Source organism: Podarcis melisellensis (genome assembly GCF_964234715.1).
Source record: "Podarcis melisellensis genome assembly, chromosome: 5".
Taxonomy (NCBI): domain Eukaryota; kingdom Metazoa; phylum Chordata; class Lepidosauria; order Squamata; family Lacertidae; genus Podarcis; species Podarcis melisellensis.
Window position 1 is genome coordinate 44,122,323 of NC_138537.1, and position 144,179 is coordinate 44,266,501.

Below are 144,179 nucleotides of genomic sequence, written 5' to 3' on the forward strand. Positions count from 1 at the left end.
GTCTATACTGTACATAGCCCTAGTTAATTTTCCCACATTCCTTAGATCTGGGAATTTTGAGTATGGGTCTCCTGCTTCTGAGACCATATTTTAAAACAGAAAAAGCACTGCTATAGTTGAGCATGCAGGATCTGTGAATATTAGTTCAGTGTTTAAATTTAGACAGCAAGTTGGTTTTCTCTTTTACTTTGCTGCTTTATTTTTAGACTTAGAAATGTACTTCCAAATCAAATCCACCCATCTTTGCCTCTCAGCTTTGGGCTGCTGTGACACTCCCCAAATGGAGAGGTTGCCTGGAGAGGAAAGATGATTTAATAATAAATTGTTCCAGGGTCTGAGGTTGGGATTCCCCGCCCCCACCCCTCTTTCCCCCTGAATGTGTATGTGGCTCTGACGCAGTTTCCTGAAAGTCCTGCCTGGTCCTGCCAGGGACTGAACGAACGTAGATCCCAGCTCGCCCAAAGGGGAGTGGAGTGGAGGGGGAGAGAAGACTTTGCCAAACTGGCTTGACCAGAATGTGACACAAGAGCAGGAAATGAGTCACTCCTGGTAGGGCAGCTGCTCTCAGCCATTTGCATAAAGAAAAGCGCCAGCAGAGGAGGGGGAAATGACACCAGGCCTCTCGGCCTGTCCTGAATAAAATCTGCTCTGCATTCAACTAGCTTGCAGGCTTCTGCCTTGATACGTTGTCCTCCTCTTCCTCCTCCTTCCCCCCTCGCTGCCCCCACCCCTGTCCTTCAAACATCTCTCTGCTATATCTCACCCTGCAGAACCCCAAACATTCAGGGCCTGGATCTTTTTAAAGTGCTGCCTGTAAAGTCAACATGAAACCTCTGTTTAAATGAAAGTACACAGGCAGGGCCCAGCCACCCAGCCTCCCTGGCACATTAGGATGGGTCGGGGCAAGGCCATTGGGGGGCCCTGGGTTATTTCCCAGGAGGAGCCCTGCTAAGCTGGCTGCACAAGGACAAAGCTCTGGCAAGGGGGATGATACAGACATAAACTGCTCTAGCATCGCTTCCATTGTCTCAATCGATTCCTGCCTGCAAAGGGATTAATTTTCCTCCTGCACTGAGCTAACCCAAGTAGGTCGGTCGGTGGGGTCCAGGGCAGGCTGGGTGGGAGGCCCTTTTGTGCGTTGGGATTTTGACAGAGAGTGGATTGTTTTGGCAGCCTCTAAGTCCCCTTTTATTAATAATTAGGGATGGGAGCCTGTCCTTTGCAGTGGTGACGCTTGCTCTTAAAAGGGCAAATTCACAAGCAGGCCCAGCTGCAGGTAGGAGAGGGCTGAAGGGGAAACCGCTGGGGAGAGGGTATTGCAGGCTGGGATCTAGGACCCTCTTGTTTCTCACTGGGTGCCAGCAGTTCGAGGGGCATAGTTGGATGTATGTATGCCACACAGGATTAAAGTTGGACCTTGCATTCTATTATTTTATTAACGGATGTCCCAAACTTGTGGTGTTGGATATTAGACTTCCTTTGTGTTCTTCCGTGCTTTTTATCATTTTCATTTGCTGTATTTATTTTAAAAGTCGTTCCAGCGTAGTATGGTGACTTGTGGGTGACTTGGAAGCAGGTCATCAGACTGCCTAAAAGTGGGTTTTCAGAGCAATGGTCATAATTCAGAGAACTACATCTGCCCAGAGTAGCTTTTGACTCATCCAGAATATCTCTCTCTCTCTCTCTCTCTCTCTCTCTCTCTCTGTGTGTGTGTGTGTGTGTGTCTGTTAGTGAGTAGCTTTCTCCTTGTTTATATCCTTCCTACCATAGCATCCCCTTGTCAGGAAAGAGTGCCCAAGGGTTACAGCTTAAAAGGCACACATTTAGAAATATATAAAGCAATGTCGAATCTTACAGGCAGCTGCGGTGTATTGCCAGTGCAGAAGTATAATAATTGTGTATTTTGTGTAACTAACATTTGAATAGGCCTGTTCACGAAGCAATGGCTGCTCTGCTTCGTCTTCTTCTAATGTGGATTATGCTTACCCACATGAATTGGTGTGTTGGCAGCTTATCTTTAGGCCCACATACTCTGTTTTAATCTGATTGGAGGATGGTGCTATTTATACAGGTTTAGTGGGTGGTTTGTTAAAGTGACAGAGCAACCTGATCTTGACCTTCCGGAGCACCCAAAGATGGCCAAAGATATAGAGTAACTACGACTTCTGCTTTTCCCACTCTGCCCTTTATTGAACAGATTTCAAAGAAGACGTTGTTGCCATCAGGCAGAGTGAAGCAGCCAGCCACCTCATACAAGACATGTGAAGGGAAATGGCAGCCTAGTGTTGGGGGACACAGCTGTAAGTGCCACATAGTCTGCCCTGCACCCCCTAAGTTAAACCTGCTGCTCTCGGCTACAATAGAAGTTGCTTTTCCGCCACCAGTGTTGAAGTAAGTTTCAACTGTCTGTTTGGCTAGCTTCTGTATGTGGGATGCCATTTTGCCCTTTGCCTCAGACAACATAATTTCTTGTGCTGGCCCTGGTCATTGCAGCATATGCATTAGTCCTGACCACAGCTATTTGGATCTGGACAGCAACTAGCCCTGGCGTCTCTAGCCACAACCCAATCTATAAATCTTTAAAGTCTTTTGTAAAGCTTTGGTTTAAACTCACACCACCCTGGGGAGGAAGGGAGGGAAGGAGTGATGTTTACCCTCCAACATTCTCCTCAGGCCAAAAAACCTTTAACCTCTTTTTATATTTTAAAAATAGTTTAATCTGTGTTAAAATGTGAGAGTCAAACTTGGGTGCTAGGAAGCACTTTGTTTTTGAAACGTGCACATTTCTTTTTTATTCCCAAAGGGACATTTTTTAGACGAGTGAAGAACAACTGTAAGGAAGCGGGGAGTGTCTTTGGTCAGTGACTGAATTTTAGGGGGTGAGGAGACAGGTCAAGTCCAGCTGAGAGGCAGCTCCGTTGCTTTAATGAACCATCATTGTAAACAACATCTTCCTCCACTCAGAGGAGTCTGTGAAATGGTGAACATGGTTTAATGGATTCCTTCATGGACATTGCAGCATGAGCCAGTATTTTTTTGATGCAAACTGAGTGACATGACTGCCCTCACAGTATTTTCCCTGGGCATGAAACAGTTTTCCCCTCAACAGGGTATGCAGGCATTTGCAGCATATAAAGGCACATTTCTGGGACAGAAATGATTCACGGGGATGACTAAGAGACTACAGGGCCTTTTGAAGCTACAGTGCCAGTTTGTGTCCAGCCCTGGTGGTTGATAGCTGCTACCGGCCAGTGGCCTGTGTGACTACATGCAAAAGGAAGCTGCTGGCTCCAATGGCTGCTTCCTTGGGTAAAGAATCAATTTTTTACACTGACAGGGAGGACCAACATTTTATGGACAATGGCAGCTGAGCTCTTTCTTTGGTTTTGCTGGAGGCCTCTGCAGAAGGATTAGGAGCCCCCACTGCAGGATGCAAAAATATGATATATCCAATATGTGCCACAGACCTGTAATGCGTATCCTTTTATAATAAGAGGTGTCTGTGAGCTTAGGCAGGATGGCAGGTATGTAGATGGTGGTGTGGCTGTGTATTCAGTATACTGAGGAAAAGACAAATAAATAGTGTAATGTATAAAGCTTGAACACAGTAATGACGTAGGAGCAGCCTTTGGCTGTAGTCCTACATACTTACCTGGGTAAGCTCTATTGGACACAGTAAACATGAATATTATTATTATAATTATTTATTTACCTTCTCTCCCCCTGCCCCGGGTCAGGGACTCAGGGCGGCTTACAGATAAAAAATAAGAACAGCTGAAAACATTGTTTTCCAGCTGTCTGTAACACTAGCTTTTCTGCCCATAGGCTGTTTTGACCTTTTTGGTCCATCATCTACAGGAGCAACTGCTATGAGGCTTTTGGAAGAGGCAATCTGTGCTTGAGAAAAATGAGCAAGGAGGTGCTCTTCTCTTTGACCTGTCTCCCCACCCCCACGTGGGGTTACAGATGCAAGGTAAAACATGTATGGAATTGCATGGATACTGGGAAAGCTTAAACACCCTCATCCCAGTTCTTTGGGACAAATTACCCTGCCAGAAGTGCCTTGGCCTCTTCAGGTAGCATGCTGATCATTCCATCATGAGACAATCAGAAAACCATTATGGGATTCTGGAAAAGCATTATCCATTATCTTCACTTACCACATTTGAGTTGAGGGGATTGTTTGCTTATTTACATTTCTATGTAACATAAATCTAAAGCAATTTACCAAAAATGGCAATAAAACACACTGAAAAACACTGTTAAAATTAATGTAAGAAAACCAAAAGCAGGATAAAACAATTCAGCTTAAAAGCTGGGAGCTAGAAGTTTACGCTATTGTAATATAAAGTCCAGTGGAATCGTTTCCAATCTCTGGGGTGAAAAAGTTTCATGGCTTCACATTTCATGCTGGCCCTACTATTAGGCAGAGTGAAGCAGCTGCCTCAGGCCACAGACGGTGGGTGGGAAGATCTTTGAGGGCAGAGAGGGATGTGCCATGTGACCTGCCCTGAGCCACCTAAGAGAGTGTGCTGTCCCATTACCAAAACTGAAGTAAGATTGTTTTAATGGATGGCTTCTTTTACATGGAGTGGTTTGGGGTCATGAATCTTGTCCTTTGCCTTATGCAACAAAATGTCCATAGTCAGCCCTGAGTTCACGTAACTGAATGAAACCATTTTTGGTGTGATGTTGGTTTTTATTCAACATTTAAAAAACATTTTTAAAACTGACCAAAGATCTATGCTGCTGCCCTTAAAATATTTCTTTTAGTGCTCTGTTAACCCTGATAGTCCCTGTTTTTCTGAAAAACGTGAACTTATTCTTGATACAGTAACTTCTGTTCTGAAGCAAAATTTCCCAAACTGATGTACTCCACAACTTCTGCTGCACAGGAAATGTTGTGGTGTTGGTATGCATGGTTAGAAAAAGATTGGAAGAAATTGCAGCTGGTTGGCTTTCCAACAGCACCACAAACCTAAATGAAAGGAAATGGGTGAGATCAACCCTGTCAATGTAGAAGATGAAAAGGGGTTGTATGGCAGAATTTGTTACAAGTCATTGAGAGAGTTTTCTGTTGTGATTAGAAGAGGATTCAAGGTTTGAGGGAGGCGGGGGAGGCAGATTTCTTCTGGGCCATAAAAAGAAGACCAAACAGATTAAATCCTCATATTTGAATCTGTGAGGGTTTATCTGTTTCTCATTCTCCAATCTTAAATTCAGCTCAAATTTTCTGCATCGGTTTACAGGGGTTTTTTATTTTAAAAAATATCCTCACCAAATGTCATTGGTGTTTTAGTGCACATCTCTCCTAATGTACATTTTCTTGTACGCAATTTTGCGTAATATACAGATTTCGATGAGCGATTTCCCCATACGTAATGCATTTTTGTATGCTATTTGCACTTACATATTTTATGAGGCATTTCCCTTAATATATGCATGTTTGTACACATCTGGTTAGAGAACCATATCAGAAAATTCCAAGAAGTGTGAATTTCAAAGTATACCTACATTTCAATTTGTATGTTGTTTCAGGAAGAGGAAGTAGGTTGGTCTGAATTTCTCCTCCATCCCTACATCCAAAGTAAGAGTGGACAGGACTGCAGCCATGCTAGATTAAGGTTGCAGTTTAACTGCACATCTGGGAGTTAGTCCCATGGAACTCAGTGAGAATTGCTATCATCTAGTCATATGCAAGATTGTGCTGCAAGCAGTTGTAGGGCTTTGATTTCTTTCTTTTTTTAACACTGAAATAATTAATTGGCCGCAGTGGCTTAATTTAATCTGGATAATTGTTAGATCCCATTTATATATCAGAGTCTGCTTTTTATTTGGGTTTGTTCTTATAAATCTGCATGCCTCTGAGTGGATGGCCAAACTGACAATATATTTAATGTTTATTGGCAGATGTCCTTGGTATGACTAGCCTGGAAGTGCTCTCTCTCACACACACACTGAACTGCAGCCTCTAAAAGCTATTCTGTCTCTTGCATGCCTCAACCCTCAGACCCAGTTGCAGCTGTTTGAAGCACGGCTGGACACTTGTTACTTCACCTGGCTTGAGCATGTGCAGTTGGTGTGAAGCATTCGGATGTTAAACGTATGGAAGGCTCTGTTGCAGCACTGCTTGAACACTCTGACTTATCAATGCAGCTAGAGCTGTTATATACTGCAGAAAAGGCCCTATACTCAAGGACTTAAGAATCCCACACCCCAGAACTGCAGACAGTGCAACATGGTGGTTCATTCGCATTAGCACTTTACTGTTGGTCTTGCCCTAATTCCTACTTGGCAGAGCCCTTCCTGTTGTAGGGTTTGACTGTGATGAATCAGTATTATATTTGCGATAGTAATTAAAGCCCGTGCAGGCATTCCAAGCACTGAACAGAATGAGCGTTGCCTATTGCCTCCCGGGAGTGATCTTACTCATTGCTCTCTGTCATAGTCTCCCTACTTCATGGCAAGAAGCACCCGTTTTCATGAGAAAAGTAGGAAGGGAGAAAGCTGTTCTGATGGGGAGTTGAGAGTAACTGCATCCCGTGGAGAGATAAAAGCAGCAGTGTATATTGTGCAGGACTTGGATATAATAATTCATTGGGGGCGGGGTGGATGATAGTTCAAATGCAACAGATTGTGTTATGCAATCATAGGATGCTGAGCCAAACAGCATAATTTATAGAGCTCGGGCCAAAGAAGATTAGTTCCTTGGTTGTGAAATTTGGAATTTCCAAAAAGGAATGGAGTCATGCTGCTGGGGAAAGCAGCACGGAGGAGAATGCAGGGGGGAAAGTCTGATACTAGCTCAATGGATCTTTGATCTTGATTATTTTTTGTTGCCAAGGTATTGCAACGAAAACAGAGAACCTTGTATCGCCTTCAAAGACTCACAGTCACGAGTGACAAAAAGCATAACCCAGTGTTCAAATTCTGGGAAAATGTCTTTGATTTGTTTGTTCTTATTATTTGCACTTATATCCCACCTTTCCTCCTGCTCAATGTGGCGCAGACAGTTCTCCCTCTCCCCTGTTTTATCCTCACTACAACCCTGCAATGTAGGTTAGGGTGGGAGACAGTGATTGGCCAAGGAACACGGAGTGAGCTTTGTGGCTGGGTGGGGACTAGAACTCCAGTCTCCCAGGTCTTAGTCCAACACTCTCACCACTACACCAAACTGGCTCATATCCTTATTTTTCAAGAAGTAGCTCAATTTAGAGAACACAGTCCTTGTCCAGGCCTTTTTAAAATGTAGATTCAATAAATGGAGGGAGGATCAGGAGTGAGATGTCGGACTTCACTCCTGACTGCCATGCATGTATTGACTCTGTGTGTACTATAGAGCCCACAGTCTGTGAATATACACAGTTGATCACATGTTGATCAGTGACTTGCTACCATAATACCACCTCCACTTTAATAATGGGTCTATTTATAATCTAAAATGGACTGACTCGTGCCACTTTATTTTGGTACATGAGGACTCTGAAGTACTTGTGCTTCACAACAAGAAAGTGCTTGGAACAAATAAGAGCCCATGCAGATATATCACAAAATCCCTGCTCAATTAAGACATGAAAGAAATGGAAGTTTTTTCACTGACTTTGCTAGAAAGTGACCTATACCTATATTGGTGCATCTATAACATTGTCCATCAGAGATGCGTAAACCTATTCTTAGCCACAGCAAACGGCTTGGCTACAATCATTGTGTTGGTGGGGGGACTAGCTTATAATCTATATAAATTATTATTGACAATGCCTTTAATTTTTGAAAATGTGCATGTCATAATTGGAGATATCTCAGGATACACAGAGTCATGTTTGCCATCACTAAAAGCTGGATGGAAATTAAGGCAGTAACTCTATGCATATGTACCTGGGAATAAGTTCCATGGACTTTTTTCCCAGGTAAATATGACTAGGGTTGGGTTGTGCAGGTAAAATTTGGTTGATTAAAAGGAGGAAGAAAGAGACATGTTGGAGGAAGAGAAAAACAAAATGAAGAAAGCCCATGAATTAATATAATGATGACACATGGGTGTGCAAGATGAGAAGGGAAAGAGGGATGGGTTAGCTTTGTCGAAAAGTATTTCAGGAAAAGATGCCACAATGCATCCACATTTCTACAGAACACCACAGGTCTTTCTTTATGACAGAGCAAGAGCTTCGTCCACAATCCAAGGAAGATCCATGCACTTATACCCCTTGAATTATGGCTGCTAATTCTGTGCTTGATTATTGCCATTGCCTATAGACAGTGCTGTCTGCTTCTTCCAGATTCAGCCAAGTCCAATGGCTAGATGACCTGACTAAATCTGTTTCTGATTTTGACACTAAATATTGATAGGTTTTCTTGCCAGACCAATGATAGGTCCAGACTGTGGGCTGGTTTAAGTGATTCATACCTGGAAGTGTCCAATGGAATGTGTAGTAAGTACACACTTCATCATATAACAGGCTTCTTCAACCTCGGCCCTCCAGATGTTTTTGGCCTACAACTCCCATGATCCCTAGCTAGCAGGACCAGTGTTCAGGGATGATAGGAATTGTAGTCTCAAAACATCTGGAGGGCCGAGTTTGAAGAAGCCTGTCATACAACTTTCCCCAGTTAGTGATCTGCCTGTGGGTTAGAAACTAACCAATAATAATTTTCCAGCATGCCACTTTGTTTATCTCTGAATAAGTTTCTCACTGTCTCCCACAGCATTGTCACTTTCCCACCATTTCCCCTTCATGATCAGGACATTTTTAATTAAAAAGTATAAGGGCATTTTAGACATGTATTCCTTATCACCATAGTCTCCATGCAGATTTATTCTGTTAATTATCTGCTAAGGGAAAGCAGAGTTGTTTCTGACTTTGCAAAGTCCCTGCTACTTTATAATGTCACAGAAAAGTCTCAAGGGCACATACGTACGCAAACATGTCCTTTGATTTTTATTTACACACTGCATCACAACTAGTGCATATTTGGTAGAGTATGCATCTGCATTGCACATATATTGCCTTATTTAAGAAGAATGGGATGCCCTTAAGTCTAGCAAATGTATATGGACAAGTATGGGAAAAATGAAGGACAAACCAAAATGAAATCACATGAACTGCCTAGACAACTACCTACTGAGCAACATTTGCATGTTTACCCAAAATTACCCCCATTGCATTCAATGGAGCGTACTCCCAAGTAAATGTGGTTTGGATCACAGGTAGCCTAAGCCTGTGATTCTAAGCACACTGAAAGGCAGAGAGCCCCAATGAACTCAATGAGATTTACTACTGAGTGGTGCAACAGATACATTTCCTCATAATAATAATAATTTCATAACATTTTCATATGTTGATTTAAATGTGTAGATACAAATCTGGAAATAATTAGCCAGGAAATACAATACAGCTCACTGGGGGAGGGGAGGGGAAGAGAGACTGTGAGCAGGTGTGCCTGCTCAGTTTACTGTCCAGGTGCAACTTCAAAGCCCCTGTTCTTCCTTCTTACGGTTCTCTGTCTTTAAACCGGACTTGGAGAGGCCTTCAGATAGAGGACTGTTCTCTGTAAAGTAGTACAGTAGTCTGGACTAGATGGACCAACAGCCTGGCTCAGTCCAAGGTGGATTCCTCCAACTCTTTAGATTTCGCAGATCAGGGTCATGTCATCAGAATACACTGTCGGGTTCTGGGCCCAGTGATTGCTGCTGCTTCTCCTTGCGATGCATTAACCTGCCTGCTGAAGGGGAGTGCAGTCCTTGCGAGGGCAAAGAAACTGCCACGCACCTTCAAGCTGCTGAGTGGTGTGCTGCAAAACCAAAAGTGTGACTGTATGAAAGATTGCACCTAAGGTGCAAGGGCGGCCAAGAGTGGGACTGGAAGGAAGTGCTCCAAGGTAACATTTGCAAAGAACTTGCAAAAGTGTGAGAAGGCGGGTGAAGATGGGAAATAATAGCCAAAGGGTTCTGCAAGCCAACAAGAAGCAGCTTGCTCTCTCAGTGTGGGAGGGACTAGCCAGGGTGTTTTTGCTGCTCAGCATTTAGATGCTCTGGTGGGGCTCTCGTGAAGGAAGTTCACCAAGGTCATCTGCTTAAGGCTGCCCTCTTAAGTGGTGTTCAGCAGACAAAGGCTGGGCCCTGGGAAATGGGGGTGCAACTCCTCCCTGAGCCAGAAACTTTAGGATGACTTTGGGCAGCTTGGGGTACATCACACTACAAGTGTAAACTACTTTGGGAGGGAAATTAAGAAAGCATAATTGCCATCAAGGCTGCTCCCAGAGAAACCTAGGAATTGTATTTGTATTATCATTTCAAGGATTCTGATGCTAAGAACCAAAATTCCCACGATTCTTGGAGGAACTGTAGTTAAGTGGGGGAGAAAGAGAAAGAAAGTATAGTTTGTCAAAATGCACTGTTGCCAAGTTTCATTTCTTCAGCTGGTGACCTACCTCATACGGTTGTTCTGAGAATGAGTGAGACATGGAAATATTACAAACTCTGAGGTTTATGGGGAAACTAGAAGTACAAATGTTCAGATGGTGAACCAATGCTAAATATTCACAATCCTCCTCCTGCAAGAAACAGCCTTGGCTGACAGGACTAAAATAAAAAGCAGCAAGCTCCATTAAATTGTTCCTGGCCCTCAAAGGCTAAGAAAACAGGGCTGTTAAAGCAGGGTGGGTGGATAGGCAATGGTTAGAGAACTGGGCCAAATCAGCTGCCTCTCACATGTTTAGAGCAACACCAAATATCACGAGCTGTTTCATCAGTCTGAAGAGCAGAGGGCCTGGTGAATGGCTACTCTTAGATGGCCAAAGGCAGCACAGGTAATTGAATAGGCCTGTGTCTCTCCCTCTGTCCTTCAGCCTGATGGAAAGGAAAGAATGGACTGTTTCATCCCAGCTGATCACTGTATGGACTTTGTAATTCTAAGAACTGTGGCCTAAGCTTGCTTTCTCCCCTCTACTTTCCTGATCGTGCCATGTCTTCTAGATTGTTTCATTACAGTAAGCTGCTCTGGGAACCTTTTTGGCTAAGTGGGGTGAAAATGCTTTAAATAAATAAAATGTTTGGAAATGTATTTTCCTTTCCTGAAAATATGTATGGCTGATGTATCCTCCCCTCTGCTTAGATCCTGATGAGGTCGAGCCTGGGGGTTCTCTGTGACACAAAAAGAGTGTCTCTTTGTTGTTCAAATGAACTTTTGTTTCTTTCTCCTCCAGCAGCAGCTTGTCTTTATCCTATGAAATCATTCAGAAAGTTTTAGAGGAATTAAAGAAGGCTTTATTCCCAGGAGTCAAAGATGGGGCAACTTGCTCCAGGGTCAGTGTGAGCATCATGTGGATGCAAACTCATTATTGTCTGACTGCAAGGGTAGCCGGTCCTGTGACAATAAAGCAGAAGGCTGAAAAAGTTCTCCACCCATTGCTGGAATGTAGGCATCCTTGCAGTAACTGTTTACCACCACTTTTGTAAGAACAGAGAACAGGAAGCATAGAAAAGATAAGATGGGTGGGCAGGACAGATTGGCCAGGAGCTGGATCAACATAATAGAATCAAGAAGTAATTTACAGTATTAGGCCAGCAATGCTCACCGTCCTTCTCATACACTTGTAAACAAAGTCCCATAATATAATAACATCTTCAACTGAGAGTTCTGTCCAACTTCTTGAAAATCTCCAATAAAACTTTAATTGTTGAGCTGCTCTTATAATTAAACACGTCCTCCCCCGATATTTAATCTAAACCCACAGATTCTTGTCCTGCTTTTACTCATCAAAAAAGACCCATACTTTGAAACTGTCAGCAGTCTCCAACCTCTCACTTTTTATTTGGGCAAAATACAGTGTGCATAGTTCTCCTCTGAATCACTTTCAACACTTCAACATGTGTTTGCTTGTTTAACATTTATATCCCACTTTTCCTCCATGATGGAACTCAGGGTGGTATTCAGGAAGGTCCCCATAAGGGCTCCCATCCAGACCCAGACCTACTTAGCCTTAGCAAGGCTGTTGTAAAAAGGTAAAGGCAAAGGACCCCTGACAGTTAAGTCTAGTTGCAGACGACTCTGGGGTTGTGGTGCTCATCTCGCTTTACAGGCCGAGGGAGCTGGCGTTTGTCCGCAGACAATTTTTCCTGGTCACGTGGTCAGCATGACTACGCCGCTTCTGGCAAAACCAGAGCAGTGCACAGAAATGCCATTTACCTTCCCGCTGGAGCGGTACCTATTTATCTACTTACACTTTGATTTGCTTTCGAACTGCTAGGTTGGCAGAAGCTGGGACCGAGCAACGGGAGCTCACCCCATCACGGAGATTCGAACTGCCGACCTTCTGATCGGCAAGCCCAAGAGGCTCAGTGGTTTAGACCACAGCGCCACCCGTGTCACTCCCTACCCCCCTTCTACCAAGACAGTGTCATCATTTTATTTGGAAGAACAGTTGCTCCTGTAGCTGCGGGTGGTAAACAAGGCAAACAGGAACTAGAGTCTTGCCTCTCTCCATCTGAACTATAGCCTCTCTCAGATAGTGTTGCATAGCAAATGGTTTCAAAATCTTATATTTGCTTCTCCTTTCCTTAGTTCATATTTTACAGTTGTCTGTTGAATTTCATGTTGTTGCTATCTACTGGGTTCCCTTTAACATTTTAGCCCTTTCTCTAGTGTTGCAATCTTCCCCAGTTTTAGATCACCTGTGAATTTTATAGGTTTCTCGTCTTTCCTTTCATCCAAGTCGTTGATGAAAATATTGAACAGTGCCAGACCCAGCATTGAACTCAGCAGAATGCCACTGAATACCTGCCTCAACCGCTTTTCATTTATTACCTCCTTTTGTGTGCCGCTTTTCAACCAATTGTTGGCTGCCTTTTATTTAATAATGAATTGCACCTGCAAAGCAACCTGAAAGCCAGTGCAGACGTTAGAGATCAGGTTCAGTGTAACCATATTCTGTACCAGCCAAGAGTTTTCAAATAGACCAAACAGCATGCCTCCAGGACCGGACAATAATCTGACACAGAAGCTACCCAAGGCAGGGACAACAGTCTTCAACCTACCTCTGAGAAGGAAGGCTGCAATTCTTAAGCAGTCCCAGATTGTAAACCACCCTCCCCTTTCCTTTTGCTGGAAATCCAGACGATATACAAGATCTCCCCAATGATGACACAATGGAAACAATAGAGCCATTCAGTGTCTATTGAGTCTCTTACAGTACAATCCTATGCATGTTTACTGAAAAGTCCTCATTGGCAAAACAAAGATGGGCAGCATTCTCCAAACAATGCATTTATGCTATTAAACTAGGTATAGTTCTTATGAATAAAAAATACTCACATGGCTAGACAGACTCAGGAATACATTTGGTATGGTTAGGATTTGAATGGTATTCCTCACCATAAATTTGAATGCATGTGCACACATTGAAAGTTATGGTGCTATAAATGGTAACCTAATAATCTAAATTGATTGTAGGGGGGAACAAATCAGGCAACAATACACAGGGTTCCTTTGCTGGTTGGTGTGGCATCTGATTTCTACTTGCAGGCTTATGAACTGGAGGGACTGATTCTTTGCAGTGTGCGCTGACTCACCACAGCCCAAGTACTATGCCAAATGTTAGTTCCACCTGGTGACTCACTTGAATGGTATGGTTAAAGAACTGGTCGACCCAGGACTCAGTGGAATAGTCTGCTTCTTGTCCAGTCTGGCCTTGTGCTTGCTTAAGTGTAAGTAACATAAGCTTACTCTTCCACGTGAAGAGATTTCTATGCTCTGCTTTGTCCAGTTCACAAAATGAGTCCGACTATTAATATCTTCCCCACAGGAATACCATGCACTTACACACACACACACACACACACACACACTCAATGGGTCTAAGGTTGGCGGCCCACAGTCCACAATAAACTTGCCATACCTCTCCATCCAGTCACATGAGCCTTTTCCCATCCCATTATAACTGGGTGCTGTGGATCCCAGATGAATGGCTCTGGCTGAGGGTCCCAAGAACCTACTTTTCTGTGTTGCTCTTGCCACTTCAGTTCTAGTTGCCAAGCTTCTGGGGATACCAAAACACCCTCCTCTGCAGTAACACATGAAAATAGGGCTGTTGGTCTGGAAGGCAGTACACAAGGACAGTAGATTAGGGCAGGTGTGGGCACATTCCCATTACAGTTGTCAGCCCTATGTGACTGATATAACTTTACCGCTTCATGCCCTATGTCTGCTATTTCCCTTCATGCCCTATGTCTGCCATCAGCAGCAGTGTCCAGGCAGGACTCAAAAACTTTTGTGTCCGGTCAGTGGAAACTCTGTGTCTGCATACCTGTAGATTCTTGGGTACTTTATGCACAGACACACTAACACTCTTAAGAGGCAGCCAGCCAAGCTTTGTGTGTGCATGTGCATCTGTTTGCTTGTGGTTCTCTCTTAGCTCTCCCTTATTCTGAATAATAATTTCTATAGAGTTTTTAGCTGTTAAAATGAGCTAGCAGTTGCCATCACACCAACAACTGAAGTAAGCTCAGGTTGGAAGGCGGTAGCTTGTCCAAAGAGACCATAATGACAAAACACACAGTTGAATCAGAATTCTCTACACTGAAACCCAACGCGCTTGACCACTGTGTGCATTATATTCTGGCCTTTCGTCACTTAACACCAAATCCTTGCTCATGTTTAGCAGGAAGGATGGTCCATCACTTCTAGATGAAAGAACTGGGGTGCAGGGAAACAGGGCTTGTGAGATTTACCTGCCTCAGGTGATCTGCCTTTGCACGTTGACATAAAGGGGAGCACCGTTTGCTGCTACACCTCAGGCAACCCTTGCTACTTCCAAGCTTTTCTGAAGTTGATACACAAGGATCTAACCCAGCATGTCCATTGGCTGTGCCTCTGGATAGTACCTTGGTTGGGATGCTCACCCTGCTATCGTTTGACATTATGACTTAATTCTTGTCAGATGCGCAGGCAACCATTGCACTTAAATGTGTACAACAAACACCCACTTGCCTGTCTTTGCTCATTTGTTCCTTTCCAGCCAGGGCAGGAAACAGCTCAGTCTTTATGGGCTAAAGTCGAAGAGCTACTTGAGCACAGACTCTAGGAAATGCAATTGCTTTGTTAGGTTATTTCCACACTTCCTCCTTTTCATAACCTCCTGTAAGACCTTAGTGTTTGTATAAGAATCCAGGGGAAACACATGGTGGTGATGGTCCCTTGCATGCTAGAAACAAAGAGCTTCTACCAGGCCCTTCTAATTCTTCCTATCGGACAGGCTTGATAAAGGAAGTGGATCCCAGATTTAATGGAGCAATGATCAACATTATTGTGCTAAGGCAGCAGCTGTATGCATAGGACTGGGCTGCAAGTGAACCATCCTTGCTAATGTATGCCTTCGTCCAGTCGTCTTCTTCTTTTTCATTAGTCCACTTTTCCATTGTTTTCTACTATCCCAGTCCTAACCAACCTAGTGCTCTCCAGGTGTTTTGGATCACAACTCCCACCAGCCTGTGCTGGCTGAGGTTGATGACATTTATAGTCTAAAACATGTGGAGGGCACATGTAGTTAAGGCTGCACTAGCCCTTTATTATTATTATTATTATTATTATTATTATTATTATTATTATTATTAACTCTCCCACATACCAATTTGTTCTCATTACATTTGTGTAAATATAAATAAAAAATATTTTTAAATATTATTTTATTTCACTCATTGGGCCACCATACCCTGTCACTACCTTTATTTGTATGGCTAACCAAAATATATTCATTGCAAATCTGTTTAAAGTCAAAATACATTTTTTTTAAATCTCCCTTTAAACTTTCCCCCTTCAAACACACACACTCCTCAGTAAGATGGAAATGGAGACATGAATAGGGATGGAAAGGAAGATATGCCCACATATCTGGAAGCTGGAAGTTGTTCAAACCCGTCCTGTGGTTGAAGGGTCCCTAGTTTGGAAATAAATTATGGCTTTGCTTAGAGGCCAGTTTGAAACAGAGTGACATTAATGCAAACTTTCCTGAGGCTTAACATTGAAGGAGTCATTCTTAGGCCTCAATCTTATTTCCTGCTTCCTGGGAGTAAGCCCCACTGAACTCACAGTGGCTTACTTTTGAACAGGCATGTGTCGGATTGTGCTACTAGCCTCCTTTCTACTCCTGCATTAAAGCTGCAATCCTGCCTACTTGCTTTCTAATAAGCCCTTTGTACTGGGACTTCAAAGTAGACATTCATTAATGGCATACTCCTTATTTACTACATATTCCATCTAACCTTCAAGGAGCTCAAGGTCGCATCCATTAATACCCTTTACCTTTTACCATAGAGGTGTTGTGAAGGTAAAATGGAATAATGGGGTGGGGGGTCAATAATGAGTTTGCATCCTCATGATCCTCACACTGACCCTGGAGCAAGTTGCCCCATCTTTGACTCCTGGGAATAAAGCCATCTTTAATTCCTCTAAAGGTAAAGGATCCCTGAATGGTTAAGTCCAGTCAAAGGGGGCTATGGAGTGTGGCGCTCATCTTGCTTTTCAGACTAAGGGAGCCGACGTTTGTTCACAGACATCTTTCTGGGTCATGTGGCCAACATGCCTAAACCACTTCTGGCACAACAGAACACCTTGAGAGAAGCCAGAGTGCACAGAAACACTGTTTACCTCCCCGCCACAGTGATACCTATTTATCTACTTGCACTGGCGTGCTTTTGAACTGTTTGGTTGGCAGAAGCTGGAACAGAGCAACGGGAGCTTACCCCGTTGCAGAGATTCGAACTGCCCACCTTCCATTCGGCTAGCCCAAGAGGCTCAGTGGTTTAGAACACAGCGCCACCTGCATCCTGGGAAGTTTAGTCTGAGAGAGTGTGACTGGCCAAAGGTCACCCAGTGAGAGCTCAGTTGTAAAGTGGAGATTTGAATCTGGGTCTCTCCAGTCCTAGTCTGGTGCTCTAATCACTACCTCACACTGACTATGGCTGTGGAATATGCATGGGATGGGGCTGCATATTAGGAATCAAGTAGCTGGGCTGGGTGAGATCAGGAAAGTCAATCTGGCTGTTCCACAGTTGCATCACCCTTGTTGCCTGTTCAGTTTTGAGTGGGAGCCACTTGTAGACTCATTGCAGTCGGTCGGTCATGAGATTCATGCACACCACTTCAGGCTGGTTTGAACAGAGGAGCTTCAGTGAAAGGACCAGCTTGTTTAAGTGATTGTGTCCATAAGGAAAAACAGATGAGTAGTCTCCGAAATAACTGGGACTTTCCCATGGTAATATACACGCATAGATTGCATTCCTCTACAAATTATTTCTGTTTCCAGAGCTCTGCATATCTTGTCAGTGTGTCAAGTTGTGCCATCATGTCAGCCTTGCTTGGGGTGCTTTGTGACGTGCTGGTAGGGAAAACATCCAGGTGTGGGCTGTAGCAATAGAGCAGAATTGTTACCTGCAGACCACCTGATCAGCAAGAGAGCAAACTTCAATGGATAATGTCACAGTTTGTGCATTGCTAACAGACACGTCCCTACATGCATTTATTTGTTTTACCAAGTCTTCTTAGGCAGGCAGGCTTTTGAAAAAGCACAAACCCACACACAGAGGGGATATATTTTCAAGAAATCCCCAACTGGGATCATGACCTAGTTAAGAAATTGTGAATTAGTAACTTGTTTCACTGTAAAAAGAAAGCTAACTCACTTGGTTGCAACTGAAGAAATACTATTACTAATCTCCCCACCACTGCCATTTAGAAAATATATATTGTATCTTTGGAAGTTTCAGCTCTTCAAGGTCACGTTGCTGGATTGTTCTAAGATCCAAACTATTCTTTGTGCTCCTTTACTCTTCCTACTCCATGTGATACACTCAACATCATCAACAATTTAGTCTAACCTTCTGCACCTCAAATAGTGTAGTTGAAGTGACTGCTACAACAACTGCTTCAGAAGAATGAGGCCTTCAAATAATGTTCTATATTCTTTGCCTCTAAGCAGGTACAGGTATACATTATTGGACCCCAAACTAGAACATATGGGCACACTGAACCTGAATGACAACATCTATCTCTCTGGCTAGCAGGTGAGTATATAGCTTGACTTCTTCTCAACTTAGAAATTTCACAGTGATTGGTTTAATTGTCTGTGCCACTGCCTGGCAAACAGATGCTGCTGGCATGATTCTTTTTGCTTGTTTCTGATCCATCTTGGATAGAGCCTCAGAATTCAGAGGATGCCTTTTCCATGGATCCTAGTGGTATGGCTCTTGCCAGAATTTGTCAGTCAAGCAATCCTGGGACAAAGAGTAGATCAGCAGCACAATGTCCAGACTTAGAACTGACCTAACCCATAAAGAGAGTTAGGAACCTGTGGTCCTCTTGAAGTTATTGGACTCCAACTCTCATCAGCCTCAGCCATATGGCCAATGGTCTGGGATGGTGGGAGTTGTAGTCAAACAACATCTGGAGGGCCACATAATCCCCATCCCAGCATAGAAGCAAGGCTAGACTTTGTACCATTTGGGGCTTGTGAGATCTTTGGGGGAGCATGGAAAGGTTGGAAAGTTTTCCTACCCTTGATGGCCATTATGATCCTAGCTAAGCAGAGTACAGGAAGATTTTGAAGAGGTCCATATATCGATACCAAAAAGGATATGGCTTTTGCATGATTCTTCAATAAACTCTAGATCTGAGGTGGGAACCTGTGGGCCTCCAGATGTTGCAGGATCGCAAATCGCATCATCCTTTACTATTAGCTATATTGGCTGGGACTGATGGGAGTTGAGTCCAACAACATCTGGGGAACCAGTGTTTCCCAACCTCTGATCTAGGTACCAGTTTGAAGTAAAGTAATGGATGCATTGCTAAGAGCTGGAGATCAGCAGCTGCTTCTGAAAATGTCAGCCTTGGTTTCCTCACCTGTAAAACAGGAGTGATGATTACCTGCCTTCAGGGCATTCTAGGGCTTAATTTGCTGACATCAACACAGTGCACTCAACTCCTCAGCTGGAAGATGCTATGGTAATATTTAAAATCATATGATTATAAATCAAAGGGAATTAGCCCATCTACAGATCAATCGTGCCTATGTGCATTGTAAACCCCTTGGGCAAGGGTTTAACTTTTAATTGGGAGGTTGAACCCAACATATTTGCTGCATTTCAAATATTTTAATATAAAAATAAAATAAGTCAAGGTGGAGGGAAGCCTAATATATTTCTCTTGGATCACATACAGCAGAATGTTCATGATAGGGTTGTCACAAATAATCTGCAAAACAACAACTTTTAATCATATGTATATGATTAGTATTAGCTATATTTTAGTATGCAGGTAGATCATTATTATTTTTATTAGTTGCAGATGGAAAGCAAGTGGATGAGAGCTCTATATGTGTCAGAGGTGGGGGACTTGTGGCCCTCCAGATGTTATTGGATTTCAACTCCCATTAGCCCCAACCACATGCACTAAGGTCAGAGATGATGGGCACTGTTAGGAAGTCTGCAGTTTGCATGCAAGCCTGCAATTGGAATCATAGAATTGTAGTCGGAAGGGAAGACGAGGGTCATCTAGTCCAACCCCATGCAGTGCAGGAATCTTTGCTCAACATGGGGCTTGAATTCACAACCCTGAGATTAAGACTCATGTTTTACTGACTGAGCCTTTTTTGTGTGTGTGGGACAAAATTCTCGCTTGCATTCTAACACTCAAGTCTAGGGATCTTTTGATGCTGAGACCTGGACGCACTCCAGAATTTGGCACCCCAATAGTTAACACGGACAACAGAGATAAATCAAAAGTAAATTTTATTAAGTCCAAATTAGCTCATTGCCTGAAAAGGGAATTAGCACATTTACTAAAAATATAGAACAAAATCAATAGACAGAACACTAATGCTAGTCTGAGTTTAGGAGAGTTAAAACTAGTGCAAGAGTTATTTTTAGAAGCATTCCTATGGGAAAGGGGAATTGGATGAGCCCAGACAAGGCTGGGGTGGGGAGAGATTTGGCTAAAGGGTTGAAAGTGGCGCCAGGAGAGGGAAATGGGTGTTGAGTATTGCTGCTTGTTTTGTAGAGAGAGAATAGGAGGTTGTCAGGGAGGATTGGGTAGTGACTCTGTGGGATTTCAGGGATGGTTTTAGGGCAAGAATAAGAAGAAAGCAATTGGGTTTGGAGCAATGGCAGGCACGGGGAATAAAGAGAGCAGGTCTCTCCCAGAAAGTGGGACCTGATGGGAGTTGAACAGATGAGAGGGGAAGGAGGGCTTCCGCAACTAATGGGTTGACTGGGGATGGGGGGGGGATTTAATACCTTTCCTTTTTCTGCAAGGCTGGGGCTTGGTGTGGTGGAGGTAAGAAAACCTCTTCAGCACCAGTAAGTAATATAGAAAGGAGAAGGAACGGTGGAGGAGTCCACACAGAGGAGTTCCTGTGCAGAGAGTTGAGGCCAAAGCTTTCTCTTATTTGACGTAAATCCTCTCTTCCTGACAGTGAATGAGTGCCAATCAGGAAGAGTTTAAATTTTTTGCATGATGGCTTTTAGAAATGTATCTTATTCTGCTGTTCTGGTGAGATGGGGAAAAGGCTTAACACATCTTTTGGGCTCTTGCAAGAGCCTTAGGCTGCTGAAAACTACTTGGTTAGTAATTGTCAGGGAGTGGGGTGGAAGGAGTGACATGTAGGTGCCTATATCTTGGTTGAATACTTCTAGAAGGAGTGAGCCTAATGCTCTCTTGCTTTTTTTAAAATTGACCAATGAGAAGGGAAGGACGGCAGAGATTTACAGTGACAACAAATTCATCAGCTGCTTTTGGAACCTGTGAGTTTGGCTTTCTGCAATGGAGTTTCCCTTGAGGCCTCTCCAGGCCAAAATCAGAACTTCTTTCTGAGATGCAGACTATCATAACAAAAACTGGATATATTTAGGAGTGTTTCATAGCAGAAATGTAGTCCAATAACATCTGGAGTGCCAAAGGTTCCACATCACTGATCTAAAGTCAGGTTTGGGGTACCTTTGGCCTTCCAAATGTTGCTGAACTACAACTCACATCAGCCCTAGCAAGCATGGTCAATGGGAGTTGTAGTTCAGCAACATCTGAAGGGCCAAAGTTTCCCCACTTCTGGTCTAAGTTAACGCAGTAAGTCTCTTACTAGGCAGGGATTTAAATCAAGGTCCAGCAGATTTCTCATCAGATTAAATTTCTCTCTCGTTCACTGAGCCCACTAAATGTGTTTCAAACATGAAAATTAATGAAGAGAAGTGGAAATGCAATTGGTTAAACTAATGTTGTCATCACACAGTCCAACTTTAGAATGGATTATTTGTTTGTTTTTGGTTTTTTAAGGTGGGTTGGTTAGCTGAGGAAGAACAACAGTGGAGGTGAAAGTTACATTAAGTACATCATAACCAAATGCTACTTTAGCTGCAAACAAGGGTGATAAAAGAGCAAAGTTAAAACCCAATGCACACTTATACTAGAAGTGCTGTTGACCTAAGTTGAACTTCCAAATAAAATCTTGCGCAGGATGTATTTGGGAAAGTTGTTGATCCTGCCTCTTCTTGGTCCAAGATCTGCTATGAGAATCACTTACGTTCATGACATTTGATCTCCAGGAACTGGATTTCACAGGTTAGATTTCTTATACTTTGGTCTGAATGTTAGACAATATCCTTTGTATTATACTAAATTAAGTAGTTGGTTTAGCACTGACTGGAAAGCACTGGACTAAGACCTGTTGACAGTCATGGGCTGGTAACACAGGTTTTATTTGGCACACCTTTTTAATCCAGTCAATATATAGCTGCATCAATGTTTAATATAACAGACAAAATTAGCAGTGAGAATTTAGATAAAATCTGTAACTCAAAGGGTCCCTCTGTTCCAGGTATGGAGAACCTCTGGCCTTCCAGATGTTGCCAAACCACAACTCCTATCTGCCCCAGCAAGCATAGCCAGTGCCCAGGGATGATGGGTATTGTAGTTCAGCAATTCTGGAAGGCTAAAGCTTCTCCACACCTGTTATATCCTGAAGGAGGCTTGTCTTACTGAATATACAAACTGTACCTTACTTTCTGGAAGCAACCTGCCATTCAACCTCTATTCTTCTCTTAACTCAATCAGTAGGAGGAGGATCAGTAACCTTGGAGTATCCTGTTCCTTCTAGGTACTATGTATTAATTAATTCCGCTCAATTAAAATCAGCAGTTTTGCTCATTTGTGTGCATTTTTCTTCTGGCCAACACATTAGAAAAGTATATTACCCCCTGCATATTTTCCAGGATTTGGTCTCATAACTCTCTCCCCCACGTTGTGGGAAAAGTTGCTGCTGATAAGAAGATTGGCATGAAAGTTCTGATAACAGATATACCACTGTGTTCACTTCCAAAGGAGAGGGCGATTGCTCAATCTTCAGAAAAAAGAAGAAAACAATAGGTGGCATTTATAGTTTCTTTAAGAAAAAATCCTTTTGGGATCATTTTTGAAAAAGCATGTTAAAACAACCTTAAGACGCACCTGTAGTATGTTGGAAATGTGGCCTTTGGCTTTAAGAGGGCTGGACTTAGGACCTAAAAGCTAAGCATTTCAAAATTCGTTTTATTGAACCTGTTTCCTAGCTAGAATGCTTGGTGGGAAAGACTGGCCCTCTCGTGAGTGCCCCCTACACTACAAATAAAATGGTTTTAAACAGGTCTCAGAACAATTTATAAGTATAATGGCTTCCCTAAAGAACTTGAAGATTGTATTTTTATAAGGCTGCTGAGCTTTGTTTGGTAGACACATTTTCTTCTGCCTTAAAGTTTCTTGGGTTGCACTGGAATTGCATAAAACAAAGGAGGGTAACCTGTGGCCTTCCAGATGTTGTTAGACTCCAACTTTCGTTAACCCCAGCTGGCATGACCAAAGGACTGATATGATGGAAGCTGTAGTTCAGCAACATCAAGAACTGCATTTCCCCCACTTTTTCTTTTTTAAAAAAATTATAATGACCTTATAGGAATTGCAAATCCTAAAGGAAGTGGGTTATGAGTTTGTTTTTAGTGCTCTTAATCTGCTAAGATCATCAAGTTGTCTAGTTGCCATACCCACATACATCCCACTTTGGCCTGTTTTGGGCCCCCATCCATCTACATTTCAGATAGAACTGATTGCAGGATCAATGCAGGTTGTGTATATATGTATGGTAAGGGTAGGGTTCATAGTATCCATTCGAGTATGACTTAAAAACAATGACCTATTATGTTATTTGAAGCTTGTCAAAACCATGGTGGCACTGGAATCTACTAGGTATTATTACACTTCCCACAAGGAAACCATTGCATCATGACTGCAAAAATCAGGACGCAGTGGAGGAAAGTTACTGGAATCTATCTCAAATCTGGACAATCTAGCAGCAGTGCCAAGTATTCCAGGAAAATATGTCTTAAAAGGACAGTGCAGGCTAATTTGATATTTATAATACTATTCTCCCAAGCAGAGGTAAATGGAAAGACTACTTCAAAACAAAACAAAACAAAGCATATCCTCCCTTTTTAAAAAGTGTAGGGGACACCTATGATATTTTCTTTACATAGATACTGATGGAAAACATAGTACTTAATTAACAGCAATTAATGTGACTGCAGCTGCTACCAATGCATTAAATTATCAGGATCTTTTTGCATATTACCTAGAAGTGATGACAGAACTGTGAGTCTCTCACACAAAGAAACTTGCGTGAGCATCCCCATGCCAAATGCATGTGCTGTGCCCACACTGGGAGCGCATGAATTTGGCTTCCCTTTTCTCATGAGAACTGGAAATGTGGAGAGAGTGTGTCAGTTGTTTGCCACTGCTGGGTAATAGACAAAGTGATCCTTACAGGGCTTCAGTCCTTTAACTAGAAGGGTAAATGCTCCTCCTAATCCTAGAGTGTTCCTATCCAACTCATTCTAAATGCACACTGAAAGCATTGCAAACTAGAGCTGGAGTCTCCAGCAGGGAACCTCACAGCATGCAACCCGCATGGAAGTTAACTAGTTGGTGAAGGAGCTGCAAGGGATTAGGTCTGGTCTAAACGGACCCAATTAGATTAATTCTGTAATCTTCGCTGCTTCCTTGGTTTTGTTTCATATTGCCTTTGACACTACGCAGATAACAATTCTAAATGTATATGAATATATATGTATTAATATATGGGGGGAAATAGCTTCTGATATTTGTTAGATGAAATTATGTCCTGTATCTTCCTCCTTATATGATAAAGTAATTTCTTACTGAAGTCGAGAAGGAAGTCTAAGGTGGTGTGAGAAACATTGTCCCCCAGGATGAGCATATTATTTTTAAAAAAAATTTGTGGGGGTATCCCATTGTGACATCTGTTCAGAAAGGCTTTGGAAGACTTACAAATATCTACAAAACCTCTAACTAGAGACTTTAGTACAGTGGAATGTGTGTGTGCGCAGCATGGGTGACAATCATCCCAACTTAACTTCTCTAAATAAGTTCTGTTCCCAGACTGAAGCTTCCAAGATGCTTCATTGAATTTTTTTGGGGAAGCTTTCCTTTCAAAATGTTAATTTCCTACCCACCTGGAAAACACCTACAGTCCATTTATTCTCCATCTATGCCAAATCTGTATAGTATATTAATCTCTTGGCACTACATGTCAGCTACTCCAGCTTCTTCGCAGCTCCTGTCAGGCATTCTTTAGCTCAGACAGAGCGTAAATCATCTGGGCATTGGGATCACATCATTAAGACCTGTACAGCACCTGGCACTAGGCTGACACTAAATAATAGGAGCCTCTCATAAAAGATGATATATTCTACAGGCCAAATTAAGCAGGGGCTAGGATATGTCTGCGGAATTTAATAAACAATCAGTGCACTTAGGGGGACCTCCAACTTTCATTGCTACATGCAGAGGATGATTTTCTTGTTGCTTGCAAAGATAATAATAATAATAATAATAATAATAATAATAATAATAATAATATGCTTAGATCCATCCTGCTCCCATCTTGCTGCACCTGTCAGCAGTCCCGTTTCGGATATTGGGCAAGGGTTGCAGTTCCGTGGTAGCGCACGTGCTCTGCGCGCAGAAACCCCTGGTTTGATCCCTGCCATCTCCCGCTAAGCCAAGGAAAGGCCTTGCCGCCTGAAACCTCGGAGGAGGTGCTCCTCCTCCGTGCAAATGCTGGAATGGATGGACCAAGGGCCTGATTCGGCAGCAGCCCGCTTCCCCGTCCCCTCGTGGTGCACAAGGTCTTCTCTTTCCCGTCTGTCGCTTCACTTCACCGAGCCCCGGCCGCCCTCGGCAAGGCAGCTGGTAGGTGTACCCAGTGCGGTACGCCGCCGGTAATAGGTTCTATACATATGCATGCAGTACGCATTGTGAGAAAGCAGGTCCTGTGCTTATTAGATAGGTACACCTGGCCACGTTTCTTACCCCCCCTTCCCGGCGTGTGTGTAGTGTGACCCACTGTGACTCACCCCCCCCCCCCGACATCTGGCAAGCGGAGCAGGGGAAGCTCAGCAATGGCTGGCTTCCCTCCGGCAGGGCGGAGGCGCTCCTAGTGGCTCCCGGCTCGCGAGTAAGTACGACCGCGGGGGGGCCCGAGCGAGCGGCCTGCTTCGGGGGCCCCTCCGCCGCCGTCGCCCCTTTAAGGGAGGCCGGACGCGCTGTGTTTAATGTATCAAATTGTGGCGGGTCACGTGAGGCCCCGGAGAAGGGGTTGAGCAGCGCCGCGGCAGTAGCCGCTGAGAGTCGACCGAGCCGGGCAGCGAGGGGCTGGCGGTGGCTGCGGCGGCTGGGGCTAGGCAGGGCTGGGCTGGGCGCAGACCCGGCGGAGGGGAGGGGAGCGAGGCGAGGCGAGGCCCGGGACGGAGGCAGCGGCTCCCTCCGGATTGGACTCCCCATTCTCTCCCTCCTTCCTTCTTTTCCTCCCTCCCCCCCTTTTTTGTCCTTGCTCCTCTGGAGGACTTCGCGTTTCGTGATTTATCGGAACCGATTGATCGATCGATCGGCTTATTGATCGGTTAAAGGGGCCCTTGCTGCTCGGGCGACACGAAGCCGGGATCGGGTTGAGCCGCTGCTCCTTTAAAGCCGAGCCGGGGAGGGCGGGGGGGGGGAGAGGAGAAGGGGAAATCCTGCGATGCGCCCTTGATCTTTAGTCATCCTTCCGCCCTTGAGTTCCTTCATACCCCCCACCCCACCCCCACCCCTCTCCCCCCTTTCACACCGACCCTAATGCGCTTTCACCGCCCCTGGGAGAAGAAGAGGAGAGGAAGAGGCGGCGGCGGCGGCGGCATCGCTACCTATTCCTATAGGCAACCCCCCTTCACCTTGATTGCCACCCCGTCGATCTACGCAAAAGACCTCGATTAATTTTTATTGTGCCATCCGCTCTCTTTCTCCCTCTCTCTCTCTCTCTCTCTCTCTCACCCCGGCTCGTTCTCGCATTATTTTGCAAACCTTGAGGGGAGGGGGCTAATAGTTTTTTTTTAAAATGGGCTGTATGTATGCTGGGGAAAGAGAGCTCTTCGCTTAGCTCCCCCATCCTGCGCCTTGCATCAGGAAAAGGTTTTTTTTTTAATAAAAAAAATCTATATAGGGTTTTGTTTTCCCCCCGGTTGGGGGTGTATTGAATCTGAATAATCAGACATATAAACCTATTTTCCACCCCTATCTCCCAGTTTACGTGATCCGGAACGTCTATATTATTCCCTGCTTTCGTTCTGCGTGATAGCGTGGCAATAAGATACCTCTCCTCTGCATCCGACACCCTCCCCCCTTTAATTTTCGTGGGGTCTTTTTCTCTCGGGTTGAAATCGTGGCTCTATTCTATGTTGTTTGTTTCTCTTGCATGTGGCAAAGGTGAAAGATCGTCTGATCCATTGGTCTGCTACTTAATTCTTGTTGTTTGTGACTGAGGGAGCATTAGAAAGAGGTGCGGAAGATAGAGGTGCGTGCCTGTCTGTATGTGTTTGTGTGTATATATAGATATATACACTATATATATATTTATAAATCACACACACACGCACACACAGTTTTTAAAATAGAATTTTATTTAAAAGATTAGGGGAGACCCAAGATGGCTGGAGGTGGTTGTGAGGAGTATGTAGGGTTTTTTTTGATCTGATGATAAAAGCTAAAAGGCACAGCAGCTGCGGCTGTATAAACTCAATTTAAAACCCTCCCCTTCCCTCCCTCTCTTCTCTCTCCCCCCCCAATCAGGCGCACACTTTGCAGGGTGGTGCCATCCACCCCTTGTACCCCCCTCCTGTGTTTTTTTTAAGCAGGTTTGTTTCTACTTTCTAAAATAGAATTTAAAAATCTACCAATTAAAAAAAATCAGCTCAAAATGGCTGAGGACTGACTGTGTCCTCTTGGAATTGTACATTTCAGCAGTTCCCTTTAAGCTGCTGCTGTCTCTCCTCTCCTCTCCTCTCTCTCCTCCCCCCTCCGGTTTTTTTTTTTTTTTTTTTTTTTTTTTTGCAGGCTGGTTCCAAAAGGAGAAATAGCTTTCATGTCAGAAGGAAAACAGAGAAGCAAAGGGGAAGAGGCGGGGGCTGGGCTCTTCATTAGCAGTTGAGAAATTCCTATTCAGTTTGATCAAGGCATACTTGTTTTCCTTCCAGCAAGAGCAGCCCATCACTTTCCAAAAGACCAAGGGTTTTTGGAAGTGGGGGGAGGATTGTTTCCATTTCAGTCCTGCTAAAATAAAAACCGAGGCAGATTTTAAGAAGGCAGAAATCCCACGAGGTATTGTGAGCAGGTTGATTCTCTGGGCTGAATTTGTCTTCAGTGGTTTCCACCCTCCCTGGGTTGTCCTCCCCCTCTTCTCTTCATTCCTATTTGTGAAAGGAGCTAAGGATGGGAGGGTCCCTTTGGCTCTGGGCTGGAATTTCATCCGAATGATTGACCCGTCTTCCTACTGAGATTGCACTCTTCCAAAGCCAATGAAGAACATATATATATTTTGCACCATTCAGCTGCATTAGAAGTTAGCTGGTCTTGCGTTTGGATTGTATCTCCCAACTTTTTTGTGGTTTAATTAAAGACTTGCATTCTGAACTCTTTGATGGGAGGACAAATAATTTGAAAAGCGATTCTTTTGAGTTTGGTCAGGAGAGAGACAAGTTCTTTTAAAATATCAAATCTTGGGCAGAAAGAGACAATAATTTGGCAGTGTTTAACTTAGAAGGTTTATATGGCATTTGGACTCCATTCTGGATTTTGTATGGAATTTTTTCAGTTCTCGGTAAGTTCTTTGCTTTTGCTTTTTAGAATCAAAACTTAAAACTTTAAGTTAAAGATTGTTTGATTTTAAACCTTGCAAGCTTTTGTTGTTAACTTACTTGTACCTATTGGATCGTGCTGCTGGGTTTTCCGGTGTGTGTCTCTGTGTGTTGTTTTACCTGGAATCTTAGGAGATAATTCTCAATTTAATTTTATTTTTTTTGTTCATTAGCAACTTAGTGGCCTTTCTGTTGCAAAAGTGGAAACTCATCACCATCTGCGTTAGTAGACCAAAAACTGACTTTTTAAAGAGAGATTGCTGAAAATAAAAATCTGTTGGTGTGAGACATGGCTGAAAACTGGAAGAACTGTTTTGAAGAAGAACTTATATGCCCCATTTGCCTGCATGTCTTTGTGGAACCTGTCCAGCTTCCTTGTAAGCACAACTTTTGTAGAGGATGCATAGGAGAGGCATGGGCCAAAGAGACAGGGCTTGTGCGTTGTCCTGAATGTAATCAGGCCTACAACCAAAAGCCCAACCTTGAGAAGAACTTAAAGCTGACCAACATTGTGGAGAAGTTCAACTCTCTCAACCTGGAAAAGACTCCCTCCGTCTTACACTGTGTCTTCTGCCGGCGTGGGCCACCTTTGCCTGCCCAGAAGATCTGCCTGAGGTGCGAAGCTCCCTGCTGCCAGTCTCATGTTCAGACACACCTGCAGCAGCCCTCCACAGCACGTGGGCACCTCCTGGTGGAGGCGGATGACGTCAGGGCCTGGAGTTGCCCCCAGCACAATGCCTACCGGTTGTACCACTGCGAGGCTGAGCAGGTTGCGGTTTGCCAGTTTTGTTGCTACTACAGTGGGGCACACCAAGGGCATTCGGTGTGTGACGTGGAGATCCGGCGCAATGAGATCAGGGTAAGTGTGGAAAATTGCCTCCATGTTGTTGCTGGTTTTGGTCTGGAAGGTACTAGCAGAGTGTGTGGTGCCGTGCAAGAGAAGCTCAAAAAGTAAATTCTCTGCCACAGAGTGTATCCAGTTTATAAAAGACCAACCCCCCCACCCAAACCCATTAGATCTGCCAGGCCTGATCAGAGGCCCAAGAAGGCACTGTTGAGACAAGGTAAATAATAACTGGTGGTGCAATGAAACCGTGTGTCCCCCTCCCCTCCAGTTTTCTCGATTGCACATCAACTGGATCAATATTGGCCCAGCAGCTCTTTTAAACCTCTAGTTCTGCCAGGAACAGTTTTATCCTTAATGAGAAAGGCTGCCTCTTCTACTCAAATGGTGCCTTTTACAATAAGGAGCCATTCTGTCTAAAGGTGACCTTACTATTTCTGTTTATTTATTATTATTTTTTTGCAAGGCCTACAGAAAATATTTTCCCATCGGTGCCAATAAGGGTTTTCTGTGGGTTGCTGTGTGCAGTCTTGCTCCACCTTTACCAGTGCTTGTGCTGACATCTTAGATGTGCTGAAAACGAGGAAGTAAACAAAAGCTGACATGATCTTTTCAGGCCTCATTAGAAATGCATCAAGGGAAATAGACCCTCACTGAACAGGATGTGATGGGGGAAGGGAAGCGGGTAAAGCGGTGTGTGTGTGTGTGTGTGTGTGTGTGTGTGGTGCTTTCAATTTGAATGTAGCCATTCAAACAATAGTGGGGGGATGGGGTGTGTGGTGGTGGTCTCTGAGGTTGTTTGTCACCCTGTGAAAACAATAGGACCTTCAAATCTTCTAACTGCTCCGCAAACAATTGGGAGAATAGGAGGAAATCTGCTAAAGCTGCAGGTCATTTGTATATAGTTAAGAGATAAGCACAGGCCTATTAGCAGGTATAAAAGGGTTCTCCCTGTAGATAATTCTTCTCAGTAGTCAGCAAGTGCTGCAAATGATGCTTGGCAACTCCTGCCCCCACATTGCTTTCTCCCCCCCTTTTTAATTAAATAAGCCTCCCTTTGCTCTCTGGCTTGCCCTGGGAACCTTTTCGACAGGCCCAACCCCTCTGCTGCTCTCCCACAAGAATGGAGCAGAGGGGAAATCCAATGGACTGGGCGGCTGAGTGCTCTGAAATCTGGTTTTGGGCAGCTTTTTCTCCTAGGGGTTGGGAGCCAGGCCTTGATTACAATGCAGCTCTCCTATTGTAAGGCTTGTCAATGTCGACTCTCCATCTTCCTCCCTCCCTTCCCTGTCCTTTCTGGGCCAAGCTGCTGAGAAGGGGGAAAATTCCATATGACCTCCGTCCCTCTCTCATCATTGCCTTGGTTTCATGCTCTGGAGGGGAGAGGTGGGAGGCCATTTCTCCTTTCTGAACCATCCAGATGGGAAGGCTTATCCCAGTGACAAGCCATTCTTTAGGGTTGGAAGAAAGAGAGTTTCATTGGCATGGCTGCCTAAATGCCCAGCAGGTTCAGGGTAGCATTATGTCCCATCAGTGGAACAGTGTTTGGGGCAGCGAGGGTGGGGTGTGTGTGTGGAATGGCAAAGGAGTTATTTGCAATTCAAAGATCTGTGGCTTTTGGATAATAAGTTGAAACCTGAGATAATGGCATTATTGGTTGGTGTTGCACATGCAGAAATTGGGGGATTGGGACAGAATATCTCCATAAGGATCCATGAAGGTTGACTGAGGGATGCGTCCTCAGGGTCATTTAATGTAGTTGCAGCAGCGTGGCCTGGCTAATAGTGGGAAAAAAGGTGACTGAAGACTGTTAAAAGAATAGATTTCACCCATAAGCACGCACACACACCACTTCCATTTACACATGCTTATGGTTCTAATCTGCATTGGTGAAGGAGACCTTGGAAGTAGGGAGGGAGATTTTACAGCAGGTTACTTCAGATTTACTTCAAGGAGCATAAGTCAAACAGGCAGGCAGGTGTCTGAGGCAGCATCTTCCCCAAACCTGGTTGCCTAGGCCTTCCCCCCCCCCTTGTTCCTCTCCGCTTAGGCCCCTGCCTCTTCTTTCTGACCCGATCCTGTTGCCTTGAAACCTCAAAGCGGCGCAAACAGGCCCTCAGCTTCTCTTCAGGCATCGTTGTGTAGGATAAATATTTAACAACAAATGAAGAGTGGTGCCTGTAAAACAGGGACAACTTCCTGTGTATTCTAACAGTGCCAAAATGACTCACGATTTAGCCATTAAAAAGCGGAGTGGGTGGAGGGAGAGAGAGAAAGAAAGAAAGAAAGAGAGGAGTTGTAAATAAAATTTGCTATCTCATTATTTTCCAATTGGACAGCCAGGTCCTTGCGGGGATTTTCGGGGCAGAAAGAGGAGCCTGTGAGCTTGAACAGGAAGGCTGTTTTCTCCCCCCTCCCCCCCCCGTTTTCTTTTTGGAAAGCCAAAAGATCTCCTTGGAGGTGCCAGCGGTTCCACCACGCCCACACAGGAAGAAGGAAGATCTAGCTAGGCTGCTAGGAAGCTCAAAGGGTTGGTTTCTCCCTTCCCCCTCCTTTCTTTCTATTAATAGGCACCCATGAGGGAGAAGAGGGAGGAATGCTGGGTTAAGCAGAAAAGATGCCTTTTTCCCCCAGATCTGGGAGAGGCCTGGTGATGACGTGACTGGTGAATTGAGACTGGCAAATCCCAGTGGCAATTCATTTTAGAGAGAGCTTGTTCTTAATGAGTCAATTTTTAGGAATTTTTTAGCTGGGTCCACACCCATCTTTCTGCTAGAAGTTTCTGTTTGGGGTTTCTTTCTTTTGCTGAAGGCTTTTTAATGTGGAAGCTACGGCCAGTCTCCTTTTAGTCTCTCTCTTCTTTTAGTAGTTGGGCCGCATTCTGCTCAGGTTGCGCAAAATTCCTTCCAGAATCTCCACTGGGGATTTGCCTGAATAAGCAGGGATGGCCTGGACCAGCTACAGCGGCTGAACTCTGTGTCCTTGTTGTGTTGGGATGGGCAGATCTGGGTTCTGTTCTCTCTTCTGCTGGCAAAGAGTTTGCCCATTGTACAGTGTAGCTTGTGTGCTTCTCTTGGCTCTGCCAAACCTACCACCTTTTGGGTGGTAAGCTACTTAATGCACGAAGGCTCACTTGTCTCCTATAGCTCTTTTTAACCACCCCTGAGCTTGTGTTTGCCACTTCTCACTGAAAGTAATGAGGTTTTTAAAGTTGAGGCTTCCCATGCAATAATATCTGAATAGAATATTTGCTTAAGCTCTGAAAGAGCTGAGCTGCTACATCACTTTGCTGCTCCCTGAAAGAGCACTGCTAGCTTAGAGGTATGCCCATCCCAGTTGTCTTTTCACATAATATGCGTCTGAATGGAGCCAAAGTATACGTTGTCCCTCTTGCTCTTGCACATTCCTTTTCAAGAGTGTCCCTTTCCCCCTGCCCTTCCTTTGTTTTCCTCTACTGTTGAAATTTCAGCTGTAAATGAAGTGGGGGCAGGGACTGGCATCTCTTGCTTAGGCTCTTTCTTCATAAAGCACCATGTGTGTTGTTGGTGATATAGCTGCCAGTATCTGATGCAGTCTGCACCTCTTCCTGTCTTGAGTGTTGCTACATTCCCAGTTTCTTTGCTTGAAGGTTAGTACTTCATTAAAGAAGCATCAGCCTTGCCACTGTATCTCTCACACCACCTTTGACTAGCATGCTGAGATGTTCCTCCTCCTGATTGTTCTGTTGCTCTGCAAAAAAGTGTGTGCGCGCTCTCTCTCTCTCTCTCTCTCTCTCTCTCTCTCTCTCTCTCTCTCTCTCTGTGTGTGTGTGTGTGTGTGTGTGTGTCTGTCACCCCCCCTCCTTTTTGAAAAATTAAAAATCCCGTTTCTATATGCTCCTATGTGGCAATTTCCCTGGAAACCTCTTTTATTTTTTTGGACAGCCATGTGATTTTAGGCTGCACAGATTTCATTGTGCAAATTAAGCAATCTCTATCATGCTTTTTAAAAGAAAAAGAAAAAAGAATAGAAAAAGGCATCCTGTCCTATGAGAAGGAGGCATTATTATTATTATTATTATTATTATTATTATTATTTATAACCCAGTTTTAGTATAAACTTTATTGTGCCCCTTCCGCTGTCCCTTCCAGGCCATTTTCCACTTCAGGGGCTCCCCCCATGGACCTAATGTTCAGAAATGAAATGAGGCACACTGGTACAAGGGCCCCCTAAACTGTGAACTAGCATTAGGAGAGGTATGGGGAGCTGTAGTCCAGCAGCTCCCATAATCTCTGAGCAGCAGCCATTGTGGCTGTGGATGATGGATGTTGGGAGACTAGCAATGTTGGGCGGTTGGCAGGTTCTCCCGTCCTGCTTTAGGAAAAGGCAGCTAAGATCTAGACAAGGGTCTAGGGCAAAGATTAATAACGAATGTTTGACCTTTAAACAATGGAATTCATGAGTGGTAAAGTTTAGGGTGCATCTTCTTGGAGTGTTTCTGCCAATACTGGAGGGCTATTTTAATGGCTTAATTTTGGGTAAAGAAGTGGCAAGTACAACAGGGAGACACTTAGCTGGTGGTGGGAGGAGAAATCAAACGCAAACTCCTGGATTGTTGCCAGGTATGTTAAAGGGCGCATATATACACTGCTGAGCCTTTAGTCCGTTTGTCTTGTGAGCCTGTTTGTCTTTTTTTAAATGAATGAGAACCTAAGGAGAGCCTGCTGGATCAGGTCAAAGGTGCAAGCTAGCCCAGCACTGTGCATTCACGGGGACCAACCAGATTGGGGGGTTGCCGTGTCAAGATGCTTGCAGTACAGTCATACCTCGGTTTACAGACACTTCAGGTTGCGTTTTTTTGAGTTATGGACCTACCAAAACCCGGAAGTTCCAGAACGGGTTACTTCCGGGTTTCGGGGGTCGCGTATCTGCAGAAGCGCCGAATCGCAACCTGCGCATGCACAGACGCGCCACTGTGGGTTGCGAAGGCTGCAGGTTGTGAACGTGTATCCTGCACGGATTACGTTCGCAGCCCGAGTGTCCACTGTACTTTACAGTTCTGCAAAAAATAAATATGGACTGCCCTGTTCCAAACATTTAGGGAGAGCCATAGCATCCACCGGGCGTGCAGATGGTCCTAGTTTCAATCCTTGGCCTCTCTGGGGAGTGTTGAGAATGTCCCTTGTTTGAAACCTTGAAGAGTTGCTCCCAGTCAGTCAGGGTGGCAACTTTAGCCCCAGGAATCGAAAGTGACCCTCCACACACCTCTCTAGTTGCATCACACCTGACCAGCCCTGCTCCGTGCCCCCTTCAAGTACTTGCTGGAATGTGTCTTAGAACTCTTGTGATGTGCCTTGCTTGGATGGAGAGAGGGGCATGTAGAAACTTTTTGACTTTTGTGCAGCTGGAATGTTGTGAACTGTAGAGATGAGCTGCCTCTGTTGCTCCACCCACTTGGCTTCTGGCCTTGCCCAAAGCTCCCCTGGTGCAGAAGATGCTGAGCCAGGCAGGCCAGGGGTCTGTCTCTGTATTTCGCAGCTTCCGATGTGCCTAGAAAATTGAGGGATGTTTATTGTGCTTCAGTTAGGGGCTGCTTCGTCTAGCATTTGTGTGTGCTGCAATAAATACATGAAGTGTGTAAGGGAGATGCTGTCAGGGAATGGCAGAGCTGTGTTGCAGACATAGCGATGCTCCTACCTGAGGCTCATCCAGGGGAAGGGGCCAGTGGTTTATGTGGTTTTGTGCCCACCCGTGAAGCAGGAGCCGGGGCTGTAGCAAGGGGGAGAGTCCGAGCAGGTGCAGGAAACACCAGAAGCATAGGAAGAGACTGTTGCTGAGAGGAATAGCCCCCACACCCCCTTCCTTGCTGTATCCAAGGCCCAGGAGGGGCTTGAAGAGGCTGGCACAGTGGCAACGTCTGTGCAGAATGCACAGGTTGCTAGGCCTGGGTATGCTCAGGGCAGATGTGTTCTCCACGCACACTGGGAGATGGTATTTCACGTGTCTGGAAACCTGGTGTAGATGGTGCAAACAAGATTGTCATAGAATTGTAGAGTTGGAAGGGACCACGAGGGTCATCTATTCCAACCTTCTGCAATGCAGGAATCCTTTTACCCAGTCTGGGGCTCAAACCCACATTCCTGAGATTGAGTGTCTCATGCCCTGCCAACTGAGCTATCCCCAATGTGAAACAGTTTTTTTCTAATTCCCTGCAATTATTTTCCTTTTTGTTGGTGGCTTCTGGGCATCAAGAGAAATGGTGACAACCAGAAAATATTTTTATAAAGTAAGTTAGTGCCAGAATCATGATAAAACTGCAGTGGGTTGTCCTCCTAGGAAGTAGCAGAGCTGATAGTGAAATACCAGGAGGTGGTACTTGTGTCAACCCTAAACAAGGTGAAAAACAAGCATGCATATTTTAAGCATGCACCCTCTTGCACACTGTCTGCTCGTAAACAGAACTCTCAGTTTTGTTTGTTTGATACACAGGTATAATTTCAACACTTCAAATTCCTGACTGCCCTTTACGAGAAACTGTGTTGTCTTTGCCTGAGGGAAGGCCTCTTACATACAGACTGGTATGGGCAATTTCCCCAAACAGACACAATAGAAATTTGTGACAAGCAGAAGCCTTTTAAAAAAAAGTTGTGCAATAATTTTGCATACTGTTGACATTGAGCAAAAATGCATAGGGAATAGCTTGCACCTATAATGTGGATATTGTAGTGGGATTGCAACAAGGTTGTGATCAAATAAATTTGGACTTCATCTTTGCTTTTCAGTTTCCACAATTCTAGTTTATCCTGGAGAGTAGAAATATTCTAAGCAGGGGTACAGGACTCTAAAAAAGAATCTGACTGCTGCCCAGTTCTGTTCTTAGGCCTTCTGGAAAGATCAGACTTCTGGACTATTTCTGGTTGCTGGGAGTTAACTCTTGTAGAAAAGGTCTATAACCTATTTTGGCCTGATGCTGAAAATGCAAGCAGAGGGGATCTCCATTTCACTGCTAATTTGAATGTTCAGTGTCATCACTGGTGGGTTAAATTGAGGCAAAGGATTTTTATCGAACTACAAAATGTTATTTCACTTATGATGCCAAGATATCCACGTTATCCATGACTGTTTCTTGTGAATGGTTCGCTACCCCACTACAGGTGTTAATACATTCATCTCAACAATGTCACCAGTCTGCTTTTGTAGAAGATTTGCCTATTTGACATACATTTAAGCTCATTATTACTGCCTATAACTTTGTTTCTCGTTGCCGTTCAGTTTTCTCCTTCGTATACCTGCCAACTAAGATTTCAACTGATGAAGTGGGATTCAGTCCACAAAAGCTTATGCCATTATACATTTGCTAGTCTTTAAGGTGCCACAAGACTTTTTGTTGTTATGCTGCAGGAGACTTAACACTTCTGCTTATTTTATTTATTTTATTGCATGTTTCTGTTGCTTTTGACTTATTGCTTATTGTGGCTTTTAAGTTCACCATGGATAAATCTGTTAATTAAATTGCATTTGTTGCAGGCACCATCCTAAGGTGCATCATTAGCAAAAACAAAAAAACTTCAGCAGTGTATCAACTGCCATGATTCACAATTAAGATAAATTTTGTGCTGAACCAAACCTCACAAGAGTTCAGCTTTTTTGCCACTAAGAGTTCAACTTGCAGAGGAGCTGAACTCTTGTAAGGGCTTGGTACAGTAGTCTATCTCATTGCAAAACAAATAAATCTTCATTGTGAATATGGCCGTCCAGGAGACACTAATGAAGAAACCAATTTGCTAGAACAATACCTCCATCAAGCATGTCAGAACTATTAAGAATGAATGTTTCTTGCTGCTAAAAGCTACTAACTGCCCTAAACTGGGCTATGGAAAATATTTAAAATTCCAAGGCATCAGAATCAAAAGTTTTCATCAGCAGCACTGGAACTTTATGGTTGTGGAATACATCCAACTTTGACTTCTGGTGTTGGATTGGGCCAATGTGGGAAGTCTGCAGCCATTTCCATTAGCTTATAGGGAGCTTCTGACCTTTAGTCTTTATACCTTTTGGGCTAAGCATGGAACCTTAGTATCATGTCCTAAGAGATACTGACTGCTTTTGGGCAGTTGCCTGCTTTGGAAGCTCCCGGTTTGAAGTAATCACAAATCATAGTTTGCCAATTTGGACACAAATTAAGCTTTAGTTTGCAGTTAAAACAGGAAGTAATGAATGAGGGGTGGGAGGAGCCTTGGCTTGGGGGATCAACACTGAAGTCTGGCTTCTATTGTCTTTCAAAAATTTATTCATCTTTGAGCTATTTCCTTCTTGATGCCTTGAATTCGTAGTGTTAAGGGAGCTACATCTTTACTGCGTATTTTGCTTGCTGAAGAATTGTGCTCAGGCTGCATGCACACCATGAATTTAAAGCACAGTCCCTGCTCCCAAGAATTCTGGGAGCTGAAGTTTGTTCAGGGTGCTTAGAATTGTAGCTCTGTTACGGGTAAACTACAATTTCCAGAATTCTTCCTTCCTTTCTTTTTAGGGGAGGGGAAGCAAGGTGCTTTAAATGTAGAGTGTGTACACAGCTCAAGGTATGTGTTTCTTTAAAAGTCAGCCCTTGATTGCCTACAATGATTTGCAGCACTGAACTGGTTTAGTTTTCATTTTGCGAATTTGCAGCCATTGAAGTGTATTGGTTTTTTTGAAGACCTTTCTCAGTGCTTTTAAAAGTGATTTGAAAAACTACAGCATGAAATAAACACATCTTTAAAAATTCCCTGTTCTCTTTATGTGTGCCTATACTTTTACAGCAAATGCAGTAGACTTAATGATATGGCATAGGCACAATTTAAAATGCCATTCTTTAGCCACATGTAGTTCCTCTTAAACTTGGTCCTTTAAAAGAGGGGAGGCCAAGGGGAGGCAGAATATTGCCTTAAGGACTCTTTAGACCACACCACTTGCTAGCCCTGCTTATTGCCCCTCTCTGTGCTTTTGCCTTGCTTACTCTGAATGTGTCTTTGATAGTGGAAGATAAATAGATAATGTGTGTTCCTGCCTTTTGCATGGCTGGAATGTAGTCTGCTCTCACATGCATTACTTTGCCCACTCTTGCCTCTGGCTCTCCCTATCACCTGCATGCAGCCCACCTAAAGTTTCACCACAAGGGAATGCAGTCTTTGGCTAGAAAATGGTTCCTAACACCTGAGTCACAGGGATACACATAACTTTAAAACAGTTATGTGGAACATTTGGCCCTCCCAGACATTGCTAAACTGCAACTCCCATCGTCCCTGGTAATTGGTGAATCTTGCAGAGGCTGATGGGAGTTGAAAGTTCAGCAACACCAGGGAGAAGAGGAGAGGCAAAGGTTTTCTACTCTGCCTCTAAAGCCATAATATTTGTAAGCTGTCTTTTAAAAGTAAAAAAATATTTTGTGCATGAAATCCCCTCCCCCTCTCAGCTTTATCACTTGTGTCTGGCATTGTAAGCATTTTGTACACCAAAGCTTTTATGAAAGCTCAGTATTCGCCTCATAGAAGGGAAATTGTCTTGCTGCATCAGTTCTGCTGTGGGTAGCATGCAGGAAAGATGCTTCTGAGTCTGAAATGCCCTATATACCATGATGTATCTGTTCTGTAGGAGACAAAGCACCTTCCTTCACATTGAATGAAAGGGATGTGAAATTAACATGGAGATGGGGGCAATGGGTCTACCAGACAGAAATGCATTTTTGTGAGCAAAGCATGTCAAAAGGAGCCATCTTTGGGGAGAGATCTTGAACTGAATACTTCAGCATTGCAAATGAGTAGCAAGGAAGGGAGAGAGAGAGGCAGCCAGAAACCTCAGCATGAGCAGGCCTGGCATGTTTTGCCTATCTGGGCAGAGGAGGTGTTAGCAAATTCACTGCAAGCGTCCTGTTCTCTCACCTTATATCACTTGGAGCAACTGACCACTGCAAGCCCTACCACCCCTTCTGGTGGCAGGATACCTCAGGTGGGCTTTTGTGCTTGAGGAGTTCTGGCAGGAGTGCATTATCTTGCTGAAAAAGAGTCCTGTTCACTTTTGGTGCTTTAAAAATGCAGAGTTAGTCCAGCTCCACCCAAACTATAGGGCAGCCAAGCAGCGAGAGAGAAAACAGAATCCTTAACCAGAGACTGTCTCTAAGGGGCTCCTGTGCTTGAAGGGTGGTACTTAAAACCCCCTTAAAGCATTGATGGCGGTGTCATGTTCTCCGCATAGGCATAATCTTGACAAGGGTGATCTTCCTCTTCCCCAGCCTTCCCTGTCTTTGTTTTCCTTCCCCCCTCTTTTTTGTGAGTTAACATACTTGCACTCATGATTATAATCTTGCATGGGCGGTAGGAGCATAAGTTTCCTCCGGCTGGCCTGTAAACGTGCTGCCATCTGCTTTCCCAGCTCCCTTTGCTGCTATGCCTGTCACTTTAAATGTTAAGCTGCAGGCTTTCTCTTCCCTCTTCCCCAACGCAGCAGCAGAAGCTATTCCAGTCCTGCCTCTCCCTCCCTGAGAGAGGCCCAGCCCTGCTGCTGCTCTCACGTCCCTTGGCCTGCAGCACCCTTGATGTTCCCCTGCTTGCCCTGCCAAAGGAGTGCTGTTGTATTCTGAGATTTCTCTCTACTGGGAATGCTGACCAAATGCTTAAAAAAATTGCAATGACTTATTAGGCCTTGGGTGATCTCTGCAAATCTGCCATCAACCACCAAGCCCTCCTCCTCCTCCTCCCTCCTCTCTTCTCCGCCCCCTCCCTCCCTGACTGATTGGTCTGGACAGCTTCTAAATTCTTTAAGCTGGGTTTTTGTTTTCATGGAAATTTAGGGAGGCAGGAAATTAAATTTATGAGATAGCAGGAAGGACTGCTTCATAGGAATCTGAGAGATTATGGTCTCTTTTTAACTATTGCAGATACTGGTGACATTGCAGCCAGGGTCTTAGTATGCTATAAGGATGTAAGTGCCCTGGGAATTCTGACCTCGTCTAAAAATAGATTTTGTATTTCCCCGGGGTTGCACTGTTTCTTCCCACCTTTTTAGTTGTCATGGCCTTTTTGTATGGTTTCATTTTAGATAACTAGTCTTCGCTTACCCCACCCTCACAGGGTTGTTTTTTTTTTTTGTTTTGTATTGCGTCGCTAAGCAAAATAGCCAGGCTTCAGTGCATGCTAGGAAGGGAAGGTTTGTAACTACGGATGCAGGGAGTTTCATGAAACAAATAAGATGCATGGACAGGTCAAGGGTGGTTGCATGTGGCAGGAGTTGGCAGAGGAGGCGGCTTCTGAATTGGGCAGTGCTGTACAATATAGATTGTTTATCCATGTAAGTTAGGCCTATGAGGGGTGTGGGTGTGTATGTATATGTATATATGTATATCCATAGCTGTCTGTCTTATCTATCTGTCTATATCTATCCATCTATATGCACTCTTTTTTAAAACTTATCCCTTCATCATTATACCATCTGTGGGAGAGGGAGAGCATATGGGAGTAAAAGTGAGCACCCTCAAGTGACCTTGTGGGTAGATGGGGAAGATGGGGATTGTAGCTTGTGGCTTTCACTTTGCGTGCCCATTCTCATCAAGCCATGCTTGAATGGAGTGCAAAGCAGAGAGTGGTCGTCTACTGCCATCACTTAACATTTGCGTAGCGCTCAAAGATATGCTAGGCACTATTTGACAAGGTGACAATTTGGCCTTCCCCCTGGAATAACATTGGCTCCCTTTTGCTGTCTAGACCTACAGATCTACACACAGCCTATAGAAAATACCTTTGGCAGTGATAAATTTTGGTGCTGTGTCAGTCTGACCCTGGGTTGATCTATACCATTTAGTGCAACCGTTGGAGGAGCAAAGGCATGGCGAACCATTCTTTCCCCTGTATGAATCCTATTGAAAAGGCCAAAAGCACCTTAATTTAAAAGTCTAATTTTCTCCTCCTGAACAGAGGAACTCGATGGCAAAGCTTGACATTCTCGCTGACCTCCCACTAATTAAATGGACAGAAGACGCGCTTTTTAGTATAGGCTGCATTGTTTGGAAGGCTCATTCTTGTTTATTCATTCTCTCGCCTTGCGAATTGTGCTTTCGTGTACAGTCCCCATGTGGAAAAATGATTTTTCCTGATTTCTCTCCGCTTGTCTTTCTGCGCTTCCCCCCTTCACTGCAATTGCTCTTGATCCGAACCTCTCGCAAAGGCCAGCACACTGCTTTTTCATGCATTGAAACGAGATAGAGGGAGTTAAGGGGCTGCCTGATAGCAAGCACAGTTGTGATTGGCTGTGAGCAAGAAGAAAAGGTGGTTGCTTCCCTAGAGCTTCACTGCTCCTGGCTCTTTCATCCTCCCCTGCCCCCATCTTGTGTGTCCTGATAGCTTGATGTCTAGTATAAGTAGGCAGTTGACCCATATGTTATGGGGGGGGCGGGAAGCAAGGGCCTTTCCCTTGTGAACTGCCTTGCCACTCACTTGCTGATCCTCCCTCTTTAATTTGCAGTGTCCCAATGTATTCTCTCTTTGTAGCATACTTCAGCCATGCAGGAAACCAACAAGATTCGGAGCCACTTTTTTTTTTTTGCAGTATTCTGGACTGTACCATTGTGTGGTGCAGGGAGAATATTTTTGAGTGCTTCCCCTTCCATCAAGTTTTCTCCATGACTTGCCTGTCAAAAAGACTATCCCGAGCATATCTCTCTGATACGTTAGATTTCCACCCGCAGTATTGCTGTTGTTGTTTTACTGTGCAGAGTACTAAAATTCTCCCTTTTTTGCCACCCCCCTTCGTTTACAATCTAAGATGGTACAGTCTAGAATTCTGCCCCAGTCTGTCACATCATTCTTTGTAATGTGTAGTTCAGATTTTGGGGGTTGTGAAGGTGATGCAGCAGGCAAAACAATCTTGATTTGGGTCTCTTTCAAGGCATGCTTCTAGGCCTCATAGCTGCAGAACATTTGGTTTTTGCTTAGCGGAAAGATGTGTTTGGATGTTGATAGCCTTTTAAAAAATAATTTGAAGGTGATAGCAATTCTCTGCATAGTGGAAACAAACAGAAGTGAGAAGGAGGGAAAACCTTGAAATGTCCTTTCCAAAAACCGTGCGAGGGAGAACGCCGTTGAGGGTTCAGCAGCCTATGAGAAGAGCTAGTCTGGACACTGTTTGTTGAGTAATTTCAGTGCTGCTTAGCCTGCTGTGGGCATTGTGACTGGGGAAAGAATGCTTTGAATGACGAGCCTATCTGTAGCTCTGTCTGGATTAAAAACATGTATTTATGAACAGCTTTTAAAGTCAGCACTTGGGGGCAGGGAGGAGAGAGGAGGAGGATCCAGCTTGGCAGGCATCTGCTTTTGCTGTGGCCTCAGAGATGAATGGGGCCCAGGGTGGTTTAGCTGCAGAGTTCGTTTCTTTGGCGACTGTGCTCGCTTGGTGCTGCTTCTAGGCTTAAGGAGAGAAGGCTCTGGGCAGTCCTAGGGGGACACGTGGCCCAGGAAATGATGCCAGTGTGGTGTGTTCGCTGTTAAAGATTAAGTGGTGTCCCCCCACGATCAAAGTGCCCAGCCCTGAAATGAGCAGGAATTTGCTTCCTGTTGATCTCAGGAAGGTCAAACAGCTGCTTTCTAGGCCTTAGAAGCCACCTGTGTACTCGAATGTAAAATAGGCTCTTCATTAAACACTGGTTTTTTTTTTTATTTCATTCTAAAGTGCTGGCTAAGTGAAAGCTTGGTATGAGTTCTGTACGGTATGAACACAGGCCCTCTTCTGTAGATTTTGCTTCTCTTTATTGTACGGGTTCCAAAATGTTCAGCTGGATGCAGCATCCGTAGTGGAGACTTTTCTAAGTGGCAGAGAAGATCCTTCCCACACGCTTTTGGTCTCAGGCGGTTTGACTTTTTCCTAGGACAGTTGACTGAAAGGTAGCACTAAGCACAGCTATGCCTTCTCATAAATAATGTGCTCTCAGTAGCTGAAATCCTATATAATTCCCACTGCTCCTCTTTCCCTTCATGCTTGCAGAAATGGTTTTAGAATAATCCAGTATTTGATTAACCAGTAGGGCTTTATTGACTTGCCAGATTTAGGATTTAGCCTGACCGGTCTCTGCAACCTTTTCTCTTCAGCCATGATTTCCTGAAACATAGCCTTCCTTTCCCCCCTTTTCTCTTTTGAATGTAACTAAAATAAATAAGCCTGCAACCTCTGGGGCATTAAGAAGAATGCTGCAACCTGTCAAAGCTTGCAAGAATCAGACACTCCTCTTGAGCAGTAGACAGAATGCTAGTGGCTACTGGTTAGTGTGGGGGGTTCCTAGGCTCTCATGGCAATCAAAATGGTGAGATGGTGGCAGTGTTTGTGCTGTTTGGGGAGGAGAGCTTTTTTTCAGTAACCCAGAGGGAAAGACATCTATCTCAAGGAGTTAAAAGGTTCAGAGATTGGTTCCACAGAGCTACTGCAGTGGCTAAGAGATTGAGCGGTGAACTAGGAAATATCAGATTCAAATCTCACCATGAACTCAGTAGATGACTTTAAACAAGCAGCCTTGGCCTGCTACCTTTTATGCAATAGGAAGATGATTGTAGTGACCTACTCTACAGGGTTGCTGTGAATATTATTGAGAAGGTATAAGAAGTACTTTTATCACTTTAAAGTACCGTACCATAAAAATGCATGGTATTCTACTGTAACTATAGAAAGGTGAATGTGTTCCTTTTGAACAAGATAGCAACCTCCACTTCTTTGCATGTGTCACGTACGTAGGTACATCTCCACATTGAATCTGAATGTTCTCCATATCTACGTGTGGCACGTATCTTTCTCAGCCTGTCTCCTTGTGGTGGTCTTCTGGAATAGTGGTTTTAATCTACCTAGGTCAGGTGTGGGGAAAATTTGCCCTCCCCGTGTTTCAGAACCCAGCATTTCAATCATGGTCAATGGCTAGAGATTATGGGAGTTGTAGTTCAGAAACACCTGGAGCGCCGCAGGTTCCCCACACCTGGCCTAGCCGATATTCTGCTCTGTTGTGTCTATGAAGTATTTATTTAAAGGCTAATGTGGCATAGTACTATCCAAATTACCATGGCTTGGCAAGACCTCTGCTGGTAGAGCGTTGAATTTATTTGGAGTGCTACTTTGAGCAATTATTTTTGTTGAGCTATTTTAAATGGAATTTGCCAAAAATCTACACTTCTGACATGGGTTGTCATATGTCCGGATTTCCCCAGACATTTCTTTGCCTCAGTATGAGTAATCCAGACTGATGTCTTGACCCCTCCTCAAGGGCAGAAGAGGTTCAAGATGCTTTGAAGAAGAGCTGTAGCTCAGTAGTAGAGCACAATGTTTTGTGAATAGAGGTTCCAGGGTCAATTGCTGGTGTGCCCAGGTAGGGTTGGGAATATTCCTTGACTGAAACACTGAGGAGCTTCTGCCTGCCAGTGTTGGCAATATTGAGCTAGATGGACCTATGGCCTGACTTAGTTTGGTATAAGTAGCTTCCAATGTACCAGTCCAAGATCTCTGGTGTCACTTATTTGTACTATAACTCAACCCGTCTTGATGCTCTTATGTTAGCAGAAGTGCTCATGTCAAGATATCTCATTGCCCTTGTTACTCTCTCATCTAATGGGAGAACAAATGTTGATTGCATGTTTTGAGAAGTCTGCACATGAAATCATACAATTGTAGAGTTGGAATGGACCCTGAGGATCAATCCCCTGTAATGCAGGAATATGTAAGCTTGGTGTTATCAGCACCATACTCTAACCAACTGAGCTATCCAGCCTGACTTGATCCCACATGCATGTTTAACTACTCTAACAATTTGTAGCAGAGATGGCTGCCTGGGGGCCTTCTACAGGTTGAACTCCCAGCTTCCATCAGCTTCAACCTCCATAGCCAATGTTCAGGAATGATGGGAGTCCAATAGCATTTGGAAGACCATAGCTATCAGAATTCCTTGGACTCCATATTGGACTCCCTATTCCTGATTAACAGGAAACCATAATAATTAAGGACTCCTAATACAACATATACTAGAATGATGGAAAGACAATGAATTATGATGTCCTAAAGTAAAAAAATCCAGCTACTTGGCAAGTTCGCTGTGAACGCTAAATCCATTGCTCTTGAAACTAGAGACTGTACTGGCAAGTGTTTTGTCATATGGACTATTGAATGAAGCCATATATTATGTGAAGCTTCAAGGCAAGGACTATTCTGGTGCTCCCATGCTCCACTGCTTTCCTTCTAGAAACAGAATGTAAGGACCAGCTTTAAACTAAGCTACCTTTCCTTGCCTCTTCCTCCAGTAACGCAAACTTTTCTCATTGAACTTTATAATGGCTGGGTGAGCATCCTCTGGGGGCTTGTGCTTTTCAGTCTGATGTGTGTATTATACTTCGTTAAGCTTAGATGTCCTTTAGACTTGTGGTTCCGTGCCTGTGGCATGTGGACTCCTTGGCGGAGGTGGGGGCCAAGCATGGCGTTTTCTCAAAGTGTCTTCAAGCAATGTTCCTCCAACTAGCACTTGATTTCTTCCTCCACATTCTTCATTTTCACAGTTGCATCTCCAGGGGAGCTGCATTAACATTGAGGAGCTTCTGATCATTGGAAATAAGGGAGGCTTTGGCCTGTGCCTTCCTTGTTTTTCTTTGTTGGTGTGGTGTGAGGTGTACTTAGAAGAGCCTGCCCTCTCTGCTTTGCTGCTTTGTCTGCAGAGGTGTGTTGCACCTGTGGTTTTCTGGTCTCTTATATTGCACTACGTGTAGGACTTATTGGTGGAAGGTGGAATACATAGCACAGCAGCTGGAAGGCCCTTAATTTGAGTTTAGGCAGCTCTGTGGATCGTTGGAAGAATTTCTGGCCTCCTAATTACTTATTGCGCTTGAGTTCCTTAGTTTTAGCATTATTGGAGATTATTTCTGGTGCTTTATTAGGATAAATCCTTTGCATGCAGGTTATTGAGGGGGGTGTTTCTGGCTTTTTTCTGGCTTAGGTCGTTTTGGGGGCAGATTTTTAGGGGCTCTCATTCCATGTTACTTTTGCTGCTCAAGCGTGCAGGCTTATGAAAAAGGAAAAAATACAAATACTAAATATAAATAGAATAGAATAGAATTAAATTAATTGTCTATGTAAATAGCTTTATGTACAGGGATTTCATTGAAGTATACAATTGATAGCCCTGATTCTATGTGTAGGAATACATTACATTAATAACAACGAATGTCTTCATTTTAATTATTTTGGGGATTACTTCAGTTGAGTTCCCTTGGAAATAAATACATTTGTATTTAGTTCAATTGGATTAGTTGGGTTGTTGGTCACTGGGTATACTGGGTATGTAAGTGAATGAATTTATAATTATAAATACAGTTATATTTCATGCCTTTTTGAATTGATTAATTGCATCAATCAGTGCATATACTGGGGAAATAAATAAATGAATTTATATTTATGAATACATTTTATATTCAATAACTTTTTGAATTGTTTGCTTTGTTGATAGGTATATTGGAGAAATAAATGAATGAATTTTTGCTACCTTCTTTGACTTCAGCAACTCATTTAAAAGCATTATTGAGTTCATAATAGTTTTTTGTCATTATATGTATTTCCAATTAATGGAGCCTAAAATTACAACAGTTAGTATGTTGGGATCTGTAAATTTTTTTGAGATTGAAAAGAGGTCCTTGTGCTCAAAAATTTGGCAACAGCTCTTTTGGGCCATAGCTGAGCTTTCAAGCCCAAGTGACTACTTTTCACTGGGCAGTTTTGAACTAAGTTTTATTCAAAGTAGACCTATTTAAATTAATGAATTAAAATTATTATTTATTAAATTTGTATACCACTTTTCATCCTCCGTAGATCTGAGGGCAGTTCACAGCAAAAAAAACAACAACACAAAATATATTATAAAAACAGGAACAGGAACAAAAACAAAACAGTACGCCCCGCTCCTACAACCCCTCACTTAGTTTATTCAGAAACAAATGGCTAGCACAGCATTCTTGGTTTGTGTGGCTCCAGGAGGTGGTATGGTGTTTGTGCAGACAGTCTCCAGTTAACTTGTTTACACAGTTAACTTGTTTGCCTCCTGGTGCTGTAGAGTAGTCTTGTTCATCTTGTGGAGTAGCAACTAAGAGAAGCAGTGACTACTCGATTGAGATCCGCATCAATCTAGCTTTATGCCACATTCAACCCCCTATTTCATATAAAGTGCCCATTCACATGTTAATTCCCAGGAAGCAAACTTGTTCTAGTAAGAATCTTGAGTTCTTATGCAAGTCCTTTGGCCTGTCTCAGTATGAACAAAAACTGATCTGTGCATAACGTTTAATTGAGCACCGTGGTATCTCATTGATCTACCCAATCCCATTCCTTCTAATCTATTTCTGGAAACAACTGTGTGTGGTGCACTGTGGTCGCATGAATCCAGTATATCCTACTCCAGATGTGGGGAACCGTTGACCTTTCATATGTTGCTGAACTCCAGCTCCCATCAGGCCCAGAAAGCATGGCCAATGGCTAGAAAGGACAGCAGCTGTAGTTCAGCAACATCTGGAGGATCAAAGTTTCCCCACAGCTGGCCTAGTCCATTCAGAGTTTATACTCTGCATACATTTCTCCTTTCCACATGGGAAGAGCTAGAGGATCCTGCATCTCTTCATTTTGAGTCTCATTTGCAGAGCAAACACAGACGATAGTTTGCCACTTCCAGTGAAATGCTAAGCTAGTTTGCCTGAAATCATCGTGGTAGGAACATATTAGCTGATTCAGGCACATAATGCCAAACCACCATTTAAATACAGTCATTATGAGCTTCTTGGACTTAGGGGCTAGCAAGTTATTAGATGCTAAGATCCAGGAGATGTCCTGCTTGCCACCATTTTGCAAATGGCTCCAGCCTGAGGGAGGTTGTCTTTCCACTGAAAGTTCTCTTCATCTGAACCTTCTTAAATGGTTCCTACAGCAGAATACTTAGGAACAGGCCCCTCTAAGGATAAATTATTTAATCACCCTGCAGTTCCTTTTTCTTTAGATGTGTTTACCGTAAGATGCAGGAATCTCTCCAGCTGAATTAAAATATAAACAGAGAGCGTTCATAGGAATTAGCCTTTTAGTTTAGTTTAGGTGAAGTCAAAGAAAAGGCAATGAGTCTAGATATTGTTGGGGTACTTGACTGACGCGCTTAGTAAAATAAAAACAAGTTGCAAGGGGTGCGTGGAAGACCATAAGTTCTTTCATGACCACACAAAGCTCACCTGGCATAGTGGCAGAGAGGCTGAGGTGCTGCTGGTTCATATTCCTCTTTTCCTATTGACAAAGGTGGGATCTGCTTTGGGTGAGCAGGCATGGCTCTCAGTCTGCAATATGGGCAGGATACTTGTAAGGATCACTGAGGGGCTGTCTGTAGAGTGGTAATATTGTTGGTTTGAAAGGCAGACCCAACTTGCAGTTGGAAGAAGATTGTGGTATGCAGCTTGAATGAAAGGAGGACTGGAGTTCCTGGCTAAGTTTGAGTGTAACATGGTGCACATTGCAAACACCTCCCAAAGAGCAGGAGGCTTAAGTAATCTGGTTCTTGGCTTTGACTCTGTGTGTAATCTTCTACAGCCTGACTCCCTCTGCCCCACCCATCCGCAGAGTGGAGGATGGTGGTGGTTTTTTTACGTGCATCCAGGCTGAGCTGAAAATACATCAGCTGTAGATGGATCCAGATGAAACAGTTGGCAGACAGGGAAGTTCTGGATGACTGTCTCTTCCCTCTCCCTCTCTGAAATATGAGTAAATGTTGGCAAGCCAACCTGCTTGTAGATTCTGCTCCTTTTGGGGAGCCTTGTGGTTTGTAGTCCCCCTCCTCCCAATTCCAGCAATGTACATTTTTGGAACACCTTTTTCTTACTGTACGCGGAGGAGCTGGTAGAGTGAATCAGAGCAAGAAGCTCTGCGCTGTAGATTTGCTTGGGTTGCGCTGCCTCCGTTCAGTATTATTTAGCTTCCCTCTAATTAGCTGGCTTTAAAAGTCTGCCTCTTTCCAGAATGCATTTTTCACTTGTCCTACTTACTTCCTGATAGGTCTTTCTCCCCTCCCCCTTGCTGGTTTTCCCCCCTTCTTCTTTTTTGCTGACACTGCAAACAAGCATGAGGTTAGATGCTCAACCGCACACAAACGAATATTGATCTTTTCCCCCCTTCTTTTTCTTTTTTCTTTTTTGTCTGGAGGTTGGGAGGGTTTCTTCTGCCTTTGCAAGGGAAGGGACTGCCTTTGTGCCTGAGAAGGAGAAGCAGCGTTAAGGAGGTTCTGGGAATGTTCAGTTGGGTCTTCAGAGGGGATGGCCCTAATCTGCAGAAACAGCAGCCCAAGCTCACTGGAAGCAGGCAAGGATGGCCTAGCCCAGACAAAGGGACTCCTGTGTGTGTGAGAGTGTGTGTGTGCGCCTGCCTGCCTATCCCTTTGTTCTCTTGTACCATACGCTGACACTGAAAGCTGCTTTCCTATGGGCTTGGGGGTAGGGGGAGGAGACGGGGCAGGGTGTCTGGATTGCAAGCAAAATAAGATGAAAGCCAGAAGATCTCTGGCTCCATTGTGACCCCAGTGGTGGTGGAAAAACCGCAGGGATACTTTTGAATCTTCCTTGTCTCTTCCCAATCAGCTTATTAATGCACATTGCTTAAAAGAAATTCCCCTCTATCTGAGGGACCTGAAGTTAATCAGCATTCTCCCATGGAAGAAAGGTTTTATCATGGAAAGGCAGGCCTATGTGAAGAGTCTTGTGTTGGTTAGCTAAATCATCATTGGGCTTGTGTTCCCAACAAAAACACTGTCCAGTTTCTTAGTTGTGTTAATTTGATAATCACCCAGCTCTGGAAATTTAGATGACTGATTTTGTTGTTGTTTACCAGACTTAAGGCCATGTTCTCCAACAAACAATCCTAGCAGCCCATATGACGGCTACCACATGGCCTTGTATGGTAGATGGCCTTTTTGCAAGGAAATGTTAATTGACAGACTGATGCTTCTTCTGTGCCCCCTGCTCTCTTACTACTACTTTCTTAAGACACCCTGAATTTCCCACGTATCCAGAAGAAATTACTTTGAAGCTTCAGACTCCTTGGTGGATAAGTGCACAAGTTTGCATTTGTGCCTTGCTTCCCAAGCTGGACCTAGATGACAATGTCACCTGCATTATACAGAGTTAGTCCTTAGATCCATCTAGCCTGGTTTCTCCAGGACTGTCTGGCAGCAGCTCTCCAGGGCTTGGGGCAGTATTCTTGGGCACATTTATTCATACCTTATACCAGTGTTTCTCAAACTTGGGTCTCCAGCTGTTGTTGGGTTACAACTCCCATCCTCCCTGTCCACTGGTTCTGCTATACTTAGGGATGATGGGAGTTGTAGTCTAATAACAGCTGGAGACCCAAGTTTGAGAAACACTGCCATACTCAAATTTAATTTAACAGAGAAAGCAAGCTAGTAGATTTTATTACAATATATGAAATCAAATATTTATGTATTTTGCCTTTAGAATATGTTCCAGCTCTGAATACTCTTACTCATCTAGAGCAGTGTTTCCCAACCTTGTGCCTCCAGCTGTTTTTGAACTACAATTCCCATCATCCCTTGCCACTGGTCTTGATAGTCAGGGATGATGGGAGTTGTAGTTCAAAAACAGCTGGAGGCACAAGGTTGGGAAACACTGATCTAGAGCTCATTCTGTTTGACAACTGTCCCTTTTGCTTACCAGGCTTGTTAGCTTAATCATCTTCATTATTCAAGCATGTTTAATGCAGGCCACTATCAATTTTATGCTCTTTTGATTTTGGCCACAGTTAGATAAGTTTAATAGCATTTCCACGTCAAGCTGCCCAAGACTCTGCTCCAAATAGTGCTTTGTGAGGTTGACCGCCTAAAAAGCAGCATAAAGGTACTTAAAATAAATACCCAAGAAGTGGTAGCAGAGGATCCATGTGAAAAATAAATAATTATTTGGACAGTCTGTCGAATCCTTTTTGAGACCACACGGCCATCAGCACAATTTAGGAGGCTATATTTTATATCCTAAGAGTGCTGAGAACCTCAAGGCAGTTAATAGTTTACCCCACAAAAGTGAGTAGTTCAGTTCACTAAATTCACTTCAGTGAATAGTTCACAAAAGGAAGCTTGCAATTGGCTAGATCTGGTGTATCTATTTTTGTCAGGGGAATCTCAAAGGCATAATCTGACCAGGTGACAGTCTGTCCCATATTCTTGGAAGACCCTTACAGAAATGTTTACAGGATATATTCATGGATATGGTGTCTGATAAGAGTGTCTGTTCAGCTGGTAGCACGTTTCACATGATCAAAGAACTAATAATAATGATAAAGGTCTGCCCTTGAACCTTGGTTCATGTGGATCGCCTAATGCTGAACTGGCAGCCCCAGTTAATTGGTGGCTAGGGAGTCAGTTCTCTAACATATGAGCCACAAGTGAATTTGAACTACCACCAATTATGTGGTAGAAATTTGCTTCCCCTGCTTTAGTTTGTAACATGTCCATAAGATGATCTCTTGAGTAATGCATGTGTGAAAATGTATTGCATACTGTACTGTCTGGTTGCCTTGCACAGTAACGGTTATAGGAGACGGTTTGTATTAGTGCCAAAGGAGTTGGTGGGACATTTGGGTGAGATAGGCAATCTTCATTCCCTTTGCGTCTGTAGAATCAGTGCTGATTCTCATTGGAAATGAGAGTCCATGATGGATGAAGGAGATAAGGCTGCAACTGAATAGCTCTAGTTTATGTTAAAATTAATTTTTGAAATAATTAGTAGAACCACTAACATTACACTGTGGCTGCCAACATAATTGTTAGTAGATTGCATGACTTTTGAATTTGAAGAACTTCACATGTGAGGTGGGGGTGACCTTACAGACAAATATTCGTACATTCCAGGATATCCACAGCCACAATTCCCAATGTCTTGCCTCTGGGCTGTTTCCCTTCTTAATATCCCATTCTATGCATTAACTCAATGGTTCTTTCTCTGTCCAGTTCTCTTTCACCCTCGTCCATCTTCAGTTCCCTGCCTGGTTTGATATGGAATAGTTATAACCTCATGGAGAAGGTATTAGGCATAGAAAAATTCCTGGGGGTGGGAGTTTGCATGTGTGTTGCCAATGGCAGTAGCTCACAAGGCATCGTGCTCTTTTTTAATCCTTTGCTTCACAATCACAGGGACTGATAGTAATAATAGGAGCCAGCAAAAATGGGGGACGTTTTGTTGGGGTGCTTGCTGTATAATAATGCCAGCTGCTTTCCTAATTCTCTAATTAGAAGCAACCTGACTTTGCCATTCCCAAGATAGGAAGGGGTGTGTGTGTGTGTGTGTGTGTGTGTGCGCGTGCGCGCGCACATGCGTGTATGTGGTAGTTAAGAAATAGCCTGTGTTGAAACCAAAAACCCCTTTCCTACAGCTATAAGCGCTGGGAAATGCAGGAAGTTAAAAGGCCAAGAAACTGGAGGCATAGAAATAGCCCAGCATGGAGCAGCAGCTGGCTGGCTGACATGGGGGCCATGTGACAGAAGGGGAGGAGTGCTGGGTGGGGTGGAGGAGAGAGAAGAAGCCGTTTTGTCATAAGCAAACTAGTGGCATTCGAGAAATCTGGGAATAAAGCAAGTCCAGAGGAAACCTTGCAGCTGACTGGAATTGCCTGTGTAGCTGCAAAAGGAAACATGAGTATGGCGCAGTTAGCCATCGTGGCACAGGATTTCTGTGTGTGTGTGTTTGTGCTCACATAGGCAGACAGACTTCAAACACAGCATGGTAAAGGTGCAGTTAGGCACCTTGAGATGACTCTTTGGGTTCAGTGCAGTTGTGATGCTGAAACAAAGCGAAATTCAGCTTAATGCGAATCCTTACAAAGATGCCACGCATGTTACTCTGAACTCTTTGTAAGACAAGGCACGGTACAAGTGTAATAAAACAAAAGGCAGCGTTGGGAAGTGACTCAGCAGACTAGAACTCGAGAAACTGATCTTAAGACTCCACAAAGATCAAAAACTGGGTGGAAATTGCTTCTGGGTGTTGAGATCAATGGTGTCAAAGTTGGTAATAAATCAAAGTAGATTGCATTCTCGACTGTGATTGGTTTTCAGTGTTAAGGAGGAAAATAGTGTAATTAATATTTTGTTTTTCTCATATCACGTAACCCATCACAGCAGTTGCACAAGCTTTGTACAATTCATAAAGTTTTCTAGATCATCACCACTATAGAATTCTACATGCTGCAGATGGTTCTGATATGGCCACTACCTTTAACATGGTCTCTCTTGCACCATGCAACAGTGGCTGCACTGAGAGGCATGAGAGTTGTAAATTTTCAGCAGACAAAATCCCTGAAAAGGGATCTGTGGTATAGTTAAGATAACTTATTCCTTGCTTGCTTGCTCACTCTTTTAAAAAGTGTGAGGTAAAGCATGCCAATGAATTGGTGTAACAAGGGCACAATCTAAACTGGAAATAAAATGCTTAGTTTTGCGTGATGAGCAGCACAAACCTCTGCATGTTTACTCAGTTCCACTGTTTCAATGGGACTTACTTTCTAATAAGTGTAATTAAGATTGCATCTGTGTGATAACAACAAAAAACTGAGGCTGCAATCCCATACATACTGGGGCACAGTGAGACTTTGCTTCTGAGTAAACCTGTTTAAGATCGAGTTTGGAAATGAGTTTGCTATTCCTTTGCCTTATCACAAAGGTTTTAGCCAAGTTAAGCTAACCTTGTTGGTTAGCAACAAACATGGAGTTGGGTGATGGTTCACAGATCTGGCAGTAGTCAATCCTGTGGTAAAATGTGTATGAGAGCACCCCGAGTTCAAAGTACAGCATCCAGCCATTTGACAATACTGAGTGTATTCTGTCTATAGAAAGTAGGCTATTTTCCCCTTGCCAACTCACAAAGGTCAAACAAGTTAGGCTTTCCCCCTTTGAGTCCCCTGTTAGCAATGCAAGCCACTGTTCATGGGAGGTGCCCCAGGCTTGGCTGAGGAAAGCCCACCCACCCCAAGCTCAAGTTATGGCAAGTAATGCTTTGTGACATCATAATGAAGCTGTGACTTCCAGAGGAAGAGGGCACCCCCCCTCTCAATTAGAGCCCCTATAAGTGTAGCAACACAGAAGAAGAAAATACTGCACAATAGAAGCCTCCGTTCCATATATGCCATATATGCACAGCAGCTACTGAGCTCTGGTGGAGTAACCCTTCTTAGTGCTTGGAATGAGTCCTTTCCAATTTGCTGAATTATCTTGGTTCTAGAACCACACTTAGTGTTAGAAACTGAGATATGCAAGCTAGGAGCTAAATGGCACCTTAATCCTAGGTTTTGGGCGCAACAACGGAATATCTAGGCGTGCTTTTTTAATAACAAGAATAAAAAGCTGAAAATGAATGAACTGTAGCTAAAATATGTTCATTTTTCACACGGTCTAGTCCTTCCTCTGCGCACCCCTCTAATATACGTAACAGGGTCTCTTCTCCAATCTTCAGAGAGTACCTGAAAGTGGGGAGGCAGAAGAAGGTCCTCCTTTCACTCTTGCAGTTTTAATCTGAAATTTTAGGTACAGTACTGCACCCAGAGCTCAGAAACTGCTCGCATTAATGAAATTTGCTGTCGCAAAATGCTCCTTGAACAATGGGAGTTCTGAACACTTGACCACACTTTCCCTTTGTTCAGACTGTGGACTGAGTTTACACTGCATTTTTATCCACATAAAATGTACTCCATTTTAATAACCTCGTTTTGGAGAAGTTGCATGGTATTTTCAGTTCAGGGAAGCATTGGTACTTGGAGCAAGGAGTTGTTTGAGTTTATACAAGAAGGTTTCTGGTAAGAATCCACACCATGTACATACCCTTCTAGACCTGTCAGCTAAAATTATATGGACAATTGGCTGTGTATTCCAATTGCTAACCATGTTGGGTGTGGTTAGACTATGGCCGAATCAGATAGTTGTATGCTTCAGCCTCCTGACTTCTATAAAACAAGAAGCAGTATCCCTTAAAGCAAGGGCGGGGAACCTGTTTTGAGAGGGTTGCATTCCCTCTGTCTTCCTTCCAGAGACCACATGTCATTGATGGGTGGGGACAGAGGTAGAAGTGGACAGAGCAATGAATGCAACGCTTGCTTTTGTACGGTAAGCTCCAATCCACATCCAGCTTCTGGCCCTGAGGTTCCCCACACTTGGCATTACAAGGTGGCTGGGAGCAAAAAATAAATCAAGAATGTTAAAACCCTGTGTTGTTTCCAGTACTGTACAAATTGCACTATAGTAAAGGTAAAGGGACCCCTGACCATTAGGTCCAGTCGTGACCGACTCTGGGGTTGCAGCGCTCATCTCGCTTTATTGGCCGAGGGAGCTGGCGTACAGCTTCCGGGTCATGTGGCCAGCATGACTAAGCCGCTTCTGGCGAACCAGAGCAGCACGCAGAAACGCCGTTTACCTTCCCGCTGGAGCGGTACCTATTTATCTACTTGCACTTTGATGTGCTTTTGAACTGCTAGGTTGGCAGGAGCTGGGACTGAGCAACGGGAGCTCACCCCATCATGGGGATTCGAACCGCCGACCTTCTGTTCGGCAAGTCCAAGGCTCTGTGGTTTAACCCACAGTGCCACCTGCGTCCCTGCACTATAGTAGCTATGCTTTAAACTGAGTTTAGAATAGTCTTCCTCTGAAAGTGGAATGGCTTCCAGGTTCTGCTGTTAACATTTTCTCTGCTGGAACAGGTAAAGGGTTTGCTTGTGTCAACAGAAATGCTGAGAATTCATCCTGGCTCCTACTGAAAAGCCTGATCTCTGTAAGGCCTACTCTACTTACTGTAGAGGCCGTGCTACCTACTGAAGGTCTAAGATTGTCTACTTACTAGACAATGGTTAGTAATGGTTTGTTCTTCTTGTGCTGTATATGATTATAACAAGAAATAGGCAGTTGTGCATAGTTATTTGCTGCAAGTAGACTGTGTCCTTTGGTGCATCTTAAGCGTTGCCTACTTTTCCAGAACCCACTCCCCAAAGTTGTGTGGTGGTGCTGTAGCTATACTGCTCAGCTTGCCTCTAATGTTTAGAAGTCCTACTTTCTGCCTTTATATACAATATTAGAAGACTTCTGAAGGCAGCCCTGTTTCGGGGTTTTTTTAATTTTTGATGGTTCTTTATGTTTTACTGTATGCTGTAAGCTGCCCAGAGGGGCTGGGGAAACCCAGCCAGATGGGTGGGGTATAAATAATAAAATTGTTGTTGTTGTTATTTCCCCTTCCAAACTCTTAATAAGGAGAGCACACTCCTGATTAAGTTTATTTTCTCCCTCAGTTAGCAGGTATCTAGGCTGAACATTTGACCCTCCTGTGCACAATATGCTTAGCAAAACTTCCCTTTGTACTTTCAACCTGTGGATTTTTGACCCTCCTATGCAGGAGAGCCTTTAAAGCAAACACAACCATTTTACAAACAACAACTAAACATATCATGGTTGAAAATCCTATTCCTATATTGTGGTTTCCCTGAATTAAAGCATCCATATCAGGCGTAGGCAAACTCGGCCCTCCAGACATTTTTGAGACCATCATCCCTGACCACTGGTCCTGTTAGCTTGGGAGTTGTAGTCCCAAAACATCTGGAGGGCCGAGTTTGCCTATGCCTGATCCATATAGTTGCTGCTGTGATGGGCAGGTGTGCATGGTGGAGCAAACACCCTCTGCAACTATCATGTTCAGCCCGCTGCAGTTGTGCTGTGTGGAAAGTAGCGCACAAATATAATGAGTGTTATTTGGACAGTCTGTGTGACAGCACTAAGTGTTGCACCGCTCTTACTTTCTTAAAATGTAATAATTTTTATCGCCTTATGAGATTCTTGTGTTGCATGCTGGAGGGAGTGCAAATGCTCATATAGTCATGAATTGGCAAATTGACTTTTAACTTGGCAAACATATGCAATTCTGTACCCTTGTTCTGCCGTTTGGTACATCTCCTGCTTTCAAAGATATTAGGCAGTTTAGTGAGTGTTAGTGTTTTTAAATGCTGTGAGTAGCATCCTCTACTCTTCCTGCATTCACTAGTAGTCAAAAAGGGCAAAGCATTGGAAGATTGTAGTGCAATTTGAAGTAGCTTATCTGGCATGATTTCAGGGAAGAGTAAAACCTGCAGGTGGAATTCCAATTTTGGTTCTCTACCCTACCCACTAGCCTTTAGCAATGGATTTCCATGGACATATACTTGCCTTCTTGAATTTTGATGGGTTGTGCTGGAGTTCTGCTGTTCCTTCAATGTTGTCAGCTGCTTGTTTCATCTAAGGGCCACAACTGCAAGTGTGCATTCTGTCTTGAGATAGGACATGTGGTTTGGTACAAAACTGTTCAAAATGCCATGCAGAGAGGTTGAAATGTTTTTGCAAGAATGCAGAGTGTTGGCTTACGGGTGAAGTATTGTGAGAGTGCACAACACTTGCATGAATGGTGAGCAAAGTTAACTAAAGGATCTGATGTTGGCAAGTGATGTGAAAGGGTCAGTGCCTGAGAGAGCTGTTGCCGGTCAGAGTAGACAGCACTGGCCTATACAGATAAAATAGACTTTACATGTCCATTATTGGAGAGTGCAGAGTCATGGGGCTAGAAGGCAGACCAAGCTTGTGTTGTAGAACTGCTGCTGTAGATAGGACTACCTCTGCCTTCTCCTCAGCAAGGCCTTAATCTGCTGTGGTGGGCAAGCATGCGTGCCACAAGGAGTTGTCTACAGAGCAAATAGCCAGATGGTTAAAACAAGCCAAGCCACATAATTGGGTAAAGCCATCTCACTCTCAGAAAAACAAAAACAAAAACCTGCCTATGGGTCATTATCCAGAGAGGGGGCGCACCAACCTGTCCACAAATCTGGAAGCCATTCAGAACCAGAGTGTAAATGTCTTATCTGCTCAGTTCGCCAAAATTCACATGCTGCCTTCTAAAGAAATAAAAGAAAATGCCATCTGTTTACTTGACTTAGAAAACATGTTAAGCATGATGATTCTGGTCTATCCAGTTCACTTTACTCAGGCAGTATGAAGGCCCCAATGTTGTTTTGTGCTGCTTTTCATTTCCCCTGGCTTGTACTGACAGGCCCAGAAAGGAGTTCTCCCCACTCTGGAGAAACTTGGTCTGTTCTCTGCCCTCAGGAAGGGGCCCAGAGAGCTGGCGAAGCAAGAGGTGCTTTCCTCCTCAGGGTTCTCTCCACTTCTGCCAATCCCTGTAGATGAGCAGCCCTCCTCAGTGCTTCGATCAGTATTGTAAAACCTTAGTTGCGTGCTTGTTTAGAAATATATAGATCTCTATCATTTTGCTTTTTAAAATCAACAGCACAAAAACCCGTGCTGCAAGCTGCAGCCAGCTGCTGGTTGGCAGCTTTGCTGGAACATCTGGTGTTCCTGGGCTGTTCTAACGATAGGATTCATAAAAGATTATAATTCAGGCCTTTAGAATTCTGAACAACCACCCCCTCAAAAAAGTAAAATCCAAGCTGATTTTTTTTATGGCGTTTTTTTAAAAAAGGAGACAGCTGGAGGGTGTGTTAGCAAAATAGTCAGGATGCTTCAGCAACTTTGTAATTAGCACTGCTACAGGGAGGTTGAATGGAAAATCTGTCCTGATGTGGAAATCTCCCTTCTAAAAATTGCTGTGGGCCCTGCCTGTGGGCTGCTCTATCAGAGGTCCAGCCCAAAAAATTAAGTGTTCTTGTTTCTGATTTATGGAGGGGAGCAGGCATGTCTTTTAACATAGCATTGGGAGGCAAAGATCAAAGGTTCCCAGGCTACTTCATGGAGGAGTTTTAATGCATACTTTATGCAGCAAATCTTTTAATAAAATTATATAGGAGGGCTTCCTTTATATGTGAGGGGGCACACAAACACTCCCGTTGTGTGGTAGTTGCAGTGTCATGCATGCTAATTGAAACATGACATTCCCAACAAAACAAAACAAAAAGCACACTGCCCTGGTATATCTTGCTTGGTCCTTGCCCAATCCATAGACTCAAAAAAAGATGCCTAGATATCTGGATTCTCCTGCAGCAATTGCTTTATAAATGCAGGGCAGTAACCAGGGTGTGTTTTTTAATGAAAAGAATGAATAGATAGAAGCTCGAAGATGTGGACACGAGCACCATTTCTGCACATAGGTTCCTATGTTTAATGCCAGTTTTACACCCTAGGTGGAAAAAATATTTCTAAAAAGCATTCATCCAAGGAGCTAGCATTCAGGTTTTAAGAGGCAGTGTTTAAAATTCCTTGGTACTAACTGCATATTTTGAAGCTGCCTAGGTAGTCAGGTGCCTGGGATTTTTCCAGCCATGCCTATATTCAACACAAATTCCCAAATAAGTTTTCAGGTCAGATGACAGATCAAATGCATGTTGCAAGTGCCTCAAAGGTAGTACAAGCCTGTAGGGTTTTTACTATTTAAAACTCAGTCCACAAAGCCCCACCCTCCCCCACTCCGGACATAACAAATGGAATCTCTTGGTTACAGAAAGTGTTGACTGGCTGGGCATTGACACATTGATGCTTAGGGCTACAAATCCACTGCTGAGTGCTTTCTGGATATGTAGCTTCTGACTTGGCTGAAATGTGAGGCCTGGTAATTGGTGGGGCTGGGGTGACATCTAATCAGTGTTCGAAACTCCCATTGTTCTAGGCACATTATGCGACCGGGAATTGCATTAGCGCGAGCAGTTTCTGAGCTCTATGTATAGTACTGCGCCTAAGATTTCAGATTAAAACTGCAGAGTGGAAGGAAAGGAGGACCTTTTTCTGCCTCCCCACTTTAAGCTATTGAAGACTGGAGAAGAGACCTTCTTAAGAATATTAGGGGGGTGGGCAGTGGATGGACTAGACCATGTGAAAAATGAACATAATATTTTAGCAGCAGCTCATTCACTTTCAGCTTTTCATTCTTGTTATAAAGAAAGTGTTCCTGGACATCCCGTTGTTGCGCCCATAACTTCGGCTTAAGGTGCCATTTAGCTCCTAGCTTGCATATCTCAGTTTCTAACACCGCATCTAATGCTAAAGCATGACTGCAGCTAAGCAGGTGTGGACCTGATTAGTCCCTTGGGTGGGGGACTACTGAGATACCTAACATGCCGTGATAAGATACAAGTGTGTGTTTTTAAAAAGCTCCTATAATCAAGCACCTAGTTTGACCTAGTTTCTTAGCAATGCTAAGGAAGTAATGGACACATGCTCGTTCAGAAGTCCTTGTATGTTTTGCTTAGCAGGTGGCTCTTTTACAAATGGCTTCTCAAACGTTCTCTGTGTGAGATTGTGACAGGGTCTCAAGACCAAAGACTGCTCATTCCAGGCTGTGCCATTCTAGCTGGCACATTTGCTATGCCCTTCACCCATGCTCCTGATCAGCTGATCCAGTGCTTTTCTTTGCCAACCTGTTGATGCATAGAGCTTTCAGCTTCTGGCAACATGAAAAAATAAAATACAGTGGTACCTCGGGTTAAGTACTTAATTCGTTCCGGAGGTCCGTTCTTAACCTGAAACTGTTCTTAACCTGAAGCACCACTTTAGCTAATGGGGCCTCCCGCTGCCGCCGCACCGCCAGAGCACAATTTCTGTTCTCATCCTGAAGCAAAGTTCTTAACCTGAAGCACTATTTCTGGGTTAGCGGAGTCTATGTATGTAACCTGAAGCGTATGTAACCTGAAGTGTATGTAATCCGATGTACCACTGTATAGGAAGGAGCTTGCTGTCTGATCCTTAGCCTATTAATGCCATTTCTTTAAGTGGTGTTTAGAATCGGGGTCTCAGTGCACAACCTTCCAAAAACAGTTACAACGAGGTTTGCCTGGTTCTCTTAAGTATACGTGCTCTGGAAATATGAAACTCAGCTGCTGAGGAAGGGACACAGAGCAGACCTAGGAGGTGTACCCATCCGGTCAACAGATGCAGGAAGTCTGATAGGGGACCCGGTCTGCCTCAGGAGCAACATGGCCTCTGACTGCAGCTGCCCTGACCCTGAGGGCTCCAAGAAGAGAATCTGAGGAGCAGAAACAAAAAAGAGGCAGGAAGCTGGACCTCCGTGCATGCGTACTTTCCTTTCCTGAGCTTGGCAGTACTGCACATCCAGCCTCTAGGTTCAAAACACCATGTATTGAATGCTTTAAATATTTATTTTCATTGTATGTAGTTCTTGTTTTATAGATGATGCCAACACTTGTGATTTGATCGCTTTCTTTTCAAAGAAGAAGGCAAGTTGCTGGAAACCACAGGAGGAGAGAGTGCTCTTGTGTTTGGGTCTTGCTTGAGTTTCCCACAGGCATTTGGTTGGCTGCCATGAGAACAGGATGCAGGACTAGATAGACTATTGGTCTGATCCAGCAGGACTCTTCTTGTGTACAGGTTATTGTCTCAAACACAGTGTCAGAAGTATTCTGCCATTTTGAAGCCCAAGTGTTCATAGGCACAGGGCTGAGCCTGGGTCTGATAATTCTATTATCTTCTACTTCTCTTGTGCGGGGAGTTTTCTGTTGCTGTCGGAAGAGTAGACAGGCATGCAAACTCCACTTGCATCCTAAAGTGGTATAATCTGGAAAAGTGTGACTTATTGGTTCTTTAAATCCTGCAAATGCCCTTGGTTTCTATGGAACAATAGAACATAATTTGTTGTGCTTATAATTTTGGATTAAGGAGTTTTTTAAACTGTGAATTTAGCTTCCACTGGAAGACAAAAACAACAACAAGTTGCTAGTCATTGAGTGAAGAGCTTGTAAGAAATGAATAAGTCCATACAGTGATCCAAGGAAGAATACCACACTAAATTACCAGCACTTCCTTCATTTTGATATGAGTAAGGAAGTTCGAACACTACCAGTGTTGATTGATACAAGGTGTGCACTTAGATTGCTCACATTCAGGAGATAAGGAAGATAATTGCATTTTGGGCTTTCAGTGGGTCAGTTAGTCAAGGTTAAAGGGAGACTTCCTCTTCTGCAAGTCACATTTATATACAATATCTGGGCCAGATCTTTGAACTGTTTAAATAACTAGCTCTGTCAATGTTAATAGAACTGCAGTAGCATCTGCACCCCAGGAATCTGGCTCGCTTCTGAAGGTTAGGCAGACTTACAAACAGGCCATCATTATATATGATAACAGAACTTTTACATGGCTCAGCCACGTAGTATATAGCATGTAGTCTAAATGTAGATTGTCACAAACACAGTAGCTCTTGATTCTTTAGTTGTGTGGCACCAGTTCTGCATTTCAGGGTTACTTTAAGATAGCTTAACCTCTGCACGGGCCTTTATTTCCTGGACCCTGAGTGTTTACCTGTTTCTGCCTATAAATTATAGATGGTAGACTGCTTGCTTTGAAGTGCAAACTGGTGGACGTTTAGGAGCAAAGCTTTGAAAAGTTCAGGTTAAAACTAGCAGGGCTTAATTAGAGAGAATAAGAGTGCCCAGTTCAATAGTAAGAAAGTAGATTAACTGTTCTTGCAAGGGCCTTTTGTATTGTTCAGTTGTAATAATGGTAACCCTAAGAGGAGAATCTAATTGCTTTCTGCCCTTGGGGAGGGGAGCATTCATATGTGTGTCTTCCTCTCTGTGCAGTTACCACTTCCTTTCCTAGTGGTTTCTTATGAATTATCCCCTCCCTATATGTCTATCATCTGCACCAGTGTTCTGGATTTGTGAGATTAGCTGAAGTCTATATGTACTGTGTGCCTGTCCGCACACACACTGCAGAATTTAAATTGGATTTTCTTCCAAGTAAGCTCTAACCTAGGCCCGTTTACTCTATAGTTGAATGGGGCTTACTTCTAGGTGAGTGTTCATAGACCTGCAGCCTAAATTTCTCTAGATTCCCTTTCCTCCTCCTCCTCCTCCTCCTCCTCCTCCTCCATATTTGGTTCTCTATGGGTTTCCCTCATTCCCCAACCTACCTTCTGCTTCTCTCTCTGCCTGTGTGTACATGTGTGCCTGCACTCTCTCTCTCCCTATCCTCCAGCTTTCACACGCACCAGCAAGGAAATCTTTGAACAGCAAGTGCAGGAAAAGATTTTATTCCTTCCCCCCAGAGTTAGAGGGAGTGCCTGTACATGCCATCCTGCCAGTGGGATATCTTTGCACCATTTCATGCCCACATTGTAACCTCAGCTCCTGATCCAGCAAGTGGGCAAGGAGTGACTGCTTGATTTGTTTTCCTCCTCTGATCTCTCTGAGCTGCTTTTCGGCAGAGCAGATTCTATTCCTTACTTAGCAGAGGGTAATGTGTGCTCTTTTAGCCACTTATCTGCTTACTTGGCCACCAGCCTAATGTTGCTGTGATTGACAAGGGGCCATACCGCTGACCTCATTCCCCTCCCTTCCCCCGTAGAGCCGATGCACATGGTGGCGCCCTCCTGTTGCCATGGTGACTGGGGCCAGAGCAAGTCCTGTTCCCACATTGCCTTAGGATAGATGTGTTGCAGTTTGATGCAGGCCTTTGCATTAGGGGGTTTTATGGTTGGCAACATTCCACTCTTTTGTTGAGTGAGGGAGTGTAATCTAATTACAATCCAAGAGACAAGGTCCTCAGTGGTCAGTATCATTTTTTCCTGACTTCCCTGTCTCCCAAAGTGGGGGAGGAAGCAACAGCTATTGTGCAGAACTGCAGTTCATGCTAAGCAGAATTTCACTCATGGACAGGAGCTGAAATGGGCAAGGAAATGTTTGTCATTCAAAGTTGTTGGATAAGGGCTGTCCTACCTGTACGGCAAAGTGATGTGATTAGCCAGGACTGTGCCACTTCAGATTTGATGAGTGCATTTTGAAATGGGCCCTCATATTTTGCAAAATATATCCATGTACAGTGGTACCTTGGGTTACATACGCTTCAGGTTACAGACTCCACTAACCCAGAAATACTACCTCGGGTTAAGAACTTTGCTTCAGGATGACAACAGAAATCGTGTTCCGGTGGTGCGGCAGCAGCGGGAGGCCCCATTCGCTAAAGTGGTGCTTCAGGTTAAGAACAGTTTCAGCTTAAGAACAGTTTCAGGTTAAGTACGGACCTCCGGAACGAATTAAGTACTTAACCTGAGGTACCACTGTATAGAGAGAAATCCATTAGCACATAATGGAGGAGAAGAGAGTCTAGCCTGGTTGTCTCCCTTGTATGTTAGTTTTCTGTGTTCAGGGAGTGGGGGGGGGGGCATTCCAAAACGACAAAAGTGATGTGTGATTTTATTGCATGACTCTAGATTCCTCATAAGAATTGTTGTATGTAAGATTATTATGCAAATTTGTGAGAACGATGGGGATCCAGGAACTGCTTGCAGATGGTTCTGCCTAACAAAGGATTGACTGTGCATTCTTGGGGGTTTTAATTAGTCAATCCCGAGTTCATGCTTTTCCCGTAACAGGTTTGCGTAGGAACCTTGCCTGCCACCTCTTCCTGTCCTTCATGAGCCCCACCCATGCAATCATCTAATGTGATCAGGGTCACATCATACCAAAAGCAGAAAGCAAGCCTTGGCAGAGCCTCAAGCAAATGCACTAAGCCACAACAGATTGTTTCCTCAGTTTGGCTAATAAATCTGACATAGGTACTAAGGCCATAGGGTGCGATGGCAAGGTAATTAGCCAAACCCAGGGGAGACTTGGATGTATACAATTCCCTGCCTGTCCACAACCGGACACTGGTTATGTCTCAGTGCGCCAGAGTAGACCTGGGAGAAAAAGGAGCCAGGAGGAGGAATTGGGGGCCCCTCCAGTGTGTTGTTGACCTGTTCCTGCTAAATCTTTTGTCTGTATTAGGAAGCACATCACTTGCTGCAGCACTCACCATTAATATTCAAGGTGTTACTTTTTAAATAATCCTGCTGGTGCAAAAAAAAGAAGTGTCAATTACAAATAGAAAAACCAACCTGCTGGAAAAGAAATGCAGATCTCTTCCATGGCAACGTACAAAAATATCCAATCTTCCAAGGTCTCAGTGGGCTGAAACCACCTCCCTCTGCATTATTTCAAACTGAGATAAGAAGACAATTGGGCTGCAGCCTCTGCAGATTCACTAATTCCTTTCCTGTGCCTTTGAGAAGGGAAATGAGTAAGGTCACTCAATAAGTTAGTAGCAGAGGTGAGGAATGGCATCCAGGCATCAGAACCCTTTTGATACCCACTATCACTCTTGTTCTATCTACTACCATCATACATTGTAGTGTAGGTTATCTAGTCTGGTAGATTTGCATTTGCAATGCTGCAGCCTAATGCAAGCAACTGTGTACTATTTATAAGCACTCATCCTGAGATTGAAATATTCTGAGAACCTGTGTTGGTCCCTACTGGTCATATAATTGGTTGGAGCTCACCTGAATCTTGATCAGATGTGAGATTCTGCTCATATGATAGAGAGCAAATAATCTTGTTACCCCGTTCGTATGAAACAGATAGCCAATGTGCTGCTCTCCAGATGTTGTTTGACTCCAGTTCCTATCAGCCTAAGCTAGCATGGCCAATGATCAGGGATGATGGGAGTTGTGGTCAAACAATATATTGAGGGTACCATGTTGGCTGCCCCAATGAAAATAACCTCCGCTTTGGGATGCTATAGCAACGTGATGAAACCCCTGAGCCACTACTCCTGACATTAGTTGTCCTGGAAACCACCAAACACTCAAAGCTCCTTGCAATAGAAGAACCACCCTACACACAAGTACCAGGCATAGGCAAACTCGGCCCTCCAGATGTTTTGGGACTACAACTCCCATCATCCCTAGCTAACAGGACCAGTGGTCAGGGATGATGGGAGTTGTAGTCCCAAAACATCTGGAGGGCCGAGTTTGCCTATGCTTGCAAATACTCACACCCACACAGTGTGATGGGCATTTGGGTGGTTAATAATATGACCCATTTGAATTACTCCATTATCTTTGTAACAAGGTTCATCACATGAGACCTGTTTCTCCCTCACAGCAGGGCTCAGATTTTCATTAGGATGGTTAAAACCTGTGAAAAGTTTGATCCACTTTCAAGAATTCATTGGGAATCTTGCATATGTGTTTTCCTATCAAAGTTTATTTTTATTTCTGCGTCACCATCATTGTCTGCTGCAGGAAAGGAAAGGTAGGTAGAATAGCTAGGTTACAGGCTTCATCATGCACCCCCTGTTCTACTAACTTCGTAGATACATACTTTTTATTACACTTTCTCTCTCCCCTCCAAAAAATCTGGTTTATTTCTTTGACTTTATTTTGGATATCGAGAATTTGAGGCAGTCTGAATGAGGATACAACTGCAGGACAAGAGAGAAGAATTGTGGGTCTAAACTTTCTATCTGAGTGTCAGGAGAGTTTCTATGGCAGACTGCAAATTTTACTGCAGTGTGAATGCTTTTCAGTGTGCAGTCTCCATGAGCACCAGCATTCAAGAAGCTAAAAGAGGTGTCTTTGGATTAGCGTTTTGTTTCGAAAAATAAGAGGGAAAGATGAATGATCTTTATACAATGACTAGTTCTCCACTATGACTTCTTCCATAGGAATGTCCAGACACAACTATTGGGTTTTTTCTTTTGGAACTGGCTAGGATTTTTGAGGAGGAGTCTGCAGTTGACTGGGTGGCACGATGTACAATGAAAGGATCTGGGAAAGCCTTCCTGACCTTGGATTTTTGAAGCATGAAATTTAATTATTGTGATCTTACCATGCATGACTTGAAAGTTATGGCCCATAAAATTATCTCGTCTGCACACTTGACTCCATTACATCTCCATGGTGTCATCTCACTTGGGTTGGCTTTGTGCCACAAGACTAAGAGAAAGGAAGTTCCTAGGCTTGTCCTAGCCAGGTCTAACTCCTGGTCCTTGTTTTTCATATATTATGTCAGGACTCACTTGTTCCATGAGAGCGCCAACAGATGAGCTCCTCCTCAGAAATGAATGAAATCTGTGATTCACTGTAGGAGTGAGCGTCTTTGTTGACATTGCATCCTATCAGAGGTATCTAAGGTAGCAAACAATTCTTAGTTACATGTAATTAATGCAGTTTATGTGTCATGTTTTTGAACATGGCAGATGCCAAGCAATAGGTATAGTACATGTTGCATTTATTGCACTGTATGACGCCTTCGTTTGCCCCACCTACAATAAAACATGTTTCTCCCATATCGGTCTCCACAGCCACAGCAGGCGCTGTAACTCTTCAGTGGTTTGACTTTACCTTGAAAGGCGCACTCTCCCATTGTCTCCTGAGACAGATGCCAACAGCAGTTGTATGGTGGTTATAGCATGTTCAACTGGGGAGACCCATAAAGCTCACTGGGTCACCTTGGCCAATTGCTTATCTCACTGCCTAAGTTATATCACAGGGTTGTTGCAAGGATAAAATAGAGGGGGGTAGCATATTCCCAACGCGCTGGAGGAAAGGGAGGTCAAAAATTAAACTTTTTCAGAGAGGAAGAAATGTCTGGCCATTTCGAACTTCTGGGTAACCAAATCTGCTTATTATACCACAGCGTGTGTTTATGGCAGCAAGCAGTTCCCTGTAGAAACATAATTCAGTCTGGCTTTCTTTGCAGCAAATGCTGTTGTAGGTTTGTGGCTGCAAAGGTTGTTTGTCTCAAATGCTGCTCATTAATGGGCAAGTGACCTGATTGGCAGCTGCAACAGTACAAAATGCTTCCCTTATGCCAAATATATCAGATGATTATCTTTGTTTTGGAGGGGGAAGGTTTATGCTTCTGTGATCCATTGGCATCTGATTTTGGGAATACACAGCACCCTGCCTATCCCTATTGAAAGTAGGTGGAGCTCTGTTTGTTTTGTTATAATGAGAACATGACTGTAGGTTTGTGCTCCAGTTTCGAATAACAAGGTTTTGTTGAAAGGAAACTTTTAAAAGTAATGCTTTGAACTGCAAAATAATAATAATAGGATTAATTTCTACATTGGTGATACTTTTTATAAGCAGAGCCTGGTTTTGTTTGGCATTTCACTTTTTTATGTGTCACAGTTAGCAAACTTTTCTCCAAGATGAACGCTTTATGCACCCAACTGTTGCTCTCAGTGAGTTCTTGATGAAGAATAAGTTTGTCAGAATGAGTGCCCCCGTGGTGTTCAAAACTATGACCCACTGCCAAAACAATCATGAACTTGTGAAAAATAATTTATGATTATGTCTTTTCTTTTTTCTAAAAAAGCAAGGCATCTTTGGAAGTTTTTGTTACTTGTTTTTTATTGATTTTTTAAAGTGTAAATACATCTGCATAGACTTACAAAGTTGGGTTGCGGATGAATATATAACTTACAACAATTAAACTAAACAGTCAAAATAATATGAGAGAATGAATGCCAGAGTAATTGCAATTACATTATTTTTTGTCATTTGTTACATATATCACAATTTAATAGAGAAATGATAGGGAATCTTTGGGAGTTTTAAAGCAGTCCTGTGAATATGTTTTAGCGAAACAAGTATTACGGTAGTGGTAATATGCAGTATTGATTCATCATAAATGAATAGTAGCCTGTACAAAGCAAGTAAACGATCTTTTCTGCCCCATTTTCCAGAAACCATTATGCTGTGCCATTGATTTCAGATTTAGGATTTGTCTAAGTGCAGGAAAGAGGCTTTCAACACTTTATTTCACAACACTTGTGAACTTGTGAGATACAGCTGCGTTACCACCTTGAGCTTGAGGTAAATCCTTGTGTTAGTATGTGAGGATGAGTTTTCCCTTCCTGGCGCAAGGATAGTTCTGTTTTGATCTTCTGTAAGCCTCTATGACTTGAGGGGATGTGGGTTCAAATCACCACTCATTCTTGAAGCTTATAGGATGATACTGTGCTTGTCACATGGTCTCTCAACCCTACCTCACAGGGGTTTTGTGAGGATAAGGAAGGGGGGAACCATTTGTGCTATGAGCTTTTTGGAAGGGTGGGATAAGATGTGGTTTATATAATAATCTCATAGGCCTGAATCATCCTATTTCCACATCTCTCAAACATTTGTAAAAAGACACTAGCAACATGAATTTAACTTTTGTAAAGCAAGTGTGAAACAATTGTTAATTTCACAAAAACATGAGTTAATTTCAGCCAGATGTGAATAATTAATAGATTTCTTACACTGCTAGGGCTATACTTCCCTTGGTGTCTTTGCTAGAACAAATTTAATTCTGTTCCAGCTTGAATAGTATATATGGTATGTGTGCATGCAGTGACGGAGTCAGGTTATTCTGGTGGACAAGATTGTCATGTTGCAAGCGGTAGAATTTGTACAGAAAGGCTACCATTTCAAAAGTCCATGTCAGTTTTGGACTGGAATCTCCAATAGCAAAAGCTTGTCTGAGGAAGTAGAATGCTACTTCTCCTCATTCAGAAAACTATTGTGTTTAGACACTAGAATTGCGACTGCGGTCTTCCTGTTCACTATTGTATCATTGGTTGCTGGGGAAACCAGCTATGGTAACTTAAGAAGGGAGATTTCACCCAGTGCAGCAATGGGACTGATGCTGACGGGTGTACAATGTCATCCTTCCGTTGCATTTAGGAAGCTTGTTTTGTGCAGGGCTGGGGTGGGGCAACCAATAGTGTATATACTGCATGTGAACCCCCCCCCAACCCCCCCCCACAGTTTTGTGTTGGCAAAGTCCAGAGGCCTCTTATTAACTGCTGATAATTCCAGCTTTTCCTTCATTAAAGTAAGTATCTGGCTCTCAATTTGGCAAGATAAATTAGAAGATACTACATTTCTGAGGACTAAAGCTGATGTAAGGTAGCATTAAGAGTATCTGGTAGAAATCTCAGCCAAGCCTTAGGCAAGCCCACTCATTTCTTAAGCCTCTTCTGAAACACTCCACTTGCATAGACCTTTCCCCAAAGTCTTAGTGTTTGTCTAAGGAACATATAGACTAATAAAAAGAAGTTTCGCTACTATTATTTCCAGACTTAACCTGACTCACAGATCCAAAATAAGTCTGTGGGCAGCTGTACTTTGTGTTAATTGAATTATATGCAAATTAAGTTACATGCAGGTTGCCCAAGCTGCCCCTCCTCTAGCTTATTTTTACAATAGGGTTGGCAGTGCTAGGGGAAATTACCACAATTCTGTGATGTAAAAAGGCAACACACACACACACACACACATAATAGCTGATTACCATTGTGTAATAATAATCTGTGATCTGCTTCTGAGTTTCTGAATGCTAATAAATGTCAATGAAACAAAAAGTAGGAATGCATATTAAATTATATAAATGGTAGTATGTGGAAGATCCCTGTGTCTACCCAGGAACAAGTTTCCTTTAAATCAGAGATTTAAATTGGTTTTCCCCTGCTAAGTTGCAGTTTCCTTCTGCTACATGTTAGTCTGTGTCCTTGTTACCTTATAAGATGCCAGCATTGCCAGTTCACAGTACCAATTTATTCAAATCTGATGGATTGCAAAATGTGGGGGGCAATTATTTAGACCCCCATTGTTTTCTTTTTAAATTATTAATCAATATGAGCAAAGGGTTAAAGGTAAAGAACCCCTGGATGGTTAAATCCAGTCAAAGGTGACTATAGGATGCGGCGCTCATCTCACTTCAGGCCGAGGGAGCTGGTGTTTGTCCACAGGCAGCTTTCTGGGTCATGTGGTCAGCATGACTAAACTGCTTCTGGTGCAACGGAACACCATGACGGAAACCAGAGCACATGGAAATGCCGTTTACCTTCCTGCCACAGTCAATATGAGCACTTGACTATTGGTACATGAAAACAGTGCATCATAAAGTAAGCAAACTCCTGACTCTTCCAGTGACATGTGAGGAGGGAGTGGGAATAAACAAAAAGGGAAGGGAATAAATTGAAAGCCGCATTGCACAAGCAGTTCTTGCGCAGGGCTTCCGCTGGCAGGGGCCCCTTAGGTGAATCCGGCCCCCAGGTTCCCATCTGCCTCTTGGACTACTTTTTAAAGTTCCCACTCACAAGAGGGTTTAAAAGAATGAACGGGATAGAGAGTTGTACAGCATCTGATGCTAGAATAAAGCTATATAAATTAAATGGCAATTAAGGAGAAGACAATTACCATAGTTGTCCCAAGGCCCTGGAATTACCCTCCTATGGAAAGTATGAAGCTGCTTCTTTCATTTCTTTCCAGAATAATAATAAAAGCAAACACAAAACTTTCTTATTCCAGAGAGCATTTGTCTATTGAGTTGTGCTGTGCTGTTGCTATTACATTTTTCCAGTTCTGATGTTAGCTGTTGTAATGAATTTTCTGTTTTAATGTGATTGTTGGATGTTAGGTATATGTGTTAATGTCTTGAGCTGAGGATATTTGGGATAGAAATATGTATTTTAAATTGAGTAAATAGAAGTGGAATACTGGCTCCGAAATACCAAGATTGGACTATTGAGAACAGTCAGCTAAAACTATTCATTACATACAGACTGTGAGAGTAGAAGTTGTCCTGAGAAAGTGAAACATCTCTTATTTGTGTCATTATACCCTTTATGTGGAAGCGTGATCTATTTTTACCTGAGGTAAAAGAGTAAAAAGGGACTTGAAGGTGTGAGAGGAGTTTCTGACATAACACTGTTCATGTAGTTCCTCCACCCCATAATAATTTGTATGTTCAAATGCACATTCACATTAACAGATCTTTTAAAAACCACTCATGCAGAAGTACTCTCAGAGCCTTTCAGCACAGTGAAGCCACATCTGCACCATATATTTAAGGCACTATTATACTACCTTAACAGTCATGGCTTCTTAGTTTGTTCAGGGTGTTGTTCGGAGACCCCTATTTCCCTCACAATCCTTCACAGGGAAGTGGGAATTGTAGCTCTGTGAGGGAAATAGGGGTTTCCTAACGATTCACAGCACCCTTAACAAACTACAGTTCCCAGGATTCCTTTTGAGAAGCCATGGCTGTTAAAATGTTAAAATAGTGATGTAAATGCATGGTGCAGGGGTGGCCTAAGTGTATTTTTATCGCCCACAGTTCATGTATCTTCCTTGGAGGTTGTGCTTCATTTGCAACAACAGTATTTTCCCCGAGCTGTCAAAACACTTTGGGTGGTATTCAACAAAGTTTTACTGAGAGTAGGCCTGTTGAAATTAATGTGTGGGGTCCATTCATCTCAGTGGGTGCTCGCTAAGTGAACCTTAGTTGAATACCACCTAATAATGTACCTGAGGGAAATGTGATGCCCCCCTCAAATAGCACCTCCCTTGTTGTTATGCTTGCCATGTGGGAATGCGTGGGAATGTCATTGGTAATACAATGTTTCTTGTGAAATTAGTGATCAGCAATTCAGCTTCTCCTTCCCATGCCCTGCTTACCCTATTCTGTTAACTTACTTCTTTATCATGTTTAATTATTTTCTTCAATGGAAGCTATCTGATTTCAGGCTGTGTAATTTCTCCTCTGCAATGCTTTCCCAGTAATACTGATTAAAATAGAAAACCACAGCAAGGCTTTTCTCCCCTTTCCCATCTCACATATTAGGTGAGCTTTTATTATTTAAAGTATTTGGTACAGGCTAGATCCTGGCTTGGTTCCTGAGTCATTTCTCCATCTCTCCACTCCTCTTCATCTGCAGTTCCCCACCCTATTCCCAAGGGTCTCTCACCCCAGAAGCAGATTTTCAGGATATACAAGGGGCTGAAGGTGGGGTGGGGGGAGCAGGCAAACTTCATTTCATTCATGAAAAGAAAATCGGGTCTCAGACCTCTTGCAGCTTTTTTCTCATATGCAAGTGTGCATTTCTAGGAAGGCTGTGGAAGGGATTGGGCAAAACAGTCGCACAACTATTGTCCTTGCAGCAAAACCTCCTCCCTTGGCATCACGTGCAGATGCAATATTATCACTGGAATAAGGGACCTCCAAAATGCAAATGGCCTTTTGTTCCCTGGTAAATGAGATATTACATTGCAAAACACTCTCCCTCTTCTATCTGTGGCCTCCAACATAAGGGGCAGGGATGCCTGAAGAGTGATGCCTGGAATAGACTCCCCAAGTGCTGCAGATTTGTACCTCTCACATTTGCCTTTTCTATTTTAAAGCTTCTCTCGTTTTCTATTTTAAAGCTGCTTCTCTCCTGAGTGTCACAAATGCTACGAGTACTTACACAAAGCATCAGTCTCTTAAAACTGAGAGAGAACCAGAGCCAAACATGGGATGTCCCTCTAATAAGGAACAGTTGAGGTGGATGAGAAAGTATCACCTCTCGACCCTGTGCTTGACAGGAAAGCGAATGAAGCATGGCCAGGGATTTTTTTTTAGCATTGGCCTTTCTCAGCTCACATTTCCAGAAAGATGTTAAAAATTCAAATGTGCTCAAAAATGTTAAAAGTGAAGGTATGCGCCTGTTCCAAGTCGCCACCATATTTTATAGCCAGGCAGCGTCCATCTACCGTAATCCCTTTGTTTCTTTATTTATGTAACATTTTTGCTCCGTTTGGGGGTGGTTACGAGTCTTAACTGATTCATAGCTCAGCTTTTTGCAGAGCTTATCTTAATTAACTAGCCGAGTAGCTGAGCTCTTGAAAACAGCTGTGGTTGCACGGAGCAACTTTGCTCAGGCAGAATGCATCTCTCATTTCTAACTAGCCAATGATATTGCCTGAGAATCCCTTGGTGCACAAATGCAGCAGCACTTTAGATAAAACATTCCAGAAGAAAATAGGGTGGGGGGAAGCAGCAACCTAAAAAGCACTGTAGTAGGCAGATCTCCTCCTTCCTTAAGAAATAGAGTCTGTGAGTGTGCCTATTGTAGGGCAATGAAATAATCAAGAGCCCACCCAATTCCCATAGAGCTTTCTGCAACCTCCCGGCTATTTCCTGCTCCCAGGAGGCCTGAGGTGCCTAGACCTTGAGGTAAAAGCAGAGGAAACAGTAGGGCAAACACCAAATTCGTTCTCACTGCCTAAAGAGAAGATGGTGGCCTTTCCCTGCAGTGCAATTAATCCCCCTCCCACCTCCCTCTGCCTAGACCCAGAATTAATTACTTGATTAAAAACCCCAAGTGGTAGTTAATAATAATCCCCTCAAAATTGGTCTTTGCTGTCATTTCCCCCCTCCCACAAACTCTCTTGCCTGCTCCTAACCAGTTAACATTTCCTCCTGCTCTGTCCTTCCCCTGTTTTCATTAAAGGTTTGAAACTAGGCAGATTTTTTTCTCCTGAGGGGGATTAGGTGCACTGAGAGAATTAAGGGCAAACGTCTGTGGATTTTCTCTCTCTCTCTGTGAGCATGCCCTTGATGCAGCGTCTGGAGGTGCCCAGTACCGATCCTGTACTAGCAGCTTTTGGCTGGAGACCAGCTTCTCTAAGCCAAGCTGTTGAGCAGATGATTCAAACTGAGTAGCCATTTTGGGATTGGTCAGTTAGGTCCAGCTTTCCGCCCTTCTCTCTTTTACAGGAACTCAGTATTTGAGGGCAGAGTAGGTTTTCCCCATCTGATAATGGTTTTTAATGCACACACAACAACACACAAATTCAAATGCCCTTCCCCAAAAGCCTGGGCAGAAAGATCTTTGCATGCCAACAAATCAGCATCAGTTCTACTGTCATTTGCATAGAGTAAGGCTTGCTACCACAGAGAAGAGAAAGTGAGCATTTGGAAGGGTTGGTTCTAAAATGCTTTGTTGCCCTCTGTATCTCTAGGTCTATGTATGCTCAGGTCTGTATAAATACTCTGCTACGGCCTCTGAAATGGTTTGGGTGGGCAGTGTTTCTGTCGGTGTCCTTCATTCGTTCCCCAACCCTAAAAATATAATAAATATTTATCAGATCCGGCAGAAGTTATCTAATTAGGGAAGATGTGTTCTGCATGAAAATAAATCCAAATTCCTACCCTAAATAATCTAAACTGCACATTGAAAATTGGGCTGCAACACATTGGAGTAATCCTATTCCCATTGGGGAGCAGCAAGGGGTGCAGTGCTTCTCCAACAAAGAGTAAACTATGCAGTGTCCTGCCTCCTCAACCATTGATATGGGAGGTGCTCTGTTGGTTAATCATTAGATTAACCATTAGATGATTAGGCAGGTAGATTTAAAATGATGATGATGATGATGATGATGATGATGATGATAATAATAATAACAATAATAATACCTAATTAATTTAAAGATTAGTACCCAAAAAAGTCATATGTGGTGGGTGCCATTTTAGGAGAGGTATTTCCCCATCTTTCTCCCTATGGAGGGAATGTTTCTTCCCTCCACTGTGCACATATAAAGTGTTGCCTAAAAAGCAAGAAACGTGTTCTTCTTTTGCAACTGTTGTTGTTTTCACTTATGGAATTTATGCAGAGTGGATTGATTTAAAACTCATACAATTAAGGAGTTAACTTCAGTCAGATGACGGCTATTAAAAATAAAATAAGAATCCTGTGCTCGGAGGAAATCAAGCAGATCTTATCACCCACCATCATGTTTTATAAAGCACCCCAAATTCTTCTGTGTGCTGTTCAATGAAAATCTTAAGAGGATGATGCTCTGCCTTTAGGTTCACACTCTGAATTTGGCCAGTACAATGTGATGGCTAAAAGGGTGGGTAGATGGACAGAAGAGGAGGAAACAAAACAAAATATATAGACGTTTGTTTATTTTGGGGGGGAAATGATTCTTCATTGGTTCAGAGTCGCCTGAAAGCACATGATGAAGCTCCTCCGCTGAAAGCTCGTGGAAGGCTTGGCTCTGCCTGGATAAGAGCTCTCTTGGGAAGTAGGTGTAAGATGCTGCGACTTATGTGGAGGTGGAGTGGGCTGCAAGTTTAATAAATAGATTGTCCTTTCCCTCTGTTTTATGGGAGACAGAGTCTCCTACCTGCCTTATATATATTCAAATGCCCACATGTTTCCAGGACTCCAAGTTCTGTGTGTTCAGTGATCACAACACATGGAACAAATCCAGCCTTGCTTTTTCTATACAGCTTTCAGGTGTGGTTGTTTTTTTCCTCATCAATGGATAGGAGCTGATCCATATAGCCATGTTAATCAACATTATCTCCTTGTATACAGCCAATGTGGCACATAGGATAAAGTGTCGGATCTCTTTAATCTTGCCCTGCTTTCTCTTTGTCTTTGGAATTGGAAAGAGATTTTTCACAAGGCAGGCTGAGTTGTACGGCGTGGCTTGCTTATTTAAGCCACGTGGGATCCGTGCCACAAATCTTATTTATTCCCTGTGATGTGCCTTGATCTTTCATTGTTGCCTAGTTAACCTAGTGAGTCATCATACTATGATTATGGGAGCCGCTGTGATGTAATGGATAGAATGTTTGGCTTGAACCAGGGAGACCTAGATTCAGATCCCTGCTCTGACAAGAATCTTCTTGAGTGGCCTTGGGCACATTGCTGTCTTTTAAGTCTGGCCTGCCCCAGAGGGCAGTTGCAAGGATAAAATGTCCTTGGCTTTTTGGAAGAAGGGCAGGTGCAAATTAAACAAACATGTAAACTGCAATTATCCACATGATAGTCGATCAGCAATAGCCACAGCAATTGGATAGAGCTTAATCATCATGTGAAATAATTGTTGATCGGTACCATAGCTGGACAATGTTATCTGGGACAAAGGTTTGCATTTTACTGTTAAGATTATACACCAAACACATTTGTTGATGCAGAAGATAAAGACTCTGCAGGACTAGTTTATCTGGATCTTTTATTATCACAAAAAGCTCATTTGCCAGAAATGAGATCAACTTCCCCAGCTGCATGAAGTCAACCAGGAAGCTTTCTCATCCGAAAAGGTGTTTGCCTAAAGCCCTTTCATCTCTCTTACGTCTTCCAAACCAGTGAAGATCCATTATAAATAATGTCCTTCCCCCACACTTCAGAAAGGACTGAAAATTGCAATGTCTGGATTAATTTCTGCCCCATGCATTCATTGTGCCATTGTCAAAAGTGCCATTTTATTCCTCCCACCCTGGTCATTTCTCCAGATATGATAACTGGGCTGGATGAGGGCCTGGAAAAGCCAGCCTAGTGAAGGCACTTAACTAAAAATTGGGCACAATATGGAAGTTGATACCTTCAGTTGATATTACACTACAGCAGGCTTGCACAACTTGTGACCTACCGAGCATGTATACTGATTCATGTTTGTGTCTGTAGAAGACATGTTGAGTACCTGGTGGGCTAAATGGGTCACAAGTTGTAGAGGCCTGCACTGGGCGAGATATATGCGTTCCAATATTATTGGTCTCTTTGGTTGCTGTACTATCAGTAGTATATATTCCTTCCACCACTTAATCTTCCATCTTCCTTCATAGTGTGCTCCTTCCTTCCTTCCTTTTTGCCAGATCAATCTAAAATGTATTACTTGGCATTTCCTAAATCGTGCTGTTGATAACCAGAGTCAAACTCTTCTGTTATTTACGATGTCTATCTTCTTAGGTGTGTCAGTAGTACATTTTTTAAAAAGTACTTTAAAAATGGCAAGCAGCTATATGGTTTATTGATATAAGAATCATGACAATAATAAAAAAATCTCAAAAATTAAATATGAAGTAAAACTGAGGGAAAACTTACATAAGCCTCAAACAGGACGGAGTCAAGTAAAATGAAAGCCGAACTCTTGTATATGTTACAGTGTTGCCCATTGTGTTAATAATAACCTTGAAATAATTAACTGTGAGAGCATGAGACTGTTTTTTTAAAAAAAATGTTTTAGATATGTGTTTGTTTTGTTTTTAAGTGTATTGGCTTCTGTTCAACGTAGTGCTAAGGTCATGGTTTCCTCAGCGCAAGGATTTTCCTTATACCACAATAATTTATTTCCATGTCCTCCACCAATGCGCTCCACAATCTGTTTTAGGGTTCTTCCAACCTTCCAGAGCAGACTCAGAGGACTGTGTGGGGCACATGCAGTGGGAGTAGAGAATGATATTCCCATTGGATTAGTGGGAATTCTTGAAAGGGCTTCTGCCACTGCAACTACCGTATTTAGTTGATTAAGGCCCATTATTTTGCTAATTTGTTGCTGTTTGCTGCCCTTGACTCCTGGGGGGGGGGTAGGGTCAGATAGAAATTAAATAATTAAAATATTTCTAAATATATTAAGAAAAGCATGAGTGAGATACCTCTCAGGTTTTCTCACACCGAGATTCATACTTTTCAATTTTTGATTGACAAACCCATGACATTAATACATCTCCAGCATGGAATAGAATTGCCAGTCTACAAGCATGCTTGGGAAAGGTGAGGTTGGTGGGTAGAAACTTTTGCTGTTACTCTCTGAATATGATAAACTAAGCTTGTTCATGGCTTTGGGGATGGAGTTAAAAACACATTTATTCAGGGATTGATTAAGGATGCAATCGATAATCGCAGAGGTATCCCAGGAGCTATAGGATATTGTGAATCTCCCTTCACAGGCAAAGGGGGAACTGCATTGCTAGAGATCCTTTCTGGATGACTTCAGAAATTTCTGAGATTGTAGCTGTGATGGAGGCGGGGCTGAAAACAGGGTAGCTTGTGTGGATGTCTGCTCAACAGGATCCTTGTCTCCCTCATAGCACCAAACAGAACCAGAAACCACTGGCACGAGACCATACCTAGTTAATTCCCTTGCTTAAGAGGCAGTTGAAGGGAACAAAAAAGACAGAAGCAAGGGCTTAGGAGATGGAGGGTACCTCTGTTGTTGATCTCCCACAACTGCCACCAGAAGGGTTGCTTTGCCTGTGGTCTTGAGCCGGTTACCCTGCCTTCAAGGGATCAGAGATGCCTTTTTAAGGGAACGGGCTAATGGTTAGAAGATGCCTTCAGTCTGATCCAGCATAGTATCCAATACCAAAAGGGAGATCTCACAAGTGAGGAGTGCAGGCCCTCCATCTTCTCCAAACTGGCTACACCATTGGCCATTATTGTTTTCCCTAGGTTATTTTTGTGGCTAACAAGAAATTTGTTGCTAACAAGAAAACAAGTTTTTGAGGGGATGGGGACTTCAGGATCAAGAAGTATTGGAGTTCTCCTCATGACATTTTAGCTCTCTGGGTATGTTTTTGAAAGCTCATGTAGGGAACTAGCCAGGAAACGATGGACGCTGCATATTTATAACACAGGATGGTCCTGAAAAGGCAGCTCATGTGTCTTCTAGAAACTTTATTCTTTTTTTGGAGCTTGGGAGGGAGACTGCTTTCCTTGTTCTTGTAATGTCACAGTGGCTGTGTGTGGGCATCGCGATGCACCATAGTTTATGCTTTAGCGTGGACATGCAGGTGTCAGATGTAGGTTAGTGATAAAAGAACACAGTGTTGGCGATGTTAACTCTTTAACGAAGAAACCAAAACAGCACAGGCTTAGTGATCCCAGCAGCTCTTCCTAGTAGGTCTTAACACCCAATGAGGCAGTTGCAAGGACTGAAGGTTCGCACCTTCCCACAGCTGCCTAAGTCCCCACCTCTCCAGGGTTTTTTCCAAGCAATTGGGGACAGTGTCTGCACGCAACAATCCTCTTCTCTTTTCATTTCTGTGTGTGTTGTGAGAGACCGGGGGGGGGGGGCTAGCTACAGCGGGAAGGGGAGACTCCCTGGATTCTTCAGCAGCCGGCCTCATCTCTGTCTCCTGGCCCTCCTCCTCTCCAGCCTCTGAAGCAGGACTGCTCTCTGCCTCAGGCTCTTCCTGCTCACTAAACCCTGTTGCCTTTGGACACCTCCTTCCTTCCTTCTGCTCCTTCCCCCCCTCTGACCACTCAGGGTCATCCCACCACCAGTCTCCTGGCTCTGAGCCTCCTTCCCCTGGGGGTTCCCTTGGGGGTTTCCCAGCTGGTGCCTCCCACTACTCTGCCTCCAGCCAATCCATGACAGCGAATGACTCTCGTTTCACTGTTTCACTCAGCAGGAGAAACAAACAACAAAGCCAGACTTCACACTCTGTTCAAAGTGGTTTATTTTGCTACAAGCAAGTCATGATGTGAAGCCAAGCTTTTGCTCTTCGCTCCCCTTTCATAGTTTGTTTGAGGGTTTCCTGGCATGGACATTAACGCTAAACCTGGGCAACCTTGTTTGTTGCTCCCACTTGCGCAAGGAGATGAACAAAGCAGTAGTCTTAGTCAATGGGTTTCTGTGAAGAGTGAGAGCTAAGAGTTCTAGAAGACATTTTGACTTATGGCTCTCACTGTAGGTGTGAGATGCAAACTCCATTTGATACATTACATCAAAAGCAGTAATGCATAAGTGATTTTAAAATTATCCTGCTTCCAGGTAACTTGTAAACCAGTTCTGGAACACACTTTTTCTGACTCTTGATTTTCCTGTTTGTCCCTTTTCTTGCAGAAGATGCTCGTGAAGCAGCAGGACCGCCTGGAGGAACGCGAACAAGACATTGAGGAGCAGCTCTACAAGTTGGAGTCTGACAAGCGGCTGGTTGAAGTAACTTGGATTTCTCTCTTCTTCCCTCCCCTCCCCGGTGTTAGACGCAAGAAGGATGCTGGGCTGCAATTACCCACCAGTCAAGGAAATACCTTGATAGAGGAACTGGGAAGGGAGAAAGTTTCAGCCAGCATAGCAATAATGGAATCCTAGGTTAGAAGACCTTATTCTGCCTGCCTGCTGTAGCTCCTAAGCAAACCCAGTAGCCAAAGTTTAAAGGACACAAGGGTGTGAAGTCTTTGGCAGAGAGAGCAAAAATGGCTGACTCTGCAAGCATCTCTCCATACAGCTGTAAATCCAAGAACTTGCTTTGTTCAGCAGGGACGGACCTCTCAAGGTTTGGTTCCCATCATCCTATCCCTCCTGGTGCCTTACTTAAGTAACCCTACTTTCTTCTTCTGTGATGAGGAACAAAGACCAAGAGTCCTCACTCACAGCCTCCTTCTAGTTAATATATACCCCATTCTCTTCCTGGTTGCCTGGTGTTCCCTCTGCAATGGCTACTAGTTTAGTTTCCCCCAAACTGGATAGCCACTTTATCCTGTTCCTTTACTGAACAACTCTGTATTCTTGTGGCTCCCTCCTAGTCTGATCAAAGCAAAGTCAGTAACCTATGCTTTTTTGTTCTTCAGAAAAAAATTGAGAGCCTGCGTAGGTGCCCTAGGCATAGCTACTGCATAAAGGAACACCAGTCATTTAGTTTCAGAGTGCATCCTCCCCACCCAGCCTCAGTCACAAAAGATAAAGCAAGTAGGGATGAAGGGAGGCTAAGAAGAGGCATTTTTCTTCCCCCTTCTATACCACCAGGAGAAGGTCAACCAGCTGAAGGACGAGGTGCGCCTGCAGTATGAGAAGATGCACCAGATCCTTGAGGAGGATCTGCGCAAGACGATGGAGATCCTAGACAAGGCCCAGGCAAAATTCTGCAACGAGAATGCTGCCCAGGTGCTGCACCTCAGCGAGCGGATGCAGGAGGCCAAGAAGCTGCTCAGCTCCGTTCAGGTCATGTATGACAAGACTGAGGACATCAACTTCATGAAGGTGAAGTGGGGGGTGTTTGGGGAAGGGAGGGTCTGGTGGAGCACTTAGCAGCAGGAATAAGGGAAGGACATGGAGCTTATGCGACAACCCCGACCCCAAAATGGCCGCTTTAAGCTGCCATATGCCTCAGCTTGACACAGCTTCACTTTCATCCACAGAAATGGAAGCTTCTGCTTTTCCCTCCTACCTTCCATGAATTAATTAACTGTTTGGCACAACTGGGAGTCCCACTCATTCCCTACACTGGGCTACTTACCTGCCTAAAGAGCGTCATGAATGTTGTCTCTTGTGTGGCTAAATTGAGCCCGTAAGGATGACCAAGCTTCAGAGGGAAGAGCTCAACCCAGGGTAGTTTCATCTTCCGAAAGATCTCAGAGATGCGGAGTAATGTTTATTTGTCAGGGTTACTTCTTGTTTTCTACTTGTGTGTAGATACTCAAGAACATGCAAAATGTGTGTGCTTTGTGACATTTTAAATTGTCATATCTAAATTGTGGAAGAACTGATTGGAAAAGGATTGGGCACCCCTTTCTTTCTGTGTTACTGAGAGCAGAGGGGTGTTGGACATATAGCAGGGAGACTCAAGTTCAAATCCCCCCTTGGCCTTGAGCCGTTCACCATCTCTGAGTCTAACCCACTTCACAGAGTTGTTCTGAAGAGAACACAGGAAAACTCAGTGTAGGCTACCCTGAGCTCTTTGGAGGAAGTGGTGGCAAGTAGCACATTATCAGAAATGTGGAGCTGGCGGAGATCTCAGGGCATAGCCATGAATGCATATTAGGCAGCATTCAGGCTGAAGCTAAGGCAGCCTGGCCAGGCAGTGCCTGGAGCCCTAAGCCTAATCTACCTCACAGGAATGTTATTTAGAATAAGGAGCATCTGGCAACCCAAAGTTAAGGATTAAACTAGGAAGGTGTGCTAGCTGCCATAAGAAACACCAAGCATTTAAGGCCTGGGGAGGGGGATGATATATATATATATATATATGGACGGTTACTGCTTTGGAGTTAAGTTCCACCAGGGAAAAGCTCAACATTTCTTAGGTTCAGGAAGATGGGATTTGCAATTTTAGGTGCTGCTTTGTATAACATGTCATACTAGGAGATTTCCGTTGCAGCTGGTGGGGCACCGACATGTCCCCAGCAGGTTTCCCTTTCCGGATTCCTAAACTGAATCTTGTCATGTCATGCAGCAGGCTAATGAATACAAGGGGCATCTCAACTTGTGCTCTGGTGTAAGATATTGCTGAGCAACCCCCTCTCGGGTTAATCTCCCCATCACATAGACCAGATGGCCCACTCCTCATTTTAGAAAGACAATATGCCCTTGACCCCTTGAACAGTGCTGTCTGTCAAAAAGAGGCTTTCCAAGTAAATCTCAGCAGCTGATTGGCAGGGTATTTACACCCTACTGGAGTATATCCCTTTAGCTGAGCTGATCCACCAATGTTGGCCTAATTGTGCTTCAATAAATATCCAGAACCTGGAGTGGTAGCCTGTAGCAAATGGATTTTTAAAATTTTTTTTTGCCAGGGTGCAATATAGCTATATAAAATGGCCTTTGAGCTGGAGGACAGATTTTTTTGTTGGCATTGTTCTGACAGTAGGGAGATGACATGAGGCTAGAGTGGTGGAGGAAAATGAAAGCAATAGCCTCTGTAATCTTGTGCTTCAGAGTTGGTTTGTTCTGGACTGTAGCTAAAGTGACAAGTTAAAGTCTAGAATCAAGATGCTGATTTAACGATGTTTGGGGGGGGGGGAGCTGAAGTTCCCATAATAATAATAATAATCATCATCATCTGAATTAAAGAGGCAGTTTCTGCCTGGCACACCTGGTTTAGAGAGCATATTCACAAGACGAATGAAAACGGCCCTTCTAGTTCCACCTTTGTTATCTTGGAGGACTGGAGCCAAGCCATAAATTACTCAGAAGAATTCTTCAAAGTGGCAGCATTTATTTTGCTTTTGTTAAGGTGTTGTGCACTGCTAAGGACTGAGCTTGAAATATGGTGGCAGATGCTTCCATTCAACAGAGGGGTGCAAAGGTGTTGTTGAAATAATAGACTTTTGGTATAGTAACAGCAACTTAGCATTACATAGTACTTCAAAGTGGATTACATATATTATCATTACAACGTTTTTACAACAGCCCTGTAAAGCAGCTCAGCTTTATCTACCTTTAGTTCATTATAAGGAGCTGCATAATTCCGAGCCTAGTGACCTACATGGCTCAGTACTGCAGCCCTGACTGGCATAGGACTTCAGGGCCTTGGCTTTGTCAGCCTTAGCCTTGTTACCTAAGATCCTTCTGCTGCAGATGCATGGGCTGAATCTGGGATCTCTACCTGTGTGCTTTGCTCTGAGCTGTGGCCTCTCTCAGATAGTGCTGCTGTATCTGGGAAGTACAGTGTGTGGCTGTTTGTGAGGATGGGTGGTTGAGTAAGAGCAATGTCCTTCATATGAAATCAATGAGGGTGCGAGGGAGACGACAGAGAAATCTACAGAAATGGGAAAAGGTGCTGCTGCTGTGCCACAAGAGGTCTGCATGACTTACAGCTTCTGATTTCATTTTCTCTATTGCCTCCTAGAATACCAAGTCGGTGAAAATCTTGATGGATAGGTAAGAAATCAATTTCCGGCAGTCTGGGTTTGGGTGAAGGAGGGTACATGTCTATGATACAGCTAATCTAGAGGATCTTCTTTGGGGAGAGCAGTAGGTATCAAAAGGAGTGTTTTGTACACATCTTAAGCTACTGTTCTTCCCACGGCATTTGGGAAACCTTGCGATAGAGTTCCACCAGACTGTGGTCTACTTCATTCAGGTGGTCCTCAGCATGTTAAGTGGGGAGGAGTTTGGGAACTGCTGCTTTATCGGGGAGTTACAGTCTTGCTAGAAGTAGGGATGAGGTGCTACTGCTGAATTCTAGTGTTTATATCTTGAGCTCAGCACAGTGCTAAGAAGAGAAGAAGCCTTATTTACTGTGAAAGAATTAGGATGCATGATCTGTTTAGCTTTCCTGAAAGAAAGCTGAGAGAAAAATGGATTATAATGCCTCGCCACTTCCACAGGTAGAAAATACTTGGTACTAAAGATATATTTTCATGAATTGGAGGGAGATGAGATGAGAACTCATTGACGAGCTGTGCAAAATCCAGCACAGTGTTTTCAGGGGCAATTCTAACCTGCAAGACAGGTTGTTCACACTTTGTAAGAATCTAGTTGACCAAATCCCACCTCTAAAAGAGTGTATCTTCTTGAACTGCACTCAAGTCATGCCTCTGTCTTATCTGTGGGTCCTGTGTTACTTAGCTGTAGGCAATGTGTGTGTGTGTGCAGTAGTGGCGGGGGTGGGTGGGGACTCTTACAGCAATGGGTTCTGCTCTGTAGCTCCACTCACAATGCAAAATAAGAATAAAATAAAACTGTGTTAGTGAAACTAGGTAATTTTGATCAGTATTTATGACAGGGAAATGTTGAAAGAGAATATGGTAGTGGTGAATGGAATCAAAGCGAGTAATGTGGCGCGACAGGATAGTAGTAGGAGGAAAGTCAGTGCAGTACGTCAGTCTGTAATGTAGTATAATGCCCCCCCTTTTTTTAAAGGACCCAGAACTGCACCGGAGGCAGTCTGCCCCCTCCCAAGATTGGCCACCTCAATTCCAAGCTCTTCCTGAATGAGATTGCCAAGAAGGAAAAACAGTTGCGGAAGCTTCTGGAAGGTGAGTGATGCCTCTCTTGACCCCTCCATCTCCTAGGCACACCTGAACCCAGGAGGGAATGCTCTAATCTGTCTTTATATATGATACACGGCCTTGATGTTGCTGGTCAGAGTGGTGCTTTGAACTAGCATTCCAAATATCATTGAAAGGGTGAGGGTGGAAAAGGTAGGGAGCAGATGTTCCATGTAATGGTTTTCTCAGGGGCCAAGTTTATTTTTGCTGTATGTTATTGTTTGAGATCAGTCTCTTGGATTTGATCATTACTTGCCACCAGCTAGCTACCCTGAGATTAAGGCAAGTGATAAAAAACCCAGAAAATTCTGCAGTCACATGCATTTTCTTATATATATATATAAAAGTGAAGTAGGAAGTAGCAGTGCTGGAATCAATCAGACAGTCTTGAGCCTCCCCAGCCCCTAGGCGCATGGCTTTCAAAGCAGAGGAGAGTGATCCTAAAAAGGTATGGGCAGTTTGTTAAGGGTAGTTCTTCTTATTCCTGCAGTGTGGTTGATCCCAGGGTAATCTTGGGGCAATTTATGATCTCTGATTAGGAAGGAAGGCTTTTCTTTGTCTTTGTCTTTGTCTTGTTTTTGGTACCTGTCTTTCAAATCAGGAACAGTTGGATGTTACCCTTGGAAATACTTGGATGATGTGTTTTCATGACTTAGAGAAACACATGATGTCCAGGTTTGCAACCTTTAACTCTGATATTTCAGGCTAGATGCCTCATCTTCTCTTCTTCCTCCCCCAAGAGTGTTGCCTCTGACTTCTTATTGTCCCTTGCAGCCCCGCTCTACTTGGAAGTACTGTCCACTAAATCTTTGGGAAGGATTTGCTTCCAATTAACAAATTGTATAGGGTCTGCAACCTTTTAGTCTGGTTCTTAAGCATATTTGCGTGTGGCATTTTAGGGGCTCACTCGTATGTAACATGGCATAAGTTCTCAGCCATAGCCTTCCTCTTTTGGTCTCTGTATTTCTTTCTGTGTGTCCAAATGCAATCCCAATGCCTGTCAGGAAAGCTCTTATTACTCTCTGTAAGAAACCTTAAATGTACATGCTGTTTTCAGCGTGACTATGACTCAGCAAAGATAGTACTCCTGTCAACCCCCTCTTAAAAACACTTTCACTTTTGGGTTGCAGTAACAAAAACATCACAGGCAACACATGGGAGGGGAAAACATTGCTCTATAAGTTGGCTGTAGTTTGGCTTCAGCTGGAGTGCTTTTCCATTTTTGAAAGGGATTTGGAGTGTGTGTGTGAGACCGTGGGTTAAGCATGCAAAGAAAAGATAGCGCAGCTGAGCTTGACACAAAGAAGGCTTTGGATATGGTATTAGATTTGACACCCAAAATAGTGGCTGTTGTGAAGAAGGTGGTGAATGGGCTGTATGCCAGGATCGTAATGCTCAGAGGTGGGAAACCTCAGGCTCTGGGGGCTAGATGTGGCCCTCCAGACCTTTCTAATGGCACTTGGAATTCTGCCCCCACCCATAGCCCTCACTGCCTCCACATTTTCTTTTAGTGTTTCTGCTTAGGTAGAGTATATACTTGAAGTGCAAAAATGCCTCTTGCTGGTCTGGAGGGAGAGAGGTGTGGCTGGGTATATAAAGTGTTTTATTTGTAGAGAAAGCTCTGGCTTTTGTGTGGCTGAAATGTAGACAGCCACACCCATTGCTCTGCCCACTTTTGCCTTTGGTTCCGCTTACCCCTGGCATGCTGTGCCCCTCCCCACTGAAATAATGCCCAAGGAGGAATGCAGCAGCAGCAGCCCTCTGGCTATACACAGTTCCATAGAGGTAAGTCCCACTGAGTTCAAAGGGACTTACTTCTGAGTAGGCATGTATAGGATTGCAGTGTGAGGCTAGGATAAGAAGCAGGGGGTTCAAACTGCAGCCTTCCAAATCTAGGATAAATATTGAAAGGGGTGGGGGAGAACCCTCCTGAATTCTAAAAGCAGTTTGGCAGTAAATCTATTTCCCTTCAGCAGAGATACAGCTTCCTTCCCTGGGAATTTTGAAGAATAAGCTGAATGGAAATCTGTCAAAGGTGGTTTAAATCTAGGGATATCAGGGAATTGGAGTTAGCTCCCTGATTCTCTGAGTCTGCAAAGAGAATAGCCTATGCTGAAAATGTCTTATATTCCAAGCTGATGATCAAGAAGCCTTTGAGAAGCTACTAAATATGAGCATTGATCTGCAACTAGTTTTGCCAAAGGGTGAAAAAGTGCAGGGCAAGCACAAGGCTGGATAGCAGAATAACCAAGAATAGGGTGGAAAGCTTCCTAATTATTGCAGGAGGTTCGAAAAAAGAGAAAAAAGAATGACTGTTGTGGAACAAGAAGTTACAATGGTTTAATGAAGTTTTCCCCAACCCAAAGCACTCCAGATGTTTGGGAGTGCAGTGCCATTAGCCCTAGACAGCACAGCAGCTGTAATCAAAAATATCTTGAGGACATAAGGTTGAGGAGAGATTGCTTGATGGGTCAAAAAAGGGAATGATCTTCCAGGCAGAGGGAGCAAGCAACATCTCAGAAGGTTTGAATATGAGCTTGGGAAAACAAATGGCAGGGCTCATAGAGCTCTAGTTGGCTAGAGGTATCTTGGTGTTTGCTTGCCTGACATCACTACCAGAATACCTTAAAATCCTGGTCTGGATTTTCAGCCATATGTGGACTTGAAAAATTGAATTGCACATTAAGCTTCACCTGCCATTGAAACTGCAGTGAGACTCCAGCTCAGCTTTGTCTTCTCCAGGTGTTGTAGTTCTCTCCACCCCCTTATCCCTTGGTTTCTTAGCCCCTGGACTCTACTAAATTACTCCACTAATAATACAGAGCATCCCAAGTCTGGACTTGCCTAGCAAGCAGGGTGTGAGGTAATTCTTGGCTGGCAGAGGACACTTAATGCAACCAGATGTTCACCTTGTACCCCCTGTGGCTGGAATAGGCCAGGGGGTGGGAAATTAGGGACATGGTTAAAGGGTTGTGGCTATAAAGCTTCACCTTTGAGCTCCTGGGATAGGTCCCCCAAAGCCAGGTTCTGCATCAAAAACACCTCCAACTCAATCATGAAAATACAAAAAGCAATGCATATTAGCACCATCTTCAGATTTTTGGCACTAGACCGTGGATATGCCATTTTGTGAAACTTGTATTTTCTGTTCATTTGTTTAGTGTAAGATCTGAAGCCTGGCAGGCAGTTCTGAGTTCTAAAACAGGAAGGGCCTAGGATGTTGCCTTTTTCTGTAGTGTTTGGCACTATGCAGGTCTTCTCTGCCAGATTGTAGAGGACATTATGTGGTCACATATTTGCTGGTTCCACATGCCTCTGAAGGATCATTCTCTGACATTTAGTACTTGGTGAGTTTATCCTAAAACAAAACCCCTTAACTTACTTCCATGCCGGGTTTGTTTACATAGTGGAATAACTAAGAGAACAGGGAGCAAAATGCCAGGAAAATCTGTAAATGATTGGCGACTCTTTCCCCCAGCTTGTGTTCTTGTGCTTTTTAGTATGTGGTTGTGAGGTCAGACCTTATACTTTGACATTCTCTGCCGAGGCCTATATTGCTGCATGGAAAACTGGGCAATTGGATTTCTGCCGGAGGAGGGGAGCGGGGTGTTGTTTCTAGTTGGCTCACAGAACTGCCTTCTTGCTCAAGGTGACAGCACGTTGTCTTCTCTGTTTCCTTCAGGTCCCTTCAGCACCTCGGTGCCGTTCCTGCAGAGCATCCCTATGTACCCTTGCAGCGTCAGTAATTCAGGAGCCGAGAAGCGCAAGCACTCCACAGCTTTCCCGGAAGCCAGCTTCTTGGAGCCCTCCTCGGGACCTGTGGCCAGCCAGTATGTGAGCCAGGGGGCTTCAGCTGCTGAAGGCCAGTCTGCACAACCCATGGTGCCTTGTAGCTCCACCCAGCACATAGTAGGACTTCCCAGTGGCCCCCAACCAGTTCACTCTGGCTCGATGTTCAACCCTTCTCACTACCCCAACAGCACATCATCTCAGCAGTCTGTGCTGTCTCAGTATGGTGGGCGCAAAATCCTTGTCTGCTCGGTGGACAACTGTTACTGTTCCTCAGTATCCAATCACAGCGGGCATCAACCGTACCCACGGTCAGGCCACTTTCCATGGACAGTGTCGTCGCAGGAATATTCCCACCCCCTCCCACCTGCTCCCTCCGTACCTCAGTCGCTTCCGGGATTGGCAGTGAGAGAATGGATTGATGCATCTCAGCAACACGGACGCCAGGATTTCTATAGAGTTTATGGTCAGCCTTCCACCAAACACTATGTCACCAGTTAACCATCCGGTTTGGATAGAATCTTTACTGATTTTTGAAAGTTTTTTTGTTTTGTTTTTTAAATCTAGCTTTTGTTGTCGTTGTCGTTTTTAAATCAAACCCATTTCCATTATTCCCTACCACTTGCCAGAATCTGAGAGGGGCATTGCTGTCATCTCTGCCTTTAATTTAAATTTTATTTTATTTTTTAATCTTCCTTTGTATCAGGATGGGCGGGAGGGTGGGGGAAGCTGTGGGAAAAAAATTAACAAGGATATCAATTAAGCATCTATTTCTGGATCATGTGACATTGCTACTTTCCGGTTTGGAAAACTTTTAAAGGGACAGATGATCCTTTTCTATTTCAAAGTCTCTGGGCTCTTTTGGTTTTGCTTTTTAAAATTTTTTTTCGCCTCCCATTTTTTTAAGAGGAGAAAATTTCTATCATTGATTCATTAAGAAATGACATTTGTAGATTTTTTTTTTAAAAGGCTGATTTTTTTTGTGTTAAAAGACCACGTATCGTGCATATTGGCATTTTTTTTTCCTTCTTCTTTCAGAGATTTGTAAATACACAATGGCAGGAAATGAAATGCACAAAAAAAGGGAAAAGAAACTTTTAAAAAAAGAAATAAAAAAAATCTGTTTTAGTTTCCAGGAGGGAAGTGTGTGTGTGTCGAGATGCACATATTCCTTCCTGTGTTTCGTTGATGCAACTTCCTCTAACAAGCACTTTGTATTAAAAAAAAGTGGACTTCCTGTTATAAGGTGCAGGTATTTATTCTGTAACCAATTTTAGAACACACACAAAAAATATTCAAATAAATGTGATCACTTAGTGCACATGCTTTGTTCTGCTTTGCCTCCGCGGGCACTATTTCAACCAACGCCTCGTCTGGGAACAGGAAAACGTTACTCAAACAGAAAACTGACAGCATTTAAAAATAGTTTGCACTCTGCTTTATGTGCTCCCTTTGGAATAATCTCAATTAGAAATGCAACTACCAGGTAACTGTTGAAGAAGGCTAGTCAAATATGCTGCGCAATATCCTGCACCTTCTGGAGTAAATCAGGAATATAGTTCGGATATTATCATTGAGTTGAACATGAATTGGTGTAGTACTGCAGAATAAAAGGTATATGTAACTTACGGGTATTCAGAAATAAGATGCACAAAGATGTAGCTCTTCATATAGGATATTTTGGCCAGTGCACTGCAGTGCAGAATATATCTCACACTTTGGTTTCCCAAACATCTCTTCTTTCATTTAAAACACCATTTTCTAATTCATTAGGTAGCAATGTTTGCAAAAGTTCAAGGCTATATTAGAGATGCAGTTTTTAAACCATTAATGAACTTTAATGTATAGCTCTGTTGTACGATATGTAGGATACCGTCTCATGTACCCTGTCATCAAACGCAGTGCGTCTTACCTCTGGGTGTATTTGCACTGGATTGCACTATTGGTCAATCTTTTTTTTTTTACCTGGAGTTTAAATTCACCATCCCTTTGAACTCCAAGTACAAAACAACTCCTTTTAACCCCTGCTTTTGCTTCTGCAACATTTGTTTTTTTGTCAAAGACAAATGATTGGGGCTGAGAGAGAAGTGATTTACCCAAGGCCATAAATAGTAAGCATGGGTAAGTTAATAGGTATTGGTGGGGACTGGACCCTAAGCATCAAGTGCTATAATCATCCACATCACCCTCGCAAACCCAATTCCCCTTCCAAAACTACATCCTCACTTTCATTTTCCCCCTCTGCTTTCTCTACACGAAAGAAAGAAAATCACCCGTTTTCTCTCTCTCATGCAGGTCCATTTCCCCATCAGCAGCCAGATCCTATGCATTAACGCCTGGGCCTCTGTTATCTTCTTTCCATCTGCAGTGTAAAAGAGTAGGAAAATAAAGACAATAAAAATTCAAAATATGTGCAGCCAATGAATTTGCAGTCACACCAGTGCCAGCATCAGCCAGCCTGTCTGCCTGACTCAACAATGGAAGCACCATGTGGCACTCATGGTCTGTAGAAATAGGCAAAGAGAGTGAACCAATTTTATGCACTGAGTTTCAAGTATCCTGTTTTTATTTAGGTTTTGTGCATGCACATTGACTTTTAATGGTTTGATTCACGCTAAAGAACAAATTACAGCATCATTTTTTTTTTTGCCCTCAAGATTGCACTTAAGTATGCCACTTTTGAATCAAATTGCCTCATCATACATTATTATTATTATTATTATTATTACACTTAAGCTGTTGACTGTGCTAAAATCTAAGTGGTTTATAAGAACTATTAAAAGGCTATAAATAAAAACAGTTAAACAAAAATTTTAAGATAATTAAAATGAACAGTAAGAGATATTAAAATGTGGCTAGATCTGCCTAAACTAAATTTTTCTATTCAGGGGATGAAAAGAGCACAGTGAAGGTGCCTGACTGGTGTCGATAGGCAGGGATTTGTAGTCGTTTCTATATTCTCATCCATCTGGTATGTCTGGAAAAGTTTGAAGAGGCAATGATTAGTCTATCAATTTCCAGCAATCTGTGGTTTAGCTTTCTTTGGTCATGATTCCTAATCCCCTGAAGTTCATCCCATTAATATCTTAAGAGACTTGTGGATAGTGGCTTTTCATCAGTAATGGAATATCCCGCTTCTGCCCTTCTCCACAGCAATTTATGTGCACATGGCTGGACTAACCATCTCAAGATCTGTTCTAGACAAGTGGTTCTATTTGATTCATTACTTTTTGTCAACTTTGATCAAATTTGGCTTTCCAAATTGCTAGGGTGGTGATGGTGCTGAGTAGTGGCTTGCAGTTACAGAGCTTCCATCCTTCACTTGATGCAGTGCAATTAGTCGGAATAAGGAATGTGACCAGTCAGGTATATGGGATGAGTTTGGGCTGTGGCCTCTTACATAAGTTTCTATCTTTCTTGATCCGGCAGGAAAAAAGGCAGCCACGATTACTCCCAAATGGCACAGCTAGAGGCCTGCTTTCTTTGGCATATGTGGGAGAGAAGGGGAATGACAGGACCAGATAGTTAACCTGTGAAGGATATGCACCTTCCTTGTCTCCTGATCCACTGGGAAATTTAAAGGTATATGGGACAAGTGACAATCAGGGGCAAAACTAGATAAAACAGCCGGTTGTCTCTCTTGTTTCAAATGCAAGTCTGCACCAAATACACAAAGTTTCCCTCCTCCAACACAAAGTTTCCCTCAGCTGGACCTGGCTGGAGAAAAGGCCTCTGAGAGAACAGTGTTGGGAATAATTGGCAGGCACAAGGACTTTTTGTGTAGATTTATTTCATTTTTTTTTATTCAAATGCATGTACAGCAGAAGTATTACAAGATCAACACATACGAAATACATACATTCATTTTCTCTCACTCTCTCTCTCTCTTTCTCTCAAATTGCAGTAGGCATGGCTGGGATCCACCCTCTGGGAAGGCAAAACTTGTCTCAAGTGTGGTGAACCTTTGCACCTCCAGATGTTGCTGAACTTTGCCCATCATCCCTGCTTGCTAGAAATGTAGTTCAGCAACATCTGGAGGGCCAAAAGTTCACCACACCTAGCCCCTCCAAAGAAAAACATTTTCAGTAAGTGTGACACCATCAGAAGAGCCTACCTACCCTGATGACAGCGGTGACTCACCCAGGGTATGGGGAATGAGGCAAGTATCTCTCAAGTATCCTAATCCCAAGTTATTAATCACTTTAAATTCTAGCACCAAAATCCTAAATGTGGCCTTGTAGCATATTGCCAGCCTGTGCAGGTGTGTCAACAACAGTGTTGCCTAGCTGACTGCTGGCCATGCCAATTTGCTGCAGCTTCTGGATCAGCCTTAAGGGCAGTCCCACATAGAGCTCATCACAGTAACTTGAGTCTTAAGGTTGCCATTTTAGAAGGAAGTCTGCTGCTGTTGCAGCTCCTGCTTTCAAAGTGCAATTGTATACATGGAGTTCAATGGAGCTCATTCCCAAGGAAGCGTATAGGATTGCTTCTGCTTCTGAGATGATGATGTCAGGGCCTTCACATGTTACATCACATAATGCAGTCTAGAGTAAGGTTATCAGATTTTTTTCAATGAATCCAGGGATACTTTTCAAGTTCAGTCGGAATGATAGTGGAAATGGTAGGGGACTGATTTGTAAATCCGGGGACTGTCCCCGGGAAATGGGGACTTCTGGTCCTTAGTCTAGAGAGAGAGGTATATAAGATCCTGCTGCTGTATTGTAATGGGATAGTTGGGAGCAGATTTGTGCATCACAAGCATAGAAATTGAACACAAGGTTCTGCTTTGAGCACATTACTGGGTATAATAATGGCAATGTATTTGTCCAAAGCACAACAATAAAAACAGCCATTTGTTTTTTAATACTGACCTTTCTAAGGAAGAAAAGTAGTGTAAGCCACTTCTAAACACTGAACAGAGGGAACAGCTTAGTCACAATGGCTACGTTCGAATTCCCTCGTCAGAGGAAATATGCCACTGAAGTCTAGTTGATGGAATCACAAGTGAGGGGACAAGCAGGAGATTCTGTAAGCATGTATTTAAGCATGTAATGCCATTTCAAAGGGAACAGGAGTTACTCCCTTTTCCAAAACTTAATGGAAAAGGCCCGACCTCCAGCACTCTATTAATCCAAGGGCTGGTTTGAATCTGACCCAAGCGCTAGTTTCTTTCCAGATTATGTGCTTTATTGCTGCCTCCGCTGTGGTGCAGTGGTTGGAAAACCACATAACAGTACTCTGAATTTTCCAAGCTCTTTCCTTGATCAAGAAATCAGGGAATGAATGGATCTTGGTATGATTCCAAAATCATAGGCCCCATATAGTGTTGCCGACTCCCCTTTGTCTTGGACAACTGCCAGGCTGTGACACATTCCAAAGCAGCTTCCTTCCCTCTTCACCGCTACCTCCCTTTGAGAAAAACGAGACTTCTCACTAAGGTGTCTGTTAAAGGCAGGCGAGAGTCTCTTGAGTGGCTATCGTAGAAGCTAGACATGACAAACCACAGGACTGTGTGTCTCTGTGTAGTTTCAGTTGTTAACAGGTAGGGTTGCCAGCTGCAGACCTAGAGCATTCTGGCACCTTTTAAGGAGTACATAATTCTGTATGGTGCCACATTTCTTCATTCACAATTCACCTTTGCACTTAAGTCTTTGCACAACTTTCTAGTGCCCATTCCGTGCTTGTAACTCATCCCGTAACTAAGGCTGTGTACACAAAATACACTTAAAGTGGATCTGAAGTGCATTATTTCCCTCAAAGAATTCTGGCCACTGTGTCACAATTCCCTTAAACCCTTCACAAACTACAGTGTGCAGAATTCTTTGAGGGAGATAATGTGCTTCAAATCCACTTTAAATGTATCTTGTGTACACAGCCTTGGCCCCTGTAACTCAAAACAGTTGCATTTTCTTCCCCTTCCTATTTACATCTTCGGTTGTCAAATTTTAGATATTAAGCTCCTTGGAGCAGGGACCTCGGCTCTTGTAAGGCAGCTTGTGCACTGATAGTGCTATAAACATTTGTAAACAAATAAACAACACAGAAAACAGAATTTTCCCAGGTGCAACTCTGTTAACCAGACCTGTGAATATGAAAGAAGCTGCACCTGGTACACTTTAGCCTGCTATGCACCTGTTAAAGGTACAGGAACCTTCTCAAGGTCTAGACCCAGAAACTCAAGTTAAAAACAGTTCTGAGGAAGTTTATTCAATTGCTGGAACTGGGAAGAGTGTCTGAATCTGTTAACTGATTGCAATGTCAAATAGGAGAGGCTTTACAGAGACCCCAGCTGAAAAAGGTCTGTTTTTTAGGGATGGACTAAGTAGCCAGGAAGAGAAAAAGTGAATATGACCTTAACAGAAACATTAAAGGGTTAAGGGAGTGTGAGAGAGGAAGTAGGAAGCCCTTTCTACAGCCAGTAGCTAATGACCTCCCTAAAACTAGGATACTTTCCAGCAAGATCCTGAGGCTCCTGATTGGTGAGTGATACGGTTTTATTTCTAAGTCAGCATTCAAAACTCCCATTGTTCTAGGCGCATTTTGCAACAGGGAATTTCATTAGTGTGAGCAGTTTCTGAGTTCTGGGTGCAGTACTAAGATTTCAGGTTAAAGCTGCAGAGTAGAAGGAAAGGAGGACCTTTTTCTGCCTCCCCACTTCCAACTACTCTGAAGACTGGAGAAGAGACCCTCTTAAAAATATTAGGGGGGTTGGCAGGGGAAGGACCAGACCATGTGAAAAATGAACATAATATTTTAACTGCAGTTCATTCATTTTCAGCTTTGTATTCTTGTTATTAAAAAAGCGTGCCTGGATGTTCCATTGTTGCACCCATAACCTCGGCTTAAGGTGCATTTAGCACCTAGCTTTCATATCTCAGTTTCTAACATGGTTCTAAATTGATAGTTTTCTACATGGCACAACAGGGGGGGGCATGCCGGGGCAAAGTGTTGGACATCTTTTAAGTATTCTTCTCTGTTTGACTTTCAGAAGCAGTTTGATAGCATGTTTTAGATTTAGAGGCAGTGCAGTGCTGCAACCATCTAAACCAGGGTGCAAATGGTCTTATAGCTCTAATTTAGCAGTACAGTACATGACAAAAAAGGCTGAGCTAGCTGAGCCTAGAGCTCTTCATACATGAGTTGTTGTTCTCAACCAAAGCTGATACTCTTCTCTCCCAAATTCACAGCAGAGGTACTGGGCAAGTGTTTATTTATTTATTTTAAAGTTTTCTAGCCTGCTCTTTTGCTGATGGTGTAAGCAATTACAAATCTAACATATTAAAAACAGTATACTATATTAATGCAGGGTTTCCCAAACCTGGGTCTCCAGTTGTTGTTGGACCACAACTCTCATCATCCCTAGCTAGCAAGACCAGTGGTCAGTATGATGGGAACAGGTTGAGACCCAAGTTTGGGAGATCCTGCTCCAATGCAACAATCAATAGGAAATTCTTATAGAAACAGCAACAGAATTGTGCACTGAAAACGTGAATAATAATAACAATAATTTATTATTTCTACCCCGCTCATCTGGCTGGGTTTCCCCAGCCACTTTGGCGGTTTTCAACAGAACATTAAAAACAGAATAAAACTTCAAACATTAAAAATTTTAACAGGGCTGCCCTCAGATGTCTTCTAAAAGTCAGATAGTTTTTTTCCTTGACATCTGATGAGAGGGCGTTCCATAGGGCGGGCGCCACCAAGAAGGCCCTCTGCCTGTAACCTCATTTTTCACAGTGAGAGAACTGCCAGAAGGCCCTCGGTGCTGGACCTCAGTGTCCTGGCTGAACAAAATGAAAGAATGCTCTTCTGTTGGTCATCCATACAGGCCCTCATCCCAAGATTAAGGACTCTACATCCATTTCTTCTGTATCTGAAGTAAAGCATGTGAAGTGTGTGGGGAGTGGGGAAAAGTACAGGATTATCTGAATAAAGAAATAGGATGGAGTTTGGCTACTAGAAGGCATTTGTTTACTGTGCCTCAAGCAACAGGCTCTTCCTGGATTTGTGGTTTAGAGCACCCAGTGATTTCTTTCTCACATAAATATGTCTGAAGAATTGAAGTTGTGTGTAGTGTCCAAATATGGTCCTGGCTGAACAAATATGGTCCTGGCTTTTTTCAGTGAACTTGCCATGTTTGTAATTTTATGTAACCTGTTGTAATTGACCCAAAGCTTAACATACACACAGGCAAGAAACAAATGGAACAACCTTAGAGGCAGCTGGTATCTCTTGCCCCCACTGAAATGGGAAAGAGGGCCTGTTGATGGCAATGTTGGTGGTGTTTGTAACTGATAGGAGCTCTTCTCATTCAGCCTTAATGATTTTAAAGATGACATTCCAGGGACTTGAAATAGACCAGTAGTAGGAAATCCATATCCCAAACTTTCAGCAACAATTTCTTATTTTCGGCTAGATGAGTTTCTTTACCAGGTCTAGCTGGTATAGAGATGGAAGCAAAAGCTTTGGAGAAGGAGATTAAGCTTTGTCTTTGCTAGAGTCTACCTTTTTAAAGAGTACAACATGTGAACCGTTCTTTTCTTTCTGTCGTCATGTGAACTTAAAGAAAAAATGTCAAATTTAAAACATCCTGTTTTGAGCTGGGGAAGAAGTGAACCTGGAATCTCCTGGGGATATTGATCCATCAAGAGAGACCTACTCTGCCTGATTTAGAAGCACTAACTTTGGCAATATATTGGTAGTGCCTAGTTTGACCAACAAGGCTCAGGCAAGGTGGCGGAAGAAGGTGCCAAGGGTGGTTCTCTTCCAAGTAATGGGAAAAGGACACCCAGTGAGTGAAATGGCAACTTGCATACCCACATTAGGAAATGAGGTTGTGTGATGCTGAAATAAAAAGTCAACATAAACTAGAAATAAAATTAAGGTATGTAAGTTGAGAACTCAGGGGAAGTGGCAGTTGAAGAGTCTGTCTTTTAACTAGTTTCAAGGGAATGGAACCTGCATTATTTAAGCCACTATAGATCTGACAAAAAGCAATGAACACAGCTCTTGTGTACACCTGACAGAAAGAAGCAACCCTATATTCAAGAAGTAATGGAAAACCCTGGCTCATGATTCCACTGTGTTACTCATCACTGTCAGAACACTCAGAACGTATAAGGAAGGAGGAGAGTAGCCATGTGATGACCATGGAACTATTGAACATTAAAGCTGTGGTGAATATTTGCAAGCGTTTTTGGCATGGAAAGAAGAGTTGAGGATGTTTTTTACACACACACACAAGCACACACACACACACACACACACACACACTATCACCTTGTTTGTGTGTCTTCAGTTTGACAGCAGGCCTAATAGGCAGTTTCCTTGCTCCCATTTTAAAAAATGAATGGAACAGTGATGTCGTCACTGATATCGTCACTTTGCTTGCTTTCAGTAATGTCATAAATAGCTAAATCTGATTGGGTAGTTGTTGGCATCAAAGACCAATTGGGGTTTAAATAATAAGGTTGGAAATGTGGGTGTATGTATTGATGAGGGGAAAGCAAGGTGCTGAAGCAGCTGCTGACAGGGCTCAGAAGAGCTCACAGTGGAGTACCTTGGCCTGCATGTCAACAGTACAGATAAGGAGAGCCCTTGAGGAGGGATGGGGTTGCATGTGACCCCCACAGCTGCACTGTACTCTCCCCTGAACATTGCAGCTTTAGGGAATAAAAATGCCTGCAAAATTTGAAACCCATTTCATTTCAGCTTGGATAGCTCATTTGGTAAAACATGAGATTCTTAATCTCTGGGTCATGGGTTCGACGGCCACCTGGGGCAAAAGATTCCTTGCAACTCTATGATTCTGTGAGTCTATGAGCCCTATTTTCTCCTGACTATAATGGGGCGGCAGGGGGAATGTGACTTGAGGGGGAGGGGTGTTACAATTTATTTACAGTAAAGGGCTTTGAGAGGGTGCCATACTTGGTGGACAGTTCCCTCATAAGGCCCTTCTGAATGCCTTTAGGACACCTTGCAATCTTTGCCTAATTCACCCTCATGACAACTCTGTGGTGTGATTATTGATTTAACTATATAGTCAAAATTGGAAGTCAAAATTGCAGTACTGCTTACAGAAATTCACCCTCTTGCAGAAATTTGACTGTTTGACATGATACCCATTTGCTTACGTGATGTGTGCACATGCGCAAGTAATCAAAAGAATTGGTGCATACATGCTCACACGTGTATGGAAGAATTTAAATAAATCAATGAGCATGACTGCACTTTTGTTTTGTTTTGTTTGTTTGAAAATATACTGCCCTACCTTTTGGTGTTGCTGATCCCAGGATGAGTTACAAAACATAACATGATAATCTGATCATAATGCAATGAAACAGCAACATATAAGAACATATCAGGTAAGACAGCAATTATAAGATTCATACTCCATCGTACACAAAGCAGATCGTTCCGATAAAACTTATATCACATCAATGCCTGGGAAAACAGGTGCATTTTAAGTTGGCACTGAAAAGCAAAGGCAGCAGGTGCCAAGCATATCTCAGAGGAGAAGGCATTCCATAAGCCAGGCACCAATCTCGAGGAGGCCCAATTTTCTGTTGTTTCTAAGCACTGCACACCCATTGTGCATGTGTACAGTTATGTAAACTGTTAATGATTTGGCAACTTCATATACATCTATGCAATTGTTCTCTAAACTACTGAGCTAGCAATGTAGAATGATGCAATTTGTCTACTACCTTATATATGTTGTAGAATTTGTGTTTTGTAGTATTTCCTCCATAGCTATTTCTTGCCTCATACCTACGGTGATACTGTCAGGTTCTTGCTTACAGTCTTCTTTCTTCTTTGGCAATAACTTGTAGCCGAGTAAGATTGCCTTCCATAAACACGATTTTAACATTGAGTCCGTAAGTGACTGTGGGGGCCAATTCTGGATCCACATGTCCTTCCACAGTGGGGACAATGGTTTCTGGATGGGAGTTGATCACGGTGTGGATTTGTCAAGCGTGCCTTCCTTTTAGCATGTTTCTCCCTTGCGTCCTGAGTTCGTGTGTGTTCAAAGCCCATGACACCTTTGGTAAAGGTTGTTCTCCAATTGGAGCGCTCGCAGGCAAGTGTTTCTCAGTTGTTGGTGTTTATACTACATTTTTAAAAATTTGCCTTGAGATGGTCTTTAAACCTCTTTTGTAGAACACCATTTTTAAGTTTGGAATAGAGTAGTTGCTTTGGAAGACGTTAATCAGGCAACCGCACAACATGACTAGTCCAACGAAGCTGATGTTGAAGAATCATTGCTTCAACACTGGTGATCTTTGCTTCTTCCAGTACACTGGTATTAGTTCGCCTGTCTTCCCAAATAATGTGTAAAATTTTTCAGTGACACCGTTGATCTTTTGAGGAGTTGGAGATGGTGTTTGTAAGTGGTCCATGTTTCACAAGCATACAGTAAGGTTGGTAGTACAATAGCTTTGTAAACAAGCATTTTGATTTCCCTGTGAATGTCCTGGTCCTCAAATACTCTGCACTTCAATTGGGAGAAAGCCGCACTGTAGACGAATGTACACATTGTACGTGCATGGTTAATGTACACTGTCTGAACATGGCTAATATTTTAATGCTGAAGTCCTATGCCTACTGCCTTCTGCTGTGAGTAAGACCCATAGAACACAGTGGGGCAAACTTCCCAGCAAACATAAGAGGATTGCGCTCCAAGTCATTAGCAAAGGCTGAGCTGGCCCTTAAGGCCACTGGCGTCTGAAAACCTGGAGCAAGCACAGAGGTCAGAGAGGAAAACAAATATGAAGTGAGAGTTCCAGGCGTACATTCCTGTGTTGAGGAGGTAAAATGACAAAAGGGGGGACTGCAGGGGGATGTTTGACAGCACCTTTATTAGTCTGTCTTAAAATATTAGTTTTCAATTGATGGGCTAGAGACTGCGCTAGATAAATTGATTCTCTTTCCCCCCTCCGGCAATCAATTCTTCCTTTTGAGTAGGGAATTGGACATGGTTTTTATTGTTGTAAGCAAGCAGCTCCTCCCTCATATGAAGAACAAGCAGGAATTGGTTTTCCCTGATCTAGCACTAGGTCCATGAGTATCAGCCATGTAGCGAAGGGAAAAGAGAGCCGTTCCTTCCTTGGGTTGGGTGTCCATGGGAAGAGGTTGCTGGAACAGATCCTGGTTTCAACAGTATTGTAATTGAATGACATGCCCCTGGAGTAACAAAAGGGATGGAAATTGCTATATTATGTGGGAGAAAAGTCTCTGTTCTCAGTGGGAACATTTTAAGTATGTCAGGCCAGGTAGTGAGCGGCCCAGGGAATGTGGCGCCCTAGAATGACTCCATGCAAGAAACAGTTAAGGCCCCGAAGTAGCTTGAAGCCGAGTGTGCCTCCCTAGAGAAGGGTGCGTGGGATGCTGCTTGTTTTTCTCAGGAGGTGCAGATGTGCCAAAACATACAGCTGTGCACATTGAGGATGCAGAGCTGAGAATGAGAGGCTTTGTGTTTCATCAGTATTTTCTTGCTGTCTTTGTGAGGCAGCATGCTTCCAGCTTCTTCCTTCTCCTCCCCCAGCACCAGTCCCAGCCAAAATAACACACTACCAGCGGCCAAAGACTCTCTGCAGCATGCAGTATTTCCTGCTGTTTTAGAAATGGGGGCCACAGGAGGGGCAGAATCAAAACCGATGTGTTGTCCATGCTGTTTCAGAAAAAATAAGAGAGAGTGTGTGTGCGTGTGCATGCGCAAAGATACACAGTTAACTTAAAAAAAAACTAGCTTAAAATCATGGGTGCTAAAAGGTTGGATTTTAAATCTTCATTTGCATTTCAGGACCTACACACCTTTTTAAATTTTTGCATTCAGACACTATCCTACCATTGTGGGCTAATAATGACTTATTCTGATATGTGTAGGGGTTTTTTTTAGAAACAATTAGGCCATAGCACATTGTTACCGAGAAGATAAATAGTGCTGTGGCAATTTGCAAAATAAATTGTTTTATTAATCTCTCAACTTTCTGGTGAGGTAAACTTTTGTTTATAAAATAACCTTTCTAAGGCACAGTTACACTACAAATTTAGATAAATATGAAAGGGAGGGCAAAGAGAATTTTGTGAAATAAAGGTTTTATCGTAGAATGAAAATTCCCAGGGGGTCCTAGGGAAAAGGCCAGTAACATTATAAACTGATCTCAAACTCCATTACAGTTAGAGCACAGGCCACTGCCATGGTGTTTTTCTGTCCCTTGCTTTAGGCTCATCTTTTAGAATTTGGCTCAGTTTGTTATGTTAATCTGTCTCTGTCCCCATCAACTCCCTTCCAGCTGTGATCAGCTCAGTCAAGATGGCAGGTGGGGGCTAAAGTGGATCCTGTGAATCAAGTGGCTTAACATTTATCTAAGAACTCAACTCAACAGGGTAAGGCCATCTCCATACCACAGATGCTTGAGTGTGCCAAGTGAAGCCAGGAGGCAAAGTACCATCAGCCTGAGGGACCCATGAAATCATAGAATTGTAGAGCTGGAAGGGACCCAAACAGCTCTTACTGTTAGAAAGTTCTTCCTGATGTTTATTTGGAATCTTCTTTATTGTAACTTGAAGCCATTGGTTCAATTCCTACCCCCCAGAGCAGGAGAAAACAGGCTTGTTCCCTCTTCCATGAGACAGCCCTTGAGATATTGGAATATAGCTATAATATCTCCTCTCAGTCTCCTCTTTTCCAAGCTAAACATACCCAGCTCCTTAAATTGCTCCTCATAAGGCTTGGTTTCCAAACCTTTGATCAACTTGGTTACCCTCCTCTGTATATGTTCCAGCTTGTCAACATGCTTCTTCAATGTGGTGCCCAGAATTGGACACAGTATTCCAGGTGTGATCTGACTAAGGCAAAATAGAGTGGTACTATTACTTCCTTTGAACTGAACACTATACTTCTGTTGATGCAGCCTAGAATAACATTACCTTTCGATTGGAGAAACAACAGAACAGAAGCCACCAGTACTGCTCCTACAGTTCACCTGGATGTTGGCTTTAGTCACGAGATACTTCTGATCATAATCGGGTGCACTTTTTCACCAGCCATGTGTTCACACCTACATTAATCATCAGAAACTCTCCAAACTATTCTCCAGGCCATCTTAGTGAAGACTGAACTATTGTCACTTGAAAAGGAAAGCTCTCTGTCACTTACCCATATCTGGCTCATGACCCTTTTACCTCAACAGTAGCCTATAACAGCCATAGAGGTGGGGAGTAAAGCTAAAGGACTCCTGGATGGTTAAGTCCAGTCAAAAGTGACTATGGAGTTGCGGCGCTCATCTTGCTTTCAGGCCAAGGGAGCCGGCATTTGTCCACAGACAGCTTTCCAGGTCATGTGGTCAGCATGACTAATCTGCTTCTGGCACTATGGAACACTTTGACGGAAACCAGAGCGCACGGAGACGCCGTTTGCCTTCCGGTACCTATTTATCTACTTGCACTGGTATGCTTTTGAACTGCTAGCAAGGCAGGAGCTGGGACAGTGCAACAGGAACTCAGCCTGTTGTGCGGATTTGAAGCTCCAACCTTCTGATCGGCAAGCCCAAGAGGCTCAGTGGTTTAGACCACAGCGCCACCCGCATCCAAGGTGGGGAGAGTGTGTTTGAGCTTCTACGTGCAGAATATATCAACTGATGCTGCAGAAGATGTTAATCAAAGGACAGAAGAGCTGGTTATGATTTTGCTCCATGTGTGCCAGCCACCTAGACATTAAGCCCCATCCCAGTAACAGCTGCCCAACATCTGCAAGGCTCATAACAGCCCCATAAAATGTGCCCGTAAAACACCTCCCAACATGCCTGATCCTAGCTCAGATATACACAAGTGCTTATAACAGGAGCTCTTAGTTCCTCAGGGGACAATATACTTCAGCCATCTCCTACTTGACTCTAGCAGTATAACTGCCACCCAGGAAACAGAGCAGGAGAGAGGATCCCCCAATTAGATCTGATCCTATATCTGACAAAAAAGGAGAGAGAAGGACATGCTATGGCATCCAAGAACAGGTTGGTTGTGTTGAAGAGTGGGATGCAAGCAGCAAAGGATATAGGCCAGCTTGTGTGGGGAAACTGAAGTGCCAAGCTGATGATAAAAGACAGAGTAGCCATTTCAGATTTCACTGAGGATGTGAGTCACATTCAACAAGCATCGAGGCTCACTTAACTTTTTTAGGTACCAATAGCTACTCAGCATGTAGAACCAAGTGTTCCAAAGGAATCATATTGGGAGAGCTTTGCTCAATAAGGCACCATATTAATTTTTTAAGAGAAACTGAATATATCCTGAAATACTGATGTTGGGGAGGCAGTGCAATCACTGCAGTTAAAGCGGGTAACAACGGCAAGCAAAAGACTCTCCTTTGAAAGAGAACAGTTTGGGAGAGAAGAGAGGCACACAATGTTCATTTGATTCCTTGAAATGTGGTAAAAAGAAGAATGTCAATGAAGAGGAGGGAAAGCAGGCTGAGCTAAGAGGCAAATGAAGTGACCAGGTTGGGAGCAGCAGCAGCAATATCAGGAGGGACCATGTGAAAGGGCTTTGGTATTTGTGAGAGAGAGCAAAGGAGAGGCTCCAGGATACTTTGCCAGAGAGGGATATTTGGTTAAGAACACTGGTGCCAGTAGTTGTGACGGGAACCACATCTGCACATAGGATTTTAAGCCAGATAAGCACCTTCATTTCTGACTATAATGAGGTATATAAGTGCCTGCAACAAATGCTCTGAAAATGCTTTTGTTGTTGTTGTTTCAAATCAAACCTCAATACAGTGGTACCTCAGGTTACATACGCTTTAGGTTACAGACTCCACTAACCCAGAAATAGTGCCTCGGGTTAAGAACTTTGCTTCAGGATGAGAACAGAAATTGTGCTCCGGCAGCACGGCGGCAGCAGGAGGCCCCATTAGCTAAAGTGGAGCTTCAGGTTAAGAACAGTTTCAGGTTAAGAACGGACCTCCGGAACGAATTAAGTACTTAACCTGAGGTACCACTGTATAGGTGAAATTAGGTTTTAAATCGTTCTGTGAAACTAGTGGAATCTCTTTGACTTCTGCAAATGTGACCCAAAATGCCCCCTCCTTTGGCTTTGTCCACTCTGAACAGGACTGTGATTTATCATTGTGGCCTGTGAGCAGAGATGGCATAAGAACAGGGTGTGGTCTGTCTGTTGGCCATGCTGGCAGGGGCTGCTGGGAGTTGGAATCCAACAAAGTCTGGAAGGCCACAAGTTCCCCACCCCTGCACTGAAACCCTCATCTAACCCCAACCTCTCTCCTGTCATCATCACCTCACTGGCCTTCTCCCCTCTGTTCCAATCCTCCTGCCTGCCTTTTGAAATCCCAGGTGAAAAGTATGTCAATTAGATAATCTCTGTAACTTGCTCATACGCACATCTACTTGTGAACAAATGCTGATTCTCTGCCAGCTTTTCCTTTCTCTCTGTTACTAAGGGAAGGGGCAAGGAAGCTTTGTGCATTCCTCCAGGGAGTTTGTTTAGGCCAAGCCTTGGGATGTCTAAGCCTCTCCCTTGAAGAATTCCTTGTGGGCAAAAGCAGGGACCTAATGTCTTCTCCATTAGATGATAGCTCTCAAAGATTTTGACATATGCCGTAACAATTGACGTACTATGTCAGGATTAGGGAAGGCTTAAGTATTTGGAACTCTGTAAGGAATAAGAAATGTTTGTACAATATTCTTGGGGAAAAGGCATTAGGCTAGAACATACATGACTGAACAAGGAGTTACTAGGTGGCAAGGTGAATGTTTTCTCTCCCTCCCTTCCTCTCTCCTTCTCTCCCTCTCCTTTTTTAAAACAAGAATATGCCATACCTTTCAATAAAGCTTGTGACACAACAGCACTGAAAACAAGAATAAAGTATGCTGGGTAGGAGAGGGCAGCTCTTTGCTTGGTCAGTTGCTCCATCAGACAGTTGGCGTTTTCCAGGCTGGCCTTGGTCTGAGCACATACAGATACAGAGGCTTCACTCCAGTGTTGACCTTCAAAACATAGCAGCTGTGTTTAATAGGATGGGCAGGAATAGCCCTTCCTCTTTACCAAGCCTAAGGTTCACCTACAGTGACCAGCAAGTTTAGGACTGATTTATCCAGGACCAAGTGTATATTGTGAGGAACATGTCTGTGTAGCCCACAACTACTAGCTTGTCCTACCTGAAGCAGCACTGTGCTTCTGTTCCAAATCTGTTACATCCATATCTCAAAACGGTACTAAGTATACAGTGATGGCCTCCGAACTTCTTGATTTGGTGAAACATTTTTGCAAACTCCTTTATTCTGGCCTTTGTCGTACCCATGCTCTTGTGCCATTTCTGGTCCCCTCCCCCTTATAAATCTGATACATTTATATAACATATACACATATATAACATATACACAACATCAAAGAACAGTAGATTGCAATACCTTATGGGCTCTAATTATTAGGCAACACAATGTAATCTGTCATCCTCCCATGCTGTTGGGTAGGGAACAGTCTCTGGCCTACAGGGCTTTCTTATGGTTGCCTCATGCAGTTATGAGTGGATGGACAGGCACTTGCATGTGTTAAGCATGTCTGGGAAGGGTAAAGCACCAATACAAATTGGTAAGAAGTCACAGTCCACAGATTCACTTCAAGGGACTCACCTCCATGTGTTTTGTTTAGGAATGACTGTGGGAAGGAACCTCCAGACAAAGTATATTAGCAATATATTATCTGGCAGCACTCCTGCCTAAAAAATATACCAATGATAGTTGCACTGCGCAAGAGCTTTCCCAATTACTTTGCCTATAATATTGGGCCCTCTGTGCCCCAGGGTGACTTTTGAGTAAGTCATTGTTTCTTTCCCTTCTTCTTTTTTCCCTTTTTAAATATTTGTATATCACCCTTCATCTGAAGACCCCAGGGTGGCTCACAACAGAAAAAGTCACAGTGACATTTCTCTTGTGGAAACATCTCAGCTAAGGAAAGTGATATTCCCAGCACCTTGGAAGGATCAAGCTCCTTGCAGTTTCTCAGGTTTGGCATCTAAAAGAAGTGGTGCATAAATTAGAGAACACTGAAGTCATGCCTGAACTTTCCATTGCCACAGACAGAAAGAGACACTCAGGATGCTCTTGCCTCTAAAATCAGAACAGTGCAATGCTAGATGTCCAGTGCTAACGCCACTTGGGGCTGAACACAGATGCCAGCACCATGTTTACAACAGTGGATGCCACGAAATCCCTTGGCTTGGGTGTGTGCTGACTTGTAACCAATCAATCAACCCATGGCATAGCAGACTATAGGAAAATCAGGTTTTGCATCAGTATGCAGTCAGTGTTAGGCAGGCCCATGGGTTTGTGCACCTGTTCATTGTCAAAGTTTGACTCTGCTTCTCCCTCACTGTGTCCTTGCCATGTGCAAGAAAGAGTATATTTTATTTTCACTAAACATTTTATTGCTCTTCCTTCTCTGCTGATTAGGGTGTCCTAAACATAGAACAGTACAGTGGTACCTTGGTTCTCAAATTTAATCCATTCCGGAAGTCCCTTCCCAAACCAAAGTGTTCCAAAACCAAGGCATGCTTTCCCATAGAAAGTAATGCAAAATGGATTAATCCGTTCCAGACTTTTAAAAACAACCCTTAAAACAGCAATTTAACACAAATTTTACTATCTAATGAGACCATTGATCCAGAAAATGAAAGCAATAAACAATGTGCTGCAGCCTCACAATCAATCAATCAGTAGCTGAACTGGGTTCCACACAGTCACAAAAACAAAACAAAAAGAGCCGCAAAAACAAAAACGCAAAATAAATAGCAAAAAAGGACAGACCTCAGTGTAACACTCAAAACGGAAGTGTGGCACTCAAAATGGAGCATGTTGAGCTTCCAAAAAATGTTCACACTTACTTCCAGGTTTGCAGTGTTTGGGTTCCAATTTGTTTGAGTAACAAGGCATTTGAGAACCAAGGTACCACTGTACCCAATTTGAAGGGCTGTCAGACAGCAGTCCTCTATTTGAAGAGCAGATTCTGTTGAAAGGTGAAGAAGAGAAGCCTTGAAACTGCGCATCAAGAGTTAGCACCTGGTCAGGTTACCTGGTCAGTCTTCCTCGTGATGATGCAATGGATTGTAGTTCTAGTTACATTCTAGCAAGTGTTTCCAAATCTGCACCAACACAGATAAGTGCAAATGTAAAGCAAATCTGAGCCTTCTTTGGTCTTTTTTTTTTCTTGAGTGAGTCATTACTTATTGTTTTAGGAAGTCCAAAAGTGGCCACCCTAAACTGACCAGAGCTAAGATGAAACTGGAAAAGACCTGGAAAAGACCCTAATGTTGGGAAAGATGGAGGGCACAAGGAGAAGGGGGCGACAGAGGACGAGATGGTTGGATAGTGTTTTCGAGGTTACCAGCATGAGTTTGACCAAACTGCGGGAGGCAGTGGAGGACAGAGGTGCCTGGCGTTCTCTGGTCCATGGGGTCACGAAGAGTCAGACACGACTAAACGACTAAACAACAACAACAACAACAAGATGAAACTCCAACTGGAATTTATGGTAGTGAATCTGTGCAATTTTATTTCCATGCTGAGCACTTTGAGGCACTTTTGATATGACAACTTCACTCTTTGTTCCGCAATAGCTAACTGGGGCATGTCTAGCAGCCAATGCAGAAAGACAGCAGAGAGCCTTACTTGATTTATGTGGCCCAAAGGAGCCAACTCCTAGGCCCTCCCAATAAAATATTCATGGGGGCTGCCCCATCCACAAAGTTGATGGGCATTGCCATTCAAATGGTGTGCTTACACCGTGTCTTGTGATCAATTATGTGGGGTGATGTTTCCCTGCCCCCCCCAATATTTTATTCAAGATGACACCCCTGATCTGGCCCTTCTCAGGATAGCCACCCTGACTATCATCATAATCGCCTCCTCCACCACCACATTTGTACACTGCTCACTGAGCAAAATGTTGAATGCACTTTATCTCAGTACAGTAGAACCTTGGTTGTCAAAGGTAATCCATTCCGGAAGACCGTTTGACTTCTGAAACATTTGACAACCAAGGCACATTGGGCGGTTGGCAATTTCAATGGAGAAAATGGAGAAATGTGCCTTGGAAGATGTTCAACTTCCTAGGTGCGTTCAAAAACAGGAGCATTCACTTCTGGGTTTTCTGCGTTTGGGTTCTGAATCATTCAGCTTCCCAGATGCTTGAAAACTGAGGTTCCTCTGTAACTTCTACAATGGCCTTGTACTATGAATCAGCATTATTGCTTCTGCATTTGCAGAAGGCTTCCCACACACAGAAAACTCCCAATTTATGAGGTGATTACGTTCAAAGGCACTGTGCCTTTAAGTGAAATTGTGTATACTTGAAAGGCCATTCCTGGCTCAGAGTGCATACTCTTACATAGGCGCCGACTCCATGGGGCCTGAGGGGGCCCAAGCCCCCTCAAAAATTCGTTTGGAGGGGCTCCACCCCCCCCAATAATTTAAGAAAATTATTAGTTATATTATGCTTTGTAAAATCACAAAATTATGTTGGTATTTTTTATTTTCCTTGTTTGACGATAGTTACCTTTTAAAATACATTCAGTAATGAGTTAAAACAAAGCCACTCCCGATCTAGAGAGGGGGTGGGGTTGCGGGCTCTCGACCCATCAACAATCTCGCGGGGCTGGCGTCAGCCCCGCAAGAAGCGGGGATTCCCCCTAGCTCATTAATATTCACCGCCCACGGCGGCAGCCAATTGGCTGCCGCAAAGGGCGGGCCCTCACAGGTTCACTTAAGGTCGGGGCAGCCCGGGGCTCGCCCCTTTCGTTCCCCCAGCAGCAGCGGTTTGGAGGTCTTGGGGCCCCCCCAATATTTTTTATAAGTCGGCGCCCCTGTACTCTTAGTCCTTGCACTGCACACAGCATCTTTAATGAACCTTTTCTCTCCTCCCCACCCCCCAAATCTAGCTGCAAACGTGCCAAATTGCAAAGCACTTGAACTGCATTTGCACTAAAACATTGCTGTCTAAAAGCTCATGGTTGACTTTAAAATCACAAGATTTAAAAATACTGCAGTGACAACTTTTCATTTGCCTTCTGGTTCATTGTGAGCGGGCAGAACTGCACAATTCAGTACATCACATGAACAGATGTGACACTTTCCCCTGGGAACAGAATCGGCTTCATAGCAGGAAAAGGCAGCTGTCCTGTGGCAGCACTGGAGGCAGCGGACCATCAGCCCTGTCAGGGATGAGAGGCGGGTTAGTCAAGTCCTTCACTAAGGCCAAGTCCTGAGGTGATACTCTTAGGTCACAAGACAGGAATCGGCTCTCCAACGTTTCAACACTGACATATAAACATGGTGCTTTTTTGACACCACACAATTTGCAAGTTTTCAACCCAGGTAAGTAACTATAGCAGAAGCCAAATGAGGAGTACTTAGATCTTGGATACAGTTAATATTCTTTGCTTGATCTATTGGCACTTTCCAACCTTATTGACATTTATGGACCACAAGCCAGTGACAAAAAAAAATATTAGTTTTAGGTCAGAATAATGGTCAGGGGTCCCTTTACCTTTACATACTGAAACATGGGTGGCACTGTGGGTTAAACCACAGAGCCTAGGATTTGCCAATCAGAAGGTCAGCGCTTCGAATCCCCGCGACAGGGTGAGCTCCTGTTGCTCGGTCCCTGCTCCTGACAACCTAGCAGTTCGAAAGCACCTCAAAGTGCAAGTAGATAAATAGGTACCGCTCTGGTGAGAAGGTAAATGGCATTTCCGTGAACTGCTCTGGTTCACCAGAAGCGGCTTAGTCATGTTGGCCACATGACCCGGAAGTTGTACGCCGGCTCCCTTGGCCAATAAAGCGAGATGAGCGTCGCAACCCCAGAGTCAATCACGACTGGACCTAATGGTCTCAGGGGTCCCTTTACCTTTATACTGAAACCCCAAAGCAAAACTCAGTAATTTTCTCAGAGGAAAGCTTCTGGTTTTTGGTAAATCAAGTAAGCTCTGACATATAAGAAAATATACACAAAAGTGCATGCTGATTAACATTGCCCTACTCCCGATGGCAACAAGCTACAGAACAGGGCAGTTGTATTACCAGAGCATTTACTGCCTGTGATGTAGATCCCTCTATCTCTGAGAGAAGCAAAGCAAATATGTTAGCAAATACGTTAGCATGGACGCATGCTGAATTTCCCACACAGGTAAAGAGCTTGGAACCAGAGTAAATTGGTTGCACTTAGTTCCCATTGAAAACAGTGGGACTTCATGCATAACTTGTTTTCATTCCCAGAAAGTGAAATCTGCTTTGATAAATAATTCTGAAATAGGGCCTGGAGGGCTGGAACAGAAATGGATAGAAGCCTGTCCTGTCTAAAATTAAAGCCATGCTGTTGTATTATTATTATTATTATTATTAGTAGTAGTAGTAGTAGTAGTAGTATTATATTTATTAACTGCATGGTTACATATAGTGAATAACAAATTAAATAGTGGGAAGGCACTCATCTTACTATTTGCTTCACAACCTGTGGCCAGTACTTTGCTTTGAAAAGATGTCATTCTTATGGCATGATAGTTAATCATTGTTACTAAGTGCATTTTTTCATAAGAAGTTAATTATCTTTCAAAGCCCAGCCTTGCCTTACATTTGACTCTGGTCTTGCACAGATGATAAGTGTAAATTCATATTTCTGGCACACTTGAGTGGTCTGTGGATCGGTAGGGTCATTCTGCACTGTAATTTTGTAGGCCCAAACTGCATTCTAGCACTTATGTACTGCACCTGCAAGTCCCTTTCAACAGCAGGATCCACCCCCCCCCCACACACACACATAACTGAGGGGAGAAGAGACTTGCTGGGAATGGGGTATGAGATAAGTGCATTGCTGCCTTTTGAACCTTTTTTAAATAATATAAAATCTGGTAACATGGGCCTTCCAGCCCCGCAGTGGGAGAAGAGCACGGCTTCAAATTAGTTGAAACTGAATGTTAACGAAGGATGCTGAGGATAAATTTGTTGGTGTTACCCCCTTTTAAAGAGGAAGGGTAAGAGCTGCTGTGCTAAAAGAACTCCATGGCTTCTAAAGGATGGTTTTAAAAAGAAAACAAAACAAAAGGAGTGACCATAGAAGGATAAATATGTCTCCAGCTGAGTGGTGACTAACTTGCGGCTCTTCAGATGCTGTTCAGTTACAGCTCTCATCATCCCTCCCCATTGGTCACACTGGTCTGGGGCTGAAAGGAGTTGGAGTTCAACAACACCTAGAGGGCCACAGTTTCCCCACACCTCCTTCTGCCATTCTACCAACTCCAGCGCAAATGTTGGAGGCACAGGCTGATGGAAGAATTACGCTGAGCACAAAATAGGTTTCCTATGTAACCATGACACAGGCCAGCATAGCATAAAAAGAGTCAAATCTCTCAAGGCGCTGCACTATTTCTGCCTGGACGTGATACATTTGTTCTGCTCCTCTCCAACCCCATGAGGGAACCTAGCCACTTTTGTCCTCACAATGCAATAGATAGGTGTAATGTTGATTTAGCCATTAGCCCCCTCCCCAGCTGTTTTTAGGCAGGCTGTCATTTTGCTGTTTGTTTGTTTGTTTGTTTTTCTTAAAGTGCCACTTTACAGTTAAAGTTCATAGTTGAAAGCTCGTTCCAGAAATGGACATGAATTTGTGATTCAGAGGCCATAGCCAGATGTTAAAAGGATGCACATGAGAATAAAAAGAGGAGGCAGCATGTTCACTGGCCACGGCCCCCAATGTCCGCATCTGGACCAGCTTTACCCCCTCCCCCTCCTCATGTTGACATTAAAAGTCTGAAGCTGAGTTCTTAGTGCATTTGGGTGAAAGTGCTAAGAATCTTTGCAATCGGGGCTCCTGGAAGTTGGGAGAGGGCCTCCTCCTCACTTCATTCCCAAAACATTCTTTGAATTCTTCAACAGGGCTACTGTCACCAGCCAATCAGAACTATGCACCGTTGACATCAGTTGCTAGCTAGCAGAACTCAGTTCAACCTTGGGGGTGAATTAATTGTTTGTTTAAACAGACCCTGGTCAGCACACTTCCAGAGTGAAGATCTGCAGCGTGTTGCATAATCGGTAAATCGCTAGAAAGGATTCATAGGATACCAAAATTACAACGATGTCTCAAAGAAAAACATGCAAGGTTTGAGCTACTCAAAACTTACTTTTGGCAAGAATGGAAAGTTCACTAAATCAAGATCAGAGCTTAAAAATCCAAGTTACTACAGGTAGATGATTGCCTATGGTAAAATTTTGCACATCAAACAAGATGTATTATCATCGCCTTTATCACATTCCAGGATCACACCAAGAAATAGAACCCAGGGCAGGAATATGCATGTGAGAGGGCTGAGACAGCAGCTGGTTCAGTTTTAAAAGGCTTCCTATTGGGTTCCATGGGACAAAGTAAATAGGTTACATTCAGGCAGGAAGCCTTTCCCAGCCCCACCTAGATATGCTGAGGAGTGACCTTGAGAGCCACTGCCACTGAGCTACAGCCTTTCCTGTATGTCTGCCCTCCAGAAGCACCACTATTGCTACCCACATGCCCTCCCCCCCCACCATTATCCCACTCACTCTGTGATGGTCTAACAAAGATGGCACATCATTCTGTGCTAACACAGCCAGTTGCAGTTACCAAATACCCAGCTGTATGTTAAATTTGTTGTTTTTCATTGAGCTCACTTTTCATTTTTTAGATTATTTTAAATAATCTTATGCCCTTTCCTCCTGTGTTTTAGAACCATGTATTTTTGTAACCTGAAAGGGGCAGAGAAGACTTAAGAGGCTGTTTCTATAACTCCGGGTCAGCTATAGGAAACGACACAGGGCGAAAGAGCAGACCCACTGAAATTCCTGGACTTAAAAGTCCATTGATTTCAGTGGGCCTACTCGGAATGTGATTGATGTTGGCTATCCCTCAGTGTATTTATACGATGACAGCCAAACAAGCATTGCATCCTATACTTAGTAAGGTGAGGGATAGGATGGGATCTTAGGAATGGCATAAGAAGTAGCTGTGCCCTTTTACCAGAACAGGGACCATAATCCTATGTGAAACTTGGGGGAAGTTACGTATGAAAACTTGTCTGTAAAACACTTAGTAACATAGAATTGTAGAGCTGGGATTTGTTTTGTTTGTGTTCCATAAAGGACAGATTGTGGTAAAGAAAAGAAAACTCAGCTCTTTAAAAAAATTAAAAGCAGTAGCCCCTAAAATATGACTTAAATAGAATAAGCTTAGCGCCTACATCATTCTGCTTGATGAGGTCTAGTTGTGGCCCAAATAGTCTCATCTTCCCAAGCAACAATTCTAATGGAACATTACCCCACTCCCCATTCAGACAGTTCCTTCTATGGTATCTGTAGCTGTTTTTCATGCCTCAAAGTTGGCATGAGACCAGACACCAAACCAAACGCCTTTGGTTTCCTGATTCTTCCTCTGGGGCCTCTTTTATAGCTAAATCTTTAAAAGAAACTGCAAGAGAGACAGCTTTGTCCCCAGGAGGCTGCATTTTTATGACAGCAATATTGCCACTTGGAAAGCCCACAAAAGGGATATCTTCTTTCTCATGTCACAAATGATAAAAGCAGGTTAATCAGGCAGAGACCATTCCTCACAAAAAGTGTTTCCCCTCGCCAGGGTGGTCTTGCCTTGGGCTCACCTGCCAGTCAAAAGCGTGGCGTGGGGTGCTTTGCACATTTCCGCAGCGTCTGATCCAGACCACCACTAGAGGCAGGATACTGGGCGGAAGAGTCTGTTGCATAGATCCCAAAATGGAGCAGTAATGTAAACCAGCAGAAAGTTTTTTTAAAAAGGAAGAAGTCTCGATAATCGCCAAAGTGAATGAAAGGATTTTGACCCTTTGGCAGTTTCTGATCTCTTTTGCCTGTCTTAAGTTTGGTTAACTATTTATAGAGTGAAAGAATGTCTCCAACTCATAAACAGCGGTTTCCATAACTACTTCCCACATCCAGCACAAGCTGCAGCAGAGCAGATTCATACAAACATCCGGCTTCATCTGGATTTGGGGTGGGTGGGGGTCATGGTGGGCTGTTTATTAGTATTTCAGTTTTCGCAATCAGCAGTTTCAGGGAGGGTGATGAAAGGCAGCTGAAAGTTTAACATGAGAATGCTGACGAAGCTGATGGGAAGGGATGATGGGTGTAAGTATGTGAGAGGCAGAAGAGATTAATGAACAAAATCTAAAAGGGCAGCTAGCCAAACTGGAGGTGACTCAAAACTGGACATGAAAGCAATTAATGTAAATGTCTTCTATTATGTAAACAGCAGCCTTGGGTATCCTGACCAGCCCTGGGACCACAGGCAGCAGGTCTGGATAAAAATACCCACTGCCAGCATTGGCATTAACAGAAGATTCTCTCTCACTGCAAAGAGCAGCTTGCTCAGGAGCAATTTTAATGGGGACCACAGTAGCACAGGATGGGTGGGATTCTAACCTAAAGTATCATCTTCTCTTGTGCATACCCAGCCAATCCCTGCACTCTGCCGGAGAGAGCATCCTACAGATAGCATCTTATCAGGAGGTCCTTCGGCATAATGCCGGAACTGGGTTTTTAGGCTAGTGAGATGTACGCTTTTGGAACAGCTTGCCATGGTATAACGGACAGGTGCTGTCTCTATTCTATTCTATTCTATTCATCTTTTAAAGGTGCTGTCTCTATTCTATTGTTCCTGTTAAAGACTTTCTTCTTTCCATAAGCCACTTAAGTGGAGATGTATGTTTTGGATTTGAAATTGACTTTTATATATGTATTTTTTAATTGTATTTTATTATATGCAATTGTTTTAACAGTTTTTATAGATATGAATATATATACATATAGTTCAGCTCTAACTGAGCCAGAATGTTGATGTGCATCTTGCTGAAGGAGATGCATAATGTATGGGCAACATTTTCACTCTAATTGAAATCTGAAAGTGCCTCTGCTCTCTGTCTGGGTTCCTGATCTAGAGAAGACCTGCATGTCCAAGCCCTGCTTCCGGAGGCAGATCATTTTATTTGGGCTGGTGTGCAGGATTCAGTTTCAGGAAAGAGAGAAACAAACAAGAGCCAAGACTCTTGTCTAGAGGAACTGTGATGGATGAGGAGAAAAATGAAGGCAGCATCATTTGCCTTTCGTGCAGTACATGTAGTTATTATATTTGTGGTGTGGTATTCAGATGCCTCTTTCCAAAGGGGTGCTTCTATTGCAGATGACTTGGTTTTCCCCTGCACTCAGTTCCTGCTTTCACACCACTGCTCACCTGTTTGGAAGGGAGTGGTGGCTCAAATCCAGCCCCCCTTTTCCCCCTCCAATCTCCACCTTTCCCCCATTGTAACAAGCCGTGCTTTTTTCTGGGGGTATGCGGGGGTACGCATACCCCCTAAACATTTTGTGAATCTAAGCTTGGCCTCATTGAGGGGAAGTATTTCAATATGAATAGGAAAATGAGAGTACCCGTAAACATTTTTTTCTAGGAAAAAAAGCACTGGTAACAAGTACATTTGCAGCACTGAGGGATTGTTGCTGAGATTAATCACCTGGAACTATGTGCTCAGCAGCCCCACCCTTGAACTTGTATATCTCTGTTTAAGGGAGGGGGGGTCTAACAGGGACTGGATTTATGATACCTGAGGATTGCTTCATAAGCAGATAACTTGATTTCTATCTACTTGATTGCACTTGACGATTGGCTGCTTAATGCATAATGCTTAATGCATAAAGTGGCACCGCTGAAAAACATTTTGCTTGAGGCACTGTGTGATGCAATATTAAAGGTACCCCTATAACAATGGATTGGCAGTGTTTCCTTCACAGATAGAAGTTGTCACTTCACCTCATACGTGTGTGTTGCAGCCCATGTTTCCCACACTATATAGTTTCCCTGTACAGCTTGTTCTAACAGGTCTCTGGGAAAGCTAGTACACTGGGTGGATCATTTACTGTACTACATTACCAGATTTTTTGTTGTCATTTAGTCGTGTCCGACTCTTCGTGACCCCATGGACCAGAGCACTCCAGACACTCCTGTCTTCCACTGCCTCCCACAGTTTGGTCAGACTCATATTTGTAGCTTCAAGAACACTGTCCAACCATCTCGTCCTCTGTTGTCCCCTTCTCCTTGTGCCCTCCATCTTTCCCAACATCAGGGTCTTTTCCAGGGAGTCTTCTCTTCTCATGAGGTGGCCAAAGTACTGGAGCCTCAGCTTCACGATCTGTCCTTCCAGTGAGCACTCAGGGCTGATTTCCATCAGAATGGATAGGTATAGTACACTGTATATAATGCATATATCATATTGTTGGTGTCCGCCAATCTCGAGAGTCAGTGGAGTGCACCTTCAGGGGTGAAGACAAACGGCTGTATTAGCAGCACCTCCCTGGGGCACAAACCTGGGCCGTGAGTATGGAGGTCCTGGGCTGCCCAGATGACAAGACCCCCCTCCTGGCCTCACTGATGTGGTCCAAAGATATGCAGAGTGATATGTTTGGCTTTAGCTTGGCTGCAGGTGTTGCTGGAAGGAGGTACAAAGTACCATTTAACCCTCTTAAGGACTCCACTCCGAATTGGTATAGGGTTTATTCATTAGCCTTTTCCTTTCCTGAAGATGTCCCACAAGGCAGTGGAGGTTGAGGATTAGAGTTTTCCTTTTCCTAGAATCCTAGATGGACTACCTTCCCAGGTTGACAAGCCCCACCTGCTCCTCACTTCCCTCTACAGCATGTGCAGAAACTGCCTTCTTGACCGTTGGACCTACGATTGATCTTGTCTCCTAAATCCACTGTTGCCTGTCCTCAGAGGAAGTCCTTAATTCACTGTGGGTTTAAAACCCATCAGTTGCCCTCACTTGGTTTAGCTGGCCAGTTGAATCCGTTCCCTGGGGTGTAGCCTCTGTCACTTGCTGACAGCTTCTATGAGCCGCAGATGAGAGCTGAATGCAGGGTAAGGACCAAAGGTGGACAAACTACCCCAGAAAGACCATGACGTGTCTCTCCCATGAGAGGTGCTACCCCTCCCCTAACACCCCATACACTCCATATATCATATGCACACACAAAAGTAAACAGAAAGTTGTCATCAAGACAGGTAAGACCTGAGTGTCAACACTACAAGAAAATGTACAATTGAACAATCTCTCAAGTAGCTAGCAGTGATGCTATTAGTACTGCAATGTAAGAGAAAGGGTGGGAAACCTCAGGCCCCTGGGCCGAATCATCCCACCTTTATTTGGCCCTTGAGCCTCTCACCAGGCCACGCCTGAGTGTTTTTGGCTGGTGGGAATGTCTCTTTGAACTCAGATAATGACTCTGGCTTGTCTGGGGGGAGGTTAGAGAAGAGTGCCCAGGTGCGCTGAAACGAGCCTACTGTACAAATGTGGCCCCCAGAGGGTTCCAAAAGGAAATGTGGCCCTCAGGCTGGGAAAAAAATCCCCAACCCTCCTGTAGAGAATGGAAACACCAGTGCAACTTTATTTACCTCCAAATATCTGGTCACCATGAAGAAGAGAGAGGTTTAGAATCACACAGCATGTAATTGCAGGACATGGCACATGAATGTAGACGAAGTTCCAGAATAATGGGTGGGCGGTGGCTACAAAAGGTCTCAGGAATAAGGGTGCTGAGATAGTTCTACAACATCCTCAGAGCAGACCTTGTTCACTGCCATTTTGTACTGTGCTTTGTCTCCTTCAGACTGTTCCTTCTTGTGCTACTTACTACTGCAAGTTTAGGACAAGGGAATGTTGTGTTCCCATTAAGTGCAGGCATGTTGCCTTCCAGTTCGAAGGTCATCTTGCAGTGAATTTAAGAATGAGATTCAGCAGGCCCCATTTCTCATTTTCTTTAACTATATAATCCCCAGTGCATTCATTGAAATTAATCGGCATGTGAAGTGTGGCTGATGGTGTCAACAACATTTGGTTTCCCATCCTGCCGAACTGTTCATTCATTTAACACGATATTTAAGGATCACAAGCAAATTGATCAGTTTTCTTGTGGAATTTATATATTCTGGATCCTTGCTGTATTCCGATTTCCACCTCCCTCTCACTGTTCCCAATGATGGGAAAGTTTTACCATCTGAGATCTGCCAAGTTATTAAATCTGCTGTATTTAAGCACTTGTTTAGAAACCCCTTGCCTGCCATGCTCTGAAATTTATTCTTTTTTACTTTACTTTCTTTTTTTTACTTTATTTATTATTATTGTTGTTGTTGTTGTTGTTGTTATATTATTATTATATTATTATTTATTATAATTATAACAGCACACATAATTATAGCACAAAATAAATGAGAACATAAGAATGTAACCTAATAACATAAGAAGAGCCTGCTGGATCAGGCCAATGGCCCATTTAGTCCAGCATCCTGTTCTCACAGTGGCCAACCAGATGCCCATGGGAAACCGGCAAGCAGGCCCTGAGCCCAAGAGCCCTCTCCCCTTCTGTGGCTTCCTCAACGACTTGGATTATAGACTCAAAGGCATCCTGATCAAATTTGCAGATGACACCAAACTGGGAGTGGTGGCTAACACCCCAGAGGACAGGATCACACTTCAAAACGACCTTGACAGATTAGAGAACTGGGCCAAAACAAACAAGATGAATTTTAACAGGGAGAAATGTAAAATATTGCACTTAGGCAAAAAAAAATATGAGAAGCACAAATACAAGATGGGTGACACCTGGCTTGAGAGCAGTACATGTGAAAAGGATCTAGGAGTCTGGGTTGACCACAAACTTGACATGAGCCAACAGTGTGACGCGGCAGCTAAAAAAGCCAATGCAATTCTGGGCTGCATCAATAGGAGTATAGCATCTAGATCAAGGGAAATAATAGTGCCACTGTATTCTGCTCTGGTCAGACCTCACCTGGAGTACTGTGTCCAGTTCTGGGCACCACAGTTCAAGAAGGACACTGACAAACTGGAACGTGTCCAGAGGAGGGCAACCAAAATGGTCAAAGGCCTAGAAACGATGCCCTATGAGGAACGTCTAAGGGAGCTGGGCATGTTTAGCCTGAAGAAGAGGAGGTTAAGGGGTGATATGATAGCCATGTTCAAATATATAAAAGGATGTCACATAGAGGAGGGAGAAAGGTTGTTTTCTGCTGCTCCAGAGAAGCGGACACGGAGCAATGGATCCAAACTATAAGAGAGAAGATTCCACCTAAACATTAGGAAGAACTTCCTGACAGTAAGAGCTGTTCGACAGTGGAATTTGCTACCAAGGAGTGTGGAGGAGTCTCCTTCTTTGGAGGTCTTTAAGCAGAGGCTTGACAACCATATGTCAGGAGTGCTCTGATGGTGTTTCTTGCTTGGCAGGGGGTTGGACTCGATGGCCCTTGTGGTCTCTTCCAACTCTATGATTCTATGATTCCTGCACCTGCTATTCAGAAGCATAACTGCCTCCAACTGTGGAGGCCGAGCATAAGCATCACAGCTAGTAGCTGGTAATAGATGTATTGTCCATGAATTTGTCCAATCTTCTTTCAAAGCCATTCAAGACTGGTGTTAATCATAACTGAATCATAGCTGTCAACGTTTCCCTTTTTTTAAAGGGAAATTCCCTTATTCTGAATAGGATTCCTCGCAAGAAAAAGGATAAGTTGACAGCTATGAACTGAATAAACAACAAAACCATCATTTCCCCAAAAATTCAGTTTTACTTGCAAGTTCACCCTCACGGATACACAAAATAGTTAGGTGGCTTAACCAGGGCTTTTTTCAGCTGGAACTCACCGGAACTCAGTTCCAGCACCTCTCAGGTGGGTATCATTATAAAAGAACAAGGGAGGCCTTCATGGTGGAGTTCTGGCACCTCTTTTTCTAGAAAAATAGCACTGGGCTTAACCATTCTTGTCTCATAGTAGAATTCCTGCAGTTTTTGACAAGTGCCAGCTAGATTGCTGAACCTTCTTTTGGCTTCTGCCACAGTTCACATGGAATGAGCAAAATATCTGTAAGCATATTTGCACTTAATTGAAAATTTATGTATGAAGTAGACATTTAATCACACAAATCCTACCCAAAGCAATGGCTCATACTATTCCTAATATCCCTGTTTGTTATGATCTTTGTTCCATCCCACCTGCCTATGTGTAAGGAACTCTGGGACTTCTAGTTCTTGACAGAGCATGTCCCATGTGGAAGCAGAAATCTCTCTGGCACAAGCACACTCTTTCTCTGCTAGAAAAGGGCTTGGACCAGCAACCTGCTGTTCAGAATGCCCTGCTAATTCTGCTTCTGAATGGCTCCAGCAAATCTCACAAGATCTTGGCAGAGAAACAAGTTGCCATAACCTACAATTCCGCTTCAGTTTCTCCCCCCATGGTAATGGTCTTCCCTTGATCTCAGTAAAGTGTACCCCTCCCCACCCACTTGGGTCTGTACCCAATTCCACCTTTTCAGTGGTGAGGGTCTTATTAAAACCAAACAAACCTGACAACCCAGTTATTCACAATTGCCCTTTGCCCATGTGTTCATCAACTACTGTGTAATGATTTCTCAACATGTTGGCAGAGGGGAAGGAGGACTTGGAGGGTATGATGGAAGGCTGACATTTCATGTTTTATTGATGGAGTACTTTTTCCTGGTGGGTGAGGGCTAGTGGGGTTGGGGGTGGGGCTGGGGGAAGGAGAAGGCTTGGAGGAAAGCATTAATATACAGCTCAAGTAAATGGCAGGAGATGGATTAGGAGCTGGTTGAAAATGTGTCAGAATGCAAGAAGAAAAATGAACAGCTGCCTGAAGAAAAATGGGCATCTGATGAAGGACATAAGGCCTGGTGGAAGAGAGATACACAAAGCTGGTGACACTGTTTGGGAAAGCCTGATAAAGAACAGCTGGGTCTGGGCAGAGAGTAGCACTGGAAAGGGGGAATAAGGTGGGAGGAAGGATGTGAGGGGCTCAGAGACTGATTCCTTCTTTATTTTTATTTGTCTCTGACCCTCTCACAAATTAAAACTGGAAAATGTAATCCAGTCCAGTTTCTCTAATGTTCTTCTTACCTCTGAGGGTTACCACCTTTCTAAATTCTGGTGGGTATTACATAACAATGGTAGGAGTGAGTTTCCCAGCTCCTAATATAATTAAGCATTGATGTTCAGCTCCCTGGCTTGCACACCCTGGTTGGGTGGGGAAGAAAAAACAACTGGCTACTATGGGTGAACACTTTCTGTGTTCATTTATTATTTTAAATTATTTTAAATTATTATTAAATTATATTATTATTTTAAATGTCTGTTTGTCTTTTTTATTTTAAGCTTTTAAGTCACACAGTGACTCTTTTGATGTAACAAGCAATGAATAAATGAGCAAAAATAACGAAATAATAACAATAATTTAATATGAATAAATCTTAAGGGTTGCTGCAATCACCTCTCTGAACTTCTTAACAGTGTAATTGGTGCTTGGCATCTGTGGTATAAGTATTAGAACAGTTAATAATAACAATAACAATAACAAACAGTTTAAAATAATAAAAAGTTTAATAATAATCAGGCTATTATCCCAGATCCAAGCCCTTTCTTTGAATCATGTAAATTCCCTTTCATTCCTCATACATACACCTCATATACTTACACCTTTGGGCTACCTTTGAATGCTATTGTTCAGTTCCAGGGCCGGCCCTACCAGTAGGCAGAATGAGGCAGCCACCTCTCCCGTTCCTGAGAGTGAGATGTGGCAGTGGCACACTGATGGCCACATTGTGCCTTGCGGTGTGTCCTACACTCTTAAAGCCAGGATGCTGGCCTCAGGTGTGATCAATGCAGGCTGGTCAAATAGGGCAGATGGGGCAGTGGGCACCATCCTCAATCTTCATTCCTCCAAGCTCTCCTGCTTCCTTAACCAAAGGGGTAGCCCTTGCAAATTGCTTTCTCCTCCTTAGTCTCAGTTTTGCCCATGTATTAGGGAGGAAGACAGGGACAAATCAGAATGACTTGGTTCTGTCTGTCCTTGGCTTTGGCTACTTCTACTGTTGGCCTTCTTGCTTTTTGCCTCACTGATCCCAGCATGCACCAGGCACCATTGGGTGGGGTGGAGGAGTCTATCTGATTGCCAGGGTCGATGTAAGATTCAACTGCCAGTCCAGTCAGTTTCTATACATGGGACAGTTATGGCAGAAGGCAGGGTGCCATCTTGTCCTTCATTTCAGACAACAAAATGTATTGGGCCGTCCCTATTGTTTGCTGTGACAGAACTGATAAGCTCTCTGAAGGTGAAAGAAGGCTGAATTCTCCCCACCCATTTAATAGGGTGGGAATAAAGAATGTATACCAGATTTAGTTTTCCTCCCTAGACAGAACTTGGTGCAGTCAAAGCAGATACTGCCCCTAGCCACATGTTTGCCATTGCATGTACAGTGCCCAACCCAATGCCAGAAACTTCTCATCCTTCATTCCCACTACTGTATGCTGAGATTCGGTGCTGGGATCTGTGAATCTTTTTCCACTGGTCACCTTCTGTATTTGCATTACCTTCACTGGATCAGAGCGTTTCTCTGTCTTCTTCCTTCTGCTCATTCTAAACAACATCATGCTTTCCCAACAGCTGCAGCCTGGGCAATGCTTGTCCTTCTAAAATGTGAAACAAGTTGAGTTCCACAAAAGTTCCCAGATTCCAGCAGGCTATATTGGTTCACCTCTCCTTAAAGCTCTCAGGATATGTATATATTACAGAGAAACGTGGTTTGTTGGGAAATTAAGCACAGAGCTTTAATTACAAGAAGTATATTTAGATGCCATCAACTCAGATACTTGCAAGCTTATAAATATGGAACACCGTTTCAGGGAGCTTTTCAAGATACCTCATCAGCTCTTGGAAAAAATACACAAGAATATTAATTAGCACCTATCTGGCAATGAATGTTCTTTGCTTCATTTGCTTTTCTTAGAACACGGTTTCTGATGGTGTTATCCCAGGATACGCTAGACTGAGTCTGCAATTCACTGCAAGGCTTCTATGCCTCTGTTGGAAACTAGGAAGGCAGCACAAACTCATGACACTGAACATGCTTTCAGAAACATGTCCTATTGATTTCAATCAGACTTACTCCCTGGTAAGTGTGCATGGAACAGCACAAACCTATGCACGGAAGTTTCACTGTGTTTAATTACGCTTCCAATGTAAGTGTGCATATGATTACAGACTCAGAGTCAAACAAGACTTGACATTAAATGCATGAACATAATTAACATGGGTTTTTTTGTGCCTTTTCTTGCAGGGGTGGGGGCCCAGTGCTGCAAATGAGACCATCCCTTGAAATTTTAGTCACAAATTGGGAGGGGTCCTTTTGTCATAAGGGACGCGAGTGGCGCTGTGGGTAAAACCTCAGTGCCTAGGACTTGCCGATCGTATGGTCGGCGGTTCGAATCCCCGCGGCAGGGTGAGCTCCCGTCTTTCGGTCCCAGCTCCTGCCCACCTAGCAGTTTGAAAGCACCCCTAAGTGCAAGTAGATAAATAGGTACCGCTTTATAGTGGGAAGGTAAACGGCGTTTCCGTGTGCTGTGCTGGTGCTGGCTCGCCAGATGCAGCTTCGTCACACTGGCCATGTGACCCGGAAGTGTCTCCGGACGGCGCTGGCTCACGGCCTCTAGAGCGCACAACCCTAGAGTCGGACATGACTGGCCCATACGGGCAGGGGTACCTTTACCTTTACCTTATTTTGTCATAGGAAACTGCCTTATACTGAGTTGGCCCATTGGCCCGTGTATTGTCTACACTGACTGACTGCAGTTCTGCAGGGCTTCAGGTAGGGAACATTCCTAGCCCTAACTGGCGATACTGGGAATTGAACCAGAGACCATCTGCCCTCAAAGCACATGGTCTCCACTGAGCTATGGCCTTTCCCTGGAAGGACTGTGGCAGGCAGAGAAAGAGTTAAGCTTCCCCTCCACACCCACCCACAGGGTCTGGAGCCTTCCCAGGCCTCCCTGCAGCTGCTATGTATATCAAAGTGCACCTTAATGACATTCATGCAATTAACATCATGGCTAGTTTGACTCTTCTTATTGTAAACTAGGAGATTATCTAATCTAAGCAGGCTTCCAGGCATTGAACTGGAATTTAGAAACTATAGTAAATTCAACAGACCAGTTTGCCTCACCTATTGCTTAAATGCATAAAGACACGTTAAACAGAATCAGCCAGAATAATAGAATCATAGCATAGTAGAGTTGGAAGGGATCACGAGGGTCATCTAATCCAACCCCCTTGCAATGCAGGAATCTTTTTGCCCAGTGTGGGACTCGAACCCGCAACCCTGAGATTAAGAGACTCATGTTCTACAGATGGAGCTATACGGAAGTGGATTCCAGAGGAGTATTTATCCTGATTTGTTTGCATAAAGTTTGTGGGGTGGTTATAGGCTATCAGCTGCTTACAGAACATTCGTTTTGATTTGTTTGCAGTGAGGTTATACGCAGTAGCAAAGAACATGGTGGGGCTGTGCCACTCACCTGACCTCCCTAAGGCTGAATCGCTGCACATACTGGCACAGGGAGGGGCGAGTCTGTGGCAAACTCAGCATGGTGCAAGAGCACTGGTGGAACAAACTTGATGCTCCTGAAAGCATGTTTGCATCTTTTTTAAAAATTTAAATTTTTATTAAGTACAAATTAGAAAACATACATATTTACAACAAAAGAAAATACATGTTTGCATCTTACCACCACCTCACCCCTCCCCATCCCAGGATACAATAGCAACCCAGTCGGAAGGAGGTCAGGTGAGTGGTATAGCCCCACCATGCCATTACACTGGGTCAAGCAATTGCTATCCAGTACAATTGCTTTTGGAAGCCCGTTTGATACGCAAGTGTACCAAATCCACCTTAGATGTTCAACCTGAATTTGTCTTCGAACTGTGATAATGCCTCTTACTTGCTTGCATGGAGGATGAAGAGATAAGTGTGTTTTCGTAGAAACCTCTGACTTGTGCGTGACTGGAATGTAGCCTACAGCACAAAGGTAGGAGTCACAGCTCTTACCCCACGCACTTTTGCCTCTGGCCCTGCCCAGCTAGCCAAGGGCAGGACTGTAGGTCAGTGGTAAAACATCTGCTTTGTATGCAGAAGGTTTTGGGTTCAATCTCTAGCCTCTCTAGGGCTGAATCTACACAGATATTTAAAAAACACTATGAAAATGCTTTTTTAAAAGTTGTAAAATATATATGGAATTTGCCATTACCTCATCAGCACCATCTAGTGTCACATTTGTATCATGCACATAAAGCACACTTAAGACATTATATTTGCAGCTGTATATCTGAGTCCTAAGTAGATCCCCCTGTCTGAAATCCTGGAGAATCGCTGCCAGTCTGTGTAGACAAGACCAGTGGAGACTGATCTACTAGGGCAAATGGGACATTGCCTCACCACCTTGATTATTTCAAGCCTACCAGTCTTCATAATTACAATTAGTCCAAAAGAATGCCCTTGTTGTCTGCTTCCTTCGCCTTAGTCTCAGTGTTGGCCTAGTAGAAATCAGCTGCAGGGAGCTACAGGGGGAAAGTAGAATTCCACCGGTCATTGGCTTTGCCTCCACCTAGTGTTGGCCTCCCTGCCTTCAATTCCATCAGCCCCAATGGGCACCAGCCAGTCATGGACCAGACTGAGCTAGATGGAGCAATGGACACAGCATAAGGCAGCAAAAGGTTTCCCGCCCTTGTACTTGCCTTCTTACATGCATAGGACCTGGAGGTCCTGCTGGACTACTTAACATGACCATCTGTTGGAGGGACAAAGGAGCCTGGGTTTAAAAAAGAAAGAAAAGAAAGCAGGAGGCAATCCTACACAGGAGCAGTTGCTTTCCCACTGCTGCTGGTCTTTTAGGCCTCACATGGCACTAGGGGTGGGGAATAACCCACCTCTGCACATTCTGAACAGCTGTGGGAAGACAAAGTGAAATGCTGGGGTGTTGAGGAGTCATCACAACAGGTGGTTCCTGTGGTTGCTTTGCTGCTCACTCCAAGTTTGCTGGTGAGCACTTGAGAGGGTGTCAAGTGCTCTTTTGGTCTGCAGCCCTCAGCCTAGCTTCCTGGTTCCCCCAATTGGTTGACATTTATTTATTTCTATAGCACCCTTCATCAAAAGATCTCAAGCTAGAAATGCAAGACAAAAGCACAAATGAGTAGTTAAAACAGAGACACCAAAACAATAACCACCCCCTCCCACAAACACATTTGAAAGGTTATAGAATATTAATCAGCCCAAGGTCTGGTTGAAAAGGGACATTTTTGCCTAGCACCTAATATATATATAAGGAAGGCGCCAGGCAAGCCTCCTTGGGGAGAGTGAGGAGCCACTGCAGAAAAGGCCCATTCTCATGTTGACGCCTTCTGAATGTTGTGTGGAGGAGGCACATGAAGATGGGCCTCAGATGACGAATGCAGAGTCCAGGGTGGTTTATATGGGGAGAGGTGGTCCTTGCGATCCTGAGCCATTTAAGGGCCACGCCTGATGTGTACAATTAGAGATCCAGCTTTAAGCTTAGGTCATGGAATAATTCCAGTAATATTTGCCCATCCTATGTAGGGAGTGGCACTCTGCTTCTCCCCTGAAGTCCTCCCCAAAGCTCAATCCCTTTTTGCTCAAGTCAAGTGGCAGTTTCCTACCAGCACAAAAGTAACAGTACTGTATAACATTTTGCTTTACCAGAGCAATTGGATTTAGTTGTGGCCCTGTCCCAGCCCAGAATGTGCAAGTCAAGTGTAGGATTGCTCTGCTGGTGAATTGGTGGTGTTGGTGAGATTTGAACCAGAGACTGACTGGCTCCGGTATGCTATACCAACTCTTAGACTTAGAACAAAAAAAAAACAAAAAAAGAGTATCTCCAGAGATTATGCAAATGTTGATGTGGCTGCCTCTGGAGCAAGCCAGAGCTATTTCTAACAGTGTTCCATACTCCACAACAATGCTATCTAACATCTGTAAACCACATGTAAGATCATGACACGAACTGGAATGGCCAAGGCCCAGAGAAACCATCTTTGGCTGTAATGTGCTGCTGCTTACCATGTGCAGAGACCAGAATCCTTCAGTGTGCGCTGCAGGCAGGCCTGTGTTATGTCTCGCATGCCTGAGAAAGGCTGGACTACTTGAATCCAAAATCTACTGCATGCTAGAGCACTGGCTTTATTTGAACAGCAGGAATGGCACGGAGAATGTCCCTAACACTCATCATTCAGTTAGAAACTTTGGAAGTGTTTTGGCGAAAGCGAGAAACCAAAGGGAACACAGTTCAAAGATCCTGGGTGTTTGGAATCAAGGTGTTCATATGCAGATAGTTTGTTCTTCCTCCCCATGGTTCCTCCTCCTTATCCTCTACTCTTAGTTATGGATCCGTTCTTAGCTACTGAGAACATTGTGCCTCTCCTATTTTTCTTGATCTCTTGTCAGCCTAAACATTTTCACAGTAATTTATTCAGAATTCAGCAGATGAAAAAAAAAGTGTGCCAGTGCCTTGTGTAACTAACTATTCAGCCAGTGAGGCTGACTTTTCCTGGTTCCCATTCACATCGCATCCTGCTCTCCTTTCCCTCGCTGATGCGCATGTGGCTCTAGTTTGGCACAGTGACTGGCTGGCTCTCTGCAATGAACATGTGTGGAACTTCCTTCCTAAGGCCTGGGTGGAGATGATTATTAAAGGGACAGTCTCGCCTTTTGAGATAACTGACAAAGCCAGTGGATCTCTGCAGAACAAAGGCCTGTTTGTTCCATGTCAGGCACGCATACACACACACACACACATACACACACACACACACACATCCACATGGCAAGTTTGGATAAGTCCATTTTGGGTGCAAATGTGAAGCAAAGGCAGGCTGGAGGAAGTTGGTTTGAGATTCTTCAAGGAATTTAGCTAGGTGGGGAGGGAGATTTTGAGTGTGAAGAAAGATTTCTTAAAACCCATTGGATTCCTCTTATGACAATTTAACCCACAGCTCTTCCCCCCACCCCCAGCACTATTCAGCTGGAGGCTGGCTGAACAGTTTCTCTCTCTGCCATTCCCCCTCCCCTGCTCTCCGGCTGCATCCTTTGCTACATCCGGGCCAGGAGGTGAACTTCCTGGTTGCCCTAGAAACAGAGATGAAGGCCAGATTCAGACAAAGCCAACCCAAAAGTGCCTCTTTGTTGGTGGCTGAGCAAGCTCCGCCATCCAAGTCATTCCCTCCCGCCTTTTGGCGGATTAGCTCTGTGTGTGTGTGTGTGTGTGTGTGTGTGTGTGTGAAGAGTCAGATGGAATCTCCATGAAAGAAGCTGACAGTTGGTAGCAAGCAGTTGCAGGGGTGCCTCAGGGAAATGTAGCTAGGCAATCTTTCTATTAGCTGTGTAGGTTATGAAGAAGCAACAACACACTATACACTGCTTTTTAAAGAGTTAAAAATGTAACATTTTAATGTTTTCTTCCCCACCCCCCTTTTTTTCTTCCTCTTCACCAATTTCAATCACAATGTTTGGGATCATTAAGGCATAATCATAGGGGGAAAGTGGGGAAGGAGAAGGGTACTTTTATGCAAACATTTCATCAGCTGTGAGCCGTTTCTCTGCATCCCTTCCTTTAGACCACCTTGTCTCTATTTTGCTGTGACATGCGCTCCTGCATGTACCCATGCGCATTGCCTGGTGCTGGTAAAATGGCAGCAGAAATCAGCAGCACCTGTATTTGCCAGTGATGCTCCATTGTCTCCTATCCGTATGTATTGTCATTGCATGCAAATGTACATGCAATGTACACAATCTAATTTGTTAGTGCATTGGTTTCTTCTCAGTTCTTTTGCCCAAAAGTTCATGGACAGGGATAGAAACTCTTAGCAGCTGATCCACCAGCTATTGCTGATGGTGTCCTATGATTTGTTGATGATTCAGTAGGATTGTTTGTTATCCCCCATTGTGGCCACGGCGAGAGAGCAGGGGAGCTGTCTGTAGCCCTGCATTGTTTTCAATGGGCATAATTCATTTAACCTCCTGTTTGGCAGCCATGGCATTACTCTGGAACTCGATTTCAAACTGACCTGAACAAGCATAGGATTTCAACTAAGCTCTGTTCTTCCCCTGCCATGCCCCAAACACCGTTCTTTTTTCTGTTTGACTGGTGGTGTGGTGCCAGCAGAGTGCATACGCCAGTGTCATGAAACAGTGACACAATGGTATTTCAATGCCCGCGAAAACCCACTATGCCAAGGTAGCTTTCTGATCTACTGAGGAAAAAGGATTTTAGTAGAGATGCTCTTCTCATATAGACCTAAGGATAGTGCTTAGTGCTTGTGATTTACAGTGCCCCATATGGGCAGAAGTGACATCACTTTGAATCAAATAATTCCATTCCTAGGAAAGGAATAGTTTTCTAACAGCTCTGAGTTGTTTTTTTGCTGTCTTAGCTGATCAAGGTTCCTGAGTGAGATCTTCAAAATAAATGCTCCAAGCAGAGTGAGATATTCAAAACAGATGCTCCAAGCAAGGTTTTTTGTAACTTTTACATCTTTAGACTGTGTCCTACAGCAGTGAAAACCTAAAATAGTTGACTAGTGGGATGTAAGGGGTGTTAATAGAGGGGTAGTACCCCTGGTGGGAACGTGTTGTGCTCCTTCTGGGGTATTTTGTCCAACTTTGGTTCTCCTTTGGAGACAGACGAATGCCAACAACAAAGCTGATTAGTTAAATTATTGTTTTTTAATGCTTGCTCCCCCCCCCCATATAAATCAAACTTTTATTTAACAATTTCTTTGTTCACCTCTGGGGTGGGACACGGGTGGAGCTGTGGTCTAAACCACTGAGGCTCTTGGGCTTGCCGGTCTGAAGGTCAACGGTTCAAATTTATGCAACAGGGTGAGCTCCCGTTGCTCTGTTTCAGCTCCTGCCAACCTAGCAGTTTGAAAGCATGCCAGTGCAAGTAGATAAATAGGTACCACTGTGGCGGGGAGGTAAACAGTGTTTCTGTGCACTCTGGCTTCTGTCACGGTGTCCTGTTGTGCCAGAAACGGTTTAGTCATGCTGGCCAGAAGACCCAGAAAGCTGTCTGTGGACAAACGCTGGCTCCCTTGGCCTGAAAAGCGAGATTAGCACCGCACCCCATAGTTGCCTATGACTGGACTTAACCATCCAGGGGTCCTTTACCTCTGGGGTAGTTGTAGCTCAGTGACAGAGCATCTGCTTTGCATACAGAAGGGGCCTGGCTTTAATCTCTGGCATAGCTTTCTTTCTTTTCTTTCTGTCTCCAAACCTTTATTAGGCATTACAGATATAGACCATCTAAAAACATCAATGTACAAAATTTTAAAAATATATACAAAGAAGCAGCCATATAAGATATATAGTAACAGAAATTTTCACTGGAATGTTTTCCTGCTAAACCATGCCATTCACCACTCGAAGAGATACTATTGACAGAACTTCAGCCACCCTTGCAGTTACCTCTGGGGTAATATCAGACAGGTAGAATCTGATATTTTCATTGTGCCATGATGTTAAACTACCCAAAATGTCCAGCACATTCATATAACGTCCGCAATGTCTATCATTTCTAGGGATGTTTAAATATCTGTCGTTAACAAAAGCTGAGGGGAAAATATTCAGTCGGGCTAACATCAATGCCCTGCATTGGGCTGGAATTATAACTTTGAGATATACGTGATACTGTTATCAGTTGTATTTAAACCAAAGAACTTGGGGGAGCAGATTTAATTTACAGCTGACTCAATGTTTTGTTTTTCAATATCCCTTAATCTAATTTGGATATTGCGATAAATATATTGCTCACTAGAATTATACAATAATTCCAAGCCAATACTAATAGATCTAATTTTGCTGTGTATGAGTTGGAGCCATCTGGATTAATAGGAGTCCTTAAGTAAATCGGAAAACAGACTTGAAGGTTGGGAACGGAAATGGCAACGCTGCCAGTGTTTTATACTGCTAGTCCACGCCCAGTTTTCCATCATGTGTATACCTAATTCTGGCATAGCTCAGTTGGTAGAGCATGAGACTCCTTAATCTCAGGGTTGTGGATTCAAGGGCCACATTGGGCAAAAGATTCCTGCATTGCAGGGGGTGGACTAGATGACCCTTGTGGTCCCTTCCAACCCTACAATTCTATGATTCTTTGATTCTAGCTGCACGTAGGGAAGACAAACACCCCTGTCAGAAACTAAAGAGCCCCAGCTCCTTCCAGACAACACAGTAGTGTGGGGATGATTAGGGAGGCAGGAGAGGATATATTATTTAATCATATCCTTCCTAACTTGCTCTAGCAAGTTCCATATTCTAGCAGACTTCCAAACACACACACCCCTTTTAAATTACGCAGCGATCAGCTTGTTGCTGACTCATCTGAGTCTTACTATTAAAGATTCCTTCCTGGTAAAATCCCTTCTAATCCCTCTTAAAAAGAATAAACACAAGAATCTGATTAACGTTAATATAAAAGTAGTTTACTCACAGATTCATTCAGGTTCACAGGCATATCCCTGAAGGCAGGCTTAGGTTACATAACAACTAGAACTATTCCATAAAGAAGTTAGTCCCAAATGACTGCGACTATGCAGTCACTTCTCCAAACACACAGCAACATACAAAATGGAGAACACACACTGATCAGAACATGGAGGCCGTGTGCTCCTCCATGCTAGTACAACAGACCAGACCCTCTTCAAGTCATATGTTGTGGAAGTCTGTAACAGCTCAGGAGGAAACAGGAAGTCTTCTCCTGAGTGGTACAAAACATCCCCTAACATGTCCACTGTAGGAATGTTGTACTTGACTGCAGTTTTACATCCCACAAGTAGACAATGCTGAGCTAGATTGACCAATGGTCCAACTAGCTACAAAGCAATTTTTCTATTCAGTAGTTTTTGCACCCACAGGGCTTCAAATACTTTTGTGTTGATATGTCAGAAGAGACGAAGAGCTAAAAGCCACTGGAAGGTGAAGCTAGATGTAATTCTGTATAGGCAATTAACATGTTTTTGTATTGTAAAAGTGGGGGGAAGAAGAACCCAAGCAGTTTCTGAGCCATGCAAGTGGGGAGGAGATATTTAACTCCCTCCCTCTTTTTCTCCCTGCCAAGATCCCAGTAGAAACCTCTCAGAAGCTGCTATTTGCATTTCAAGGGAAGCACTAATTTTGGGACCTGTGTAGGAGGTGGAAAGTATGTGCAGGGGTGGGGGTGGAGAAACCATGCGTCTTTAAAGAGATAGCTGTATATTTATTTATTACATACATATTTTTTTGCTTACAGTCTATAACAGCCTTTCCCCTGCCCAGAGGTACCAGATTTGGGTGAGCTAGTCTAAAAGACCTTGAAAGCAGCTTGCATATTGAAAACACTCCAGACACAGTAAAGAGAATGATTGAACACTAGCAGCACCAAAAGCAGCATAAAACACAATGAGAAATCAAGGTCTAAAAATCAGGAGATCTAAAATGCCTGATGCCAAAAGGACATGGGTCCCTCTGGAAGTCCTATCTGCTAGTGTTTGATTCCCCTTCTGGCTCTTTCAAAATAGGCCTTAACACCTTCACCATTCTAATTTGTTTTTAGTGGAATATTGCCATGTATAATTATAACTGCTGCTGTTTTAAGTTTTAAATTGTGAACCACCTTGAGAGGGCCTTTGGCCCTGAAAGGTAGTATAAATCCTCCCCAAATAATACAGAACTGAGGTGCCACAACAGAGGAGAAGGAGAAGGAGAAGGATATATTTATACTCCACCCATCTGGCTGGGTTTCCCCAGCCACTCTGGGTGGCTCCCAATAGAATATTAAAAACACAATAAATACATAAAATATTAAAAACTTCCCTAAACAGGGCTGCCTTCAGATATCTTCTAAAAGGTAGTTGTTTATTTCCTTGGCATCTGATGGAAGGGCGTTCCACAGGGCAGGCGCCACTACCGAGAAGGCCCTCTGCCTGGTTCCCTGTAACTTCACTTCTCACAGTGAGGGAACCTCCAGAAGGCGCTCAGAGCTGGATCTCAGTGTCTGGGCTGAATGATGTGGTTTCCGGGTCACCTTCAAAGGTAGCCCCACGTAGAGCGCATTGCAGTAGTCCAAGCAGGAAATAACCAGAGGTTTGACTTGGTCATCACGCACCTCACTTCAGAAGCGGTGGGGGACTTGGAGAAAGGCCTGCAAATAATATATTAATACTTGGGCAGGGGAGAAGGCAGTCCTTCATGGACCCAGATCCTAAATTGTTTAGGTAAGTGCCAACACTTTGAACTGTTCTCAGAAATGGAGTTGCAGCCGGGGCAATTGTTTCAGAACTAGGAAGATTTGACTAGTCCCAGACAGTAATCTGACTGTCAGATTTTATGCTGTCAGAAATTTCCAAGCATGTTTCAAAGGCAGCTCTAATAACATGACATTAGGGTAATCTAAGCAAGATATTTCCAGAACATGGATAACTATGGCCATGTACTTACAGTATATGTGTTTCAAATACAAACTGATGAATGTGTGCTATTTCACTGACAATGTTTTACATATTTTAAAGTATACACTGTGGACTAGGGCAGCAATAGCTGATTTGATAGTTATTTCTTTCCAAAATGCATACTGTCCAGATGTGTGGCTCACAAGCACAGTGCTTATTAGTAGTCCATAAAATACAAGATTTTGTAACCTTGCACCCATTTTGTATGGATGGTGCCCCTTATCACCTTTGAAACTGCACTCTTAGGATAATGGGTGAAATGTAGGTTTACTGATTTTCTGCCATTGGCCTTGGCCAAATTACTTGTTCTCAGCCTTAGCTCCCCATTTTGTAGAATTGTAGAATGGTATCGTTGGAAGCAACCACGAGGCATCGCAATATAACAATACAATAACATTACACTTAGATATCAAATATGTCTTTGAGAGGGAATGTGCTGAAAACCTGAGACTGCTGTTTAGATTCTCTGATCAGTTCTAAGGCCCAGTTTTCAATGGAAGCTTTGCTTACTGTTTGGGAAGGGCTTAGGTTAGTCCTCTCTGTGGACTCACAAGTTTCTGAGACTGTGAATAAGTGCATGGATGCTATTGGCTTTCTGTCATTGTTCTGGATGTGTATGAGTACAGTCAGAGAAGCAGTTTATTTGATACTTTTGTATTTATTTGCAATGCGTTTTTTTGAAATAGCGATGGTAGAAGAAACCTGAGGCCAGGGCAGGCAGATGTGTTCAGTTAGGGCTGGAGCAGATGCATGGAGCCCGTGATTGGAGTACCACTAGCACATAATCCAGGCACAGGCAAACCCCGGCCCTCCAGATGTTTGGGACTACAATTCCCACCATCCCTGACCACTGATCCTGTTAGCTAGGGATGATGGGTATTGTAGTCCCAAACATCTGGAGGGCCAGAGTTTGCCTATGCCTGATCTATATCAAGTGATAATGATTATTATATTTCCGTTATATAACATCAAAACCCCAGCTATGCAGAACCCATCCATTATAAAATAAATATGATTTAAAAAGAAACAGAGTGGGCTATTGTTGTTTTTTTAAATACACTCATACACCAAGTAAGCTAACTTTAAATGAAACGCAGTTATTTTAATTACAGACAAAATCCATACTATGATAACATCTGGCACCCAGGGCTAAAGAGCCTCCATTAAGCCCATGCCTCCTGAACTAATTTCTATCGGAAGATCAAAGGTACCTCTTGGCTGGGTTTTCTGCAGCAAGAATATTTTGTTTTAAAGTTATGGAAACTGACAGTCCTTAAGCATAATGGGAATCAAGTGCTGTGAGGGGCCCAGATGTGAGGCATCTGCTGGCTAGCCTAGAAGACCAGCTCTGTGAATGACTGTGAGTGTGCACACAGCATCTCCAAGGTACAAAGAGGAAGCCCTTCCCATTCTGGCCACATTCACACAATACATGTAAATCACTATGATGCCACTTTAAACAGTCATGACTTGTCCTACAGAATCATGAAAGCTGTAGCTTGTTAAGAGTACTGAGAGTGGTTAGGAGCCCCCCGTTCCCACCACAGACCTACAGTTCCCAAAGTTCCTATGAAAAGGGACTGATTGTCTAACCACTCTGAAAATTGTAGCTCTCGGAGGAGAATTGTCTCCCCTGAAAGTATGACTTGCCTCTTTTTTGCTCCCCTATGGATAATGCTAGCAAGTGCCTGCATATGAAATATAGCCTCTGAGAAAATAGGGATGGACAAGTCTATTCATTTTGGTTTTTCTTAGTTTTGAAATTTTTTTTGCATGGTTTTTGTTTCCCCACCTCAAGCTTACCCTCTTTCTCTGAAATCTGACTAGTAGGTCTCCATTTATCCCTGCTACTACAGTGGTACCTCGGGTTACATACGCTTCAGGTTACATACGTTTCAGGTTACAGACTCCACTAACCCAAAAATAGTACCTCGGTTTAAGAACTTTGCTTCAGGATGAGAATAGAAATCGTGCGGCGGCGCAGCAGCAGCAGCAGAGGCCCCATTAGCTAAAGTGGTGCCTCAGGTTAAGAACAGTTTCAGGTTAAGAACAGACCTCTAGAACGAATTAAGTACTTAACCCGAGATACCACTGTATTTTGTTCGCTTTAATAACCTCATCCCAAATCTTTGTTGATTCTCTGTTTGTGTGTGTGTGTGTGTGTGTGTGTGTGCGCGCGCGCTTGGGCAGCATTGTTTGTGAAGCAGTCCTCACAGCTATATAAACGGTGCACGAGTCCACATGCATCCAAACGCAGAGGCTGCTTGCCTTGCAGCCTTGTGCAGTATGGACATGCAAGGCCTGGGCTGAGCTTTCCCAGATGCCTCTTCATTTAGGAATGTAGCCCCTGCAAATGACAGGAGGGGCCTGTTCCAGCTCCCCAAGGAAAAGGGACTTGTTACACAGATACCGAGGATGCCGCATGACTCGTTCAGCAGATACTGACGATGTGGCAATATTGGAGCCATTCTGTCCAGAAAAGATAAAAGACCAGAGTTTTGCCTGATGAGACACCAGCCAGCACATGATTCCCTCTTGATCTAGATTTGTTAAAGGGCAGCGCTCTGCTGACAGGCAGCTTGAAACCCCCTTGAGCCTCTGAATCTTTCCATCTCGTTTGCTCCCGCAAGGCCTTCCTCTCACTTTTGTTTGACAGCTGGGGAAATTGTTTACCCCCATTTTAAAAAATGAAAGCTGAGATTCCAACTAATTGTGGAAAGGGAGAGGTCTGGCCATCCCCCTGGAATGTGGTTAATCTTCAGCTGCCCCCTTGCGCTCCCAAACTGTGTAATTTAGACCTTAATGGTGAATGTACCATTTTTAAAAATTATGGGGGAGTTTTCTTTGTGTTTCTGTGTGGGGTGAAATGTAGGGGCATGCCAAACGTTCATTTCTTTGTCTTTTGGTTCCAACTTGGGTTCCTGTGTTGCATCCAGAAGCCAGCTCAGTGTTTGTCCCCCTCGGCAGCATCCTGATTCCTGAGTTCCATGACGGTGACAGCAGTCCGCCTGAACAAACATTCCCTTCAGTGAGTTTTCAATGCTCTCTCGAGGTAGACAGATTGGGTGGGACCCCCTTGTTTCCAGGACAGGAGAGAAGATTTAACCCTAGAAATCCAGAGCCTGCAGGTTTTGCTATTGAGGTTTATGTGTGAAACACATAATGGCATGGTTGTGTTTCTCCCCTGCTTTCAAACATTTGTTTGGATTTGATGGGAAATGTGTGTTCTCCATGAACCTAAATACAGGCATGAGCCCTGCCCTAAAGGTGCTGGTAGGGAACCAGACTTCCTGCACAAAAGATTCGAGCCTGTTTGCTTGCCACTGAAAACTCTGGTAATGGAAGCAGAGGGATGTCATTCCCCACTCCACCCCCCATGTTTCCTTCGTTTGTTTGCACCATGTGCTTATGCCTACAGTATATAGTGAGCCTTTGGGAAACAACAATATCCTGGGCTGATTCTTACATTACCAGAGAAGTGAGGGGGAGCTCCTCCCCTGTGGCTACAACCTCTGTCTTTGCACACATTGAAATGTGGGTGGTGGACCATGGGGGAAGTTCCCATGCCAGTTCTAAAATCATAGAGTAGGGTGGGACCTTTGATGTCACCTGGTCCAGGGATAGAGAACTTGTGGGACTCCAACTCCCACCAGCCCCAGCCTGTGTGGCCAGTGGTCAGGGACAATGGGAGTTGTGGTCCACCAACATCTGGAAGGCAAGTGGTTCCCCACCTCTGGCTCTCCATTCTAAATAATAATTGCGGTGTCTCCTGAGGGTCCGTGGCCAGTGTGACTGAACCAGTCGCTCTCTCCTAAATCCGCCTCTGCACTGTTGAATGGCTCTTACCCTCAGAAAGTTCTTCCTAATATTTAGTTGGAATCTCCTTTCTTCTTGTCATTTGACTCCATTGGTTTGGGTCCTTCCCTCTGGAGCAGCAGAAAACAAGCTTCCATGTGGCAGCCCTTTAGATATTTGAAGGTGTCTGTCACATCACATACTTCGAATAACTTTTTTGTTACATCACTTGAGAAACTGCTGATACTTGTTCTGGGACCGCTTACTGGTGCACCCTAACTCCAATTGTGAAGGATGCCCCACAATACATTGAAAGCCGGGGGTGGTGCATAATAAGGGCAGGCACCCCAAACTTCTTTTAAAAAACATATCTCACAGCTGCACAATAAATAAGGTTTCTTCATCTCACAAATCATTTGCATGTATGGAGCTTATTGGTTGGACTGCTTACTGGAGCTCCATTTTAAAACAAATGCAAGCCTTCTTCCACCCCCACGGTAGAACTGATGGTATCAGATGGGGGCCCTCTGGTGGTTACTTTTGTACCTGCAAACTCCCTTGGCTAAAGCCACAGACTAGGTTCGCATTTCGGTGGCATTGCTTATCCTCCAATCGCACCATTTGAGCTGATGTATTACTAATGTTTAGAACACTGTAGTGCATTTCTTACTACTGCCAGGTTTCTCGATACATCCAATCTGTGCTCAGCATTTGGGAAATTGATGCAAAGTAAAAGAAAAAGATCCTGCTCTGAAAACCGCATTTATTTGTTCTTTCATTCATTCAAAGCACTTTTTTAGCCTGCTTTCCAGCCAGAAAAAGACTCTTGGAGCAACTTACCCTAAGATCCACAAAGCAAGGTAGTGGCTGCCCACAGGCTTACAATCTGAAACACAGCACAAAAGGAAAATGGGACAGAGAAGGAGGAAGGTGGGGGGGGGGGAACTAAGTCAAACGCTACTACTTAAAGTTTTAAGAACAACCAGCCGGCATGGAAACAGACAGGAGAAGCCAAAAGGAGCTGGTCTCTCAGCAGAGCCAATGGAGTGGCCTGCTTCTCCCTTTCTCCCTCCACCCCGCCCCCCAAATCCTAAATATACAATCCAAGCTGATGGTTGGGGCTTTGACTCTACAGGGCTTTCTCTTCAAGAGCTGACCATCAGCTGAAAGCCAGGGCTTCAAATTGCCTTGCAATCCTCTTTCTTCTGCCCAAGTGTAGTGACTTGGCCAAAATGGCCTGGTGGGCCTGATTTGACCCACAGATTCGATTTTCCCCACCACCCTGCACCCAGGTTGAAGCTTTGGAGACCTACTTGCCTTTGAGATTTACCATCAAGGCAGATTATAAACACACATCTCCAGGTCTTAAATTTATAGGAAAAGAGATAGCAGAGATTAAAAACCTATATGGAAACACCTCAGTCTGATCTGAAATTTATTTGACCCAATCCCTGGTGTGTGGGGACTTCTGTTAGGTACTTAGTACTTAGAAAGAAATGGACTATACGCCTACTTTGTCTCCCTTTCATCTTTGCTTTCTTAATGTGTTCTTGGGTTAAGCCCTGGCATTAAAAATTGGAGCTGGGGCTGAGCAAGCTTTAGCACCCATTAAGCTCTATTGCTGCCTGCTCAATCTCCCTGGTAATAATTAAGATCCATATGAATGCACATAGAGATGTCAGATCTATTTCAAAATTAATGGGTTGCTTCACATTGCGGTGATGCTCTCAGTGACATGAGAGAAGGGATGTGGTGCAGAGCTGTGATGTTGTTAAACAGGAGACAAGGTGCTTATATAAGGGACAACCTTTTAAAAACAAGGGTGTAGAAAGGCTTACTTTCCGCCAGGGCTTAATCGCAGAAGGTCATGTGGGTTGAGCTCAGGAAATCGCTTTCCTTGTTAGTCATGCCTTAGTCCCTTCAGACATTCACTTAAAATACAAAAAAAAAAAAGTTACAAAGATTGCTCTTGGAAAAGAAAGCAAAAGTTAGTCATCGGGAGAGGCAGTCTGTGTTTTCTATGGGTCTCGCCATCCAGGTGTTTACAGTGCTAAGCCTAAAGGCTCAGGCATGCAGTATATGGAGCAAGAGTAAACATAGGATGGGCACAATGTCCTCCTAGAATATTATATGGCTGGGATGGGAAACCTATGACCTTCCAGATGTTGCTGGACATCTTCCAGCATCCCTATCCATTCCCAGTGCAGGCTGTGACTAATAGGACTTGGAGGCAAATAACATCTGGATCCCTCAACCGTGTTCAGTGGTAGAGCACCTGTTTTGCATTCAGAAAGTCCCAGCTTCAGTCCCTGACATCTCCAGGTAGGGCTAGGAAAGACCCCTATCTGAAATATTGGAGAGCCACTGCCAGTGACTATAGAAAATGGATGGTCAACCTGGTCCTTCCAGATGTTCTGGACTCCCATCAAGCTCAGCCACCAAAGGCTAGGGATGAGTGGAGTTGCAGCCCAGAGCACCTGGATGGTACCAGGATGACTCCTACTGGTGTAGATAGAGAGTATGGAGATAGATCAGTGTTTCCCACACGTGGGTCTCCAGCTGTTTTTGAACTACAATTCCCATCATCCCTAGCTAGCAAGACCAGTGGTCATGGTTAATTGTAGTCCAAAAACAAATGGAGACCCAAAGTTTGGGAAATAATGAAGATGGACCAATGGTCTGGCTGACTCAGTATAGGGTGTATACCAAAGAGTACCCATAGTCAGCTCCCACACACCTAGGATTATGGAGAAAGTTTCGGGGTCAGCATGTGTCTCTTTAGAGCAGTGAACCAGTGGTGGGACATTATTTTGCAAAGCTCCCCCTCTACCTTCACTTACCACTTCCTCTACTCATGCACATTCCATCATCTCAGCCCATTTTCTGCCTTGTCAGCAAAGCCACCAAGCTCAAGGAGTTGCCATTGTTCAATCAAGGTGATTCAGCCTAAATCAAAAGCGCCAACTGGGTGAACTCATCATTGCACAAACAACTTGCTCCTCCAAACTAGGTCAAGTAACCCTCCAAAGAGAGAGGGGAGCACATGCCTGAGCCACGCTGGCAGTGGAAGAATTGCAGCAGCTGCATTCTCCATATATATATATATATATATATATATATATATATATATATATATATATATATATGTATAATATAGATGCATGCATATGTATAGCCGTTTGCAGCTGTCAGGCCTTCTGCTGATTAGGGCCAACTGTTTGGGAGCCAGAGGGAATGGTAGAGATGAACACAGGAGAGTTTGTTGGCATATTCAGAGACAAAAGTGCCACCAGCAACTGCAGCCCTCTCCCCTCCTTCCACCCGCAGCAGCTGTGGTGCTGTTGATTGCTCTTGATTCAGCAGCTTCTGCCTGCCTCCAAGTCATTCCAGCTGACGACCTCATCCTTGGCGTTGTCCTTGTCACGGCCACACACACACCCTCTGCTACAAGATGGTCTTTCTTTTAGTGTTGTCTTTCCCTGTTGAGATGTCATCAAGGCTGTCTTCACAGAAGCTTGTGAGCAACTCAAGCTATTTCTGTAAGGCTAATCTGAGTTGATACACCTTACTTGTATGTTGTTCACAACGTTTCGAGAACAGGGATACCTAAATCTGTGTTTTCATCAAATGGGGTTGTGATCAATAAAATAATGTTGGGCTTCTTCTTGGTTCTGTTTTCTGTAGGGCAACTATCCAATGAAGTTCTACTCAGAATAGAGCCACGGAAATTGATTGACCCAAGTTAATCATTTTCATTAATTTTATACTCTGTGTATGACTAATGCTGGTGAGGACAAAGATGACCTGGGCCCCTACTCATTAAATAAGGCAAAACTGGCAAATTAACTGGAACTGTATAAACTCACTTGGTAAATGAGAGTGCAATCCTAAGAATATTGATTTAGAAAGTCATGTTGTATTTAATGGGGCTTATTTCCAAGCAATTAGGATTTCAGCCTTAATCAACAAAACCAGCCATTAGTAAGGGCAAATTTTAATGGTTTGGACTAAGTGTCAGTGAAGGGCACACATATTTCTTTTAACAGAATAGTGGCTTTTGGTTTTGCGAGTTATCTCACATTTTCTTCAATACTGCAAAATATAGCTATATTGAACTTGCAGTACAAGAGGATTAAAGTTTAATGAATTGGCTGAAAAGTGATAAATAATTATTTAATCTGTGGACAGCCCAGCATTTTCCAACCAAATGTTGCAGGAATGAGGGTCTGATTCTTGTGCTCATGCTTGCCCACTTCTGTAGCAATCTATCTGAGCTGCAAATAGTCAAGTTTGTGCTTTGCGGTACCAGAGCTGACTGATCAGCACCTGAGAATCATATCTATGCTGGGGAGAACACCTAGGACTTTGACCTTCATTGTGTGCCTGTTCCCAACAGCCTAGCTGCTTTCGTAACGGGGAGTTCTGAGCATCATGCCAGGCCTTGTCCAACAAATGAAATTGCAACTCGGAACGGACGCCAATAAAATGGATGATAAAAAACTGTTAGCCCCCACCATTCCCCTTCACACAGGCATCAAGGGCAATTAGCATCACAAATGAGCCACTTGGCTCACTGTGCCAGGAAAGTTGTGTTCTGCTTGTGGTGGAGACAAGAGACTCATGGACATACCCTTGGAAATGGCCTGGTGCCATTACAGTGTCCTTCAAAGCCTGCACTAGTTTGTGCAGCTTATGATACAAAACTTGAACATGGTGACCTTGAAGAAAGACTCTGCAGTGTCACTGGTGGCTGTGTTGTGATGTGTGAGAAGAGTTGGATGTAAACAAGGGCATAGCTTCTCTGGAGATGTCAGGAATTAGCGGTGATGATGATATGAGGAATGGTTGAGGGAGTTGGATATGTTTAGGTTGGAAAAGAGGAAACTGAGAGGAGATATGAGAACCATCTCCAACTATTTGAAGGGTTGTCACATGGAAGATGGAGCAAGCTTGTTTTCACCTGCTCTGGAGGGTAGGACCTGAATCATTGGATTCAATTTGCAATAAAGGAGATTCCGACTAAACATCAAGAAGAATTTTCTGACAGTAAGAGCTGTTTGACAGTGGAACAGGCTCTATCAGAAGGTGGTGGACTCTCCTTCACTGGAGGTTTTTAAGCAGAGATTGGATGGCTATAGATGGCCACCTGTCATAGATGGTTTAGCTGAGATTCCTGCATTTCAGGGGGCTGGACTAGATGATCCCTGGGAACCCTTCCAACTTTGCAGTTCTATGATTCTATGATATTCAAGTCTGATCTTCCCACCACACTCCTGCAGCAGGACTGATCATGAGAGGATTATTGTCTCTCTCACAAGACATCTAAATTTAGCAGAAATGAATTTTCTCCCAAAAAGTCTCCTCAAAAATTCTTCCTTGAAAATTTGAGTTGAATATTCTGTAAATAGCATTTAAGAATCCACAACTTATATTCTAAAGTAATATTTTAAACATCTTATCACATCTTAGTTTAAGTCTGCCAAAACCAAAATAATCAAGGAGATGCCTACAAGTCTAAAAAGCATTAGATTTTTTTTTGTTTGCTAAAAATTTCACAGTCAAAATGTGAATATGAATTTTGCTTTGAGATTTCTCCTTCAAAAATGTGTATGGCAAAAATGGAAACATTAGTGATTTCAGATATTTTTAAATAATTTATTTCAGTTCCATATCCATCTTTGAATTCAAGTTTGTGTTTCTTTCCTGATGACCAGTTTTATTCCTCCCTTCTGAGACTCTGTAGCCGTGGGCAATTTCTGGCTTCTGTTCAGTCAATCTACGTCTCACCATGTGATAAAATTGTTTGGAGAAGCCCTCACGTGAGAATATCATTGAGCATGTGCATTTATGTTGGTTGCTGGAGAGAATTGTATTCCAGTGGACTGAGGCACTTGTCTGGGCATGGTTCAAGTCTTTCTTTAGGCCTAAACCGGTTTGGTGCATTT

The 144,179-nt window shown here is 43.6% G+C and overlaps 1 protein-coding gene and 1 long non-coding RNA gene across 7 annotated transcripts; both read left to right on the top strand.

Moving 5' to 3' along the window:
* Positions 1-2,222: 2,222 nt before the first annotated feature.
* On the top strand, positions 2,223-22,242 carry LOC309370162. Of its 4 annotated transcripts, none has more exons than XR_014168451.1 (4): positions 2,223-2,391; positions 3,826-3,973; positions 17,968-18,055; positions 21,315-22,242. It is a non-coding gene; the product is annotated as an uncharacterized lncRNA (long non-coding RNA). The 4 variants fall into 4 exon arrangements; XR_014168452.1 differs by having other exon boundaries at positions 17,971-18,055; XR_014168453.1 differs by having other exon boundaries at positions 3,859-3,973.
* A 3,188-nt stretch (positions 22,243-25,430) lies between these two features.
* On the top strand, positions 25,431-91,388 carry TRIM8 (tripartite motif containing 8). 3 transcript variants are annotated; one of them, XM_081912570.1, is made up of 8 exons: positions 25,431-25,542; positions 28,426-29,111; positions 80,324-80,419; positions 81,227-81,460; positions 84,048-84,079; positions 85,064-85,179; positions 88,874-89,446; positions 91,276-91,388. In XM_081912570.1, exons 2-8 carry the CDS (start codon positions 28,542-28,544, stop codon positions 91,311-91,313), a joined length of 1,659 nt encoding a protein of 552 aa, XP_081768696.1. In that variant the 5' UTR covers positions 25,431-25,542; positions 28,426-28,541; the 3' UTR covers positions 91,314-91,388. The 3 variants fall into 3 exon arrangements, with proteins under 3 accessions (XP_081768696.1, XP_081768695.1, XP_081768697.1); XM_081912569.1 differs by lacking the exon at positions 25,431-25,542 and adding an exon at positions 26,136-28,215; XM_081912571.1 differs by lacking the exons at positions 25,431-25,542; positions 91,276-91,388 and adding an exon at positions 26,141-28,215 and having other exon boundaries at positions 88,874-90,301.
* The last annotated feature ends 52,791 nt before the right edge of the window (positions 91,389-144,179 follow it).

Excerpts from the sequence above, each read along its gene's own strand:
- TRIM8 (XM_081912570.1), top strand. The coding sequence starts at position 28,542 with ATGGCTGAAAACTGGAAGAACTGTTTTGAAGAAGAACTTATATGCCCC. Across the intron at positions 80,420-81,226 it reads CTGACAAGCGGCTGGTTGAA|GAGAAGGTCAACCAGCTGAA; the intron begins GTAACTTGGATT and ends CTATACCACCAG. Across the intron at positions 81,461-84,047 it reads AGGACATCAACTTCATGAAG|AATACCAAGTCGGTGAAAAT; the intron begins GTGAAGTGGGGG and ends ATTGCCTCCTAG.